This window comes from Salmo salar, chromosome 10 (genome assembly GCF_965601325.2).
Source record: "Salmo salar chromosome 10, fSalSal1, whole genome shotgun sequence".
NCBI lineage: Eukaryota > Metazoa > Chordata > Actinopteri > Salmoniformes > Salmonidae > Salmo > Salmo salar.
The window spans coordinates 86,945,201-87,088,744 of record NC_138300.1 but is presented as its reverse complement, the minus strand read 5'-3'; the positions used below and the strand labels follow the sequence as shown (position 1 = coordinate 87,088,744).

The window sequence follows — 143,544 nt, the reverse complement described above, 5'->3', positions numbered from 1 at the left end:
ATAATTCTTTCAATAACTGTTGGAAATTTTATCAACGTTTATGATGAGTATTTTTGTAAATTGATGTGCTCATTCACCAGGGGTTTTGGTGGGAATACATTTTCTGAACATCACGTGCCAATGTAAAATGGGGTTTATGGATATAAATATGAACTTTATCGAACAAAACATACATGTATTTTGTAACATTGAGTCCTGGGAGTGTCATCTGATGAAGATCATCAAAAGTTGGTGATACATTTTAGCTGTATTTCTGGTTTTTGTGACGCCTCTCCTTGCTTGGAAAATGGCTGTGTGGTTTTTCTTGTCTCGGCACTGTCATAACATAATCTAATGTTATGCTTTCGCTGTAAAGCCTTTTTGAAATCGGACACTGTGGTTAGATTAAGGAGAATCTTATCTTTAAAATGGTGTATAATACTTGTATGCTTGAGAAATTTGAATTATGAGATTTTTGTTGTTTTGAATTTGCCGCCCTGCTATTTCACTGGCTGTTGATAGTGTGTACCGCGGGTGGGACGCTAGCGTCCCAGATGTCCCAGAGAGGTTATGAGGCCCCCATATTGCGGGTCAGCGTGGCAGATATGTTGTTGCCTACCCTCACCACCTGGTGTTGTCCTGTCAGGAAGTCCAGGATCCAGTTGCAGAGGGAGGTGTTCAGTCCCAGGGTCCTTAGCTTAGTAATGAGCTTGGAAGGCACTATGGAATGCTGAGCTGGATAAGGACATCTTCAACAGACCCAACAATCTGTGTTAGTTAAACTAGTTAGTTTTCAAATAGAGTACTAAATGGTTTGTTCTTTATTAACGTTACATTGAAATGCCGGCATGATGCTCTGACTAAGCCATGATCAGATAGTGGACATGGGCATATCGATGCATTATGAATATCTGAGAATGCAGTGTTGGAAGATAGAATGTAATCTATTCTGGAGTAGGATTTATGTCTAGCAGAGTAAAAACAAAATTGTCTAGACATAGTCCTATGTCAGTGAGATTAAAATCCCTGACCAGGTTTCTAAATGCCACCGACACGGGTGTGAAAGCCATTTGAGATTGGTGGCCAAAGTTAATAAAATGGCATTCATATGATCAGAGAAAAATCTGTAATATCTGCCACCAACATGGTTAGATCAAAAAAAAAGTAGGCTCATACTGGGTTGGAGCATGTACTGATATGAAAGCCATTTTCCTATCTGAGATTGCAGTTTTGTTATATGATATCCTACCGTCAGCGCTACCATATTTTCCCAGAACAGTCCATGTTAAACTACGTCTCATGACAACAAGGGAGCCACGAGTTTTGGGATCTACAGAGGATGACACTGCAACATAATGCCTGTTTGCAAATCTTTGGGCATCAGATTATTTTAGGTGGGACTCTTGAATAAATATAACATAAATGTTATGTCTACAAAAGTATCTAAGCAGGCCGCTCGTTTATTTTGGCCATTCATCCCATTAACATTCCATCTTGCTAGCTGTAGTGTTAAGTGATATATTAAAAAGTAATCTTGTGCATGAAATTTGAAGAAAAAGTAAAAATAAATCGCCTAGTCGCCAGACCCCCACCCTAGAAGCACAATTATGTTTTGCTGAAGCTCACCACTCTCATTTCTGACCAGAGCTTTTGGAGTGTGTAATTGATGCCACCTCAGTCAAAGAGTAAAAACCACAAGAAAACAAATCTATAAGAGAAAAAGAGTGTACATGAAGAGCACTAAGATGTGTTGATGAGAAACAGATAAATTAATCAAACTAGTTGCAATCAGATGAGAGTTCAGATTAACAGGATTACAATAGAATATGGAAATGTAATCAGCACTGTAAACTTCACATCAGTTTAGAACTCTTGGCTGCATTTGTCTTTCACAAAGTTTTGATGCTTAGTCTGACTGGTTCTCCTGTGTTTCCCTGTTTAGCCCCCATGGCGTCTGCTCTGAGTGCTCGCTACAGCCACCGGGCCGTGGTGATGATAGGGGGTCTGCTGAGCTGTGTGGGGATGGTGGCTGGGGCTTACGCCCAGAACCTGGTTCAACTTTACATCACTGTTGGGCTCCTAACTGGTAAGTGGTCTGACAGTATAGATACAAACACACATAGATCAGGTATGCAAATTAGTTAGGACCCAAAAAGTGATTAAAAAAATGGCACTTTTTAAAAGTTTTTTGTTGTTGTTGTGAATAACAAGTAGATAATACGCATTTAATTCATCTCAATACTCCTTACTTTCTAAACCACAATAGATAGAGAAAATAGTGTCCTAGGGCAGGGGGAGTTGGGCTTTTTCATCTGCGCTTAAGGTTTGTCATGACATGTAATGTTAATCTCAGTCTCCCCAAACAGGAATACATAGAGCATGATAATTAACATTATTTACATTTATTTTGCCAATTTCCATTTTCTCGGATTCGTTATTCCAGGTTTGGGATTTTTCCCTATTTTCTTCTGTTTTTCACTCTCAAAAACATACTTTTTTAAATAGAAAAACAACCATATTTGATATTATAAGTCAACAAGAATGCTTAAACTAAATCACTTTTGAGGTCTGGGGAGGGGGGGGGGGGTGGTGAAGGTGTAGTTGACCTTTAATTCAACTGTGCACCAGCTAGAGACCATTGAGTTTGGCTAGCGCTAGATGTCTGTAGCGGTTCTTGTAGCGGTGTTTCATGTGATGGGAAGAGTTTGCAAAACAAATGCCCACCCGATGATACAAATCATCATGATGTCATTCTGCCAGGTAGGCCTAGTCACCATTTCATTGAGAAGGTTTTATGGGAAAGCCTTTTTAGAAATGACTGTTTAGGCATGCTAACTGGCTACACAACATCACACAGGCGCATTGAAACAGACGTTACTTCTTCAGAAAGTTGAAGGACATACGAATCATTGATGCATTCTGTTCATGATTTATGAGAACTGACTGCAATTTAACTATGTTTCTAATAAGTTCAACCCCCCAATCCCAATCTTTCCTTAAATTAATTATTTCTCCAGTCCCACATACAGTGCTGTGGTCTTTACTTGCCCTGTAGGTTTTGGTTATGCCCTGACCTGGACCCCCACAGTGACCATGGTGGGCTGGTATTTTGAGAAGAGGAGGCCCATGGCCAACGCCTTGGCCAGCGCTGGAGAGTGCATCATCACCTTCCTGTTTACTCCCCTGTTCCAGCTGCTGGTGGACCACTACTCCTGGAGGGGGGCCATGCTAGTGCTGGGGGGCCTGCAGCTCAACCTGTGTGTTTGTGGGATGTTACTGCGCCCCCTGAACACCCCCACTAAGCTGCCTCCCAAGGAGGTCAGAGAGGAGGAAGGAGACTTGCCGTTGGATGCCTTATCCCAGACTAAATCCAGCTCTGAGGGGACAGTGGAGGGGACAGGTAAGGCCCAAGCCCAGAAGGCCAGAAAGGCTGAGCTATGGAGCAAAGTCCAGCGCTACGTGGACTACACACTCATCACCAACCCCCGCTTCATGGTCTACTCCATGTTCGGAGTGTTTGCTGCTTTGGGCTTTTTTGCCCCGGCCCTCTTCCTTGTGCCCTATGCCCGGAGCCAGGGAGTAGAGGAGTACCAGGCAACTGCCCTCATGTCCATCTCAGCAGTTCTGGACCTGACGGGCCGGGTGTTCTTCGGCTGGGTGGCCAACCTGCGTCTAGTGGAGATGGTGCAGCAGCTGACTGCCACTGTGATCTTGCTGGGTATAGTCCTGCTGCTGTGTCCCCTCGCCTCCTCCTTCCTTGAGCTGGCTGCCTTCAGTTCAGCCTATGGCCTGGTGTACGGGGCCACCGTCTCCATCCACATCACCGTGCTGGCTGAGGTGGTAGGCGTGCAGCGGCTGGGGAGTGCCCTCGGCTTCTTCATGCTCATCCGCAGCAGCGGTGGCCTCCTGGGGCCGCCCATCGCAGGTGAGCTCATCTGTCATTAGCTCAAGGGTATTCTCTATGACCTTGTCTCTGCAATTCCAAAAGTCATTTGCTTATAGAAAATGTAACCTTGAGTTATGAACCGTGTGATTATTGTAACCATGTTCTGGTTTTAATTGAACATCACTTCATGTAGCTAACCATTAAGGGATTTGAGCTCTTCCTTCGAATGGTCATCCTCCAGTAGATGATGGTTTTTACTAACATTCATATACAGAGATCCTATATTCAGAGACTGTGCACAAATATATATCATTGTGCTTTACAGTTAATTTCACGGGCTATTGACCCCATAATAAATGTATTTCTCTGGGATGGGTTTCCTCTCCATTGACTTCCTCTTCTAACACACACACTCCGCTCCAGCTCTTTGTCTGAATGTTAAATAATGTTTCACAGACCATGATTCTTCAAAGACCTTGTGAACAACTGCACTCACAACATTGGGTAAAAATATAAATAGCAAAGGTACTCTTAAATGTTAACTCTGTTGGATCACAGTCCAAAAACACACAATACAACATAGTGGAAGAATACTAACAGTATAGACGTGCCCCACTGCCTTCAGAAAAGCTCTGATAACCATAGCATTTGGAGTTGATTACTGAGGTGGTAATATTTTGCCCCTCTGGTCTAAACAATAGCAGTAAATATAGGCTGCCAAATCAGGGCTTGGCTTAGCACCACACAGCTCGGGGCATGCCAGAAAGTGTTTTGTCTCAGAGCACCTTCAACACTACATCAAGTGGAAAAACCTCTTATGTCAAACTCTGGCCCCGTCACCCAAGAAAAAACATGACTTTAATTGTGGCTATAGCTATTCCAGGAGACAATTAACTGAGTTTATAATTTTCCTGTCAGTAATAGAGAAGAGACGTGAGTTGTTGAAGTTGGAGAGGCTGGATTTCAGGAGGAAGGAATGTAGTTCTCACTGTATCATAACGATCCGTGTAATTGCTTTGTAAATTAATGTAGGCCTGATCCAGTTTGTAAGAGGGAACCATATTGTTTCTCGGCCAGAGTTGAGTTCCACCCAGTTGCCGCTGGTCCTTTCTCTCTTTCTCCATTACTCCTTCCTCTGATTAAACACTACTGCTGAGAGAGAGAGAGAGAGAGAGAGAGAGGGAGGGGGAGAGGGGCTTAGCAGAGAGACTACAGCCCAGGGATCATTATCAACACAATGAAAGCTCTTTGGATTAGCATGATATCAAAATATCAGATCACCAAATTCTGTTTCAAGTTCATTTACAAGGCTATTTTAAGATACAGAAAATTTAGCTAAATCAAAGTTTTATGTTGATTATCCCTTCCCTTATGTTCTGGGGAAATTTGACCCGGAAAAGAGTTTGAAATCACTAAAATACTATTTTAAGCAATTTTTCCACCAATTCAAATTTTATTTGTCACATACACATGGTTAGCAGATGTTAATGCGAGTGTAGCGAAATGCTTGTGCTTCTAGTTCCGACCATGCAGTAATATCTAACAAGTAATCTAACAATTTCACAACTACCTTATACACACAAGTGTAAAGGAATGAATAAGAATATGTACATACAGATATATGAATGAGCGATGGCCGAACAGCATAGGCAAGATGCAGTAGATGGTATAGAGTACAGTATATACATATGATATGAGTAATATAGGGTATGTAAACATTATATAAAGTGGCATTGTTTAAAGTGGCTAGTGATACATTTATTACATCAATTTTTCATTAATAAAGAGGCTAGAGATGAGTCAGTATGTTGGCAGCAGCCACTCAAAGTTAGTGAGGGCTGTTTAACAGTCTGATGGCCTTGAGACAGAAGCTGTTTTTCAGTCTCTCGGTCCTCGCTTTGATGCACCTGTACTGACATCACCTTCTGGATGATAGTAGGGTGAACAGGCAGTGGCTCAGGTGGTTGTCCTTGATGATCTTTTTGGCCTTCCTGTGACATCGGGTGGTGTATGTGTGCTGGAGGGCAGGTAGTTTGCCCCCGGTGATGCGTTGTGCAGACCTCACTACCCTCTGGAGAGCCTTACGGTTGTGGGCGGAGCAGTTGCCGTACCAGGCGGTGATACAGCTCGACAGGGTGCTCTCGATTGTGCATCTGTAAAAGTTTCTGAGTGTTTTTGGTGACAAGCCGAATTTCTTCAGCCTCCTGAGGTTGAAGAGGCGCTGTTGCGCCTTCTTCACCACGCTGTCTGTGTGGGTAGATCATTTCAGTTTGTCTGTGATGTGTACACCGAGGAACTTAAAAATGTCCAACTTCTCCACTACTGTCCCGTCGATGTGGATAGGGGGCTGCTACCTCTGCTGTTTCCTGAAGTCCACGATCATCTCCTTTGTTTTGTTGACATTGAGTGTGAGATTATTTTCCTGACACCACACTCCGAGGGCCCTCATCTCCTCCCTGTAGACCGTCTCGTCGTTGCTGGTAACCAAGCCTACCACTGTAGTGTCGTCTGCAAACTTGATGATTGAGTTGGAGGTGTGCATGGCCACGCAGTCATTGGTGAACAGGGAGTACAGGAGAGGGCTGAGAACGCACCCTTGTGGGGCAACAGTGTTGAGGATCAGCGGGGTGGAGATGTTGTTTCCTACCCTCACCACCTGGGGGCGAGGGTAGGAAGTCCAGGAGGTCCAGGACCCAGTTTCACAGGGTAGGGTCGAGACCCCGGGTCTCAAGCTTAATGACGAGTTTGGAGGTTACTATGGTGTTAAATGCTGAGCTGTAGTCGATGAACAGCGTTCTTACATAGGTATTCCTCTTGTCCAGATGGGTTAGGGTAGTGTGCAGCGTGATTGCGATTGCGTCGTCTGTGGACCTATTGGGGCGGTAAGCAAATTGGAGTGGGTCTAGGGTGTCAGGTAGGGTGGAGGTGATATGGTCCTTGACTAATCTCTCAAAGCACTTCATGATGATGGAAGTGAGTGCTACGGGGCGATAGCCATTTAGCTCAGTTACCTTTGCTTTCTTAGGGACAGGAGCAATGGTGGCCCTCTTGAAGCATGTAGGAACTGCAGACTGGGATAAGGATTGATTGAATATGTCCGTGAACACACCAGCCAGCTGGTCTGCGCATGCTCTGAGGATGCGGCTGGGGGTGCCGTCTGGGCCGGCAGCCTTGCGAGGGTTAACTTTTAAATGCGTTTAAATGTTTTACTCACGTTAGCTGCAGTGAAGAAGAGCCCGCAGGTTTTGGTAGCGGGCCGTGTCAGTGGCACTGTATTGTCCTCAAAGTGAACAAAGAAGTTGTTTAGTTTGTCTGGGAGCAAGACATTGTGGTCCGCGATGGGGCTAGTTTTCCTTTTGTAGTCCGTGGTTGACTGTAGACCCTGCCACATGCCTCTTGTGTCTGAGCCGTTGAATTGCGACTCTACTTTGTCTCTATACTGACGCTTAGCTTGTTTGATTGCCTTGCGGAGGGAATAGCTACACTGTTTGTATTCGGGCATGTTTCCGGTCACATTGCCCTGATTAAAAGCAGTGGTTTGCGCTTTCAGTTTTGCGCGAATGCTGCCATCAATAAACGGTTTCTGGTTGGGGAAGGTTTTATTGCTAATAAACTTGCTCACCGAATCAGCGTATTCATCAATGTTATTGTCCGATGCTATGCGGAACATATCCCAGTCCACGTGATCGAAGCAATCTTGAAGCGTGGAATCCGATTGGTTGGACCAGCATTGAACAGACCTGAGCACGGGTGCTGCCATCAATCCACGGTTTCTGGTTGGGGAAGGTTTTATTGCTAATAAACTTGCTCACCGAATCAGCGTATTCATCAATGTTATTGTCCGATGCTATGCGGAACATATCCCAGTCCACGTGATCGAAGCAATCTTGAAGCGTGGAATCTGATTGGTTGGACCAGCGTTGAACAGACCTGAGCACGGGTGCTGCCATCAATCCACGGTTTCTGGTTGGGGAAGGTTTTATTGCTAATAAACTTGCTCACCGAATCAGCGTATTCATCAATGTTATTGTCCGATGCTATGCGGAACATATCCCAGTCCACGTGATCGAAGCAATCTTGAAGCGTGGAATCCGATTGGTTGGACCAGTGTTGAACAGACCTGAGCACGGGTGCTTCCTGTTTTAGTTTCTGTCTTTAGGCTGGGAGCAACAAAATGGAGTCATGGTCAGATTTTCCGAAAGGAGGGCGGGGAAGGGCTTTGTATGCGTCGCGGAAGTTAGAATAACAATGATCCGGGGTTTTGCTAAAATTTAGGGAGATTTGTTTTCAGATTAGCCTTGTTAAAATCCCCAGCTACAATATGGGGATAGGATATGTGGTTTCCAGTTTACATAGAGTCAATTGAAGTTCTTTCAGGGCCGTCTATGTGTCTGCTTGGGGGGTATATACACGACTGTGATTATGATCGGAGAGAATTCTCTTGGTAGATAATGCGGTCGGCATTTGATTGTAAGGAATTCTAGGTCAGGTGAACAAAAGGACTTGAGTTCCTGAATGTTGTTATGATCACACCACGTCTCGTTAATCATAAGGCATACACCCCCACCCTTCTTCTTACCAGAGAGATGTTTGTTTCTGTCGGCGCGATGCGTGAAGAAACCAGGTGGCTGTACCGACTCTGATGACGTATCCCGAGTGAGCCATGTTTCCGTGAAACAAAGAACGTTACAATCTCTTATGTCTCTCTGGAAGGCAACCCTTGCTCAGATTTCATCTACCTTGTTGTCAAGAGACTGCACATTGGCGAGTAGTATGCTTGGGAGCGGTGCGCGATGTGCCCATCTACAGAGCCTGACCAGAAGGCCGCTGCGTCTGCCCCTTCTGCGGCGCTGTTGTTTTGTGTCGCCGGCTGGGATCCGATCCATTGTCCTGGGTGGTGGACCAAACAGAGGATCCGCTTCGGGAAAGTCGTATTCCTGGTTATAATGTTGGTGAGTTGACGTTGCTCTTATATCCAATAGTTCCTCCCGACTGTTTATAATAAAACTTAAGATTTCCTGGGGTAACAATGTAAGAAATAACACATATAAAAAAAACAAAATACTGCATAGTTTCCTAGGAACGCGAAGCGAGGCGGTCATCTCTGTCGGCGCCGGAAGTAGCGACCCTTCTAAACTCAGCAAAAAAAGAAACGTCCTCTCACTGTCAACTGCGTTTATTTTCAGCAAACTTAACATGTGTAAATATTTGTATGAACATAACAAGATTCAACAACTGAGACATAAACTGAACAAGTTCCACAGACATGTGACTAACAGAAATGGAATAATGTGTCCCTGAACAAAGGGGGGAGGTCCTAGCCCTCACCCTCCGATCCAACGGGTCCCAGACGTGCTCAATGGGATTGCGATCCAGGCTCTTTGCTGGCCATGGCAGAACACTGACATTCCCGTCTTGCAGGAAATCACGCACAGAACGAGCAGTATGGCTGGTGGCATTGTCATGTCAGGATGAGCCTGAAACCCCACATCTTTAAGGAATACGTGGGATAGGATAAAGTAATCCTTTATCCTATCCCAGGTATTCCTTAAAGAGGTGGGGTTTCAGGTGTCTCTGGAAGGTGGTGATTGACTCCGCTGTCCTGGCGTCGTGAGGGAGCTTGTTCCACCATTGGGGTGCCAGAGCAGCGAACAGTTTTGACTGGGCTGAACGGGAACTGTGCTTCCGCAGAGGTAGGGAGGCGAGCAAGCCAGAGGTGGATGAACGCAGTGCCCTTCTTTGGGTGTAGGGACTGATCGGAGCCTGAAGGTACGGAGGTGCCGTTCCCTTCACAGCTCCGTAGGCAAGCACCATGGTCTTGTAGCAGATGCGAGCTTCAACTGGTAGCCAGTGGAGTGTGCGGAGGAGCGGGGTGATGTGAGAGAACTTGGGAAGGTTGAACACCAGACGTTTTATTGCTGAGTTTACTTTCCTAAGTATGTATCTCAAGCTTGTAAAACACGTTATATATATATATATATATAATAATGTGTGTATATTTCCCTATGATGCTCAGATGTTGAGCAACACAGATCTGAATTTGACCCACAATTTCACCTTGGTCTATATAACATTTGAGCAGTGTGTCCTAGAAACACGCTGCTTACTGAACAGGAATGTTGCAACCATTGTCACGACTTCCACCGACGGTGGCTTCTCTCCCTGTTCGGGCGGCGCTCTGCGGTCGTTGTCGCCGGTCTACTAGCTGCCACCGATCCTTTTTCCTTTTCGTTTGGTTTTGTCTGTCTTGTGTGTCACCTGTGTCTAGTTTAGGTCAGTAGTGGGGTATTTATTCTCGCCCTACCTGTTTGTTGTTGTGCGGGATTGTTTGTTATCTGTCATTGGTTTGGGTTGCATTTATATTTGTTCGGTTAAGACTTATGTATTTTTCTGGACTGTGTTCCAGGGCATTTCGTTGGGCTACTGTTGGTCCTGTTCCCATTCTATGGTTGGACTCGTGAATAAACGCCTTATCTATATTTTTACTCTCCTGCGCCTGACTTCACACCCACCTCTCCTAGGGAGCTGTTGACAACCATGCTGATCACATAGATATACGTTTGATTTCCCTATGATGCTCAGAAGCTGAGCAACACTGATCTGAATCCAATTTTAAGTCAATTTGACCTTGACCTTTGTGCTAGAGACTAACGGTCTTATGTACAGTAAAGATCTATCCATGATGATCATAAGGATATAAGTATGTTTCCCTGTGATATTCAAAGGGATAGTGATCTGATGTTTGTCAAGAAATAATTTGAATAATTTATGACTTTGGTACAGTAATCAAACATTTAGCAAAAAGAATTGAACAGCTGGTCTATCAACTCAGGGGAAAAAGGACATTCTCAGCTACCGGAAAATACATTTTAGGAGGTTAAAATCATACATTTTATGAGCTTGATTACTTACTGTACGGGTCAAATTGACCCGGAACATGAACGGTGTAGGCCGAATCGAACATAAAGGAAGAGTTAAAAGCAAGATATGGGTTGGCCTGTGGTGTTCTTAAACAGCTTAGTGTGTGGCAATAGCAGCAATCCTTAGTGAGGGGAACAAATTCCTTATATCCCATAATTATGGAAGATGACTATACATGCATGGACATGGTAATAATTGTGTCCCATCTTTTATTCACCCAGGATTCCTTATAGACAAAATGAGTGACTATGGGACAGGCTTCCTCATGGCAGGCGTGGCCCTCATCGTCTCTGCCCTCTTCCTGCTCCTGCTGCACCAGATGAACCGCAGGGCTCAGGGGTCAGCCAGGAAGGGACATGTATGATTCGCCTATGGACAGCCAGAAGGGGGAGGAGCTGTGGAAGTGGACAGTAGACAGCAAAAAGGACTGTACAGACTGGCAGTACGAGGATGGAGATTGTCTTTGTAACTGTAGGTGAGAGAATGAGGTGAAGAGGAGAGAAGACAGGGGGGCTAGGTCAAAGGGAGCTTCCTGAGTCCAACAATGCTGAACAGACAAGGACCTCAACAGAATAGTGACAATCACATTCCTTCTTCTAAAGATTTATCATCTAAACTGTTTCTGCAGAAACTAGTGCCTTATTCACTCTCACAGCACTGGCAGACGGCTCTTTTCTTCACAGAGTTTAAATGAGCTAATAAGGAAAACTCTACCAGATGGCCTCAAGTATCACAACAACTATGCAGTGATTCACTTTTGACTCACTATAAAACATAAAATGTGATAATGACCAAAAAGGTGCAATCCTCCACAACAATGCTTTGTAGGACATGTGTAGTGCATCTGATACGACTCATTCAAATAGCGGGGACAAGTTTGATAACACTTACTCCCTCTAGTGGAGCTTAGAGGTATTTTAAAGTAGAGTCTATGGCTAAACTCAGTTGGGGATCATGTCTGAATATATTTATTGCTGGAGCTGGCACTGACTCAAATTAGTTAGATAATGAGTTTAGCAGTTGTAAATAGTTTAGTGGATCAGTAGTAATAGGGGGAATAACCTTTGCAGTAGTAAATTGTAAAAGCTACAGCTGAACAAATATGTACATACACATTAACTCATTGTCATCCTCCCAACATGGGACATTTAAGGGGAAATTAGATTGTGTACTGTGAAACATTGCTCACAAAGGCAACAAATTAAGTGCTTTCCATTTTCTCTGCTCTACAATGTTTTTTGCAAAATATACATAAGATAAGTAAACTCCACAAAACTGCAATAACACAGGCACTCTGATAAAAAATCTTACCCCTGGAATAACACAAGTAAGCCTAAATAAACTAGTCACCTTCCATAAATCTGGAATAATAAACTAGAAACTGAGGTTTAGCTAAAGTCAGCTGTTCCATAAACACTTGCTTGGGAATCTCCCACCACATGCAAACAAACACACACATGCACGCACGTACAAAGGCATACCGTCACGTACACATGCATGTACGCACACACACCAGGACCCTTTGAGTGCGTAAAATGGCCGACTGCCAAGTGATAAAGCCCACCTATCATCTTTTACAGAAGACTACCAGATCAAATAAACAAATTACCACAGCATTTCCGTCCCATGGAACTACAACTCCTATTCTCTGTTTTAAGTGTCCGTTTCATCTTTTGATCACTTTCCAGTCTAAACTATCTAAACACACATCTCCCTTTCTTGTTTGAGCATATTGTATGCATTGTAAAAATACATGTTGATACTGTATCAGGCAAACATTCTTCAAGGTCCGACATGTGAAAACGTTTCTGAGCATCATATTTCCTCATTCAACTACACAAGCCCTCAGTGCTGTTCTGGAACAAATGGTACAGTAGACTTCTACGGCAAATTAAGATAACTGTGGGAATCCGCTTGAATGCATACAGCCGCTGAAAGATATAGCGTGACACATATGCTTAAGTTATTATGAAGGGATGGAAAAAGTAGGAAAAATAAAGTTCTCACCTACAGGCCTCCTGCCTTGTCATTACAGGGAGAGAGGAGAGAATGATACCTTGGGAATGTGGGACATGGGACCTCAGGTGACCTCAGACTTCAACTCTTATAAAGCAGGAAGACCGAGTCCTTTGGAGCCCTAAAGAACTCTATAGGATCTCCGATTCATCTCCCCTCCCATTCCCCCCAGTCCCTACCACATCCCCAACCCAAACCAACCCCCCTTCACTTTGACCTCACTGTTGGACTCCTGGGAAGAATGTCGCTATAGTAACTACAAGTTTAAATGTTTGCTTTGACCATGCTTTCAGGGGTCACATTGTGGAATTCCGGGCAGCTACCTGAGTTCAAAGGGCCCCCGGCTGAAGCTGTAGCTGTAGTGTGAGGGGAGAGAGGGACGGCTGGAGGCAGAGAGAGAGAGAGAGGGGAAGGAAAAGCAGGGGCAGAGTGAGGTTTGAGGAATGAAGGAAAAGTCAGAAACAGACAGAGAAGTTGGTAAGGAGATGAAAGGGGGAAATGATGTAGGGGAAAAAGGTGCACAGAAAGGGAGGAAGGTTAATAAGGCGGAGGGTGAAAATGGTAGGTAGAGGCCTAGGTTAAAGGGGGAAAAGGATACTCCTCCAGCCCAGTGTGGATGGCTCCCTCTCTCCCTGGGGGTGGAAGGGCGGCACTGATTGAGGGAGGTCATGGGGAAATTGTCCTAATGAGTTGTGATTGGGCCAGCTGCAGGGGGTTAGGATAACGAGCTGCTACAAGTACAAAGACCCTCCCAGATGAGCAGTTTAAGACCAGCTTTAGTGTCTTTCATTAGTCAACTTGGGGGCAGTGTTCTAAACAAAGTTGTAAAAGTTCTAAAACACTAAAGTTCTAAATCCTAGACTCAAAGTGAATAAAGACTGACAACTAAACAATCTTGAAAGCCAAGTTGAAAAACTATTATTTGAGTTTAACCATGATGTTGTACAACCATTCTAGTCCGTAAATCATGGTTTCAGTGGAATATATATTTTGGCTTCAAGTTCAAAATCTCAGGCAGTAATTTTATTATTTATTATTATTATTATTTAAACAGGGAGTCACCATTGACACCATGGTCTCATTCACAAGGGAACCCTGCATATACAATTCACAAGACTAAAGCTAATCAAAATCCGATACAATGTAAAATAAACAAAAATACAGCACAACACAAATATTCAAGAAAAACTGTTACATTCCTCAGTATGAAGGGAGTGGCACCAGAACATCCAATTGTAATGTACAGTGCCTTGCAAAAGTATTCATCCCCCTTGGAGTTTTTCCCATTTTATTGCATTACAACCTGTAATTTAAATAGATTTTTATTTGGATTTCATGTAATGGACATACACAAAATAGTCCAAATTGGTGAAGTGATATGATATTTATTTATTTTTAATAAAAAACGGAAAAGTGGTGCATGCATATGTATTCACCCCCTTTGCGATGAAGCCCCTAAATAAGATCTAGTGCAATCGATTACCTCCAGAAGTCACATAATTAGTTAAATAAAGTCCACCTGTGTGCAATCTAAGTGTCACATAATCTGTCACATGGTCTCAGTATATATAGACCTGTTCTGAAAGAGTCCCAGAGTCTGCAACACCACTAAGCAAGGGGCACCACCAAGCAAGCAGCACCACCAAGCAAGCAGCACCATGAAGACCAAGGAGCTCTCCAAACAAGTCAGGGACAAAGTTGTGGACAAGTACAGATCAGGGTTGGGTTATAAAAAAATATCATAAACTTTGAACATCCCACAGAGCACCATTAAATCCATTATTATAAAATGGAAAGAATATGGCACCACAACAAACCTGCCAAGAGAGGGCCGCCCACCAAAACCCAGGCAAGGAGGGCATTAATCAGAGAGGCAACAAAGAGACCAAATATAACCCTGAAGGAGCTGTAAAGCTCCATAGCGGAGATTGGAGTATCTGTCCATAGGACCACTTTAAGCTGTACACTCCACAGAACTGGGCTTTATGGAAGAGTGGCCAGAGAAAAGCCATTGCTTATAGAAAAAAATAAGCAAACACGTTTGGTGTTCGCCAAAAGGCATGTGGGAGACTCCCCAAACATATGGAAGAAAGTACTCTGGTCAGATAAGACTAAAATTGAGCTTTTTGGCCATCAAGGAAAATGTATGTCTGGCACAAACCCAACACCTCTCATCCCCCCGAGAACATCATCCCCACAGTGAAGTATGGTGGTGGCAGCATCATGCTGTGGGGATGTTTTTCATTGGCAGGGACTGGGAAACTGGTCAGAAGGAATGATGGATGGTGCTAAATACAGGGAAATTCTTGAGGGAAACCTGTTTCAGTCTTCCAGAGATTTGAGACTGGGACGGAGGTTCACCTTCCAGCAGGACAATGACCCTAAGCATACTGCTAAAGCAACACTTACGTGGTTTAAGGGGAACATTTAAATGTCTTGGAATGGCCTAGTCAAAGCCCAGACCTCAATCCAAATGAGAAACTGTGGTATCACTTAAAGATTGCTGTACACCAGCGGAGCCCATCCAACTTGAAGGAGCTGAAGCAGTTTTGCCTTTAAGAATGGGCAAAAATCCCAGTGTCTAGATGTGCCATGCTTATAGAGACATACCCCAAGAGACTTGTAGCTGTAATTGCTGCAAAAGGTGACTCTACAAAGTATTGACATTGGGGGGGGGGGGGGGGGGGGGGGGTGAATAGTTATGCACACAAGTTTTCAGTTTTTTGTGTTATTTCTTGTTTGTTTCACAATAAAAAATATTTTGCATCTTCAAAGTGGTAGGAATGCTGTGTAAATCAAATGATACAAACCCCCCCCCCAAAAATAATTTTTAATTCCAGGTTGTAAGGCAACATAATTGGAAGAATGCCAAGGGGGGTGAATACTTTCGCAAGCCACTGTATTTTGTAGTTGTTCCAGCAATGAGGTGCATTAAAACTAAAAACAGATTTACTTAGTTCGGTGGAGACCCGAGGAACCTCGAGTTGATGTGAACAGGTTTCCTTATTTTACTTTTTTATACTTTAACAACGAAGTTAGGTAAGTTGGAAGCTTGTATAGTACATCTTTGTAAACAAAACAGGAGTAATGAAGTGATCTACAGGACTTTAATGAGAACCAGCCAACCTTTTGATACAGGATGCAGTGGTGAGGATTAAGTGTCCCCTGTGAATGCAGTGAGACAGGAGCCCAACAGATGTTTAGCCTCTGAGCACCACACCTTGGCAGTGTCCGAAATCTGTCTTGCCTACTACTTACTTAAATGTCCAGTGCAGTCAAAAACATAATTTTCCTGTGTTATATATATATATATTTCCAGATTATGAGGTTGGAACAATACTGTGAAATTGTGAAATTGATGATAATGCCCTTTTTGTGTAAGAGCTGTTTGAAAAAGCCGCCTGAAAGTACAGTCTGTTGTGGTGGGATGGAGTTTAGGCCTGCCTGGTGACATCACCAGGTGCTAAATGAGTTAATAGACCAATAAGAAAGAGTTCCAAACCCCTCTGCCAATAACAGTTTGTTTTCCCCTCCCCACTCCAAGACAGTCCTAGCAGAATTCTTGAAGCTATTTCTTTTTTTTTACCATTTTAATTGAAAAACATTCAAAGTATAGTACTTAATTGTCACTCAGAACTGATTTGATATTGAGATAAAAGCGCCTGCATTGAACCTTTAAACTGCTTGCTGTGTACTAATTGTACTACACACTATTTAGAATGTACTGTTTAGTACAAACGTATGCAGTAAGAAACAATTATCAACATAGATACTGAGAAGGCGTCATCGAATGCACAATCGCGCTTGTTCCCTGGCATTCATTCATTCATTCTGATCATCAGCTGTTGTCAAACACACGTGGGTGTGAAAAGAGGATTCTCTTCCTCAATAGTATGCAGCAAATTCTACTGGATGAAAAGCTGAAATTAGTATGACATCCGACTTTTTAAATTTCACGTTCTATAAAACTTTATTTTTTGCATACTCAAACTGCCTTCTATTTAGGATGCAAGTATGGATATTCAGACACGGCCCTTGTCTGTCTCCACCTGTCCCCATCCCCTCCTATCTCACTGATCTGCACCGTCCTTCCTCTCAGCCAGTGCCAGCCCAGCCTATTCTCATAGACTAGACGTAACATAGTAAACATAAATCCTGGACACTCAAATTACTATGATGTGTTACATTTGGTATGGTTACATAAGACAGATGGTTACTTAAGTCAAAAACAAAGTAGGGTGGGTGGTTGCTCAGGGTGGATGGGTTGGTGTATAACGCAAACTTATAGCAACCCAAAGGTTGCGGGTTTGAATCTCATCACAGACAACGTTTAGCATTTTAGCTAATTTGCAACTTTTCAACTACTTACTACTTTTTAGTTACTTTGCAGCTACTTAGCATGTTAGCTAACCATTCCCCTAACCCTTTTAGCTAACCCTTCCCCTAACCTTAACCCTTTTAGCTAACCATAACCCTTTAACCTAACTCCTAAACTTAACCCAACCTTAAACCCTAACCCTAACCCCTAGCCTACATAACGTTAGCCACCTAGCCAGAATTCATAACATATCATATGTTTAGCAAATTTGTAACATATTGCACATTTTGCAAATTCGTAACATATTGTACGTTTTGCAAATTCGTAACATATAATACAAATTGTAATTCGTAACATATCATACGAAACGGTTGACAGACATCCACAAATTAATACATACCATACGAAACGTAACATATCATACTAAATGGAGTGTCTCAGATTTACGAAATCCTCTGAAGCCAGGCTGGCTAGCCTCAAACAGATGTATTGCTCAGCCTCATCAGTGCTTTGGTGTTTCCAAGCCCTCCCCCCATCCCCTTCCTCCCACACACTCACTCACACACATGCATGCAGTCACATGTATGTATCCACTCCACACACACACATAATAACCATAGCATAAGCACATAATAGAGCACTCTCACCATGCATACTGCAATCAAGGCATTTGTAGGGAGAAGGGAGAGAGGGGAGATAGAGATTTGTGCACACATTTCTGTTTTCACTACCAACTACGGAACAATTCCCATAGATTTATCTACTGTGAGCGTTGTAAAGCAGAAAGAATAGTGCCGCGCCTCTTGGTTCCTGTATAATAGATAATACAATTACATATTACACAAACACTATTACACCATACAGACTTACAATCTCTCTCTCAAAAACACAAGCACAAAAAATGTGACATTTCCCACAAATACACACTCAAAAGAGCTTGTAAATCTGTTCTGGTTAATCTGCTTAGAGATTTACATCTCAGCACTGACAGGCATATTAAATACACTTCCTGGGTTGAATTAATGCCTGGAGAACTTCTAAATGTCAAAAACTAAAACAGAAGAAAGCACGACTTTCATTGCTCCTGATTTAAGAGGCATAACTGTAAATCAATTTAGCAAACATTTATTTATTTTATTTATTGGAAGCAGTAACTTCAATCAATGTACTCTTAACATTTCATGACTAGGATGACGAACATCTATTCAAAATACCTTCTGAAGTTTTATAATTGTATCAACATTAATGGTCTTTTTTTCAATTTCCTGAAAAGTTTCTGTTTCGGAGATAAGAGATTTTCATCAGGAAGTTACGATATCAAATTTGGTGTAATATGAAAGCTAAGAGTTTATAGTTTTGGGAAATTAAGGCATAGATACATTTTTCAACCATTATACAACTTAATACTTTGGAATAAGCAAATGTTTTTGATTTCTGGTCACACAGATGGGAAAGGGGTCTTAAAAAAGATTTACTAGAAAAAGTCTTAAAAGGTATTAGAAACAATAATGTTGGAGTAAAAACCTCCAACACCTGGCTTCTTGACCTGAGGGATTGTCTGAGACCAGCCACCTGGTCAGCTGATGAAACTGTGGGTTTGCATAACCAAAGAATTTCTGCATAAACTGTCAGAAACCGTCTCAGGGAAGCTCATCTGCGTGCTCGTCATCCACACCAGGGTCTTTACTTGACTGCAGTTTGGCTTCGTAACAGATTTCAGTGGGAAAATGTTCACCTTTGATGGCCACTGGCACACTGGAGAAGTGTACTCTTCACGGATGAATCCCGGTTCAACTGTAACAGGCAGATGGCAGACAGCATGTATTGCGTCATGTGGGCGAGCAATTTGCTGATGTCAATGTTGTGAACAGTGCCCCATGGTGTGCCCCATGGTGGCAGTGGGGTTATGGTTTGGGATGGCATAAGCTACGGACAACAAACATTTTAGCGATGGCAATTTTAATGCACAGAGATACTGTGAAGAGATCATGAGGCCCATTGTCATGCCATTCATCCGCCTCCATCACCTCATGTTTCAGCATGATATGTCCAGCCCTACATCCAGAAGCTGAAAATGTCCCAGTTCTTCCATGGCCTGCATACTCACCAGACATGTCACCCTTTGAGCATGTTTGGGATGCTCTGGATAGACATGTACATTTAACATTTAACATTTAAGTCATTTAGCAGACGCTCTTATCCAGAGCGACTTACAAATTGGTGCATTCACCTTATAATATCCAGTGGAACAACCACTTTACAATAGTGCATCTAAATCTTTTAAGGGGGGGGGTTAGAAGGATTACTGTACGACCGTGTGTTCTAGTTCCCGCCCATATCAAGCAACGTCGCACAGCCATTGAAGAGGAATGGGACAACATTCCATAGGCCGCAACAAACAACAGCCAAATCAACTCTATGCAAAGGAGATGTGTTGCGCTGCATGAGGCAAATGGTGGTCACAGATACTGACTGGTTAAGGTATCTGTGACCAACAGATGCATATCTGTATTCCCAGTCATGTGAAATCCATAGATTAGGGCCTAATTAATTTATTTCATTTTACTGATTTCCTTATGAATTTTAACTCAGTAAAATCTTTGAAATTGTAACATGTTGTGTTTAAATATTTTTTCAGTGTAGTTTTGCAGAAATAATTTGCCTTCTGTAAGTTGAAAAAATATTGCCTAGTGTCTTGTCATTCTGTTACCAAAACCCCCCCATATCTTTAAGATATTTTTATGAAACTTCACAGAAGTAACAAGTAAAGGTAGACCTACCAATTAGTTGCTGTGTTTTTACTGATAACAATTTAGTTTTTGAATTATTAAGTGATTAAAACGTGTCACTCTGTTACCAAATCGGTAACTGAGTGACAGAAAAATCAGTAACAGAATGAATGCAATTGAATTGGCCACAATGAGAAATCATAGTAGTCACAAACCACAGTCGCAGTAGAGAACAACACAGTACAGTACAGTAGAGAACAACACAGTACAGTACAGTAGAGCACAATAGAGTGCCGTACAGTAGAGTACAGTATAGTAAAGAAAAGTAGAGTATAGTTCAGTACAGTAGACTTGAATAGAGTTCAGTATAGTACAGTAGAGCACACATAAGTAGAGTACAGTAATGTATTATGCTCTACTGTACTGTCCAAACTTGTGAAACATAGACATCTATGAATTGTACAGATTTGGTCTTGTTAGGGGGCAGAGCTCATTAAAATAATAAAATGTGTAAAATAATATCCAAACTTGCAAAGGAGGATATTAAAATATTCTACCTTTGTGTACCTATATAGGATACATCATCATGAAGAGAAGGACATTAATAATCATGCATTTCTGTATAGTCAGAGAGGAAGAGGCGAAGTGAGAGGAGTTACATCACCCAAAATCTGTCCACGAAAATAAGACCACGAAGTGAGGAATTTTTTTATGGAGGTCAATGAAAGAGTGTCGAATTTGGTCCCGAAAAAAATGTATTGCTAATTTTCTACGTGAGGCTTATAGAGCGCAATAGTAATGGCATCTTTTTGTAGGCACTAACTCCGCCATGGTTCGTTGAACAAAGTCTATGGGGAAATGGTAAATGCTGAAAATAAGGTCTGTGGTAAACACAAGCTTAGGAGATCTTATACGTTTTGTTCTGAGATAATCTTCACTTTTTGTAAAATTTGAAGCATTTATATAATAAAAAAACACAACGCACATACATTCATAAATGTCATGTTAACTGACTGATACTGTCTCATAGAACAAAATGTATAATATCTCATAAGCCTGTGTTAACCATATCAGCGTTTATTCCAACACCCTATTCTTTCCCTATTCATTTTGCCAATAGGAATGGCTGAATGAACCAGAGGTATATCATTTACGGTTTTTAAGGAGTACAAGCTGGCAAGCTCTATTTGATCAAATTTACGTTTTGTAATGGTTAGGTTGTTACGAATGCACTGATATAAGTGGATGCACGTGGCATTTCGGTAACTTTGAAAATAACTTTTTTTTATATTGGAGTTGTGGCTGTCACACACGAATCTGCCCTCTCATTGGCTAGAATGGTCCCATCTGATCTTGCCTCTTCCCATCTGCCTTCCATCTTTGAGGACATGTATTTCCATTGTTAGATTGGTCACAATGTTTTCAATAAAATTGATAATCTTTGGTATAGTACAGATCATGTCATTCTTTTACTGCGGGGTTGATCCGCTCTACTTACTGTAATTCAATAACCAAAAGAGATTTGTTCAAACTCAAGGCATCATATCATAGCTGGCACCCCATTATTTCTGCAGACATCTTTGAATCTTAATTCAGAGTAGACATTTAACAGAGTTTTTGGAAAACATGGTCACATAAAAAACTGAGGGAGATTTTACTGTCCTTCTGGTATTAAAACTTGCCCAACAGTTAATGTCAAGGGCTGCAATAGAAGCAGATTGGTCTACCAGCCCATCACTGCTGATCTCTGACCCAGTGGGGACCACCCTGATTGGGTCTCCCATTTGGGGAACAATAAATTATACTACTGCTTTAACATCATCCCTTCCTCCCCTGTCTATCATATCACCTCCACCTTACCTGTCAACCTAGACCCACTTCAATTTGCTTACCGGCCCAATAGGTCCACAGATGATGCAATCGCCATAACACTGCACACTGCCCTATCCCATCTGGACAAGAGGAATACCTATGTAAGAATGCTGTTCGTTGACTATAGCTCAGCATTCAAAACCATAGTACCCTCCAAGCTCATCATTAAGCTAGAGGCCCTGGGTCTCAACCCCGCCCTGTGCAATTGGGTCCTGGACTTCCTGACGGGCCGTCCCCAGGTGGTGAAGGTAGGAAACAACATCTCCACTTCGCTGATCCTCAACACTGAGGCCCCACAAGGGTGCGTGCTCATCCCCCTCCTGTACTCCTTGTTCACCCATGACTGCGTGGCTATGCACACCTCCAACTCAATCATCAAGTTTGCAGATGACACTACAGTAGTGGGCTTGGTTTCCAAAACGACAAGACAGCCTACTGGGTGGAGGTGAGGTCGATCGGAGTGTGGTGTCAGGAAAACAACCTCTCACTCAACGTCAACAAAACAAAGGATATGATCGTGGGCTTCAGGAAACAGCAGAGGGAGCACCCCCCTATCCACATCGAGTGGACAGTAGTGGAGAAGGTGAAAAGTTTTAAATTAATCGGCGTACACATCACGAACAAACTGAAATGGTCCATCCTCACAGACAGTGTGGTGAAGAAGGTGCAACAGCACCTCTTCAACCTCAGGAGGCTGAAGAAATTTGACTTGTCACCTAAAACCCTCACAAACTTTTACAGATGCACAATTTAGAGGATTTTCACTAGTCACTTCAATAATGCCACTTTAATAATGTTTATATATCTTGCATTACTCATCTCATATGTATATAATGTATTTATACCATCTATTGCATCTTGCCTATGCCGCTCTGTCATTGCTCATCCATACATTTATATGTACAGTATATATTCTTATTCCATTCTTTTACTTAGATTTGTATGTATTAGGTAGTTGTTGTGGAATTGTTAGATTACGTTAGATATTGCTGCACTGTCGGAACTAGAAGCACAAGCATCTCGCTACACTCACAATAACATCTGCTAACCATGCGTATGTGACCAATACATTTTGATTTGATTTGTCTCATCACCATACTGAGGTCCCTAATGCCCTGTGACATGGCTATCCACCGTGGTTGTAACAGAGACATAGGGAGTCAGGAAGCAGGTGGTGAGTTTAATAGGAATGAACATGGAGTGAATACAAAAACAGGAGTACCGTCTAAACATGAAAACAGGAAACAATACTACCTAATGGGTGATACAACAGAGCGCTACATAAAGGGGAAGTAATCAGGGAGTGATAAAGTCCAGGTGTGCCTCATGATGGGGCGCAGGTGTGCGTAATGATGGGTTGCCAGGACCGGTGGTTAGTAGACCGGAGATGTCGAGTGCCGGAGCGGGGGAGAAGGAGTAGACGTGACAGTGGTCCATCTGGGCTGCATTAGAGCAGCAACACACACTGAGATCTGAAGCATGTGATGTGCACAGAAAGCCCTCTCTGCTCTAACAGAAACATCCCAATCTCCAGAGAACACTGCCTCAGATCAAAGGAATGTATGCCTCTCTCTCTCTGTGTGTGTGTGTGTGTGTGTGTGTGTGTGTGTGTGTGTGTGTGTGTGTGTGTGTGTGTGTGTGTGTGTGTGTGTGTGTGTGTGTGTGTGTGTGTGTGTGTGTGTGTGTGTGTGTGTGTGTGTGTGTGTGTGAGAGAAGAGAGAGGGAAAGGCTGGTGTAAATACAATACATGTGTGAGTGTGTGTGTTGCCTTGCTTAATCAGCATGCATCACAGAATATCTGTTTGCGATATCTCTCTACACTGCCTGGGAAAACCAATACGGTCACACTGTAACTTCAAACTGACACCCATATACATACACACTGTGTAACAAGCCCGAATAAGAATGAATTTAACGAACACAGAGACACTCAGCATAGTCAGGTCCTGTTGCATGTGAATGGGGCGCCCAGGTTCCGTGTCAAGGTTATCTGAGTCAAGTTTCTCTGTGCCCTTGCTGTAGAAGGGGACAAAGTGTTGTGCTGGTGGTAGGGTGGTAGACAGAGTGGAGTGTACTTGGGTTTAGGCTAGTGCAGGGATGGGCAAGTGACGAATGCAGAGGGGGATGTGGGGGAGGTTGGGCAGTCTGGGGTGACAGGTGACCGTGACAGGGGAAGTGACCCTCTAACCCAACAGTGCAGAAATGAGAGTGACTGTCATCTGCATTGAGCACAGCCACATGTCTACACTTAGCTGTCTCTAGTCTGGCTATAATCACTATGCCAATAAACACAAGTTTACCACTGCTGTGTTACGTGGTTATAATCAGCTTAAAGCGACAATCAACATGACCCAACCATCCTGTAATGAATGATCTGAGCTCCACATATTGTTGCATTATGGTTCTCTGAGGTATGTTATCATAGTTTTAGTTCCTAGCTCCATAATTTTTGGTTTTTGCTGTTATTACTGTAGCTACTGTATCACCTCCGCTATTGATGCAGTACCGTTCCTGGCAGGGAACATCCCATAGTTACATCATCAGGGGTCTTTATAGTAAAGCTACTTTCCCAACCCCATACCCCATACCCCATCCAGGCCCCACTGGCGACAGACAGGCATGTCTCTCTCTCGCTATTCTCTCTCTTCATTCTCTCTTTTGTGTTACTATAGCTTGGGCCCCATTGTGACATGGGCCTTGCTCCTGTAAAACTAATAATGATGGAGATTTGTGCAGGCTTAGCATTCTTTCCCCCTTTCAATGCAGGATACGGGAATGATGGGGGTTAGGGGGAGTTAGGGAGTGAGAAGGGTGAGGGTAATGTCCTAGTTTGAGAGGGAAAATGTTTTTTCACAGACAAGTGGCTCCTTCCCTGAAACACGCAACATGCTTTTATACTTTCTGGTTGACCGCCTACATCATCCTTTCAATATATAACCTTCTCAGGAATGCATAGTCAAGGCACTCCCAGGGACTTTCTTACAGTACAGGCGTGGCCAAAAGTTTTGAGAATGACACAAATATTAATTTCCACAAAGTGTGCTGCCTCAGTGTCTTTAGATATTTTTGTCAGATGTTACTATGGAATACTTAAATATAATTACAAGCATTTCATAAGTGTCAAAGGCTTTTATTGACAATTAAATGAAGTTAATGCAAAGAGTCAATATTTGCAGTGTTGACCCTTCTTTTTCAAGACCTCTGCAATCCGCCCTGGCATGCTGTCAATTAACTTCTGGGCCACATCCTGACTGATGGCAGCCCGTCAGAATTTGTGGGTTTTTGTTTGTCCACCGGCCTCTTGAGGATTGACCACAAGTTCTCAATGGGATGAAGGTTTTGGGAGTTTCCTGGCCATGGACCCAAAATATCAATGGTTTGTTCCCCGAGCCACTTAGTTATCACTTTTGCATTAAGGCAAGGTGCTCCATCATGCTAGAAAAGGCATTGTTCGTCACCAAACTGTTCCTGGATGGTTGGGAGAAGTTGCTCTCGGAGGATGTGTTGGTACCATTCTTTATTCATGGCTGTGTTCTTAGGCAAAATTGTGAGTGAGCCCACTCCCTTGGCTGAGAAGCAACCCCACACATGAATGGTCTCAGGATGCTTTACTGTTGGCATGACACAGGATTGATGGTAGCGCTCACCTTGTCTTCTCCGGACAAGCTTTTTTCCGGATGCCCCAAACAATCGGAAAGGGGATTCATCAGAGAAAATTACTTTACCCCAGTCCTCAGCAGTACCTTTTCAGAATATCAGTCTGTCCCTGATGTTTTTCCTGGAGTGAAGTGGCTTCTTTGCTGCCCTTCTTGACACCAGGCCATCCTCCAAAAGTCTTCGCCTCACTGTGCGTGCAGATGCACTCACACGTGCCTGCTGCCATTCCAGAGCAAGCTCTGTACTGGTGGTGCCCCGATCCCGCAGCTGAATCAACTTTAGGAGACGGTCCTGGTGCTTGCTGGACTTTCTTGGGCGCCCTGAAGCCTTCTTCACAACAATTGAACCGCTCTCCTTCAAGTTCTTGATGATCCGATAAATGGTTGCTTTAGGTGCAATCTTACTGGCAGCAATATCCTTGCCTGTGAAGCCCTTTTTGTGAAAAGCAATGATGACGGCACGTGTTTCCAAGCATAGTTGACAGAGGAAGAACAATGATTCCAAGCACTCCCCTCCTTTTGAAGCTTCCAGTCTGTTATTCGAACTCAATCAGCATGACAGAGTGATCTCCAGCCTTGTCCTTGTCAACACTCACACCTGTGTTAACGAGAGAATCACTGACATGATGTCAGCTGGTCCTTTTGTGGCAGGGCTGAAATGCAGTGGAAATGTTTTTGGGGGATTCAGTTCATTTGCATGGAAAAGACGGACTTTGCAATTAATTGCAATTCATCTGATCACTCTTCATAACATTCTGGAGTATATACAAATTGCCATCATACAAACTGAGGCAGCAGACTTTGTGAAAATTCATATTTGTGTCATTCTCAAAACTTTTGGCCACAACTGTATATCATGCATTTCCTATTTCCACAAATGAAACTCATTATGTAAAATGTATGCATACAACAATCATAACTGAATACAGGCATACATACACATTAACTCTAACATACAGTCCATACTGGAAATGTACTATATGCTGTCAGAATTAGCCCTCAATGTTTTTCCTACTCTCTTTACACATACAGTACATTCCCAAAGACAAATACTGTATACCCAAACTCAAGGATGGATGTCTCTCTCTCTCCATCTCTCTCTCTCTCTCTCTCTCTCTCTCTAGTTACAGACACATGGGGAAACAATATATCATTCTACACATCTTTCGGTCTTCTGTTCTCTCCCCTCCCTCCTTAGGGCTCCCTCCTCCCGCTCCCTCCCTCCCTCCTTCCCTCGCTCACTCATAGGCAGATGTGCTTGTCGTGCCAGCAGACTGATTTAACCCTCTCCTCAGAATAACTGATGCACAGACAGCTGCCTTTCACTTCCTCTCCTTGACTCCCCTAACTATTTCCCTCTTTCCTTTTCTCTCCACAGTAGCTCTATTCATTCTTTCTCCTCCTTTCCATTCCTCTTTCTGATTTTCCCTTGCAGTTTTCCCTGCTCAGACGGCTATAAAGACTTGTCCTGTAGCAGAGCTTGTGTAATCGCTGACTTCACAGGCATGAGAACAGGAGCCCCTGCCTCAACACCGGCCCAATAAGGAATACCAAGCACTGGACTGAACACCACAGCGTTGGAGGGAAGGACAAAACACAAGACATACAAAGAAAAACAGGCCACCTTTTCTAAACTCCAAGGAAGAAGGATACAATACAGAATACAAGGAGTGGCGGCAGAAGAGACAAAACAGTGTGAGGAGTACAGGAAGAGTTCAGCGTTAGACCATGCCTGGCTGTCATGTCCGGATACCGCTGGTGCTATGCATGCTGGTGCTGTCCTGTGGGTCAGGAGGCGCCCGGCGGATCAGGAAGAGAGGGCTTAACCAAAAGGTGGGGGTTAGTTAGAGCTGATATGAGTACCTACACTGTTGCTGCAGCAATGTGTGTGTGTGTGTGTGTGTGTGTGTGTGTGTGTGTGTGTGTGTGTGTGTGTGTGTGTGTGTGTGTGTGTGTGTGTGTGAGAGAGAGAGAGAGAGAGAAAGGCTGGTGTAAATACAATACATACTCTGTTTTAGCAGGGTGCAGAGGGGTGTAGTTTGAAGGTTTCACACTGAAAACAGTTTTGGAGCTGAGGTGAGAGGTGGGTGTTAACAGTGGTGTGACTATGTCTCTGTTGAAGAGCTCAGTAGAGGTGTGTATGTCTGAAGATAAACGTACTGAGTAATGTGCTTGAATTCTATAAAAAAAACTCTCACAAGATTACAAAATAGAAGGTACAGAGCAGGATGCGTGTGCGTGTGGTACGAGTGTATGTGTTTGTGTGAACCTGGTGTAAAGGATGTTAGGGTTATTGGGGCAGGAACTCAGTGGGCCTTAGCTCGTTAACTCAGCTCAGTGCAGGTTTGATTGATCATAGTTAACGAGGGCCGGTGCACTATGGTGCCCCCCTCTCTCTCTCTCTCCCTCTTTCTTTCTCTCGATCCCCTCCCTCACGACGGATGGCCAAACTGACATTCTTCAAGGACGCTGCTTCAAAGCCACTTTAATTGGAACATGCTGAGGTGGCCGTGACCTAATGCTTTATTCTCCTTCTCCCTCCAAGCCTTCCACCTCTTTCACTTCCATCACTCTCCATTCACAACTCCATGGCACCAGCATGTGCAACACCTGTTGCCTTCCCTTGCCTTTCTTTCTTTGTCTGAATAAGCCAGTAATGGTTGCAGGATGTTAGGTGAGCTTATCCGACTAGTTTAAATATGAGTTATCTTACCGTACAGTGGATGGCAGTCGGTTTCAGGTTTCAAGTTGTATTAGTCGTACAGTATGTACAGGATACACATGGTATACAACGTCCAACGAAATGGTTCCTTCTTGACAATGCATCAACAATAAGAAATAATAAAATATAAAAATATGAAGATAAAGTAAATGGTTCAGTAGAATATAATATTATAATAGAGGAAGGCACAATATATAGTCCATATTTACACGTGTATTGGGGAGGGTGGGGGGTCAGTATATAAACTGAGCAGTGTAATAAGTGTCTGGTAGCAGCAGTTGTGATGTGTGTGTAGCATGAATGTATGTATGTATGTCTCCGTGTGTCAGGAGGCGCCCGGCGGATCAGGAAGAGAGGGCTTAACCAAAAGGTGAGGGATAGTTAGAGCTGAAATGAGTACCTACACTGTTGCTGCAGCAGTGTGTGTATGTGTGTGTGTGTGTGTGTGTGTGCGTGCGTGCGTGCGTGTGTGGGCGTGTGCGTGTGCCCGCTATGGTGCGGAGAATCAGTGCAGGTGATCAGTCCAGTTCAAGTGTTCAGCAGTCTGATGGCTTGTTGATAGAAACTGTCTCTGAGCCTGTTTGTATCAGACCTCATCCTTTGATACCTTCTGCCCGATGGTAAGGGATCCAGAAGTGCTTGTCGGTCGAAGGAAATTATTGCCCGGACATTCTGAGCAAACAAATTCGAACAGGAACCAACAAGACGCGCACCCTCCTCAGTGCTGCAATCTTATCTTGTCCCCTCAGGTCAGTAGTCGTAGTGTAGTGCTGGCTCAGATTAGTCCAGAACTGGGGCACTGGGTCACCTCAGGTCAGTAGTCGTAGTGTAGTGCTGACTCAGATTAGTCCAGAACTGGGGCACTGGGTCAAATCCTTCTGGCACTTTGCTCCGCTGTAATTGCAGCTTAAACTGCAAAGTTCATAAGTGCCAAAGTTCTTGAGTGAGATGACTCAAATTAACTGGACTGTTTAATTAAATGATTTCATGTCATTGCCAGGCAGCCCCCAGTGACCCCTCTCCATTAGAGTGCCCACAGAGTGGTGTTTAATGGCTGAGGCAGGAACTCAGTATTGACTGCATGGACACCTTGTTGTCAGGCCATTTATAAGCTATTGTCAATATCATTGCCCTTGTCATTCAATCATCACACAGCTTTTGAAAGCCCTGGCATCGTATTCATGTAAACCCTTCCAGTGTGCTTAGTCTTAGCAATAGCAGCACTATGGTTTCATGAAGGCTGTGTGAGAAGTGGAGGAGTGACAGACAGTCATGCAGAAGACTGACCACAGAGAAACAGAGCATGGCCATTGTCACAGAGGGGCTCCTGTGTGAGAGCAGCAGACAGAGGGAGGGGAGAGATGGGAGAGGTGCAGGAGGCAGAGGGGCACAGGGTGCAGCTCTCTTTCTCCCTACAGACCAGCAAAGTAGAATGAGCAGTTCGCCAGCACAGCCGGCCAGCACAGCCGGCCAGCACAGCCAGAAACATGCAAACATTCTGCTAGCGTGGGGAGAGCATTTCAATAACCACAGCTGCCACTGCTTAGACAGCACCCAGAGAATGTTGATGCAAATTTTGGAGTAACACTCCTGTTATTGTGTCCCATCCAGGGGGATATAGTCTACTTCTGACATGTGTCTGGGCATGTTCATGAAGTTCTGAACTGTACTAAATCTGTACAGTTCCATTCATTTCCCTCGATGGGGACAGGCTTTTGTCAGGCTCTGAAATTAGATTGGCCCTGTAGATGCTCAGAAAATCCTTGGCCTTCCTGTTCTGTTTGTGCTCTGGGCCGTCTGCCTTGGCCTCTCTCAGCATTTTATGTCCTCCCCAGGTGATTCTCACACCTCTGTTTACCATCTCACAGCTACAGCTCTTTATCCATGGTAGCTATAAGGGAATGAATCCCATGGAATTGGGCTGTCTGTGTGCTAAAACGTCAGAACGAACCGAATTGGAACAGGCATCCTAACTTTGCACATTCCAGCATTGTGGCCAAGTTCATTTACAGTATAGGCTATTCCAAGATGGCTGGACTCAATATAGCAGATAATCCCTCTATTGTAGCCAGTAAATACCACTCTGTCTATGAGTAGGACAAAAATCTAAAATATTCGTAACAAATACAAAACATATGGCCTTGCCATATAGTAATATATTGGAAGAAATATTCTGGAAGAAATCCACGGGAGGTAAGGTATGTTTTATACTTGGTTTGAGTATACTGCTGGGTAGGTCATAGTTAATACACTTAGCCCACTGGCAGAGGTGGTCAGGTGATGTGGACTTTGATAGGCATTCTGAACGTTAATCCCAGTCAGATGATGTGAGCATGGTCTGGACATTACTGTACACCCTCAACTAGATTCAGCCGCAGGCCGATTTTTTCATGAGTGGATGGGTCAGGAACATAGCTACAATTAATTTATAGACTGCAAATTGACTGCAAGAAGCCCAAACAGATATAATATCTGACTAAAACATAATTTCACCACCTCCCCAGCATTTGTCTGGCTACACTCCATCTCTTTATAGACTAAGGTCAGACCCTGCCAGCTGTCAATCAGAGTCGGTGCAGGAAATGAACTAAGTGCCCAGGGGCCACAGAAAGTCTAGAGCAAGGCTGGTCTAGAGACCTTTCACGGCACAGGAGAACTCTGCATGAAAGAGGCTGGATAATGCATGCAGTTGTATTACATGAGAAAGGAGGCTGGATAATACATGTAGTTAGTTGTATTACATGAGAAAGGAGGCTGGATAATACATGTAGTTAGTTGTATCACATGAGAAAGGAGGCTGGATAATACATGTAGTTAGTTGTATTACATGAGAAAGGAGGCTGGATAATGCATGTAGTTGTATTACATGAGAAAGGAGGCTGGAGAATACATGTAGTTGTATTACATGAGAAAGGAGGCTGGAGAATACATGTAGTTGTATTACATGAGAAAGGAGGCTGGATAATACATGTAGTTGTATTACATGAGAAAGGAGGAGATACCGATCCAAATAGCATGGCCATAAGTATGACTAGCATGAAATAATCAGTGCAATCCATTTGAGCTGTATGACAGTATCACATTACACATAGTCACTGGAGAGGCTGAGGTGTGCTCCGGAGCCGGATCAGGAAGTGTCAGATCTAAGAACTAGATACAATACAGACCTCAATGGCCTGATCCCAGTTTACATCGCAGTCTGGAGCCAAATTTGGTTTCTGATTGCTTTAGACCACAGCTGTAGCGCTCAGCTTTGAAATCCCTGCTCTGGAAGACAAAGCTCCCAGTAAACACCGGTATAACAGGGCTGCCGGCATCTCTGTGGCCCAACAGGAAGATACCAATAAACAATAAATAAACAATGTGGGACTGAACATCAAACAGACACACGCAGCACGGCACAGTGCATCACAGGGTAGGGCAGCTTGGCACTCAGACAGACAGACTAATAGACTGACAGACTGGATCCAGACACTACTTCCTCTGGTACTGAGATCTGAGGGGAAACGATGGGAACTGAGCATATAATGAACCATGGTCACTGTAACTCACATTATCCATTCACAGAGATAATCAGTCTCATTCTTGTACTTTGAACCTGGAGTTGCATTTGTAAAGATATAGGATGACATGAGGATAAAAGTGAATGGCCTACTTTGCGTCCCATAATTATGTGTTTATAGGATTAGAATCATTTTGTAGACAACAGCATTATGACATTTGATTGGCTTCTCTTTGACTTTTCCACTGGTTTTGAGATACTATAGGTTAGGTTAATATGACTAGGCCTAGAAACTCTCAGGAGACAGACAGTCAGAAGATCTGAGAGATGCCTGTTCCAATCTGGCCAACGTAGACCATGTCTGCTAAAAGCACAAATTCTCAGAATGAAGAGAACCCTGATGAAGTCAAGAGCACAAAAGATTAACTTTAAGGAAGGTGAATCACTGTAAAGTACATAAACAATCTGGAAGTGGTCCTAAGACGTAGTCAATTGGCGTCAAATCAAGATCAATACCCTAACCAAGGCACAGCCTGAGGACGCACTGTGGTCACACTGACAGGGAGGGCCAGAAAGTAGTGCCCCTATGTGTTGCCACGCCAACGCCACAAGTTGATTCAGTCACTGAGCTGTGGTGAGAACCAGCACCCCACCCACCATGCTGGCAGCTGATGAAGCAAACGATTTGTGTGTTTATTACAAATACGCATTCTGTGTGTCACAAACACCCATACCAAACATTTGCTTTCATTTTTACGGTTGATTTGGAAGAGCAGTTGCTTAGTCTGCCATATAAACAGTGCAGTTTTAACAATTCTGTGCAGTCTGCAAGCGCATTAACTACTTAGTGAGAGGGCATCCACTTCGTGAGCAGCAGGATGCACACCTGAATTTACAGTCTCTGCTATGGAGCTCCATGCTATAGATGAGCTTTGGTTCTCTCTTGGCCAGACAATGCGGAACATTTGCATTCTGATTAACTACTCCTTGATGAAGGATGATAGAGGAGAGGAATTTGTATTGGCAGCGTGAGCCTCCCAGATTGAGTCTGGTTGGCACCGTACAATACTTCAACTGCAACTGGAAACCTGACCTCACTGGATCTGCTGATGGGCCAGAGCAGCTCCTCTGTGAAATAACACTAGAAAATAGGAAAGTGGTGTGGTTAAATGCACATCACATACAGTGACCACAAACCTAAATAAACCTACGCTTGACCTATGACCTCCTCCAGAGCTCACAGGAAGTGCAGCCTCTAATGGGCGAAGTTCAGCACATGGGTGCATGGAAATAGTTGTAGCTTATTGAACCAAGCAAAGCAGTAAGCACAGTCATGGCTGTATTACAGATCTGATTATGTAAGTGTTTCACAAGCTCTTTACAAGCAATCACAGACCACCACTGTTCAGGAGAGGGGGAGAATGTGTGTGGCTTTGAGGCACAATCACAGACCACCACAGTTCAGGAGAGGTGGAGAATGTGTGTGGGTTTGAGACACAATCACAGACCACCACTGTTCAGGAGAGGGGGAGAATGTGTGTGGGTTTGAGGCACAATCACAGACCACCACAGTTCAGGAGAGGTGGAGAATGTGTGTGGGTTTGAGACACAATCACAGACCACCACTGTTCAGGAGAGGGGGAGAATGTGTGTGGGTTTGAGGCACAATCACAGACCACCACTGTTCAGGAGAGGTGGAGAATGTGTGTGGGTTTGAGGCACAATCACAGACCACCACTGTTCAGGAGAGGGGGAGAATGTGTGTGGGTTTGAGGCACAATCACAGACCACCACTGTTCAGGAGAGGTGGAGAATGTGTGTGGATTTGAGGCACAATCACAGATCACCACTGTTCAGGAGAGGTGGAGAATGCGTGTAGGTTTGAGGCAGGCAGGACCTCCTTGACCTCCTCCTTAAAGCTCCGCCTTATCTCAGCTCACTGGTCACAATAACAACACTCACCCGTAGCACACGCTCCAGCAGGTATATCTCACTGGTCATCCCCAAAGCCAACACCTCCTTTGGCCGACCTTTCCTTCAACTTCTCTGCTGCCAATGACTGGAACGAATTGCAAAAATCGCTGAAGCTGGAGACTTATATTTCCCTCACTAACTTTAAACATCAGCTATCTGAGCAGCTAACCGATCGCTGCAGCTGTACATAGCCCATCTGTAAATAGCCCACCCAATCTACCTACCTCATCCCCATATTGTTATTTACTTTTCTGCTCTTTTGCACACCAGTACTTCTACTTGCACATCATCATCTGCTCATCTATCACTCCAGTGTTAATTTGCTGAACTGTAATTACTTTGCCACTATGGCCTATTTATTGCCTTACCTCCTCACGCCATTTGCACACACTGTATATAGACTTTCTTTTTTTTCTATTGTTTTATTGACTATACGCTTGTTTATTCCATTCCATTCTGTTGTTTGTGTCGCACTGCTTTGCTTTATCTTGGCCAGGTCGCAGTTGTAAATGAGAACTTGTTCTCAACTAGCCTACCTGGTTAAATAAAGGTGAAATAAATAAAAAATATATATTTTAAAAAATTGACAGTGTATCACATATGGAGATCTCTGGCTCATGTTCACAGCCCTATTTCCCTCCTTATTGAATTACTCTTCAATTCTTCATCCCCCCACATGTTGAGTACTGACAGGCACGACAGCTACATAACACTGAAAACATAACAAATAGAAGAAGCTGATGGAAAAAGTTGCAACAAGTATGTTACAAAAATCAGTTACTGCCACCTGCTGGTCAAAAGGATAGTACAAGTACACTTACCATTATTTATCTTTGTAGGCCTACTGTAGCTATTATGTTGGAAATGATCCAGGTCTCTTTATATTTCAGTCTCAGGATAATAGATCGCAAATTTCTGTGCAAACAATAAAGTAATTATCTTATCTCCTCTCAGGACTATGAGTATCCGAACCAGCAGTCCCAGTCCACCCAGCACCAAAAGAACGACCGCTGCCCACCCCCACCTCAGATGCTGCCGGAGCGGGCCTGCGAGGTGCCCGGCTGCCGCTCTGACTCAGAGTGTGAGCGCCACAAACGCTGCTGTTACAACGGCTGCATCTACGCCTGTCTGGAATCAGTGCAGCCACCACCAGGTAAGCACCATAGATCTAGTATACAGTACACAAAACCATACTTATCAACCCATTTGACAACACACATGGTCATATATAGCGTGAGCATGGTTCTAACCATTGGCACAAGGATATGCAGTAAAGTACTGAAGATATAATTAGGATCAAACTTTCCAATGACGCGTGTTTGTGTTGATCAGTGCTGGACTGGCTGGTTCAACCCAAGCCTCGGTGGCTGGGAGGGAATGGCTGGCTTCTAGACGGTCCAGAGGAGGTACTGCAGGGTGAGTAGCCTGGAACCATTAAACCCACCTGAACTCTACATCATCAGTATGTGTATTTAGTTGACCTCTGACCTGTGTGCCACCTTCCCTCTAGCGGAGGCATGCAGCACCACAGAGGATGGGGACGAGCCCCTTCACTGTCCCACCGGCTACGAGTGCCACATCATCAACCAAGGAAACCCCGCTGTTGGCATCCCCAACAGAGGACAGTGCATCAAGTCACGTGGTAACTCTGGTAAGGTCAGATTCAGTCAACACTCATTCGATGGAGTTCTAACTGCCATAAACTAACTGGAGGTGCTCTTTCTCTTCCAGATGGACGTCCCATGAGGCAAAAGTCCTACAAGGACTATAAGGATTACTTGGGTAGGTGTGATGATCAACTGTCCTGTATACTCAATCATTATACTGCATTTGGATCAACTACTGGGGTCTCTTTCACACGCCTGTCATTTCTCCACCATAGGAACTGGAAGCAGCTCTAATAATGCTGTGGCCTATGAGAAACACCAGCACAAACATCTGGGATGAGGTAGGTCTTACTGGGATAGAAAACTAGATCTAGATGGCATTTAGAAAAACAAAGGGACAGAATATAGCCTATATTATTTTGTATTTATTTTGTTTTTTTAGGGGTAGCCTATATTATATAGCCTATATTATTTGCGAGGGCTGAGAATTACCAGGGACCTCACTATATGATATCACGATATTTAGGTGCCAATAAAATATGTATTACGATTTGATGTTCCAAAGATATTGCTCTCCATATGTCTGCTGCAGAGAGACTAGAGAGAGCATAAGTGCATTTGCTTTGATCAGTCATGGAAATAAAAGTGCTGAAAACATGTTGGCTCACTATTTTAAAAGATGGAGAAGAAGCTATAGGGTGAAAAATACAAGCATTTTGGCACAGGTACAGACGATTTAGCGGCAGCTAAAAATATATATTGTCCCAAATAATATTGCTCTACGTAACAGTATCGATTTTCCCCTCATCAAAATGTTTTTCCTATGCCAGAGCTATCAAAGAAAAATCTAACAAGCTACAATCATTTCTGACAAAAAGTATTTGATCCCCTGCTGATTTTGTACGTTTGCCCACTGACAAAGAAATGATCAGTCTATAATTTTAATGGTAGGTTTATTTGAACAGTGAGAGACAGAATAAAAAATAAAAAAACGCATGTCAAAAATGTTATGAATTGATTTGCATTTTAATGGAGGGAAATAAGTATTTGACCCCCTCTCAATCAGAAAGATTTCTGGCTCTCAGGTGTCTTTTAGACAGGTAACGAGCTGAGATTAGGAGCACACTCTTAAAGGGAGTGCTCCTAATCTCAGCTTGTTACCTGTATAAAAGACACCTGCCCACAGATGCAATCAATCAGATTCCAAACTCTCCACCATGGCCAAGACCAAAGAGCTATCCAAGGATGTCAGGGACAAGATTGTAGACCTACACAAGGCTGGAATGGGCTACAAGACCATCGCCAAGCAGCTTGGTCAGAAGGTGACAACAGTTGGTGCGATTGTTCGCAAATGGAAGAAACACAAAAGAACTGTCAATCTCCCTCGGCCTGGGGCTCCATGCAAGATCTCACCTCGTGGAGTTGCAATGATCATGAGAATGGTGAGGAATCAGCCCAGAACTACACGGGAGGATCTTGTCAATGATCTCAAGGCAGCTGGGACCATAGTCACCAAGAAAACAAATTGGTAACACACTACGCCGTGAAGGACTGAAATCCTGCAGCGCCCGCAAGGTCCCCCTGCTCAAGAAAGCACATATACATGCCCGTCTGAAGTTTGCCAATGAACATCTGAATGATTCAGAGGACAACTGGGTGAAAGCATTGTGGTCAGATGAGACCAAAATGGAGCTCTTTGGCATCAACTCAACTCGCCGTGTTTGGAGAAGGAGGAATGCTGCCTATGACCCCATGAACACCATCTCCACCGTCAAACATGGAGGTGGAAACATTATGCTTTGGGGGTGTTTTTCTGCTAAGGGGACAGGACAACTTCACCGCATCAAAGGGACGATGGACGGGGCCATGTATCGTCAAATCTTGGGTGAGAACCTCCTTCCCTCAGCCAGGGCATTGAAAATGGGTTGTGGATGGGTATTCCAGCATGACAATGACCCCAAACACACAGCCAAGGCAACAAAGGAGTGGCTCAAGAAGAAGCACATTAAGGTCCTGGAGTGGCCTAGCCAGTCTCCAGACCTTAATCCCATAGAAAATCTGTGGAGGGAGCTGAAGGTTCGAGTTGCCAAACGTCAGCCTTGAAACCTTAATGACTTGGAGAAGATCTGCAAAGAGGAGTGGGACAAAATCCCTCCTGAGATGTGTGCAAACCTGGTGGCCAACTACAAGAAACGCCTGACCTCTGATTGCCAACAAGGGTTTTGCCACCAAGTACTAAGTCATGTTTTGCAGAGGGGTCAAATACTTATTTCCCTCATTAAAATGCAAATCAATTTATAACATTTTTGACATGCGTTTTTCTGGATTTTTTTGTTGTTATTCTGTCTCTCACTGTTCAAATAAACCTACCATTAAAATTATAGACTGATCATTTCTTTGTCAGTGGGCAAATGTACAAAATCAGCAGGGGATCAAATACTTTTTTCCCCTCACTGTAAATGCTGATACTCATCACAACAGATCAATGTCTTTCTCGTATCCCTCCTTAGAGCATCGGATACCTCTCCACAGAACCTCAGCTATCAGAGCCCAGATACCAAACCTCTCATCAACAGAACACAACCAAACCAGACCTGGTAACCTCACGGTGCGTTACATCTCATGTCTGGCCTGGGAAAAGGATGAAAACAAGCCTACATTTCCTACCTCTTCTCTAGCTGGTATACTCAATTTTGTTGTAATAATGGTCCAGGCAGGGTTAACCCACTACTTTGAGAGATTTACACACACACACACAAAACGTGTTGTGATTTAGTCATGGGTTAGGAATAATGGCATTATGGTTGAAACAGAAAGGTATAAGACACAGTAAACATCGAAGCACTTTTCTTTCCATCTCAAACTGGGAAATAAAACATGCCATTATTCTATACACTAAGTAGATCCACTGCAAAACACTCCACAACCAGACACACACCTGCCACCTAGGCAGACCAACGCTGATCTTTCTCCCACTAATAAGTATTTTCACCAATCAGATCAGCTCTGAAAAATATCTGTGAAAAGAAATGTGATTGCTCAAAACTAGTGGAAAAAATATCAAAATTGGGCTGCCTGTGTAAACCCAGCCATTGAATCCTAACCTGAGGCCCATTGAGGGCTGGTCAATAGGAAATAAGAACCATGTGCTGCTGTTGGCCCGCTCACCTTCAGGCGAGCAGGATGAAGGTCCCATAAACACACAGGATTTATGGCTATCAGACTGAAACCCAGAAACCGATCCAGAAACAGCTGGTGGTCAACCAGAACCACAAACAGACTCCATACATTCATGTAATAACTTCACAACAGCCCTCCACTCTACTGACAGCTTGAACAAAGCCTGTCTGTCTATCATAGTGGGAGAGCAATCTAGGCCTTACACCAATGATCACATCATTTATCAGAACATCGGAGAGTTCAAACTAGCAAAAGTGAATCAAATTGATCCTGTTCCATACAGTATTTTCACAAAAATGTGCTTTAGTATAATAAAAAGTGAGTGTTTAGGAGTCCACGTCAAGTATCCATGTCTGTATTTGAGTACTATATGAAATGGTGCTCAGTTTCAAGGCTGCCTCTTCTAACAGGAGAATAAGCTGGTCTACACACAAAGACTGAATTCCACAATTAATAAGCTAGAGGTATGAACAAGATGTAACTCTGAGTGAAACAGTGATATCCAAATGTTGTCAAACTGGTGCTGTAATGTTGCTTTGTGTATTCTAAATAAACTTTGTTTGAGGTATGCTCAGGTATTTACATGAATGTACAGACCTAAATAACTGAGAAACGTTACACTAAAACCTAACCATTAACACAAAAGCACAATTTACCATTCTTGCTAACTTTAGGTGACTACCTTGGGGTAGATGACAAAACAGTCTGTACATTACAGTAAATATTTTATTTATTAATGTATCAGTCTTTACAAAGCATGGGTCAGGGGTGAAGACACAGGCTGTGTTCCGATTCCCTCCCCTGCTACCTGAAATGGCATTCTTTTAAAATCCAATGAATGTATGTCCACCTCAGGGAGAAGGGTAGAGAATTGAAGTGCAGCCACAGACACACATAAAAACACACTTCTCCTCCATGTTTATGTGGCAAACTTTTTCTGTCGGACTGGAGCGGGCAGCTGAGATGTGATGGCCAGGAGAGGGCGCTCCACCACCACCAGAGACTGGTCATCCAACAGGCTCACACACAACAGGTCCTACACAGGACATATCATAGGAACAGACACATGAATAAAACATACTGATTTGACCCGTTATATTTACAGGATTTAAACATCACTGTATATAGGGTATATCCAACAGAATCCTGATATTGTCCCAGTTTGGGTTTGGGTTCTACCTGGCCAAAAAGAAGAGACTCTCACCTGGAAGGTTTTGCATATTTTGAAAGCATGGAGGTGACTGGGCCTCTCCTGCTCTGATAGGCTCCTGAGGGTGATCTGATTGTAAAACTGGGTCTTCTGGTCAGGGAGGGGCTGAGGGGGAGAGAAGGGGACAGTGTTAATCTCACAGGCCACTTACAGCAGGTGTATTCTAAATGTTACATTCAATATGATCCATACTAGGCCACTAACACCAATAAGGCCATTATGACAAGGATTGATGAATAAACACTTGAAAGAAAAACAAAAAGGAGGATGCCTTAGGGAAATGCAGGTTTCTTACCAGACTTTGGTCGATTATGCAGAACATGTGCATGTCGTGCAGGACAACTTGATTTGGGTTTTTCTGGTTGAAGGTCACGTGGGTGACGGGTGTGTCCCGGTCCAACCACACGTTGTGAAGCCCCTGCTTCTGCAGCTTTCGGCTCCAGTCTGTGTACTGCTTCTCCACTATAGAGTACTCAAATAACTACAGACATACACCACAGAACAGTCAGCATAACTACACGTGTCAAGAGTACTAAACCATAAACCTACAGGGGAAATAACAATTTCAACAAGATGAATCCTGTAAAAAAGGTATAATTGAGAGATACTAATATCTACAACTGCAGTGGCAGTATGAGAGGTGGCAGTATGAGAGGTGGCATGGTGTTTACCTGTTGGTCAGCGTGCACCATGGTCAGGTTGTTGGTGGTGGGGTGGATCCCCATGGCACTGGGACAGGAACCATAAACAGGTACTATACAATGGAGCTGGAACACAAGAACAGGGCCATGAGAGGCTGTCATCGGTAGCAGATTATACAACTTTTACAATGTTACTTGTAGTCTAACAAGCAGCTGTAGAGCCTGGCTGGATCAGCGGATAACCCATTGTTATGACGTTGGCCTGTGGGTAAGGTTTATGACCCCCCCCCCCCCCATAAATACCTTTCTCCCTTCCCCTCTCTGAATCTACTGAAGGACTTGAATAGCCTGTGTTAAATATAGAGAGTCTGGGAACATCAAACAAATGGGGAAAGGTACCACATATTTTGTTAATAAAACCAGTTGGAAATATGCTTGGGAACGTAATGAGTATGCATGTCAGTTCGGTTGTCATCTGAGACATTATGACTGATGACAGGACGACATAAACTGTACCTGAGAAAAGTATACGCCCTCTAGTTATCAGAGTCACATGGAATTGTTATGCAATTGAAATGTTTGATATTGAAAATGTTTGTTAGGAGATGAAATGTAATTTTAGCTTCCGAATGAGAGATTTGGGTTTTCATAAGGAAAGTGCCCTGCTCGATCAGTGGCCCAACCCTGTGAAGAGACAGGGGTTATAAACGATGAAACACCTCCCTCCCCCTCTCCACTATATAAGCCTTTGACGAAAAGATAACCAGTGGTTCCAGTACGGGAGGTCTGCAGCCTCTACGTTAGAAGGACACACATGTCAAGAACAGAACTAAGCCAACCTCGGCGTGAGCTTTGGAGGCGAATGGTATGAACTTTGAGCTTATTCACTACAGAAGTGCTACTTCCTAGCCGTTGAGTTAGCAGCGGCCGCTGCTTACGTGGGCTAGGAAAGGACGGATGACGGATCCAGTCTAACAACCAGACGAAGATACCACCACGTATCCAATTGACCACCATTGACATTCTTCCGAAAACAGGGAGATCTGTTGGCCAACCCGGCCAGCATCTACGACCAATCTACCGAAGCGCAGCTCAGAGTAAATATTTATTGCATTTTCCTTTTCCAAATGGGCGGTAATTTAGAATGCATAAGATAATGTATTTACGATAGCATAGCTGCTGTTTCTGTGTTCCTAAATCTTCCCGCTCTTTCATTCAAGCCCAACCCCCTTTCCTTTGTGTAACCAGCTTTCATACAGGTTCCGTTCACCAGGGGTGAATTCTGTATGACATCATTGTATTCTGTGTATTTGTAATTCTGTGTGATTAGTTAGGTATTTAGTAAATAAATAATTAAACCCAATTTTGTATTGCTGATTCAACTTGTTAGCCAGGGTTCGTGAAGATAGCCAAGAATTTACAACTTTCATTATGAGACTGAAAATAAGACAAGGGTTAATATTGACTGCTATCGAGGTAAAATATTACAAAGTATTTTAAGAGTTTATTCGGAAGATAACGGCTCTATAAATGTTCTTCCGTGGTGCCCCGACTTTCTAGTTAATTACATTTACATGATTAGCTTAATCAGGTAATATTAATTACAGAGAAATCATTTTATAAGTTAGCATGTCATATCACTTAATCCGGCATAGCCAAAGACACGACACGACACCACCCACCTTTAGTTTCTGTAGATTGTAGACGTGGATCTCACAGTCACTATTTGCGGCCGCCAGCCACTTCCCATCTACACTGGTCGTCATTAGGTGAATGGGCTGTCTGGACCCTGGAGAAGGAAACGTCACAGAGTGAGACCATGCTGCCACAATCAGAGTTTAGAATTGGAATTATACAAAAGAAAGCTATGGTTTTTCAGTGAAGAACAACCAAATTGAGGTGACATATCGGAGGATCCACTGACCTGACTTGGGCTTGAGGGTGTGCACATACTTGCACTCAGACTGGGTAAGAGCAATAACGAGGACAGATGATTGGCTGGAGGCAGCAAACATCTTGGAGGAGTCCGAGGAGAAGCAGAGCTGGTGTGCAGAGCGCAGAACCTTTGGGAGTTTGGATACCTGGGAGGGGGTGACAAGTGAGGTAGTTCAAATATATTCAAAAATATATATATATTGCTGGCTACACTATATATACACACAAAGGTATGTGGACACCCCATCAAATCAGTGGATTCGGCTACTTCAGCCACACCCGTTGCTGACAAGTGTATAAAATCGAGCACACAGCCATACAATCGCCATAGACAAACATGGCAGTAGAATGGCCTTACTGAAGAGCTCAGTGATTTTCAACGTGGCACTGTCATAGGATGCCAAGTCCGTTTGTCAAATTTCTGTCCTTCTAGAGATGTCCCTGTCAACTGTAAGTGCTGTTACTGTGAAGTGGAAATGTTTAGGAGCAACAACGGCTCAGCCGTGAAGTGGTAGGCCACACAAGCTCACAAAAAAGGACCCCCTCCCCAACCCCCGAGTGCTGAAGCGCGTAAAATGTGTCTGTCCTCGGTTGCAACACTCACTACCGAGTTCTAAACTGCCTTTGGAAGCAACTTCAGCACAAGAACTGTGTCAATAGCTTATCATAGCCAAGCAACCACACACTCCTAAGATCACCATGCGCAATGCCAAGCGTCGGCTGGAGTGGTGTAAAACTGTGGAAACGCGTTCTCTGGAGTGATGAATAATAGTTCACCATCTGGCAGTCCAACGGACGAATCTCAGGAGAACGCTACCTGCCTGAATGCATAGTGCCAACTGTAAAGTTTGGTGGAGGATGAATAATGGTCTAATTGTTTTTCTGTTTTTCATTGTTCGGACTAGGCCCATTAGTTCCAATGAAGGGAAATCTTAATGCTACAGCATAGAATGACATTCTAGACAATTCTGTGCTTCCAACTTTGTGGCAACAGTTTGGGGAAGGCCCTTTCCTGTTTCACCATGGCAATGCAACCATGAACAAAGTGAGGTCCATAAAGAAATAGTTTTTCGAAGTGGAAGAACTGACCTCAACACCATCGAACACCTTTGGGATGAATTAATAATGGCATAGAAATAATGTCTGGTCCATTGGAATGATTGCAAATATCACCGCCCCTTGGAAAACTGAACACAATCCATGATCAGATTCCACAAGCTCAAATGACAATCAACAAGAACAGGATTTTATGAATTAGTCAAACAATGAGAAATCAAATCTGTAATGTTGACTTTAGATCACAATCGAGGAAATCAGTTCATAACCAGAGATCAAATAGTAGAAGAAATATCTCAATATATGAATACATTTTGTTGTCATTGCCACTACTGCCAGAGCAACACGCATGATACAGTAGAGGCGAGGAAGCTGACTTTATCCACATTCAGGATTTGGTAATACCTTGGTAATACTGATGTTATTATTGTCCGTCTGCAGCCTGTAGATACGCATGCAGGACACGGTGGAATAGGCTAGCCATCCTCCACAGGAGGACAGGGCACTGCAGCAGATATGATCTTCACCCTGGGGGCAAAGGTCACAACAAAACTACAGTTAAACAGCATTGCTTTAACATTATAAACTCAGCAAAAAAAGAAACGTCCTCTTTTCAGGACCCTGTCTTTCAAAGATAACTTGTAAAAATCAAAATAACTTCACAGCTCTTCATTGTAAAGGGTTTAAACACTGTTTCCCATGCTTCTTCAATGAACCACAAACAAATAAATGAACATGCACCTGTGGAACAGTCGTTAAGACACTAACAGCTTACAGACGGTAGGCAATTAAGATCACAGTTATGAATCCTTAGGACACTAAAGAGGCCTTTCTGACTATGAAAAACACCAAAAGAAAGATGTTTAGGGTCCCTGCTCATCTGCGTGAAGGTGCCTTAGGCATGCTGCAAGGAGGCAGAGGACTGCAGATATGGCCAGGGCAATAAATTGCAATGTCTGTACTGTGAGACGCCTAAGACAGCACTACAGGGAGACAGGACAGACAGCTGATCGTCCTCGCAGTGGCAGACCACGTGTAACACCTGCAGAGGATCGGTACATCCGAACATCACACCTGCAGGACAGGTACAGGATGGCAACAACAACTGCCCGAGTTACACCAGGAACGCACAATCCCTCCATCAGTGCTCAGACTGTCCGCAATAGGCTGAGAGAGGCTGGACTGAGGGCTTGTAGGCCTGTTGTAAGGCAGGTCCTCACCAGACATCACAGGCAACAACGTTGCCTATGGGCACAAACCCACCATCACTGGACTGGCAAAAAGTGCTCTTCACTGACGAGTCTTGGTTTTGTCTCACCAGGGGTGATCGTCGAAGGAATGAGCGTTACACCGAGGCCTGTAGTCTGGAGCGAGATCGATTTGGAGGTGGAGGGTCCGTCATGGTCTGGGGCGGTGTGTCACAGCATCATCTGACTGAGCTTGTTGTCATTGCAGGCAATCTCAATACTGTGCATTACATCCTCCTCCCTCATGTGGTACCCTTCCTGCAGGCTCATCCTGAAATGACCCTCCAGCATGACTATGCCACCAGCCATACTGCTCGTTCTGTGCGTGATTTCCTGCAAGACAGGAATGTCAGTGTTCTGCCATGGCCAGCGAAGAGCCCGGATCTCAATCCCATTGAGCACGTCTGGGACCTGTTGGATCAGAGGGTGAGGGCTAGGGCCATTCCCCCCAGAAATGTCCGGGAACTTGCAGGTGCCTTGGTGGAAGAGTGGGGTAACATCTCACAGCAAGAACTGGCAAATCTGGTGCAGTCCATGAGGAGGAGATGCATTGCAGTACTTAATGCAGCTGGTGGCCACACCAGATACTGACTGTTACTTTTGATTTTGACCCCCCCTTTGTTCAGGGACACATTATTAAATTTATGTTAGTCACATGTCTGTGAAACTGGTTCAGTTTATGTCTCAGTTAATGAATCTTATGTTCATACAAATATTTACAAGTTAAGTTTGCTGAAAATAAACGCAGTTGACAGTGAGAGGACGTTTCTTTTTTTGCTGAGTTTAGAAGGGTCATGAACGGTCATGGTGGAAAAGTTACGTAAAATGGTATTTTAGTGATTTCAAACTCTGTTTCCCGGGTCAAATTTCCCCAGAACATAAGGGAAGGGATAATAAACATAAAACTTTGATTTAGCTACATTTTCTGTATCTTAATAGCCTTGTCAGAGGAAGTTTATTTTTTTGCTGAGTTTATAAACTCAAGACTATGCCACTCAGATTCACTGTGCTCAGATAAGCTAAGAGGAAAGGCCAAAGGGTCTGGTGATCTTGGATGGTTCTACTGATCAAGTTGATATGCAGGAGCCATGTAGCTACCTTTCTCTTCAGAAGGAGGAGTTTCTCCGGCTTCCTCTTCAGAGGCAAGCGGTCTCCTGGCTTCCCTGAAAGGAAGACAGATGAGTCGTCAAATACTGCACACGACAACTATACCTACTAGACAAGTGTGATGACCACTGCCGTTTGTTTGAAAAGAGTCAACGATATTGACTGTATTTCTCCCATCTTCCTAGACAGTGTGTGTGTGTGTGTGTGTGGCTCTCACCATGTCCATCACTATCTCCCAGTCTCCACAGCTCCAGTTGACCAGGGAACTGGAAGAGCAGTAGTCCTGCCTTCTTTGCACAGGATACTAGATTCCGCTGGGGAAAAAAACAACAAAACAGGATCAAACCCAGCCTTAAGGCAATTCTATAATAATAAAAAACACATGTTCATAGTTAATAGGAATATTCCATTGAATTCACTATTCAGAATCAATGCAATGGATATTATTTGTAACAACTCTGACACCAGAGTCATTTCTGCCATTTCTGTACTCACGTGGGGAAAGTGGATCTTCCGAAGTCCTGAAGCGTGTGACTTCTCATCAAACTTCTCCAAGAGGGGTCTCACTACAAGGTGGGTATCCATGCCTGAGAAAATAATATATCCAGAATGAGTCTTTATGCAGTCAATATAAAGCAACATTTATTGTACTACAGTAGCATTTCATCTTCCTCCATTTGAGCATTAGTACTGACCTCCAGAGACGATGGCAGTCTCGATCTCAGCCAGGGCTCTGACATCATGTGTGTGGTTCTTGAAGGTCCTGGTTCTGACCCACTCCTTGTCCTGCTGCTGATGCAGAGTAGGAGCAATGAACTGGAACTGGATCACAGTGCCTTCTGACGTCCCTGCCACCACACTGCTCTCGTCCTGTCAATCAAACACAGCCAAGTCAGGAAGGAAGCTCCATTCTAGTGAAACATAAACAGTAGTTGTGTCAAACAAATACATGCCTTCAGACATGTCAACCTGCTCTCTCCCCTCTGAATAAAAATAGACAGAGTGCACCAATCCGGAAGGAGAGATAAGATATTTGTTAATGCCAGGTGTCCATCACAGAGAAAATCCTCTCACCTTAGAGACAGACAGTGCCAGCACATCCCACTTGGTCACCAGGTGTGTTTTGACAAGCGTGCCGGTGTGTCCGTCCCAGACTTGGACCTTCCCAGCAGAGTCCCCGCTGACGACAGTATGGTCTGACAGGAAGGCCACGCTCCAGACTACTGTCTCCCGATTCTTAGAGCCTCCAAAGCCCCGGTCCACCAGGAGCCTCTGTACAGCATGACCTGAGACAGCAAACACCAGGGTTCAGGATCAAACTACAAGTAGCTACATGGACATCAGTGTACTGACAAAGACTGCAACTTAACGCCACAACCTCACTGGCCTATTGGAACAAGTATGAATTCATCACTACTGGTCGAATGTAAATTCATTATTCAAAGCAGATCATAGCTCACCAGTTGGAACATCAAAGACACGGATCATGTCCATCATGCCAGCAGCGATGTGTGTGCCAGAGGGGTGCCATGAGAGGGATATGATGCGACCTGAAAGACAGGATTCGAACGTTTAACAGGGCTGCACTACAACAAGAGGTTTAGTTCTCAACACCCATGGGCAATGTCCCTAATCCCATTGACAGTGTGAGTGAGGATGCCCATATAGCATAAGAAAGGCTGCAATCTAAGGAAGGAACACATTTTTAGACAATTGAATCAAATCAAATGCATTTGTCACATACACATGGTTAGCAGGTGTTAATGCAAGTGTAGCGAAATGCTTGTGCTTCTAGTTCCGACCATGCAGTAATATCTAACAAGTAATAACCTAACAATTCCACAACAACTACCTTGTACACACAAGTGTAAAGGAATGAATACGAATATGTACATAAAAATATATAAATGAGTGATGGCCGAACGGCATAGGCAAGATGCAGTAGATGGTATGGAGTACAGTATATCATATGAGATGAGTAATGTAGGGTATGAAAACATATAGTGGCATTGTTTAAAGTGGCTAGTGATACATTTAATTAAATCAAGATGGCAAGATGCAGTAGATGGTATAGCATACAGTATATACATATGAGATGAGTAATGTAGGTTCTGTAAACATTATATAATATAAAGTGGCTAGTGATAAATTGATTACATCAATTTTCCCATTATTAAAATGGCTTGAGTTGAGTCAGTATGTTGGCAGCAGCCACTCAATTTTAGTGATGGCTGTTTAACAGTCTGATGGCCTTGAGATAGAAGCTGTTTTTCAGTCTCTCGGTCCCCACTTTGATACACCTGTACTGACCTCGCCTTCTGGATGTTAGCGGGGTGAACAGGCCGTGGCTCGGGTGGTTGTTGTCCTTGATGATCTTTTTGGCCTTCCTGTGATATCGGGTGGACCATCTTACCTTTTTGTCTGTCCAGATTGCGCTCAAACTGTATGTGCTCTTCAAGTACTTCAAATAACTTCACTGTCCCATCTTCACATCCAATCTAACAGGTGAAAAACCAACATTTATAATGTTTTAATAGCAACAAAAATACACCGAAAGCAGGCATAATTTGAATATTTCTGAAAATACATTGATTCTAGAGGGGTAACTGACCGCTAATTGTGTCCCTTGAGTATTGCTGATGATGGTCCAAATGGGGCCCCCATACGCCTCCATGGAGTACTTGGGTCTTAGGTTTTCCAGGTCATATTCTGTGATCTCTCCATTCAGGCCAGCACTGAAAAGGCGTCCTCCAACCCAACACAGAGACTCAATGGATCGGGAGTCTTTCCCTGGGATAACCTGCAGATCCAAAACAAGTGTTAATGGCAAGTTTAGCAACCACACTGAGGCAATTTCTGTCAACAATGTCGATCAACAATGGCCAAACGAGAGCGGTTCAAAGTATTTTTTAAATGTGCTAGGCTGTAATGACCAAACATTACAAAATGTTTCTTTACATTCTGAACATGCCATAAAATAATTAAGTAAGCTACTAACTTTTTCCTGGAAATAGTGGTCAGTGAAGTTGAAAATCTCGACACTCCCATCCATTCGTGCAAGGGCTAGTCTCTCTGTGTGGGCATTGAATGCCATGGCTCTGATCGCTGTGGGCATGTAGTCGAAAAACCGAACCCGGTGCACTTTGAACTCCCCCATTGTTGCGTATCTAAGAAAACAGATACATGTTAAAATTAAAAAGAGGATCAATAGTTTTGCATGTAAAACAGTAATGTTAGCTAACGTTAATGGACTTAGTTACAATAACTAGTTGGCGGATAAACTACCATCATGCTAAACATATAATTTGAAATGTAAGCCGCAACAAGACAACTATCAACTACATAACTAGCCTACTTGGATAAAGATAGCTAGCTAAAGTTAGCTTACTATCTCACAATTTGGCCGGTTAGCTAGCTAAGCTCGCTGTAACATTACACTGAAAGAGCACAGCTTGCCTATCAACAAATAATTACATTATTGGCAAGTACCGATATATAATGAATATAGAAACAGTAAAACAAATACGCTTACTTGTATCGCCCCCTTCTTTAGTATTTTCTTCAATTTCACCAAACGTTCATTGCTAAGAGTTTCAAACGTTGAATTACAGCAGACACCACGTTGGACACCTTTGAACCGGAAACCCTAGATGTGAGTGACGCGACTGTGCGCCGGAAGAAGGTGGTACATGTTGCTGGCGGGAAAAACATGAAAACAATCAGGATTTGTCAACGACAGAATAAGCGTTAACGCATCATTCTATGTACCTAACAATGTCTAGTTAAGTGCCTATGTAGCAACTATCTTCTTCTCCTCACCCCTCTGTGTTTTAGTTATCTTTCTGCGAGCAGTACGATGGTTCAAATAATCATAAATTCAAGGTAAGACTTGCCAATCATCTGAATTCTTTATAAATGGTCAATTCACAGGTTCTGTCTGTCTCGTCGCAGTATAACACATTGATTCAGAATAGTGTACCTTACCTAGTTATTTATTTATTTAATTTCATAAGATGTTAATGAGCAGAGTTAGATCTGTCAGCAGTATACCACCCTGCATCCCACTGCTGGCTTTCTTCTAAAGCTAAGCAGGGTTGGTTGGTCAGTCCCTGTATGGGAGACCAGATGCTGCTGGGAGGGGTGTTGGAGGGTCAGTAGGAGGCACACTTTCCTCTTGTTTAAAAAAATATCCAATGCCCCAGGGCAGTGATTGGACCCTGTGTTGGGTGCTGTCTTTCAGATGGTTAAACAGGTGTCCTGACTCTGTGGTCACTAAAGATCTCATGGCACTTATTGTAAGAGTAGGGGTGTTAATCCTGGTGTTCTGGCTAAATTCCCAATCTGGCCTTCATACCATCATGGCCACCTTATCATCCCCTGTTTACAATTGGCTCATTCACCCCCCTCCTCTCCCCAGTAACTATTCCCCAGGTTGTTGCTGTAAATGAGAATGTGTTCTCAGTCAAATTACCTGGTAAAATAAGGGTTAAAAAAATAAAACATGTGAGTGTCAATCAGTCTGCTGTAGTGTGTTAAAGATTCATTTATGTTTAGTGACTGCTTGATGTCTAGTTATGTAATTGGTGAGTATGTCTGTTTCTACTCCCCTATCCATCCCTGTCCAGTGTGGATGGGACTGGTCCTGCTGAGTGGCTTCTGGTTGAACTCCAGGGGGAGATGGTGTCCAGGCAGAACTCTGGACTGGCTGGGAACCTGATGGGAGATCTGCTCTACACCAAAGAGGTACAGGACAACATGGCACTATAATATAGTGGTAGTACACTCTTCTCTTACCTCACCTCTTTCCACTCTGAGATGTTGTTTATTGTCTTCACCTGTATCCCCGCCCCCAGGGTGTGCCTGTGCTCATCGTGGGACACCACATCCTCTATGGAAAGGTGGTCAAACTGGAGAAGCCCTTCGCTGTCCTGATGAAACACTCCGGCCTCCCACAGGGGGACGAGGTTCCCATGGAAACCAACCATCAGAACCCTACCACCTACTCTGTCGCCGCCCTCATCAAGAAGAAGCTCATTTTCAAGACTCGCCCAAAGCCCATCATCACTAATGTGCCCAAGAAAGTGTAGTAAAGTACTTGGTCGTATGCATTAGGGCTCACTGTCGCAAAACCCTTTTTACTGAAAAATTTGACAAGTTCAGATTGTCTCTGTTTCAGTGTTCCGTTTTGTGCCTAATGACCCTGGTCACCTCTGTGGGAGGAAAGTACACGCTGCACTCTTAATGACTTCAAATCCACAAGTATGGAGCACACAGTGAAAGACTGTATTTGGGACACACCCCTCTGGCTTGAGGTTATGGACCATCTGGAACTAGACTGTGTGCATATTTGTTTAGATATGTAAGTGGTTATGCTCCTGGAATTTGCTGTATGTGGTGGTGTATTAGTAAAATCAAGATATTTCAATCATTTTAGCATTTTTGTGACAGGATTTAACGTGTTGATATGCCATTTGTACTGTGTTTATTTTCAGATGGGAAAGAAATCAGTACAACAGTGGAATGAGAATGTTTTTATTCAGATACAAAAACATACCGTTTTTCAACCGCTGTACAAGTGTAAAAAATAAATGTTCTGATTGAAATTGAAATACAAAACCTTTTGCCAAAAACATGTTTTTTTATACTGCATTTAAATATGTTCATAATGAAATACATGGGTGGTTACAATACTTTATTTTCAGCTATTCTATACCAATGAAACTATATTTGTTATGTTGTGTATCAATAGCCATATGCTGTTGCTTGATTGAGAGTTTTTTTTTTAACCATGCTACTGTGTTAGAAATGTTATCTGTTGGTTAATTACTTCTACATGACAGTTACACCTACCTCTTCGAAATCTACGTATCATTCCTAAATGGTAATATAAAATAAGTCTTATCTCTCATCCATGTAACTACACAAATACCAGTGTAGCAATGTTGAGCTCTAGAGACCAAACTACACTGAATTCACTGACCATGATGTGCTAGCTACATCATATTATAAACATGATGTGAACAGCTGTCGTTTCATGAAATGTCAGAACCCCATAATTCCTTTTAAATATAAGCCGATTCTTCACCCCATCATTCTTGCGCATCTTCAAAATATCTTTGAATATGTTCAATACAGAAAATATATTACTTTGCAATATTCTTTGAAACATTGTCTTTTGTAAACATTGAATGATGTATGAGCTGAGCTGCCATGGCTTTTTGGTTAGGCTCAACAGTTGTTCTGCGGCATTGAGAGAATGCTTCGAAAAGTCTGGTATAGATTTTAGGTCACGTTAAGACTTATTGAATAGTTCTATAATTATATACAAACTAGTTCTATTATAAGAATGTTTTTCCATGTAAGATATGCCTACAAAATATGGGTGGACATCTACTGTCACTCAGCGTTATGAGACCCATTGATTTATTGTCAAACATGAGTGGTCTGAAACTGTCACAGCTCAAGGGCCTGAGTGTACATCAGAGGCAGGAAGTATCAAGGAAATCAAAAATGGCATTAAAGACAATATTGTAGACTGAGCAGATGTTCAGCCTGACAGATAGGCTACTATAACAAAGATTGTATATGATATCTACACACCATACAACTCAATTTCAGACAACAATCACAGTCATCTCTGTATTCTATTTATGCCTCTAATTTCTTCATGTTATCCCAATATCTATACCACTGTGAGTCTTATTACACAGTCACATTACATACACCCTTGAAAGTAGAGGGAAAGGTAGGCCACATATACGTTTGAAGACAAGTCAGATGATTAAAAGAGATCAGTTCGCTGTCTGTACACAATTCTAAACACTAAATTCAGTGTTCCTGCATTCTGTTCTGATTTCTGAAAGAGGGCCAAATGGGCTGTATGGGTGTGTGTTTAAGGGAAAGGGAGGTCCCTTCTTGGCATGCAGATGGAGGTATAACCATAAAAGTAAAAAACACAATTTTTACTCATGATGGCTAAAGGGGTGATAAGGGATTTATGTTTAAATGTAATGATTAAATAATTCTACCCTGAAACGTACCTATTAGTGATTATTAGTTTATGTAGCATGTATAATGAATAATTAAAGTACTAAATGTAAGTCCCATAAGGTTTAGTAGAGACCTGTGAGGAAGATAAATGTATGCGTGTATGTGTGTGCCTAAGAGAATACCGAGAACAATTAAGACTGTGTTTGGCTTGACCTGGCTAGAACTGAGAAACCTATGATAGGACAGGGAGTACTTCTCAAGGTTCCTCTAATCTCGGGGAATGGAACGGACAGCGCTGGGTAGTGATAAACAGTGGTGAGAACTCTGGGGAGGGATACAACTCACCTACTGTTCGTGTGTATGTATGTGCGTAGGATATCTACTGTTTGTGTGGATGTATGTGCGTAAGTAGGAAATGAACTATAAAATGAATGTCTCTGTATTATGGACTTCAGAACGTTCTCTGAATAAACTGTATGAACCTTTTGCATAAGCTGAGTCTTTGCCTAATTATTATTAACCCAGTGTCTTACAAACCTTGGGGATTAGTTAAAGCTTATTGATTGTTAGTTATTATCATTGGGATTGAAAATTCTCTTGACAAGAGGCCAATTCATCCAGCCACACAGTAAATCACTTCCCCCCTCTGCGCATGGCCACTTCCACCCCCACTCACACTCTCTGGCCTTGTGACTCCAACACGTTTTTAAATGCACCGCCTAAAACAAAACCCATTCATGACCGCTTAAATTGCGAGTATACTTGCATTCAGGAAATAACTTCAAAGTATAGCATTTTTTGGGGGAGCTGTTTTATCGATTTAACTCCAATTTCAGTATGGGAAAAACAACAAAAATGGTGTGTTCACAATTCATGGCCACCAATACTTGAATGAATTGCAAACAATCTTGTGTCTCGTGTCAGGGGACATTATTCCTGTGGTTAATGTTGAGGTTGCAGTTTTGAGCCCCAATAACAGCTAACTCTGATTTACAGCCAAGACAACACTGCAAATGCATATGGATGGCCGCCTACCAAGTTTGTACTTTAATATCTATTCAGACTGTGAAAAGGGAAAGAAAGTCATAACACCTTTGATCTCCTTTGTGTGGTCATGGAACTATACTGTACTGTCAAATTGACCTACTGCACCATTGGTAGAGAGAGGCTGAGCCACCCTGTAAACAAGCGTTATTTCTTGTGTCTTGTTTGCACTTTCAAGTTATGCAATTCTCACTGAATAAAATAATATTAACACAACTTAAAAAGCACAAGAACGTAAACTTCCACGACAGTATCTCCATTCTCCAACAACAAAAACATGTCAACTTAGACATGGCACCTACACTAATACCAATGGCCTTGATAAAAGGGGATCATGGTTTTCTATTTTCTTATTCTGGATTTAACAACTAATAACAGAAATGTGGAGTTAGTACTTGTATTATACTAATGGTAAGGCATGCGTCAAAAAACAAGTGGTCTTTGGTCATAGCAGTTTACATGATGGAATGAATGATGGATTATCCTCAGTTGGTAAATTATATCCTGTATTGAGCATTGATACTGTATGTAATGTGTATACAACGTGGCACCCATACAATAAAATGCCCACACAAAATGAACTGACTCATTCAATTGGATGTAAATATCCTTGCGGGCGATTGAAGATTGGACTATTACCATATGAGCTTTTATCTTGGGCACTGTTCAACAGCACGAAAAATGTATTTATGAGTTATGTTATGTATAAATGTTGGATTGTCTTTAAATTACTGTATTACAGAAATACAACTGTAGATCATTGTGTCACCTGATTGAGGCAAATAGGGCCCTCCGTACATGTGTCTTACTGTCTCTATGTTCAGTTATTCCACTCATGCTGGAGACATATCAACACTGCTTCATACTGTTCATACTGACACATATACTTGTTTCGATAAGCCCAAACCTCCAGGCCTGTGTCATAGCGCTTACAATCTCTTGTAAACGGGTTGTTTGATAATGTGCTTTATATCTATGGAAAGCACCATGCCCTTGTAACTCATGACCACTGGTAGAGCACTCTACAACACATTCATACCACATATGTCCCTTAGAACCAGAGGTTTAGCACCATGGAGACAGAATGGCATGAGAGGGGTGGGGCCAAAGACTGGCTCAGCTGTTCCAGCAGCACCATTGAAACATTGACAATTGATCCATGTCTTATGCCTCTGCATACGGCAGGTGGTATTGCTCCTCCCTCTTGTTGCAGCGTTTGGCTACTATAGCCAGGTAAAGAACCAGCAGGATGACCCAGTAGCAGGCGTACAGGATGGCCCCAGCGATGAGCAGGGCTTTCTCTGTCTCACTGAAGGGCTCCTGGGTCTCACAGTAGATGGTGTATGCCACCCCACCCAGCAGCACAGCTCCCCACACTGTGACAGGCACTGCCCCAATGAAGTTCACCACAATCTTCCTCCGCCCTGACGTACCCCAGCCAGCCTTGTTGATAGTGAGCAGGGCAAAGATTTTGGCTGGCAGCAGGCTGGACATGTAGAGGAGGGAGTAGAGAGACATGAAGATCATGACCAGACTGCCCCTCAGGAAGCATGCGTAGGTAGCCTTCACCATGCCAACCAACTGCACTGTCAACAGGAAGAGAAGGATGTTCCACAGGCGCCCACGGTAGAACAGGTGGATCACAGTGGCAACCAGGAAGAAGGGGAAGAAGCCTGTCACCACAGACTCATAGGTCATCCAGAGGCTGTGCTTGTGGAACCAGAGAGCGTTGTACAGCCACTCCCTGAAGTAGGACTTGCTCCAGCGGGTCTGTTGGTTGAGCCAGCGGAGGTAGCGCGTTGGCGTTTCAGTCTGGCACTGGGAGCGAGCGGTGAACTTGGTCTTGTAGCCGAAGCTGAGCACGCGGTTGGTGAGGTGGCGGTCGTCACCGAAGCTGCACTTGCTGCCCAGGAAGGTCTGGTGATACCAGGGCTCCAGGAACTGCTGCAGCAGAGAGTTGCGGTACATGCCCAGGGGACCACTGATACACTGCACACAGCCAAAGTAGGACTGGCAGGCCCGCTCCACGTTGAAGGCCATCCAGTAACGCACACTGCTCAGGAAGGAGAGCCACGAGTCATACTTATTCAGGATCTGAAGGGAAACAATAAGAGGACAGGAGAAACTGTTGCTGATGATTGACTCAGTGTACTAGTATAGGAAGGAAGACAATAACACCAATGTGAAGGGTCTTCTTAGAGAAAGAAGTCTCTCACCTGAACATCTCCACCTACTCCCCCCACCTTTGCATCCTCTTCTAGAATCTTCAGCATCTCTATGGTGCACGCTGGGTCCAGAACTGTGTCTGAGTCACACACCTGCAATGGCACGCACACGGGGGCCTTATTTCTACCCTTATAATATAACTGACATGAAGCCAAGTTGGTGGTAATGTGTATTGGTTTTGACAGTGGATTAATCTGATTTGCTTATCCATCACACAATAGGCTATTGGTCTTACTATTGATGTTATGATAGCTGTTGGGATCATACAGTATGTCTATAATACACACTGATGTGGTCTACATTAACAAATGAGCGATTAACTGTCTATTGATGAGTGAGAAATACTCAAGACGGTAGCCTAGGGCCACAGCAGGTGTTTCAGTTCCATTGTGTTTTATCAGATGCCAGTCAAGTTACCTGAGAGAAATTAGAGACTGCTGACAGCACACAGGTGTTCCAGAAGCACACAGGTGAGGGTCAGCTGAACAACTGAACTTCGAGCCTGACAATGCAGTAATGCACTGTTTATGGCTCAATGTGCATCTTTGTTTTTATAACAATCCACAAGCCCAGGAGCAATACAGAAATATCAGTCCGTTGCTATAATATGTAATAAAAGTGTGTGTGTGTGTGTGTTTGTGTGTGTGTGGGAGTATATGTGTGTGTCTGCATGTGTGTACGTGTTCGCAGCTTTGTGATATTGTTCTCTAATCGAAGAGCATCAAAACAAGGCCTTGTGCCAATGTCTTCGGAGACTCAGTCACAATGAGATTTCTATCAAGCAGGACGGAGGACACACTGATGCAAAATTCAACCACTGAGAAAGACTTACCTGCATATAGTCCACAGAGTCTCCCAGGGCTTTGAAAGCTGTGTACATCACCTCTCTCTTCCCTCCCCACTCCTGCATGATACAGGAGTAGCGACAGTTCCTCACCAGCCTGGCCACACGTGCAGCCTCCTCCGCATGCAGGGACGCTGCTCTGGCCCCCCCTCCGCCCACCCCTCCACCCCCGTCACTGTGATAGTTCCCCTTCCACACCACGCTGCCGGCCTGGTCCGCTCCACCCATCACTTCCTGAAAGATGTCCATCATGTAGCCGTCCTCCAGCCTGTTCCCGTCCACCACCAGCACCACCTTCAGGCCGGGGAAAGAGATGCGGCGCACGCTGCGGAGGCACTTCCTCAGGTAGTCTGGGTCCTCCTGGTAGGCAGCGATGCACAGGGCCACGGAGCGCCGCAGGTGCTGGGGCCGGGCGGGGCTGCGCATGTGTCTGTGCTCCAGGAAGGCAAACAGGCTCTGGAGGAAGAGGTGCAGAGACAGGATGGCTCCATACAGGCCGAAAGACAGGTGGTGCTGCTCTGTGTGGATGAACTGGTAGCCAGTCACGTAAGCCAGCAGGATCCCAAACAGGACCACAGCGGCGAAGAGGGTAGTCGTCACGATATGCAGCACAGTCCTACAGCGAGAGGGCATCTAGAGGGAACAAGAGAGGGATTGGATTCATGATTCCAGAAAGAACTGATGGACGAAAGACAGAGCTCATCCACTGTGCACAGATGTTCAACGTCTAGTTTTTATTTACATTTGGTTGAGTTGTCAACTAACGTGAATTCAATGTGAAATATATATTTTTTAACCATGTCAATGGATTTAGGTTAAAAAAAGACTACAATTACATATACATTTTAGTCATTTAGCAAACGCTCTGACGCAGAGCGATTTACAGTGCATTCATCTTAAGACAACCACATATCATATTCATAGTAAGTACATTTTTCGTCAATAAAGTGTCTATCAGCAAAGTCAGACCTATCAAGGGGGAAAGAATGGCAGTGTTAGTTCACAAGTCTTTTGGGGGGGGGGGGGGGCTGTGGGATTATTTAAGATATTCTTTGAAGAGGTAGGGTTGTTGCAGATGTTTTCAGAAGATGGGCAGGACTCTGCTTTCCTAGCTTCAGGGGGAAGCTGGTTCCACCATTTGGGTGCCAGGACAGAGAAGAGCTTGGACTGGGCTGAGCGGGTGTTGCCCTCCCGTAGGGGTGGGAGGGCCAAGAGACTAGAGGTTGCAGAACGGAGTGCTTGGGTTGGGGTGTAAGGTTTGAGCATAGCCTGAAGGTAGAGAGGAGAAGTTCCTCTTGCTGCTCTGTAGACAAGTACCATGGTCTTGTAGTGGAGTTGTCAACCGTGATGGAGAGGTCTTGGAACAGGCTTCCCTGGGAGGAAGAGCAGCTCTGTCTTGTCGAAGTTGAGCTTGAGGTGGTGGATGGCTCCATACAGGCTGAGATATGTGCCAGGCATGCAGAGATGCGCGACGCCACCTGGGTGTCAGAAGGGGGGAAGGAGAAAAGTAGTTGAGTGTCATCCCTTCCTTTAATTACTTTTTTTCAAATTCAATTAGTTCTCAACTTTGATTCAACGTCATCACATTGAATTTTCCTGTCTTATCTGTCACACTCTTCATAACCAGTCTTCTTCTGAAACATAAATAACTATATGCACTGTTCATAACACTAAATATGTAAAGATTAAGATCTAAACATTATCTCAAAAATTCAAAATGAAAGAATGTGAATGACCCCACCTACAGAAAGCTGAATAAACCTGGGGAAACAACATAGCCATTTACAACCTTTAAACAATAAATGGAAACGAGACCAGTTCACTGAGTTAGACATCTGCTGTTGCCCCCCCCTCCCCCCACAGGTTAATTACTTTAATTAAAGACCAGGCAGGGCATGGCCGGCACTCAGGAGTGGCCAGAATGGAGAACAATCCCCCCCTTTCATTGATGAAATTACCTCCCTGTGCCCCCTGCTTCGGTTCTGCTGGAGCAAGACGGCCTTCATTCACAGACCTCATATCATAACATCCACTTGAGGGGAAAGCACTGGCAGAAATGGAATTCATAAGGTGAATTTAAATCATGGTCCTCAGGCAGTTTACCACTCATCTTTTCTATACAACCTGCATTCAATGTAATAATTTACATTTACGTTTACGTCATTTAGCAGACGCTCTTATCCAGAGCGACTTACAAATTTGTGCATTCACCGTAATACTCTGTAAGCTACTTGTAGGCATTGTCAGTACTGTACACCACCAGGATAAGTAATACACTACCTGAACAGAATTTCCATAATATTACATTATTCCATTAATATTACACCATGCCTGATATTGCGTCTAGAATTGCTTATGTGAAAGTGAGTGCAGATTAATTCAGTGTCCACTGACAACACATATACAGTAACTATTCCCCTCTGAGGGCCAGTCTATGATCTGGGGACCATGGGGGACAATAAGAGGGTGAGGCAGCCAGCACGCCATTAATACCCCCTGGGCATACAGGAGATGACAGGCAGGCAGACAGACTAATTGGGGGGGGGGGGGGGGGGGGGGGGGCTGTTAGCAGTCAAGATTTTAGAAGAATAGAGAGGGGGCTCCATGTCAAACTCCATGGACTGAAAATCATGTTTCAGGTAGAAAGAGGGACTTCCAAGTTGGACTGCACAGCCGATGAATAAAACAATGAATAAATGAAACAAAGAGTAGTTACTGTTTTTATGGCATCTTGAAAATGTAGAGTAGTTGAGTAGTGTCACTGATCCCTGATACAGAAATCCATAGAATTCCAGCCTTTGCAGTGGCACATCACCAAAACATACTGTATAATCACCTGGAATTTCTGGACCTCACCCTCTTTTTCAATCTCTCATTAACATCTCCTCAATGAAAAGAGAGAAGAGAGACCGCACTGGGCACAAACTGATTAAATCATATGTTCTTTCAACGTAATATGTCAACGTATTGTGACATGGAATCCACATAGAAAATACATTGGATTTGAAAAAAGTCTTCAATGTAAACTGTTGTTTTGAGGGTGAAATTTCAACCACAGCATTATGCCATCGTGGTAACCACTTGACAAACCTTCTATAAAATATGTTGAATTTGTACCTTTGAAACAAAATCAGTTCTTCAATGTAATATCCGCTAAAAGCAAAAAACAGGGAAGCACCTCCTACTGAATCGATCTACAGCTACACTTTGGTCTCCCATCCAGGGTTTTAACCAAGCCCAGCTTTGCTTCAATATGTATCACTGACTTTTACCAATGTGCTATTGTGAGGATGATTGCTGAGAAATATCCACTTATTCACTGTTGCTATCAAAGTCATTCCAAAAGGTAGATTTAACAGAGCAAATTTAATGTAACTATACTTTTTCACTCATATATCATCAATGATGCTATTAATCCTATATAGCATTTGGAAAGTCATCAACAGCTATTGTATAAATTCAACCCAGGGTTCAACTAAAAAGAGACAAGACATACAGGCCTAAGGTTTCAAGCTTTGGCTGATTTCAAATGGAATCTACAAGTTAGTAGTAATCTACAAGTTAGTAGTCAAAGTAATTTAGGAGACTCTTTATTCAGAGCGACTTACAGGATAAATTAGGGTTAACCTTTACTGCAGTGGGCTAAGTCAAGGTCACAGAGAGTGATTCTTGGTAGTCATAAACAAATCTACTTTGAAACACACCTCACACACATGGTTATAGGCAACAACAAAAAAAGAAGACACCTGTACCATGTCAGATACAGAGTTGAAATGTATTACATTTTGGGTTTGCATCCCAGTATTACACTTTATACAGTACAGTACCAGTCAAAAGTTTGGACACACCTACTCTTTCAAGGGTTTTTCTTTATTTAAAAAAATATTTTCTACATTGTAGAATAATAGTGAAGACAGCAAAACTATGAAATAACACATATGGAATCATGTTGTAAGCAAAAAAGTATTAAACAAATAAAAATATATTTTATATTTGAGATTCTTCAAAGTAACCACCCTTTGCCTTGATGACAGCTTTGCACACTTTTGGCATTCTCTCAACCAGCTTCATGAGGAATGCTTTTCCAACAGTCTTGAAGGAGTTCCCACATATGCTGAGCACTTGTTGGCTGCTTTTCTTTCACTCTGCGGTCCAACTCATCACAAACCATCTCAATTGGGTTGAGGTCGGGTGATTGTGGAAGCCAGGTCATCTGATGCAGCACTCCATCACTCTCCTTGGTCAAATAGCTCTTACACAGCCTGGAGGTGTGTTGGGTCATTGTCCTGTTGAAAAACAAGTGATAGTCCAACTAAACACAAACCAGATGGGAATGCGTATCGCTGCAGAATGCTGTGGTAGCCATGCTGGTTAAGTGTGCCTTGAATTCTAAATAATTCACTGACAGTGTCACCAGCAAAGCACCCCCACACCATTACTCCTCTTCCTCCATGCTCCACGGTGGGAACCACACATGCGGAGATCATCCATTCACCTACACTGTGTCTCACAAAGACACGGCGGTTGGAACCAAAAATCGCAAATTTGGACTCATTAGACCAAAGGACAGATTTCCACCAGTCTAATGTCCATTGCTCGTGTTTCTTGGTCCATGCAAGTCTCTTCTTCTTATTGGTGTCCTTTAGTAGTGGTTTCTTTGCAGCAATTCGACCATGAAGGCCTGATTCACACAGTCTCCTCTGAAAGATTGTGTCTGTTACTTGAACTCTGTGAAGTATTTATTTGGGCTGCAATCTGAGGCTGGTAACTCTAATGAACTTATCCTCTGCACCAGAGGTAACTCTGGGTCTTCCTTTCCTGTGGCGGTCCTCATGAGAGCCAGTTTCATCATTGCGCTTGATAGTTTTTGCGTCTGCACTTGAACAAACTTTCAAAGTTCTTGAGATTTTCCACATTGACTGACCTTCATGTCTTAAAGTAATGATGGACTGTCATTTCTCTTTGCTTATTTGAGCTGTTCTTGCCATAATATGGACATGGTCTTTTACAAAACAGGGCTATCTTCTGTATACCACCCCTAACTTGTTGCAATTGCTCAAATGCAATAAGAAGGAAAGAACAAGGCACACCTGTTAATTGAAAGGCATTCCAGGTGACCTCATGAAGCTGGTTGAGAGAATGCCAAGAGTGTGCAAAGCTGTCATCAAGGCAAAGGGTCGCTACTTTGAAGAATCTCAAATATAAAATATATTTTGATTTGTTGAACAATTTTTTGCTTACTACCTGATTCAATATGTGATTTTTCATAGTTTTGATGTCTTCACTATTATTCTACAATGTAGAAAATAGTAAAAATAAAGAAAAACCCTGAAATGAGTCGGTGTGTCCAAACTTTTGACTGGTACTGTACATCACAGAAAACTGAAATAAAACAAAACCATTTGACATAGAAACACTGGATTTTCAGAGGGTTTAATTATTCATTTATTTGATTAATTATGAATAACATTCCACGTGTGAGGCCGCTAGAGAGCGATTTGGTCATTTTACTATGGGCTATGTGCCTTGCTCAAGGGCACATTAACAGATTTTTCACCTAGTCTGAATAGGGGTTCAAACCAGCATCCTTTTGGTTACTGACCCAATGCTCTTAACTGCTAGGATACCTGCCGCTAGGCAACCTGCCACCCCGTTTAAAGTTTGATTTGATTTAGGCCTATTAATTAACTTAGATTTTTGGTTGGAGACTTAAATCTCATACACCTACCAATTATCAATTTGTAGACAAATTGGAATTCAGTGGCATAGACGGAACTATCCAAGGATACATCTCCTTCAAATGATGATATTTGGTTGCATTGAGAACCAAACACAATTCAAAATCACTTTTGCAGTAGAGTAAATATTAACTTGTCGACCAGTTAACAAACAATATGTTGGATTCAGGTGGAACTATCCGAGCAGTAGACACATCTACGTTAAATGTTGATATTTGGTTGCATTGTCAACCAAACACAATTCAATATTACTCTGTAATACAATAAATAGCCTAAAGTTAGGTCTATCTTACAAACTAACATAAAAGTATTTATTCAACTTTAAAATGATTAATACATCCTGGCCACATTTTGAGGTTGTTCTGACAATAAATGTGTTACGTAATTATAGAAAGCGTGCATGTTCAAGTGCATGTAGGTCTCTGGAAATCTTCACAATTGTTATAATAATCTGCGCAGAATCTCAAATGACATTAATCACTTGCACAATGTACTTAAATAATCTCAACTGCAATTCAAGACATTTAGTTGTGCTAGTAGATGAAGCACAGTGATAATACATGAAGTTGTTGTTTAAACAAAATATCTAACATTGTATTCCCATTTGAACTTTGTTGTGCTTTTAATTGGTTCAAAGCGCAGTGATATCGCATTCAACTGACAACTAAACCAAAAATCTGACATAGATTTTCCATTGGAATTAGTGCTTTTAGGTGCTTGACAGCATACTGATAACACATTGGGAATTCAACAAACCTTTGACTGTCTGTGAGTGGATAAAAATAGTTTGTAATCTCATTGATCAAAGTATCAACCAAATATTACCCAATTATTGACATGGTGTGCCCAGTGGGACCCTTCTACTACAATGCACTTTCAAGCACTGAGTATAATTCTACATTACGACAATAGAGTTGGGGGAATACCTGAACAGTATTGTTAAGTCCTTAGAGTAGTGAGTGGTCAAAGGCAAGTACTCACTGTGGTGGTAATGGTGACAGCTGGAGAAGCAGGATTTCAGTTCATGATCAAGGCTTTTTCTGTCCCTGCTAGCTAAATATACATCTCCTGGAGTATCTCCTGGAGTATCTCCTCTATCTTGGATGTCCCATTCAAATGAAGAATCTGCTGTGTAATCCAGTGGCTCTAGGGTGAGCTGCAGTTCAGCATTCACAGAGGAGAGCCAAGCACAGGCACAGGTAGCTACCCAGGTCCCAGGTAGGTATTTGCAGGTGTAATGTGCCCCTCCAGCAGAATGAATGGATTGTATTCTCAGGTATGATGGCAGGCTGGTGCAGACTGAATGAGCATTTGGGCTGTGGGACAGGGGCCATCTACAGAGGCTAGTGAAGAAGGGTAGGAGGGAGGAGAGGAGGGAGGGATGACAGAAAGCAAAGGAGGGGGAGTGGATGACCATGTGAAGGGAGAGATGGATGGGGCAAGTGAGTGGAGTCTCTTGCTAGCTGGGTTTCAACTTGACTCTTCATCAATCTACTCTATCAATACTGTAACTCCCACAGCCTTGCTTTCATGAGTCATGGTTCATCCAATCAGAGACAAGCCTGTGAATCAAAGCCCTGGAGTTTTCTCTAAGAAACCCAGTGGACCAGAGATCTTTCTGCTTTCCATGCACAATAGACTCAGCTTCTTGCAGTATGTATTTAGTAATATTGTCACCATGACTCAGAATTTGATAGTATATCATCTTCAGTTAGGCCAATGTATAACAATTCACATCTATTCCCCACTAGAGGGCTCTCTTTTAATCTCACAACACATTTACAATGGCCGAGGCACTTTCAAGGAGTACACAAAAAGCAGAGACTATATGGCAAAAATAACGGATCTCTTTTCTTAAATTATTGAATATAAAGTAATCTTTCATGTTCCCCCATACAAAGACACATGTGGTTGCAGTTGTCCCCCAGAGTTTTGGTAAAGCAGCCAAAGCACCTCTGTGGCAGACTGAGCTGAGGTAGTTGGTAACTGGGCCAGTTAGTTAAATAGAAACCACTGAGAAACCAGCACCGCTTCCCATGAGGCCTGATGGCAAATCCCAACAGGGCCTTTTCAAATGGCCACCAGACCCCAATTTGGGGTCGACCAGTGATGCCATGGAAAGTCAAACAGTCAACGTTTTTCTTGGAGAGGTCAAGTCTTCAAACGGAATTCTGAGGCGTTGCTGTTGTTTCTTTCCAACGTTCCGCCAGCCTCAGGGAACCAACCACTGTGCTCTACCACAAAATACATCATTCTGTACCATACACTTTCAAAAAACTAACCTGACACAGGCCGACACACACACGCACGCACGCACGCACGCACGCACACACACAAAGAGACATTCATCTCCTCATAAACAGAATGTGACTCATTCTTTACCCCATGACATACTCCCTCTATTTCTAATACTTACATACAATTAAACATACATATATTCTGAGATGGTAATGTTTGTTTCAAACTAAATGTTACTTTCTACCTTTCATCTGACATCCTTTTTTGGCCATCAGCACAGTGAACAAGCACATTTTCTCCATAAAATATTCTGCATACATTTGCTTTACACAAGGCTCTCTCTAAATTTTTATGTTCTTACTTACACAGAGGTTTCAGAAACGTACCATTCTTTCTCTCTCTCTCTCTCTCTCTCTCTCTCTCTTTCTTTCTTTCTTTCTTTCTTTCTTTCTCTTTCTTTCTTTCTTTCTTTCTTTCACACATAGTAACATAAAACATAGTATTGTCCCATACCTTCCTGATCCAGTAGACTGCTCAGGCTCTGTCTCCCCCACTGGAGTCACCCCTGCAGCTCCGTCAGGCCGCCTGTGTGTCCGTTTGTCCACCCCCGGCTCCCGGTCTGCCCCACTCAACCACACTCTGCAGCACAGCACACTACTTGTTCTGCTTCCCACTCACACTACATCTTTATTCCAGCTCGCTTAATTCGGGAGTCTCTCATCCAAAAATACAGCTCTACTTCACTCTCAGCCTCCTTCTCCTCCGCCTCCCCTGTCCCACCTCCCCCTGCCCCTCCTCCTCTCCCTCTATCTACCTGGACAGTCTCAGGGCATGAAGGCCCTCAGATCCCAGTCTCACCCAACAGCTGAGAGTTTTAGGCAGAGATAAGTGTTCAGGAGGATAGCAGATGAGCTGATCCCATCCCTGATCCTGGTTGGATCTCACCCATCCGGTCTTGAGTCCATGTCTGCTCGGTGGTCTCTCCCATGGGCAAGCGGTCGGGCCACAATGTGGTAGAGGTTGGAGGTCTAATACTGGGTCTCTGTAGCCTCCTGCCTGCCTGTCCTTCAGTCGCCCTCTCTGTTTCGATCTCGCTTCCCTGCTGCAGTGGAAGCTCCACTCTGCATCCCTTTGCAGCACAGCCCAAATCCCAGCTCCCCTCTCCTCTGTCACACTGTCCCGGCTTGGTGCATAGCTGCCCAGACTGATGCTGCTTTTCCTCCTCTCCCCTTCAAGACCCCTCTACCCTCTCACTAGCTCCCCCTCCCAGCTCACTGCAGTGTAGCCAGCCTCCAACAAGACTCAGGACTGTTCAGGCAGACCCCCTCTCCTCTCCTCCACACTGCCTGGCTCAAAGCATCCTTTATGGGCTTATTTATTTACCCACCCCTCCTCTCCTGCGCCGGTGCTGCCGACAGCCTGCAGGTTCGACACAGGCTGATAGACTGAGGGAGAGAAACTGCAGAAAGCTCTGACACACACACTCAGTACATCCTGTAATCACATACACTACTCAAGTCATACCCTGAACACCAAGTTACCAATTATCTTATAACACATACTGTATACAGTATACAACTGTGTCTGGTCCCACTTACTCTCTCACCCTCACACTCCATATCCTGCTCAGAGGGTGTGGCAGTACTGTAATTAGTGTAAGAGACATTTCATGGATAGCAATGGCATGGGGCCTGTGGGGTGGTACGCTACCTGGCTGGCTGTGTTTCAGGGTTACTGCCCTGTGGTGAGCTGAGGTGAATCAGAGCATAGCATCACACTATCAGAGCATCCCTGTCACTGTGTGAATGTCCTTGGCAGTCAAGCTGAGGAGAAAAACCCTGGCAGGCTGGCACACACATAATTTCTGCATTTCTATGTCGGCTGCACTAGTATGACTTACCTGAACCTCATGTTGCTTATAAAGGTAAACTCAGCAAAAAAAGAAACGTTCCTTTTTCAGGACCCTGTCTTTCAAAGATAATTCGTAAAAATCCAAATAACTTCACAGATCTTCATTGTAAAGGGTTTAAACACTGTTTCCCATGCTTGTTCAATGAACAATAAACAATTAATGAACATGCACCTGTGGAACAGTCTTTAAGACACTTTAAGCTTACAGACGGTAGGCAATTAAGGTCACAGTTATGAAAACCTAGGACACTAAAGAGGCCTTTCTACTGACTCTGAAAAACACCAAAAGAAAGATGCCCAGGGTCTCTGCTCATCTGCATGAACGTGCCTTAGGCATGCTGCAAGGAGGCATGAGGACTGCAGATGTGGCCAGGGCAATAAATTGCAATGTCTGTACTGTGAGGCACCTAAGACAGCGCTACAGGGAGACAGGACGGACAGCTGATCGTCCTCGCAGTGGCAGACCATGTGTAACAACACCTGCACAGGATTGGTACATCTGAACATCACACCTGCGGGACAGGTACATGATGGCAACAACAACTGCCCGAGTTACACCAGGAACGCACAATCCCTCCATCAGTGCTCAGACTGTCCGCAATAGGCTGAGAGAGGCTGGACTGAGGGCTTGTAGGCCTGTTGTAAGGCAGGTCCTCACCAGACATCACCAGCAACAACGTTGTCTATGGGTACAAACCCACCGTCGCTGGACCAGACAGGACTGGCAAAAAGTGCTCTTCACTGACGAGTCGCGGTTTTGTCTCACCAGGGGTGATGGTCGGATTCGCGTTTATCATCAAAGGAATGAGCGTTACACCGAGGCCTGTTCTCTGGTGCGGGATTGATTTGGAGGTGGCGGGTCCGTCTGGGGCGGTGTGTCACAGCATCATTGGACAGAGCTTGTTGTCATTGCAGGCAATCTCAACGCTGTGCGTTACAGGGAAGACATCCTCCTCCCTCATGTGGTACCCTTCCTGCAGGCTCATCCTGACATGACCCTCCAGCATGACAATGCCACCAGCCATACTGCTCATTCTGTGCACGATTTTCTGCAAGACAGGAATGTCAGTATTCTGCCATGGCCATCGAAGAGCCCGGATCTTAATTCCATTGAGCACGTCTGGGACCTGTTGGATCGGAGGGCTAGGGCCATTCCCCCCAGAAATCTCCGGGAACTTGCAGGTGCCTTGGTGGAAGAGTGGGGTAACATCCCACAGCAAGAATTGGCAAATCTGGTACAGTCCATGAGGAGATGCACTGCGGTATTTAATGCAGCTGGTGGCCACACCAGATACTGACTGTTACTTTTGACCCCCCCCCCCCCCCTTTGTTCAGGGACAGATTAACAGAAATGGAATAGTCACATGTCTGTGGAACTTGTTCAGTTTATGTCTCAGTTGTTGAATCTTATGTTCATACAAATATTTACACAAATTTGCTGAAAATAAACGCAGTTGACAGTGAGATGACGTTTCTTTTTTGCTGAGTTTATATCTACTGTTAGGCAAATTCCTTACAGTATTAATGTAACATCTCTCTCTCCATAGAGAATGATAAGCTATTTGATTAAGTGCCTCACACCATAACTGTATACATGAAATTTGATCTAAATAAAGATATAAAAATATATCGTCATGGCATGTTTAGATCGAAAGTATTTTCGGTACAGTCCTCAATTCAATACACTTATAATGGCAAGGATCACATAACTAGCCAACTGCTTACAAGAATTGACCTTGTTTATGGTTATGAATACAGGACTACAGTGCAAGCAGGGTAAGCTCATTGCTGGAAACTAAAAGTGCTGTGCTGGTGAATTCATGGTTAGTCCCTAGTGGCTCGGAGTCCCTGCGCCTGAACTACTTTCAGCTCCACTGGGCCATCTGCCTAGAACACAAACGACAACAGCCTGAGGTCACCGTAAAGAACAACGCTCAAACAAAAGAACATGCACTTGTTCATACAAAAGGAAACTCATATCCCTTCATTTTATTTCACTGTAATGGGATTTTATTCAGAGGCACACACACAATCAGCTGATCATCATCACCTCTAATTTTGACCTCTAACCTCTGTTTATAAGATTCATAGGGACATACAGGTGTAGTTTCCAGAGAGGGGAAGTTTGGTGCCTCTGCAGAAGGCCTAGATCTGTCATTGTGATAAAATACCCTTCATTCCCTATGGTCACAATGATACCATGACACAGACTGGCTTGGGGGAACTCCATGTACTGCAAACACTGAGAAAATGACCAAGAGAGGTAACTCAGTGTTTGTTGAGAAAGTCATGTTTTACACACAGTTCAGCCATCACCTTCAACGGGAACTTGGACAAAAAGGTGGAATGTTGTGCCCAGTCTGAAACTATCCCCTAGTTCCTACTCCTGGATACTCCTAAAATGTTCTCGTAACACTGGTTAGTTGGTGTGTGTGCGCTCTTCTGTGGGCTCATGTTCCTCAAATCTCATGGCAAAACCACTATCTTCTTCTCCAGCTTCTGTGCAGGGAAGATGAACCTCCTCATGACATCGTCAAGGTCCTCCAGAGCCAGCTGAGCATGGAGCACTGTGACATCATCAGTGTCTGAGCGCACCACCCACTTCAATGCCCGGTACAGGTCCAGCAGAACATCACTCAGGACCTGGGAGATTAAGAGAGACAAGAAAAGGTGAGAGAAAAAGATGAAGGGAGAGAGATTAGAGGGATGTATACAGAACTGAATAAGAGAGTGATCTCATAGAGCCATAATGAGTGTGGTGTAGGTAGGTGATCAGTGTTCCTGGGAGCACAAGGTAGACACAGGTCTTCAGCCATCAGCTGTTTCTTCTCAAACACCAGGTTTTTTATTTATTTATTTTATTTAACCAGGTAGGCAAGTTGAGAACAAGTTCTCATTTACAATTGCGACCTGGCCAAGATAAAGTAAAGCAGTTCGACACATAAAACAACAGAGTTACACATGGAGTAAAACAAACATACAGTCAATTATACAGTAGAAAAATAAGTCTATATACAATGTGAGCAAATGAGGTGAGATAAGGGAGGTAAAGGCAAAAAAGGCCATGGTGGCAAAGTAAATACAATATAGCAAGTAAAACACTGGAATGGTAGATTTGTAGTGGAAGAAAGTGCAAAGTAGAAATAGAAATAATGGGTGCAAAGGAGCAAAATAAATAAATAAAAACAGTAAGGGAAGAGGTAGTTGGAGGTTTGAGTCATCAGGTTTAAGGTCATGTCTGGTCTACCTAACTGATATTTTCACATGGACTCAGTGTTATTGCCACCACAACAGCTGCACACACAGCTACAGCAATTAACCAAATGACAGGACCTTGAGAAAGGCCTGAGAAACTTAACCAAGGGAAAAGTGTGTTGTGAAGACCAGTTACAGATTTGAAAAGTCCTACGACCAAAAGACAGCTAACTAGATATTGGCAAACCACGTCGAGAACCAGGCATCTCTAAATCGGTAAGCCAGGTGAAGTCAATGGCAGAAAGTAGCGGGGGGGGGGGGGGGGGGGGGTTCTTGAAATGTAACATTCAGTCAAAATGTAGCCACTGGACCATTCTAGCCGATTCGGCTAATACAAAATTCTCCAGACTTTCAAAGGAGTGGACAATGTGGTTTGGAGCTATGCTACACGGGACTAGATACTGGCCTATACGAAGGAATCAAATGGTCAGTAATGCAAAGGTCAGACAAGCAGCCTAGATAGAATGGAGAGTGAATAACCCTATAAAAGCAGTGGGTAAATTTAACAGGTTCGTTGTCCAAAGTGTACTGACCCTTAGCAACACATCAGTGTCCAGTCCTGGTCCTAGACAGTCACAGGAGTTAGCTGTTCTTTTTATTCTGCGTTTGACTCTCTGGTTGGACAGAGAGTATGTCATACAAGATGAGCATGGACTTTCCCCAGATAACGTGGTTGTTACAGTGCAAGTCCAAAACAGGATGCTTTTACTAAGTCTCCTTCCTGTTCTTGGTGAGAATCTGCCAACAGTCTGTAATCACACTGTGGAGCATGGTGACACAAGATTAGAGGACCAATTGTTTCAAAGAACAGGCTCTGAACAGATTCTACTGTTGAACACACCTAATGTTTTCACACTTCTACTAGTGTTTTCAGTATGTCGGCCAGTGTAGAGCACTAGAGGTGATAATATGGACATTGTTTTCTTCCTCCACAAAAAGGGTTCCTCTACTAGCCTATATTGTTTTCAGGAATGTCCATATTTGGTGTACACATTCTGAGGCCCTGGCTACACAGGGATGTTGTCTACATGACATCTCTGAACTTTTGGTTCTACTGATACAATGAAACTAAGCGTACACACACACAAACATTTTCACACACGGTTAGCAGAGAACCAACTATTGAGAGATCAAAATAACCAGTATTGCCTGTAACCCCTTGTCTTTTGCCCAACGTTTTGTGTACAGTCCCTCCTTCAATCAATTTAAGATATAGAACTCTCAAAATTCAGAAACTGTCACAGCATTAACGCACAATTTCAAGACTTTCCCAGGCAACTCATCAACAGTGGCCAGTCCCATCACACATTGTGGAAAATCCCTGGCTGTTATCATCTATCAGTTTTGTATTAGTGTGGCCTCTCCATTAGAGCCTGACCAATTGATCGGTTCGCTGACATTATCAAACAATATTGGCTTGTTAATGATCTCGGACGATATTTCCACCAATAACCAAAATTCAATAGATAGGATGGAAAAAAGGGAATCCCATGCTTATCTGAACACTTGTGGCCATTCTTATAATGTGTCAATATTGTCATAATGTAAGAAATCAACATTTGAAGCATATTTCTTTGACTTTTGGATGGCAATTTTGAGAAGCCTGTGTGGAAATGTTTAACTTTTTCCCCTTTGTAAAACAGTATATCAGCAGATATCGGTATCTGTAAGTTTTTCCCCCCAAAAAACATTGGAATAAGCCCAAAAACCCCATATCGGTCTGGCTCTGTTCTCCATAAGCAGACTGTTAACTCAGTTTAAACAATCAGGTTTGGGGGGTGGAGGGAATCTACTAATGGAAACCAATGTGAGTCACAGTGGCACAGGCTGGCACCAAGGTAACATACCTACCTACCACATCAAACACACACCTCCTGAGTGTGGAACCAGGTACAATGAAATCAGTTAGTGTGGAAGCAAACCTACTACACCTGATTCACGTGCTCTAGGGTCACAGAGTGCAGCACACACCAAAATACTTCTGATGTAAAACCATTATTTCACTATAACTAAAAATATCCTGTCTGGGCAGTAACTCCATACTTATAACCATACATGACATAATAACAGCTGAATTCAGGGAGCTGTACTGTAGAACACTGGTACTTGCTGTAAACTGTGGTGTGTGTATTGAAGGTTGTGTGAGTGAGAGAATTATGATGTCTACAGAAAGGTATTCCGGGATAAACTATAAAGGTGGCTTTCAGACTGGTGTTCCAAATAAGGGAAGAGGAAATGACTGGTCCACTGTTTTCTTTAACTGCTTTCACATTGGAGTTACGGTATTTTTCCTGTAAAAAAAAAAAAAAGGACAATGTTTCTTTGTCCCCCTTAAAACAGGCCTACTTTTATCACATTCTTGCCTGCATACACTTTTTATACCTCTCGTGTACATGCTGGGGATGAGTGGTAGTAGTGGTGTGCAGATGTGTGAGGGTGTCTATTTCAATAAATCCATTTAGAATATACACGACCATTCAAAAAGTTTGGGGTCACTTAGAAATGTCCTTGTTTTTGAAAGAAAAGCATTTTTTTGGTCCATTAAAATAACATAAAATTGATAAAAAAATACAGTGCTAGTTTATAATGCATATCTTCTGTGCAGAAAAAAAATGTACTGTTTGTTAATGTTGTAAATGACTAGTGTAGCTGGAAACGGCAATTTTTTTATGGAATATCTACATAGGTGTACAGAGGCCCATTATCAGTAACTATCACTCCTGTGTTCGCTAATCCAAGTTTATCATTTTAAAAGTCTAATTGATCATTAGAAAACCCTTTTGCAATTATGTTAGCACAGCTGAAAACTGTTGTGATGATTAAACATCTGTTAATCACGTGTATGTGACCAATAAAATTTGATTTGATGCGGGTAGGTTATTGCTTCAAATGTTATATAAGGATTGAAATGCTTTGGGTGTTTCAGTAAGCAACAATTTGTTACATGCGTTCAATTGCATTGGCCTTCTGATTGGACTGATCATGTTAACATCATACTTTCAAAATCTTAGATAGCAAGCAGTCATCATCATGAATCAAATTTGCCCACAGGGACCGCCACACCACCTTCCTCTTCAAGTGAGCACAGCACAACAAGTTGCGTCCAAGAATGTATTGTATGCTGCTACATAAATTATGCAATATGCCAGTGAGATACGTATACTGCAGCTAAGAAAGTAAGACTAAATGTTAGTTGTGTAGTAAGCTGTTAGTAGCCCATGTGCCTCACACTAATCATTTGGTCCCTTTCCTCCATCATAATTTAGCCTACTGCTCTAACTTGGTGGTGCACATGTAGCCTATAGCCTGTTTTAGAGAAATGTAATCATTGAATATTGTAAGAGCTTTCATTTTCTGATTATATGCCCCCTTTATTTATCCTATGGTTCTGACTTGTGTACAGGCAGAATACTGTAAGAATGGTTCATATTCTGAATTCTGTCACTGTGTTTCAAAAGTGCTGAACAAATACTTCTATTGACTACGTCCATCCTAGCTCGCTCATTAATGTTTTACTCTAAATTACGGATTGCCTCTTATCCGCTCGTCGTTCCCTTAAGCCATAGTTTGTACATCTCAATTGTCAGTAGAAACCACATTTGTTTAAGTAAGTCAGCCATATCAGCTGTTTCTTTTAAAAGGCAGTAAATGAGGCTGAATGAACTGTTTCGCTGCCAGACAAGGCTCCACAGATAGCCAGGTGTAGCAGTGGTAAGGATTCACTCCATGGTGCTGAAAAGAAAGCTCTACTGTTGGGACAGGTTTATATAGGCCCTAACAGTTTGTGGGCACCGTTTGTCACTGTTATAGTTCAATTCATGTATTGTTTAGTGTTGTGTTGTGTAGTGGCTTTGCTGGCATGCATCAACAATTTTGGTGGGGAATTTGCCCCACCAAGATTTACATGCTAAAATCACCACTGACTGTTAGCATGAAAGGGATATTTGTTTCTCCATTCCAGCTGGCTCCAGGATTCCACATGTAGCCTAAACACAGTGATGTTCACCAAGACACAGAGGTCTGCGCGGGACTGATTTATTCATCCAGCTCCCACCCACAGCTTTTCAAACCACTCCTGTCTGCTCTCGCTGGCTTTCTGTCCAACTCCCACCCGCTCCTGCAAGAACTAGTCCCACAATGTTAATTAGGTGTATGTGACGCAGCTCGCTTGCCAGCCATGGTCCCAATAATTTTGTGCCCTATAGGCAATATCAAAATGCTAAAAAATAACTGAAGAAATAGGTTACATTCAGTGGCGGTCGGTGCAGTTTAAGATGAGGGAGGATGATTATTTTTTTAATGAGCATGGCCTTATTTCTATTACAGCATATTGGATGACAAAGGAGCTGATCATGGACTACAGGAAAACGAGTGCCGAACAGGTCCCCATTAACATTGACGGGGGTGTAGTGGAGCAGGCCGATAGTTTCAAGTTCCTTGGTGTCCACATCAACAAACAATCATGGTCCAAACACACGTTTGGACCATGATTGGTCTAAACCTGTTGTATTCGGCGCATGTGACCAATAACATTTGATTTGTCATTCATATTCCATTCACCCAATTCAATGTTACGTCGATAGGTTAAGGCTACTTCATGATAATACAAAAAAAATCCCTACACCCATGAGGTTACTACAACCTAGCCTATGAATGAAAGTTTACAACGTAGGTGCACAGGTTGAAAGAAATTTGAGTAATGAAGGTGACAGACATTCACACATACCGCCTTGCACACTCTTGCCTGCATCTAGCTGATCTAGTGTGTAATCATTAGTCCAACAGTTTGAAACGAGAGTTTCTATTGGACAAATTCAGGTATGTTTATCCCTGTTCCGTTTAAGAAAAGTTTTTCAACAGAATCAGCGGAATGAATACACGCAAACACAGTTCACTTTCATAGCAGCCAAATACAAACAGCATGATCCCTTTGATCATTGTACAATTCCTTCTCAAATCTACGCGTTCTTCTCCTCTCACCCTTTCACTTCGCTTGTGGACTTCAGTGGACTTCACACATCAACTGTCTGACCAGGCGAAAAAAACCTTTTCAAGCCAAACGTTCTGCTAACCGCTACACACAGCTTACATTGTCACCATATTAATGTCATTGTCAACATAGCTAATAGAACGAACATGTTAATAAACCAGCAACAATCATGCAGTACAGTCAGCAGCAAACAGTTTAGCAGTTACACCAGCAGGCCCCGGTGGCAATACATTTATAAAACCAAAAGCTTACCTTGACGAGTTACAGTGTTGGATAGCCATAGCCAGCTAGCCACCAAGTACTAAGTCATGTTTTGCAGAGGGGTCAAATACTTATTTCCCTCATTAAAATGCAAATCAATTTATAACAATTTTTGACATGCGGTTTTCTGGATTTCTTTGTTGTTATTCTGTCTCTCACTGTTCAAATAAACCTACCATTAAAATTATAGACTGATCATTTCTTTGTCAGTGGGCAAACGTACAAAATCAGCAGGGGATCAAATACTTTTCCCCCCTCACTATACTATCAAAGAAAGAACAAAACCAACTCTACTTTCCTGGACTGAGAACCAACAGAGGGAGACGTGGAAATCCTTCTAATATAAAATGTATCTCCCCTAAAGTTATTCGAATAAACTGATCATTGCTATTCATCCTGAAAGTCCACAGAGATCAATGTGGACTTTTGTTCTTGCAAACCAGTACACACCTGATTCAACTAATCAATGACTTCAATTAGTTGAATCAGGTGTGTTACTGATTGATTAGAACACAAACCTGAACCCACAATGGATAAGAAGCCATGCAAAGACCATAACGCACACAACTTTCAAGAAATTATCTGAAAGCTGATTCACATTTGCTGTACTGCTATTCTTGTTAATTAGTTCAACTTGTCTTGCTAAAGCCCATCTGCTGACAGTTTAATATCTTCCTCACTACTGTGTATTAAAAAAGGTACAGGTGGTGGACCAAAAAACAGAATCACTTGGATGAATGAAAGACAACAATATGACAATTCCCCCACCCAAAAGTGCATAAGCAGTCATCAAATTGTCATCTTCTTGTCTCTCATTTGTTTGCATTTTTGTCACCTCTTGTAGGTCTTCTGTCCTTCAACCCTGATCTTATTCTTCTTTCTCTGCATCAACGACTACCTGTCCACTCCAAAAGTCTTGGAGAGAGGAGAGAGGATCCTATCTTGGTAAAGGCACCATAGCTAGATGCATAATATGCATAACTGTAGTTTTTGTGTGTTTTAACCAACAAATCTGAGAAAACATTGTTTTTTGTTCATTGAATATTAGGGATATCAACACACTATCCCCATGTGTTTCAATACAAACCAGGCTTAATAGGAGCATACTGGGCCTAATAGGAGCATACTGGGCCTAAATGGAGCATACTGGGCTTAAATGGAGCATACTGGGCTTAAATGGAGCATACTGGGCTTAAATGGAGCATACTGGGCTTAAATGGAGCATACTGGGCTTAAATGGAGCATACTGGGCTTAAATGGAGCATACTGGGCTTAAATGGAGCATACTGAGCTTAAATGGAGCATACTGGGCTTAAATGGAGCATACTGGGCTTAAATGGAGCATACTGAGCCTAAAAGGAGCATACTGGGCTTAATTGGAACAACAGTGATTTATGGTGAAAAAGACAGAAGAGCAAAGTCTACTCATAAAATATTTGGAAACCAATGGTCTGGGCTATAAAATACACTATAGACTACAATATTACGCAGAATTAGTATTGATCATATTGAACAATATTTCTTTGTCATTTACACTCTTTATGGAGTGCTTTTTGTGCTACTGTACCCTTTAAGCCCAACTAAATGTCAATGGCATCTATGTATAACAATGCAAGGTTGATTTAACAGTAAAATTAGACAAAATGCTTTGAAAAAAAATGTAAGCTGAGAATGCCTCTATTTATTATCTTGTTGTAGTTCACCAATTTATGTTGCTACTGTGTAACTGTGACATGCATGTATGACTGCTAGCATGAAAAACCCATATTTCAATTGGCAAGAAATAGCAATGAATTCTCATGAAACATGCTATCATATATCCACTAAAATATCTGAAGATGTTATTTATCTGAGGGTAGCCTCAACACAAGTTTTTTTGCAGCTTTGAAATTAGCCATTAGTGAGAACTTACACATAACAGTCAATACCTTAACAATAAAACAACTGATTGGCTTAGAATAAAGGTTATGGGTGTAACAACCAAATGAATTAGTTCAAACGTGAAACGGCAGAAAAGTTTTTTTATTTTATAATTTTTTTTGCATCCAACAATGGAAGTGGGCTTAATGGGAAAGTGGGTTTAATAGGTATGCTTACCCTACCTTTTAGAACGATTTGCAGATAGAGACAAATAAATGGGCAAACATTGCAGGTAGAGACAAATAAATGGGCAAACAATGTTTATTGAAAAGGCACAACGTTCGCTCACCATGGTATGCGCATTGCATCTTTTCCTTTTTAATGATAATCACATTTTTTGATTGCACCTCGATTCACGTTGGTTAAGTGCCCACCACTTGTTTCCATTATCAATATTTATTTACCGACACGATAGTAAACTATAGTGTAATCATATTTAAGTTAATTTCCTTGGAAAGATAACTGCCATGTGATTCACTGCCTATGCATAGGTAGTGGACGCATCAATTCAGGCTACAAGTGTAGCCATAATGAAAACCGCAGAATGTCATTACAAAACACGTACGTCTCTTTTCATTCATTAAATTGCGGATGCACAGTGCACTGTTGGGGTTTGGATGCTGGAATTATTTAGTGAGAGGACGAACATGCACAGGTAGCCTACAGGAGCACCTTTTTGAAGTGACTGTTTGACAATCAGATGAAAACATCATGTGTTTGTCCCGTACCGGTAAGAAATAAAATCTACTTATACCCCTACTTTTAATACAATAGGTAGTCCAATGTTAATGCATACAAAGCAGAATGACAACCGTTTCAAAATATTCTGCAGGACAAAAAACCCTCCAAAGTTGTCTGACCGCCGCTTCTGCCCGCAGTATGAGGACCGCAACGATCTCTGTCGCAACCCGCCGCCCACCAACACGCATCTCCACTCACTAACATGTCAACTACATTAGATTACATTTTGTAAGAGGCCATACTAATGACAATTCTTTACTTCTTATGACTGTTCAACAAATGTGTGTAGGAGTGCTCAACAAATTTGTGTATCCATGTGGTTCTTGTACCTGTATGAGTACAGACAACTGCTCTAGTACTGTACCTCGGTGGCTTTGTCGCTCAGGCCCCTGAGCAGCAGGGCAATGACGTGGACAGCAGCTCGCCGTACCTCTGCCTCCTTCTCGGTCTTTATCAGTGCCGTCAAACAGGTGCTCAACTAAGGAAGAACAAACACATACACAGATAAATACACACTCTCAGAGGCTGAAATAGAGGATCTATAAAGGAGCAGTGACCTTGCCAAGGTCCACAGTGCTGTGTTTACTGCTAGTGCGCCGGGTTGATTAACATATTGGTAGGATAGACACACACACCGACGGCAGGCTGCGATGGACTGAGAGGGATTAGGCTGTAGCAGAGAGCCATGGCTCTCATGAATAGGCATCCCTGTTACTCAGTCTGACAGAGATACGTATTCATGAAGCAGAGTCTGCAGTGCACAGCCCTCGCTGACAGACCCCTTGCCGTCAAAGCAGCTTTATTTAGGGCCCTGACCACTGCAGCAGGCAGACAGGCCTTCCACAAGCTGCCCTGACACACACACATTTCTGTCAACTCAAACATTGACTAGAGCAGACGAGCGTTTGAGTGAAGTGATTCCGGCCCTTCCCCCTCATGCTCTCCCCACCAGTGAAAAGCCTGATCTCAGCACTGAGGGAGGGGCTCTTTAGGAGAGGACACTCCAACACACAATACTGCTGAGCTGGGAAAAATGTGTCATGGGCAGAGGCACAGGCTGAGAGGGGCAGTAGGACAAGACAGCCACAGTTCAGTTCTCTCCCTCTAAAGAAAATGAACCGTGACCTTTAACCTTGGGCAATACCTGCTGTTCCCTGACGCCGGACCCCTACCTGAATCCCACCCTGACCCCAACCATCCTAAGGCTATAAGTGTAGACAACAGTACACCAAGACAGGGGACATCTGGACTCATTGACAGATTTAAGAGAGGGAGTAGTTACGTCACACACACACACACACACACACACACACACACATACATATTCAGGATGATTCATTGACAGATTATTTTATTAGTCACATGCACAGGGTCACAGATGCATTTGCAGGGTACAGTGAAATTCTTACGCTCCGAGCTCCAACAGTGCAGGTGCAACAGAAGTGAATGAAACAATACAAATAATAATACACTAAGTGTACAAAACATTATGACATTGACTGACCATGTGAACCCAGGTGAAATCTATGATCCCTTATTAATGTCACTTGTTAAATCCACTTCAATCAGTGTAGATGAAGGTGAGGAGACAGGTCAAAGAAGGATTGTTAAGCCTTGAGACATGGATTGTGTACGAGTGCCATTCAGAGGGTGAATGGGCAAGACAAAAGTGCCTTTGAACAGGGTATGGTAGTAGGTGCATGGCGCACCAGTTTGTATCACTGCAATACTGCTGGGGTTTTCACACTCAACAGTTTCCTGTGTGTATCAAGAATGGTCCACCACCAAAAGGACATCCAGCCAACTTGACACAACTGTGGGAAGCACTGGAGTCAACATGGGCCAGCATCAGTGGAATGCTTTCGGGATGGCGTATTGCTGCAGAAAGCTGTGGTAGCCATGCTGGTTATGTGTGCCTTGAATTCTAAATAAAACACTGACAGTGTCCCCAGCAAAGCACCCCCACACCATCACACCTCCTCCTCCATGGTGGGAACCACACATGCAGAGATCCTCCATTCACCTACTCTGTGTCTCACAAAGACACGGCGGTTGGAACCAAAAATCCCAAATTTGGACTCATCAGACCAAAGGACAGATTTCCACCAGTCTAATGTCCATGTTACTTGAACACTGTGAAGCATTTATTTGGGCTGCAATTTCTGAGGCTGGTAACTCTAATGAACTTATCCTCTGCAGCAGAGGTAACTGTGGGTCTTCCTTTCCTGTGGCGGTCCTCATGAGAGCCATTTCCATCATTGCGCTTGATGTTTTTTGCGACTGCACTTTCAACGTTCTTGAAATTTCCTGGATAGACTGACCTTCAAGTCTTACAGTAATGATGGACTGTCGTTTCTCTTTGCTTATTTGAGCTGTTCTTGCCATATTATGGACTTGGTCTTTTACCAAATAGGACTATCTTCTGTATACCACCCCTACCTTGTCACAACACAACTGATTGGCTCAAATACATTAAGAAGGAAAGAAATTCCACAAATTAACAAGGCACACCTGTTAATTGAAATGCATTCCAGGTGACTACCTCATGAAGCTGGTTGAATGTGAAGAGTGTGCAAAGCTGTCATCAAGGTAAGAATCTCAAATATGTTTTGATTTGTTTAACACTTGTTTGGTTACTATATGATTCCATATGTGTTATTTCATAGTTTTGATGTCTTCACTATTATTCTACAATGTAGAAAATAGCAAAAATAAAGAAAAACCCTGGAATGAGTAGGTGTGTCCAAACTTTTGACTGGTACTATAGTTAGAAACTATAGGCAAATAAACTGACAGACATTTGTTGTTTAACCAAATTACATGGTTTACTAGTGGTCCTCACCTCCTGAGCCCAAGGCCCCAGGGCATAGTTGAGTCTCTGGCAGAGCTCTCCCAGGTTGGACAGGCAGCTAGCGCGGACACTGTGGTCCTCGTCCCTCGTCCCCCTCAGGAAGACCCCGATCAGGGGCCGGCCATGGTGGGGCGCCAGGTCACCTGAAACACAGGAAGGAAGATAAGGTTTGTATTCTTATTAACAATTATCAATACTGTACTATTGGCTGCCAGCAAAACTGACTACTGGCTGCTGACAGTGCTGAGGAAACTTCCGCACGTTTGGTCTGTCCTCCAATGCACCTCAGGAGGACATGGCATCACACTACCTGCCTATTGGTCCAGCTGGAGAAGTTGTTTTAATCTATACAAAGAGCTGACTCATTGTTATTTTTTAATTTTTTTAATTATTATTATTTATTTTTTTTACAAAGGTGGTTGCTAAATCGGCAAAGAAACTAAAATAGAGAAGACGCTTTACTCCTTTCAGTGTGTGTAAGTGTGTGTGTGTATGTGTATCTGTCTTACTAAGACAGCCCCCACTGACAGTGCAAAACATGCTATATTCCACAACATAAAGCAGTGGGAGTGGAGCCATGGAGTTGGCCAGGTTACTGGGTGTCCAAGTAAGACTCAGATGGGTGGACTGGGCCGTGGTCCCTGCAGCTGAGTCTGCTGGCCCAGTCAGACAGACCCACCATGAGAGGTATCATTCAGCCTGCCCTGGCCTCCACCTTCCAGAAACCCATACACACCAGTTCAGCTGGCCACTCCTCAGTCAGAGCCATGTTTCAAAGGATGGTCTTTTATTAACTGCCTTAATAAAAGAGAAAACAGGTGTCGGTTTGTGAATGATTGTGTGTTTTATCTAGATCAGCAGGCCTGTATTTGTCCAGTTGCTACTCTCATGCTTCCCTTGCCCATTTACTACTATCTGTTCCTGACTCATTCTAGCTCCTTTGTCCAGTCAGTCAAAACTGTAACTTTACATCAGTCTCAGACCAAGATCTGACCTGGGCCGAAGAATCTCAAGAATTCCTTTGATGGAAATGGATTAATGTGCAATACACTGAAAAAGCAAAGGGAAAGTGGCCTTTTGTGCACTGGGGATACAGTACGTGGTAGGGATGGGCACGGTTAATCGAATATCCTAACAGATGTTAGTATTCGCTTACATGAGTGAGTGTTAAATTATTTTTAGGCCTATTTCAACAATGAAAAAGCTTTACTTGCAAGGATATAGCTTCACATTTGAAATTCTTAACAAAAAAATTAAAACTTTGTTTTTGTAATGGGTGCGTGCTGGTGGCAGGGAAGTCAGGTGCAGGAGAACGAACTTGGTATAAACGGAGTCGTTTAATAAGTGCTCACAAAACTCGGAAAACCAAAATATACAAGATAATAAAAGTGGGTACAAAACCTGTCGCGCACCAGAACATAACTTGCACATCACAAACAATCACCGACAAGGACATGAGGGGAAACATGTAATTGATGAGATTGGAACCAGGTGTGATGTAAGACAAGACAAAACCAATGGAAAATGAAAAATGGATCAGCGATGGCTAGAAGGTCGGTGACGTCGACTGCCGAACACCGCCCGAACAAGGAGAGGGACCGACTTCGGAGGAAGTCGTGACAGTTTTTATCCCTCCATAGCATTGGTATGCTATGTTCTGCACTTCAAATAGCAATTACAGACGCCCACCTAACAGAGTTTCCACAGGACCTGATGACCAAATACCTTTTTGTATCATAATCAGTTCTATCATGGCGAAAATCAGACTTCTCTTTCACTGTTGCTGTTAGCCAAAACTACCTGAGAAAAGCAGTCTGTTCACTGTTGACCTCATTTTGCATTGTAGAGTAATTTCTGTATTATGAATTTGCATTCCGGCTATCCGGATATCCCAGAAAAATATAATAATATTACTTGAATAGTAAAGTAATTTCAAATGCCCATCTGTAGTACGTGGGGGGAAACAAAAATAAGATGGGGTGCTAATATGGTTCGATTCAGAATATGGGGTTTGGCGGACGGGGGTATTTTCCCAGATGCATAAGAAAGGGGAGAGTGATCCAGAGGAGTGACAAAAGATTCCTGTGGGTATCTAATGGGGCGACAAACCAGCTGAGATGCTGTTCTGTTAGGCTAGTGGAGCAGGGCCAATTAGAGACCGTCGCTGGTCTGTCTGGGTGCCTTTCACATCCAAGATAAGGGAGGGGAAGGGGGGCATGCCGAATAACCCCTCACTTGTCCCGGGAAAATGGTACTATCGAGATCTGGCAGACAAAACCAGGGAGAGGGAAAAACCACAAACACGGAATTCTAGCAGAGAGGGAGAGGTTTCGACACAGTCCCCTCAGTGTGGAACAAGCATGTACTGTCTGTTTTACGACTGTTTTATGACTTTATAACTATAATTGGGCCTCATACACCGTTAACATAGACCAACACACATGTATGCATAATTCAAATGGAAACACTAACATGAGTAAGCAAATTCACTATCATTCATTCACATGTCCCTCACAAAACAACCTATGAATCTGTCAAAACCTAGTAAACTGTGTCATTGAGGCTAGCTGCAGGCGCTTCCTTCTCTGTGTGGTCAAATCCACACACCAAAAGATAATATTCTCATTGAGATAATGAGTCTATTGCTGGAGCCTCTCCCAGGATGTGTGGTGAGCAGGTTTTTAGTAGGTCAGTTAGCTGTGTTGATAATAGTCCACTCACCCATAGCCCTGCTAGCCCTCATCAGCACCTCTCCAACCTTCAGCCGTGTCTCCAGGGACCTCTCCTTCTGAGAGGATGGACCATTCTGGTACTCTTCCTGCAGGCGCAGCAGGATCCTCTCAGGAAAGAAGTCAGCCAACACCGCCAGGCCTGCAGGGAGGAGAGGGACACAGAATGGGTCACTGAGAAACTCTAAGCCCAGCAAAACCTATATACCATGAAGAAGATGCCACTGCAAGTTAATGTCATTCCAGTTTCTAGGGCAAATTAGATGAGATACAACAGTTGTATCCTAGTTATACTTGCTCCAACTTGCTAAAGGAAAGCTAGCCGAAGCCAAAGGTTAATATCACCCCACAAAACTAGAGTAAAAGACCAAAGGTTTACACATGTAAGGTTAAGCACCACCTGGAGACCATTGACTTCCTACCTTGAATGGCTGACAGATACACAAACGTGTCCTCATGCGCCAAGTTCTCCAGGAAGAGCTGGAAGACAACGCCATTACAGGACACATTACACCAAACTTTCCCATCTGACATCCTATAAAAATTATAAATTACACCACTACATCATTTTCTTCATAGTGCTTATAATTTGTCCCAAAACAACCCAACACAAAGAGAAGCACAATAGGATGGAAATTAAAGAGGATCCCCACCCGCCACCAGGTACTGGACCCCCTAGGCTGAGACGGGGGGGGGGGGGGGGGGGGGGGGGGGGGGTCGTGGAAGGTGCACACAGAGGGGGTGCTCATTACACTGAATACTAAATGAGATCCAGACCCAGTGTGATAATCCAGTCCCCTCAACCTCACCACCCCTCAGCCAGATTAACAAGTCCCCATAGACCACACTGCATTGCCCAGGGTCTCTGATCAACTTCCCTCATCTATTAAACATCCTCTCCACCCAAACAGACAGTAACCCCCACAGAGACTGGTTCTGCTGCTACTGTGCACGCCTCCAGGGCCTGCATGAGTCTACGGTGTTAGAGGAAGACCCCTCTCAAGGGAGATGGAAACACTGAATCACTGAATCAGAGGGAATCACTGAATCAGAGGGAACCTATTAAACCCATGACTGCAATGGGTCCCCTGGTTGATACACAGTCAGACCACTGAGACATATTCTATAAGCTACATGCTATATCTACTGGTTCTCCACTGCTCTACTCACCGTGAGGACTTTCTCCTGATTCTGAAGAGCCTCCCTGTCTCTGTTCTGTATGGCCCGGGTTAAGGTTCTCAGGGCCACTGCTCTGGTGGGGACCTCAGGATCACATGCCCCGAGCAGGCAGTCTGAGAAGGCCCTACTGGGGGTGCCACTGGAGGGCTCACTGCTGCTACTGCTGCCACCCTTCCCACCTGACTGCCCCCCATCAGGAGCAGACACCCCTGCAGGACCCTGGCCAGCCCCAGATGATACCCTCTGGGATGGATGAGTTTTCTGGGCCAGACTATCACCAGAGCTGCTCTGTGTTCTGAGGTTGGGGATACAGGTCTGAATTGGGGCTCGGGTGTTAGGCGTTTGAGTAGCGTGTGTGCTGGGGTTGTTATGAAGGGTAGGTGAGTAGAGTCTTGTTTGGGAGACTTGCGAGGGACTTGTTTGGGTCTTGAAGTTTTTCTTAGTAGGCACGTTATTGTCCGTTTTGGGACTTTGATATTGAGTGGCTCGTGTCACGTTGTCAGGTTGGTAGGCACCGTGTGTGGCAATGGCGGTTCGCAGGTCTGAGGCCAGCTCCTGGATGACCACCTCAGGGTGCCTCTGGGAAATCTCCTCCAGTGGTGGGAGGAGCCTGGACATCGAGGAGTAGTCCTCAGCACTCAGCTGCGACAAGGAGAGAGAGAAACATCAACACAAAATGCCACATATCATACAATATGATACCATACACATCTACAGTAGTATCAATGGTAAAGCCTGTTGCCTGAACAGAATGGTGTGTGTTCCCTAGCTGTGTGTGCAGTACCGGTGAGGGTCCTGACAGCAGGGTGGCCACCAGGCCCATTCCCATGCTGAGTGTCTGGGTCTCAACTGGACCCGCAGCAGCCTGGACCTGGTCCAAACCCACACAGGCCCTCTGCAGCATGGACACGATGAATTCCACCACCTGGGAGAGGACACACAGACAGACGTATCAGATACAAGACGGACAGACAGACAGCTGCATGTATACAAACCACACATTTCCTACCACGAGGTGCATATTAACTAGAGCTCTTAAATTCTCACACCCACAGATTTAAACATAAAAAAAGTTTTAAAATGTCTCTGCAAAAACCCCTGGCTGAGGGCCCTCAAGATAAAATGGCTAAAAATACTGCTTATCAACTGAACTGACGCCAGTTTATCAGAGAAGTTTCCTAATCTGAGAGTGAATGGTTTTCCTCAGGCAAAATGGCACAGCACTAGCCCTGGGTCTTTTACCTAATCAGAGATAGACCATACTATTCTTAGAGCTCTTAAAGTATTACTCATCATGCCCTCATTCCTTAATAAGGAGGCCCAGAGGACCAGTGTTCTGTAAAGCCTTGATGCAGAGGGAGAGACAGAAAGACTTAAAGTTTGATAAAAGCTCATCACAAAACTACAAGCGGAAAGATGGTGAACATAAACTGAGATAATAACATAAATGATGGGAGACTGAAACTTTAGAGTTGGAGATAAATAGTTAAGCAGTGAAAAGCAAATACTCAAGTCAATCAACTGTTGGCATCTGACATGATCCAATCTTGAACAGGAGCAAGGTTATTGAGTTTAGCTGTGGGGTGTATACCAGTAGTTACCTGGGTTGGCTTGCGCAGCAGTAGAGTGTGTGGTAGGCCCTCACACATGACAGCCAGCACCTGCAGTAGGGCCAGCTTCTGACTCCTCCCTGTAACGTTCCCTAACAGATGCTGCTCCAGCTGCAGTAGTGTCATGGCTGACGTGTCCACTTCCTGCTCCTCTTCCTCCTTCTCTGCAGCCCAGCAAGTCAGCGCCTGTCAGGGAAGAGAGCGTCCATATTTACACACCAACCCCACCTGGGGAACGCAGCAGGACAATACTGGCCAAAGCCATAGGCTGCCTCTCTGTCTGTGTCTCGGTGTCTGTCTGTGTCTCGGTGTCTGTCTGTGTCTCGGTGTCTGTCTGTGTCTCGGTGTCTGTCTGTGTCTCGGTGTCTGTCTGTGTCTCGGTGTCTGTCTGTGTCTCGGTGTCTGTCTGTGTCTCGGTGTCTGTCTGTGTCTCGGTGTCTGTCTGTGTCTCGGTGTCTGTCTGTGTCTCGGTGTCTGTCTGTGTCTCGGTGTCTGTCTGTGTCTCGGTGTCTGTCTGTGTCTCGGTGTCTGTCTGTGTCTCGGTGTCTGTCTGTGTCTCGGTGTCTGTCTGTGTCTCGGTCTCATTAGCTACCTGCAGCAGCTCCAGGAAGAAGTCTCCAGGCAAGTCGCTATCCTTCATCTCAGCCAGCAGCTGGGCCAGACACTCCACCCTCCACTGCTCCCCAGACACCCTCTCATAGAGAGCATCATCCTCATCACTGAGACATGAAGGGTAGAGGAGACCGACACACATGATGGGAGAGACACGGGGCATGATTGTATATTTAATTGCTTTTTTTCTAACATGACTGGATAGGGGCACTTGCAGTTTCCACTACATTACATCCATCAATCCCAGTCATCAGATCAGTGATAAAAACCCCTCCGCCCAATGAAGGGGTTTTACTAGCATCTTCTCGTATGGGAGCCTTGGAGACCAGTAATTGTGTGATGTTGAATGCCAGTCACCTGATGGTCTCTGAGGGGGTAAGCTGTGCCCCTCCGTCACTACCAGGGGTGAAGTGGAAGCCAGGGGCCACCCCGCCTGCCCCTCCATCGATGGCACACAGCTGCTGTAGGGTTGAGAGGGCTACAGGAAGCTCAGAGTTGCCAAAGTACCAGAGCAGGATCTCCTGACAGGGGGCACTGTGGAGCACACAGCATACACATACACAGGGAAAAGTTAGAAACGACCTAAAAAGCAGAGACTGATCCACGACAAGATACAGGTGAAACCATTGTTATATTGCTGAAGTGACCATCACAAATAGGGCTTATTGAGACTATATAGTACTAGCCAGATAGAGAAATACTCAGCAGTTGAAGCATTTCAATAACAGAACTGACCGTAGGTGGGACGCATTCTTTTTGGTGAAGCAGTACAGATCGAAGAGAACAGGAATCGCTTCTCCCAGAGCCTTCAGCAAAGGAGCAGACGGGCTGTTCCCCACCACACAAATCTGAGCGAGAGAGGGAGATGGAAGGAGAGAGTGATACAGTAAATCTCTAGGTTTGGCCTATACATGGTCGAGTTAATCGTCTGTGTTCCACTCACCTTAAACACGTCCTCCGCACAGCGCGTCAGCTCCCATTCCTCCACTGTGACCTGGGTTTGACCCTCCCCTGACAAATACAGACATACTCAGTGGCTGGAGCCACCCAAACTGTGTCTGAACCTAGAGGTTCATGTTCAGCATGACGTAAGCAAGCACTTACAGCCAGCAGACATCTTTAATCGTGAGCCAGGATTTCGCTAGCTTAAAAAAAACGATGAATTCAGCGAGGGACAATACCTACAGAATAGAGGATAATTGTTTTCACACACACATAATATATAGTAACTGGGGCAGGATTGAAATAAAACGTAGATACTATTCAAAACACAAAGAGGCTAAGGATGAGACTCATAGAGTAGATGTGTCCTGTGTTGGTTAAGTGGATCAATGAGGAGTTCTTTGTTGATGCAGATTTGCTGTGTCTGTGTACTATCTATCTGTCAGAGCAGCAGCCAGACCACAGGCCTGTTAACAGCAGGGGGACATCCATATTCAATTAGCCCAACTTTAGAGAGTGCTCCTCAAGCAATACCACAATTTGCACACACAGGCATGGGCACCCATACATGTACACGCAAACAAACCCAAAACACACACGCACGCACACACACACACACACACACAAATACCAAGTGTCATTTTCAGAGTGGTAAGGATATTGACCGGCAGACTCAAGTTAAAAGCCAGTGGAGTCTATCTCTGCAGCAGTGTCAATTTTCCTGATGCACAGACCAAATAATTTGATAGAAAGCTGCAATCAGCTCTGCAAGCTAACAACAGCGGTGGTTATTTTTCAGTAATATAGCCTACAGAAGTTGTCATTTTTAACAAACCAACATACACTACATGACCAAAAGTATGTGAACACCTGCTCGAACATCTCATTCCAAAATCATGAGCATTAATATGGAGTTGGTCCCCCCTTTGCTGCTATAGTATCCTCCACTCTTCTGGGAAGGCTTTCCACTAGATGTTGGAACATTGCTGCGGGGACTTGCTTCCATTCAGCCACAAAAGCATTAGTGAGGTCGGGCACTGACATTGGGCAATTAGGACTGGCCCGCAGTCGGCATTCCAATTTATCCCAAATGTGTTCGATGGGGTTGAGGTCAGTGCAGGTTAGTCAAGTTCTTCCACATCGATCTCGACAAACCATTTCTGTTTGGACCTCGCTTTGTGCACGGGAGCATTGTCGTGCTGAAACAAGAAAGGGCCTTCCCCAAGTTCAAAGCGTGGGAAAAAAGTAGCGGCTTATAGTCCGGAAATTACGGTATATAGTTTAGGTAACTAATTACTACATTTGTTCTCTCGGAGATACTGCACAGCTTGCACTGACCTGCCATCCGGCCACAGCGGTGAAGGGAACTGAAGAGGGGAGTGAGCAGGTACTGCAGGGCAAACATTGGGCAGTCCTGCACCATGGTGAGAGCCGCCCTGGTGGCCACACGCTGGAACTGCTGAGCTGTCAGCTTGTCTCTGAAGTGCAGGAGCTCCAGAATCTGACCATTATGACAGAATATTATTACCAGAATGAATCTAGAAATGATCATGACTTTTATGCTGGTATGTACAGAAAGTTCAATTTCCATAAATCTTTAAAAACATGACAGGTTAACCTGGGGGCAAACTTGACTGTAGTAGCTGTCTGAAGATAGAGACTGCTGAGGGCAGGCTGCTAGAATCCTGGCTACACCATCACATTTCCTCCAATCAGACTCTCCTCCTATTAGAGATAGAGGGAACAAAAAGTGAAACTGCATTATTATAAAGCGGCTAAGAATGACACTTATGGGTCACTCATCACAACTGATAATACCTAAGAGTTTGGTAGATGTTTCTTGCCCATCTCATGGCTATCTAAATGTTCCCCCTACGTCTCCAGCTGAGCTCACCTGCGCCTCCCTCCAGGATAGCCCTCAACACAGACTGGACTCCATTGGGCTGCATCAGCCTCTCAGACAGCAGCTGCCCACACAGACGCCTCAGCCATGGGGGAGCCTGGCTCAGAGGGCTCCTATTGCCACCACTAGTACCAGGGCCTGGAGGGGCCTGGAAGGGCAGAGAGACATTTACATTTTAGTTAATTAGCAGATTCTCTTATGCAGAGCGACTTTGTGCATTCATCTTAAGATAGCTAGGTGAGACGACCACATATCACAGTCATAGTAAGTAATGCCCTTTTAGTGTAAGAGCTGTTTGGAATTTTGGCTTGCATGGTGACCTTAGTTAATAAACTAATAAGAAAGAGTTCTAAACCTCTTTGCCAATAACAGATAGTTTTCAGTATCCCCTCCCCACTCAGACCACTCCCACAGTCCTAGCTAAATTATTGCTTGAGAAATGCTCTATGCTAATGTAGCACATGGGTATGTGTGAAACTTACTCCTCAGCCTGAAGTGTCCCCACTGTTTCAAAAGACCAGCGCCAGATGACAGGTGAGAGCAAGCTGGTAAGATGCTTGAGGAGGGTTGTCCCGAGTGCTAGCAAGGCAGGGGACCCGAGTTTGCGCCAGGTATGGCCCGATTCGGGAGGAAGTGGTACTCGCTAAGCAAGCAGCGTGACTTCCTTTACACTAAGAAGCTATTTGTGTTTATTTTTTACCATTTGAATTGAAAACACAGTAAGGTACTTAATTATTTCCCAGAAATAATTTGATATTGAGATAAAACAGTTGCATTGGACCTTTAAGATACTCTTTGAAGATCATACCAGAGTTACCATCAGCAGGGTCAAAAACAATCAGATGTTTACGGTTTTCAGGAAAAATGGAAAGAGCCTGCGGCGAGATTTCTGCTTTCAGACGTTAACAAGGTGATACTCCATCTTAACTCCTCCTCCACATTTACTGGATTGGATGAATAGTGCATTAGAGAACCTCCCTCCACAGTTTTTTTCTCTCTAGTTATGATCAAAAAGAAAGAAAGGCTGCTCAGGCGTTTCTTTTACGCCTGCTACATTAGGTTACACCAGAGTAGACAGACACAGCACCATATACAAGTACACAGAGGAAAACATACTGATATGTAATGGTGTACAGACACTTCACTGCGCTCTACCTGTTTGGGACCGCCTTGGAGAATAAGCAGCTCTTTGATAACGATTGGCTGGTAGACTTTCCCCAAGAGTTTTTGAAGAGCCTCCCTGCAGTTCTTGCATTCCTCCTTACTGATCTCCTACATTATCAAAAGAGTGATCATATGGATTTAGTGAGATGCAAAACCAGCTGTTCACAGCTGAGCCTGCTTGTTCCTCTGGTTAATACTTCCACCATCTAGTGGCAAAAGGGTGTTATGACAACCCTATCTGTCACAAGTTGAATAACTGACTTCATTATGGCAAATAGGCAAAACAGGAAACTACATGGGCATCTTATTTTGCTGAAAAACTGATATCCATATCCATGACATCAAGTTATAAAATACCATTCATATTCAACATCGTCAGGCCGGAACAGTGAACTACCTTCTCTTCCTTAGTGGTGTTTTTCTCTGGGCGGTGGGGGCGGTATCCTAGCTGGCATAGTGCTGCCATGACATCTCCCAGGTGGCGAGTGTAGACCATGGTGGCCAGTGATGACAGCACAGACAGCTCCAGCAGAACAGAAGTGGTGGTCAGGAGACGACGCTCAGGGACAGGGGCCACATCATGACACACCAACCCCTCCACCAACTTCCCAAACGCTGACCTGCGCCCCAGGGGCACCCCCACCCCCGGGGCCAGGTAGGGGCAAAGGCCCAGGGAGACAACAAATTGAAGAGCTGCACCAAGTGTCTTCTGTTGGGCCACGCTCAGCACATCAGGAGTCAGTGGAGGGGCCATCTCAGAGGTCCGCAGTCTGGACATAGCTGGACTGGGGGCTTGGTTGAAGAGCTCTAGCTGGAGAGTGAGGTTACGAGCCAGGCTTAGCAACAGCAGCAGACACTCCTGGACAAAGCTCCATGTGACGTCTTCTGTATCTGCACAGATCCAGGGCACCCCTGCCCTCACCTCCTCCCGCAGGCTGCGCACCTCGTACAGGCCCTTCTCCCCCTTCAGGCGCTCCTCCAGCAGGGCCTGGTTGGCTTGGAGTGCAGCCATCAGTGCCTCCTGTTCAGTGTGTTGAGTACCATGCACTGTGGTCTCTGGAGGGGAAATATAGGGTCAGCAGACACACATACACCCAGACAGATTTAGTCAAAGCCCATTGATTGAGCTGATTTACCAAACAAGCAAGTAACAGCGCTTTTTCTTCTGACATGGATAAAATGAAATGCAGTATGGCGGATCAAATTAAACGTAGACAGCGTTCCCGAATCATATGTGGCTAATCTAGCTAGCACTGTACACATATATGTTAATGAGGAACGTATTTAGCTAAATCACACTGAATGTTAACTTACCTCCGATAGGTTTAGTGAGGACACTAAGTGCAGACAGTATGGCTGAAGTCATATTTATGTTTTATTTCGCTACAGCAGAGGTCCTGCAGTTTTCCCGCTACTCATTTTTAGCCATGCTGCTAAAAACACTTGTCGCCGAAAGAATACGTAATATTGTGGGTAGCTCAGGAGTGCATCCGATTGGTCATAATTTCATAGATCTGAAAGCATAAAATAGGGATAAAGAAATGGCGGACGCCTAGAAGGAATTGCAGCCATGACGTTGGCTATAGATCAGGGACTTCAACTGCGCTGATTTTCAAAAAAAAAATGGCTATTAATGTAATAATGCAGCGCTTTCCATTGCGCGTTTTTTTGTTTAGCCTATATAATAACGTTATTATACATTATGACCCCCCTGAAGCTTAATCCATATTTAATCCTAAATGAATTAACCTTGTCTACTGATCAAGTGGTTTATTGGTCAAGTGTATAAAAAATCTGTCATTCTTGAATGTGTAGGCTGGACTAAATAAAGCAAGAGGGGCAGATATTTCATTAGGCATCTTTATTAAGGAATCAACAATAAAATCCCATAAATGATGCTACATTTCTATAAATGCATCACTACCAATCAATGTCCATGGATATATATATATATTTTTTTAATTTAACCTTTATTTAACTAGGCAAGTCAGTTAAAAACAAATTCTTAATTACAATGACTGCCTACACTGGCCAAACCCGGCCAATGCTGGGCCAATTGTGCGCCGCCCTATGGGACTCCCAATCTTGGCCGGTTGTGATACAGCCTGGATTCAAACCAGGGTGTCTGTAGTGACGCCCAAAGCACTAAGATGCAGTGCCTTAGACCGCTGCGCCACTCGGGAGCCTGTGGCGCAGCTGATGGGAAAAGCAACAGAAGAACACATTGATGTTGAAAGGAATAGGCTGGCCTTTTAACAAAAGTCACCAAAAACCATATATAAATAAACAGCTTGAGAACATAGCTAGTGCAATAAATAGTCAATGACATGACAATAGTCAATCAAATAAATACAATCTTGCAACATAAATACTGTACACAAATAATTTTGTCTAATATAAAAACGCATGTATTATCGATAGCTTATTATCCATAAGCATATTAAGTGTAATACTTTCAATAGCGTAAGTGCATTTTAAAAACAAACAACAAAATGTGAAACATGTCAGGACAGTTTGTCTAAAAAATGTCCTCTATGAGAGGCAATCATATCCTACTCCTAACACAGGTGCAGGCAATGGGCACTTTGACAAAGTGTGATGTAAGTGAGTATTTTTCTGGGTTGTTCAGGCATACGGTCTTCATCAGAACCATCTGGGTTTGCTCTATAGGCACAGAGTTATATGCATGATGTTGGGCCCCGTGGTGTCTGGGCCCTTTAATGATGAGGCATCCCTGGCATAGACATTCAGCAACAACAATCTTTTCGGGGAATCGTCCCTCCACGCTATCGATGCTAAGGGAAAAGTGGCAATCCAGTTATCAAAATAGCCAATTATCAATCAATGAATAATGCTATCCGAAAATGTATTTCCCAACCATATGGCATGCACATTTAGTTACTGTCAGACTGATAATATTATGAATGCATGGTTAAAACAATGTTCGATCTATCAAAAGGTATTTACTTCGAGTAGAAAGAGATGCCTTACCTGTACCGCCAGGGGGAGACTGAACGATTGTTGTAGTCTACTGACTGTGAACGAAGCACAGTGGGGCAGGTCTTCTTCATACCAAGTTTGTGATACTGTGTTTCGTCAATATGAACATCTGTCTGGTACCGGTTTCGGTGAAGGATCTTGAGAGCTCTATGCTCCAGTTTTTCTGTACTGAAGCATCCCTTATACTTGTGTGCCTCTGATGTCCATGTACATTTAGCAATAACAAGTCCAAGTAAAATTAGAGTCTGCAAAGGAATGATGAAATAAATTAATCAAAAACATTTGGAAATTTCCATTTGAATAAGGCCTATCCATAAAGATAGATCAGAAGGCAACCCAACATTAATTGAGGTGTATACACTTCATTCCATCAGGGCAGTCAATCTCTCACTTACCTGCATAATCTTGAATAGGCCTGGCATGTTCAAATATCAAATATCTTGGTAGTAGAGGAGCCCAGGTGCTTTTGCTCGGTTTGTGCCATCATGCCCATGCTCCTACAGAATTTATAGGCAAGTCCACTATCTGCTTGGGGAAACCCGCATGTAGAAGGAAATGGAATATTGAGTTCCCTGCATCCTCTTTCCTACAGTGAGTGTCTACATTAAGATTACATCACCTGTTATTAAATTCATTTATATGAGCTCATGTGATTTATACTATAGCTTATACACATAGATTTTTTTATCTGATGTAATTACTATATTGACGCTGACGATAGATCTAATATCAGACAACCTGCATCCCCTAGTCATTTATGACTGACAGTAATCTTACTGATATGTTCTCAGTCAAGACAGAAGCTAGGAATTATGAAGAAATGTAACAAAACTGTTCATTAATACATACAATGCTAAAACTGATTCGATCTGCATCCATCTATAAATGTAGCCCAATTGTGGCTTATGCTACTACACCTTTTCACAGTTTTCTACTAATAATAAATGTAACATACTGTATTCAATTATATATTTTTTAAATGATGGTTAATTTAGTTGTTAGACCAATGGGCTTTTGCTTTGTTGATGATTTAGCTTTGTTCATCAGAGCATGATGCTTAAATTCTCATAAAAGTATATTTAGCTGCTTCACTAGACAGCCTCATCAGCCTTCCTACAAGACCACAACTTTCTCCTGCAGCCTGGGTCTTCCCACTCTGATGCAATCAGTGGTTTTCATCAGGACAGCCACTTAAACGGTTTATTCTTTTTTTCAAGTGTATGATTATAGAGAACAAATTGACAATGATGTGAAGTATTGCTTTTTTTCTCCAGCTCTTCTCAATTGATAAACTGTTTTATTTGTCCCACATTTTTAGTTGACACAGGAGTGTATATTTGTGCGTTTGTGACAAAAGGCTTCTAAATAATCTATTTTGATAAAGAAAAACCATCTGAGCCTTTTCCTTCTCTCCACACCCCCCATCTGATCATTTTCCTTCACTACCATCAAATCAAATCAAATTGTATTTTGTCACATGCGCCGAATACAACCGTAAAATGCTTAGTTACAAGCCCTTAACCAACAATGCAGTTCACACTGAGCAAGTCGATGCCACAGATTCCCGAAAGTATTTTTAATTTGTGTTTTTCCTGATTGAATTCTTTCCAAAAAAGGTGGTTCTTGAACAGCATGAGGTGTTTGTACAGCAGTGAGAGATAGGCATACAATAATGCCTTATCAGTGCATTGTAATAAACTATCAGGTGAGATTGTCAAAATGCCAGGTATTCTCACCATCAAGCCAATACATAGGCAAAGAGAAATCTGGAAAGGACTCCACATGGTACAGTAAACTGTCAGAAGTCAACATGCTTCATTATAAATAGGTAGTTTTCTTTGTGATAAAGTAGAAGTTCCCTCCATCTGCAAGCTAATGAGCAGCAGATAAACTACTAGTGTGCTTCTTCTAATACATTCTGGTCATGATGAAACTGACCCTAGACTATCAATCTGCCGCTGAGTAACATGTCTAAGAGATACAAATTCACATCTGCCACTTTGAAAAGGCTCGGTGAAAAGATGAGTCTAGCCCAATAAGGGCAAGTACCATGAATTTTCCAATGATCAAATCCCTGCCCCAAAGAGCAAACATATTAAATCAATAGACTTATACAATGAAACTTTCCAATGCTGGTACCTTGAACTTTCCAATGTTTGTTTCACTTTCCAATAATCAAGTGTTAAATCAGTAGACTTGCACCATTGACCAGTTCAGCTGGGCTCACATTTCCACCTTGACTTTCAGTAAATTATCATGACATGTCACCTACATGGAAACACATTTAATCTTAACCCTCCCGCTGTCCTCGGGTCATTTTGACCCCACACAGTGTTGACCCTCCCGCTGTCCTCGGGTCATTTTGACCCCACAGAGTGTTGACCCTCCCGCTGTCCTCGGGTCATTTTGACCCCACACAGTGTTGACCCTCCCGCTGTCCTCGGGTCATTTTGACCCCACAGAGTGTTGACCCTCCCGCTGTCCTCAGGTCATTTTGACCCCACAGAGTGTTGACCCTCCCGCTGTCCTCGGGTCATTTTGACCCCACACAGTGTTGACCCTCCCGCTGTCCTCGGGTCATTTTGACCCCACAGAGTGTTGACCCTCCCGCTGTCCTCGGGTCATTTTGACCCCACACAGTGTTGACCCTCCCGCTGTCCTCGGGTCATTTTGACCCCACACAGTGTTGACCCTCCCGCTGTCCTCGGGTCATTTTGACCCCACAGAGTGTTGACCCTCCCGCTGTCCTCGGGTCATTTTGACCCCACAGAGTGTTGACCCTCCCGCTGTCCTCAGGTCATTTTGACCCAACACAGTGTTGACCCTCCCGCTGTCCTTGGGTCATTTTGACCCGACACTGTGACCTGGCACCTCTGTCCTATGGTCATTTTGAACCCACACAGTGTTGACCCTCTTGCTGTCCTCGGGTCATTTTGACCCGACACTACAGCAGTGAAAACAATCACCTCCATGATATTATGCATCTTGAAATTTGATGACTTGTCCTAGACTGACCCCAGTAGTGCAAAAGTGAAGGGGTACATGTCCTTACATGTCCAGACATGTGGAGCAGTGAAAACAATCCCCTCTAGGATATTATTCAACTTGACATTTGATGACTTGTCCTAGACTGACCCCAGTAGTACAAAAGTGAAATGTTGCCTTTATTCATGCATCCGTGTAAGCTGTAGGAAACAACAGATACTAATATTGTCATGGGTACATGTCCAGACAAGTCTGTACATGTCCGGACATGTGGTCTTGTCCAAGGTGCTGAAGCCATGACTGTGTGTTTCACTGCTGAACAGGTTCTAGAACACAGTTTTTCAAATGTCCAGCAAGACTACTCTGATTCTGAGGAGGAAGTGGAGGATGTGTCAGAAGATGAAGATGGGGAGGAATACAACCCAGAGCACGATGCATCATCTCCAGAAGAAGAGGAAGAAGAACTCCCTCAAGCTGAAAGAGAGGCTTTCCTGTCAAAAAATGGCAAAATCAAATGGTCCTCAGCAGCATAGCACAACCAGGGCAGAATGGCAGAGCATAAGGGCCTGGAGATGACCCCGGGACCCACAACGTATGCCGTTTCCCATGCCCATGACATGGCCTCGACATTCTACCTGTTCATCACACAGGCAATAGAAAAAAATCATCCTGGACATGACAAATCTGGAGGGTTTTCGAAAATATGGAGACAGCTGGAAAGGGATGGATGAGACTGACCTGCATGCCTATATAGGGCTGCTAATCTTAGCAGGTGTATACAGGTCCCGAGGTGAGGCTGCAGCTAGTCTATGGGATGCAGAGAGTGGAAGGGCGATTTTCCGTGCCACCATGCCACTCAAACTCTTTCACACTTACTCAAGACTGCTACGATTTGATGACCGTGAGTCAAGACCTGCAAGACGTGCGACAGACAAACTGGCAGCCATAAGAGAGATCTGGGACAAGTGGGTGGAAAGGCTACCAGTCCTCTACAACCCAGGGCCTGACGTGACAGTGATGAGCAACTGGTTCCATTCAGAGGTAGTGTATATAGGTTATCTAGGTATATCTAGGTTTCTTCCTAGGTTCTGTCCTTTCTAGGGAGTTTTTCCTAGCCACCGTGCTTCTACACCTGTATTACTTGCTGTTTGGGGTTGTAGGCTGGGTTTCTGTACATCACTTTGAGATATCAGCTGATGTAAGAAGGGCTTTATAAATAAATATCAATTTATATCTCTTCTTGCCAAAGGACGTTGTCCTTTCCGGCAGTACATGCCCAGCAAGCCAGCAAAATATGGGATCAAGTCATGGGTGGCCTGCGACGCCAAATCCAGCTACGCTTGGAAGATGCAAGTCTACATCGGGAAGCCGACCAGTGGAGGCCCAGAGAAGAACCAGGGGATGCGGGTTGTGCTTGATGTGACAGAGGGGTCACAATGTCACGTGACAATTTCTTCACCTCTTATGAACTCGGACGGCAGCTCCTGAAGAGGAACATCACCATGGTTGGCACAGTTCGAAAGAACAAGCCTGAGCTCCCACCTGCACTGCTTGCGTAAAAGGACAGAGGTCTTCTTATCAAGGTTTGCCTTCACGCCCACCACCACTCTAGTTTCCTACCTCCCAAAGAAAAACAAGAATGTGTTACTTCTGAGCACACTGCACAGAGGATGAAATTAGCCATCACCAGGACAGGAAGCCCGCCATGATCCTAGACTACAACTGCAACAAATGAGGTGTGGACAACCTAGATAAGGTGATTGGAACGTACAGCTGCAAAAGGATGACTGCCCACTGGCCATCTTCCACAACATCATTGATGTTTCCTCCTACAATGCCTTTGTGACATGGAGAGAGATCAACCCTAGCTGGATGCCTCGTAAGCGCAGCAAGAGGAGGGTGTTCCTGGAGCAGCTGGGAAAGGCACTTGTAACTCCATTCATCAAAAGAAGGTAGCGTCTCCCCCGCACAGACGCATCTGCATCAGTTGTGAAAGCTGTTCAGAGGGCCAGATCTCATGATCAACCTGAGGAGCCACTAGCCACTGCCCAAGCTGGGGCAAGTAAGAGGTGTCAGATCTGCCCACCAAAGAAGGACTCTAAAACACATACTGTGTGCTGCAGATGTAAGAAATATATCTGCAAAGGCTGTGCACATGCATACTGTCACACATGTGCTCATTGGGGGTTTAGTCAAGGCGGGTCAGTTTGACCTGGAGCACACGGGGTGTATACAGAATATGAGGACAACGGGAGGGTTAAGATAGCTAGGTGGGACAACCACAAATCTCAGTCATTATTAAAGTCAGTGCTAGTAGGGGCAAAAAGTTAATTGCGAAGCAGAATGCATTCGTGATGTCCTTGCCCCACCCTTGAAAGCACCAATTTGTGTCCTGCCCATTGACATGCATACGATCTGCAGTAATCATGATGAGATAGTCCAGGTGCTTTAATTATATTTGGTAGTGAAAATGTATGTTAACATGCAGTACATGAAGCTCCATCTCTCGTGAGAAACAATATGAAACAAGCGATTGAAGAATTGATCCATCAAAGTCATGTAGGATCGTGGAAACGTAGCAGAGTGATGGTGTGGAGACAAGGAAAAGGCTCAGATGGTTTTGCTTTATCAAAATAGTTTATTTAGAAGCCTTTTGTCACAAAAGCACAAACATACACTCCTGTGTCAACTAAAAATGTGGGACAAATAAAACAGTTTATCACTTGAGAAGAGCTGGAGAAAAAAAGCAATTTGTCAATTTGTTCTCTATAATCATACACTTGAGAGAAAAAAAAAGGGTGCTTGTCATATGCTCACTATGATTGAAAACAGTATGTAAAATACACACTGTAAGATAACACAATGCACAGACCTAGAAGAAGAAAAGGTTAAGATGGTTAAGTTGTGACCACCATGAACAAGAGGTCCTTTGAGCGTGTTCGACGTTTCTCAGTCTGAATGAATACAGATGCTAAATGTTTGTACAGAGAACCAGTTGGGAGCCTAGAAGCGGTTTCCAGGATTTTTGGAATCAATTAGGGCAAGACCAACTCCAAACCCAAAATAACAAAAAATCGAATAAAAATAAGACATGAGAGATATGAGACAGTAAAAGGGGCAGACAGAGAGAGTGGATCAAAAGTATATAAATTCACCTTATCATTGAGACAATGTCAAGATTCTCCTTTCTCATTAAACAGACAAGAGAGAGCAACAATGACACCCTGCTACTAAATTTCTTCAGTACTGTAAAATCATCAAGACAACCTCTCTCTGAGGGCAAACAAGCAAAAATGTTTTGGTGGCCATTTTGTTGAGGAACAATTACACAATAGCCTTTACATTTTGGGACAGAAACCTTTTTAAAATCTCCAGAGAACGCTAGGCGTCATGAATGGGATTGGTGATTTATGTCCCTTGATGCTTGATGTTGCCTGGGTGACGTGGGCAGACAGGCGGGCGGGCAGGGTGAGGGTTATTTCCCAGGGATCTTGGCCCTCTTGCGGGCGATGGCGTCCTCCACAGCTTTAAGCTGTTTCAGCAGCTCCTCACGACGGGACAGTGTGCTGCTAGGCTTGCCTGAGCCCGGGCCGACTGGGGGCTGCTTGCCTGAGCCCGATGACAACCCCCCTGGACCTTTCCCAGACGACTTGGGTGGTGGGGACAAAGGACGTTTTCTAAACAGGGAAATCACAAGGTTGGGTTTAGAGCCACATGCCTATGACAATTTATAAGGGTTATCATGGGGATACATCTACCAGGGTAGAGATGATACCTGTAGATTTGGCTCACATTGTATGAGTTTTCTACATGGTGTGGCACCATGGTCACATGCCCTATGTATTATAGGTGTTTATACACTGGGTGGTTCTAGCCATGAATGCTGTTTGGCTGACAGCTGTGGTATATCAGACCATTTGTATGACAAAACATTCATTTTTAGTGCTCTAATTACGTGAGTAAACAGTTTATAATAGCAATAAGGCACCTCTGGGGTTTGTGGTTTATGGCCAATATACTATGGCTAAGGGCTGTGTCCAGGCACGCTGCGTCATGCATAAGAATAGCCCTTAGCCGTGGTATATTTGCCATATACCACACTCAGGCCTTATTGCTTAAATATCATATACTTCTGGGATTCCACTTTCGTGACTTGTTCCACATTCAAAACAAAGGCTTGTGGTTGCTTTAACATTTTAAAATGACATCACTACTGCAGTGGAGAAGGGCAGCACCAACAAAGAGGTGGCAGGTTGGGGTCGTGTGTGTGATCTGGGGTGAGAAGCAGCACAGAGGGCACTTACCTTTCTCCCGGTGGGGGCATGGGACGAGGGCCCTGGCCTCTGGGCCGGTCCATTCTAGGAGAGAGTGGGGGCCGTCCAGGCATCCTCCTGTCACCACGACCTGCAGGACATCGAGGGGAAGTTGATTACCAACAATACAACAGGGACGTGTGGACAGATCATAGAGAATGCAGCCTATTGTGAGGTTTCTCTGGTGTTGGATTTCCACATTTGGGTTTACTGAACCACATATTTGGTGTGCATGTCTGTGTGTGATTTCCTTGGGAAGAACACATTCATCCCTGACTTTTCTGGACAGTTTGAGGCCCTCACCTCTCTCAGGAGACATTGCTATCCTCTTGCTGAGGGGAGAGGTCGGCCTGTCCTTGTCTGAAGGCATGTATCGCTTCCTGTTACCCCGCTCTGCCTGCTGCTACAGAGTGAGAGAGAGCCAAGGTTCGTCAGACATTCAACAAGCAACAAATGCAAAATGGAGTACATTAAATTGAGATCAAATCACATCTTCAATGGTGGTATTCAAATAATGTTTGTATATCAGTTAACCGAGAGTAAATGCTAGCAAAAACAAAAGTATTGTATACAGAGACTTGATAATAATATGTCTACTTATTCAGTCTCACTGATAACATCCCAAGAGTATGAGGAAGTCAGACACTGACTGTCCTTCCCCAAAGTCAAAACCCCGTAATGACATCAGTGTCACAGGGTGTGATATTAGTGTAACTCATATCTACATCTCCAGAGAACTTCGAAGACTCATCACTTGTAGTCTACCTGGGTTGGGGTAAGAGAAGTTGACTTCCAACAGTAATCCAGTATTAGTCACCTTGTTGAGGAGCGTGAGTTTGATGTCTTTGTGCTGGCCGTAACCTCCAGGGGGACCCATGGGGGGTCCATGCGGCGGGTGTATGGGGTGGCCGCCAGGACCATGGCCCCTGCTGCCAGGCCCAGACCTGGGCATGGGACCGTGAGTGTTTCTGGGAGGGAGGCCTGAGGGATCCATCTTTCGCCGGTCCTCCCTGGGGGGATGGGGCTCATCTTTCTTAGTGGGCTTCCCTGTGTGGAGAGCACTACGTATGTCACCAACAACCACTAAATGCTGCGATTCTGTTATAGCTGTGTCACACCAACCTAAACACAATACAGAGTGAGTCAAGAGTTTATAACAAAAGTCTGACCACTACCTTTGTCCTTGTTGGGGCCCCTGTCCCGTGGTGGGCCCCTCTCCTTGCGGGCATGGGGGTGTCCTGGGGTTGGGGAGCGGGAGCTGGCTGACGACACAGGGCTGGCCAGGTCGGCGTACATGTCATCTGAGTCAGCGCTCCTCACAGAGCTGCTGCTGGAGGCCGAGGACACGCTAGACACACTGCTCACACTCAGAGACCTGCACAGAGACCACACAGAACACAGGGAAAGAAGACTCAGTGCTGCGCCACAAAAACACATTGTTTACACGTAGTTTAACTCATACATCACAGTAAAAATATATATATTTTATAATGACAAAAAAGTTATGATTACAACACACACGGACAGAGCGTAACAAATGAGTGAATGGTGGGGCAACATGGAGAAGAAATCAATCAAACAGATGAATTACAGTTAAGATGAATGAAGAGAAGCAGAGGTACAGGGAAAAGAAAAGACTGATATAATTGACGTAGTACCTGGATTTTCTACAAAGTTGACCAGTGGATAATAGCAAGAAGAGAGAAAGGATTCAATACATGTCCGTTTCAAAGTGCTTTACTAAACACCATAATTGCCAGCTTTTAAAGCAATCATATCTGTCTTTCTATATGTAGTTTGTTCAGTGTGATATGAAAAGAAACCAAGTAACAATCATATACACATCTTGTTGATTTGGAGGATTACCAATATCCTAATAATTAAGCTGTGGACGGATAAGACTACCTGTTCAAAGGAATACCCGTTCAGCATTACTTCCTCAGACGTTACGTTATAGTTTATTCTGTATTTGTGTGTAAACCAGTGCAATGCTCATTAATCCTGAGGTGTAAAGTACTAAAGTAAAAATACTTGAAACTACTACTTAAGTAAAAATAGTACTACTTAAGTCGTTTTTTTGGTATCGCTACTTGACTATTTAAATTTGACAACTTTAACATTCCTAAAGAAAATTGTATTTTTACATTTTCCCCTGACACCCAAAAGTACTCGTTACATTTTGAATGATTAGCAAAGACAGGAAAATGGTCTAATTCACACACTTGCTTTGTTTGTAAATTATGATTGAGTGTTGGTGTGCCCCTGGCTATCCGTAATTTAATAATAATGGTGCCATCTGGTTTGCTTAATATAAAAATGTTATACCTTTATTTAACTAGGCAAGTCAGTTAAGAACAAATTCTTATTTACAATGACGGCCTACCGGGGAACAGTTGGTTAACTGCCTTGTTCTGTGGCAGAACAACAGATTTTTACCTTGTCAGCTCAGGGATTCGATCCAGCAACCTGGCCCAATGCTCTAACCACTAGGCTACCTGCCACCCCATTCCCAATATAAGGAATTTGAGTATATTTTACTTAAGTATATTTTAGCAATTACTTTTAGACTTTTACTCAAGTAGTATTTTAGTGGGTGACTTTCACTTTTACTTCTATTAAGATATCTTTACTTTTATGCAAGTATGAGAATTGGGTACTTTTCCACCACTGCATTTACCCAGTAGTGGAAGTAGGATCTGTTATTTCTACCTGGACTTCTTGGATCCGGAAGGTGAGATGGATGCAGAGGAGGAACGGGATCTTGAGCGAGAGCTGGAGCCAGAGTAACTACTGCCACTTACACTGCCACTGACCGTCTGCCTGGAGCAGGGGAATAGAAAGACAGGAGAGGGGGGAAAAAGGTATATATTTGAGTTAATGAAAAGATCAGCATACTTTTAATAGTAGATTGTACATCACTGTAACAACGCATCAGTCCCATTGTATAATTGGCAAGGGTTTATAGGTCATATTCATATAATAGAAAACAAACTATTGTCCCTGTAGAGGAGGAATGGAGTGTGGTATCACATATGATGGAAGATTTTAGTCAGAGCAGGAGTGTTGTTGTAGAATGACCGTGAGAAGGCCACTTCTGGTGACTTTTTAAAAGGACATTCTACTCCAAAATGCATGAACATTTAATTATGTTGCCACCAACTGAAATAGAACTGATGGGCGACTCTGCACTGTAGGGAGATTATGAGGAGCAAGCGGTGGCTGTGTGCTCGTGGCGCTCATTCGCCCCACTGCTCTCTCTGTTTACTTATATACATTGTAACTTGTCACTGATCTTAAAGGGATAATGTGAGATTTTTGCATTGCTCTGCGTGCAGTTTGAAGTTAGTGTTAGCGCAATGACTTGAGTCTAGCACAGCTAGCTGTTCCCATAGACCTCCAGTCAGTGTGCTAGTTAGAAACAGCGCAAACGCTCGTTAGCGACTTCCTTTTAACTGCACACAGAGACAAATGGTGTCCATGAGTTCATTACTTAATTGCCAAAATCTCACCATATCCCTTTAAAAGCGCATCCCGGCAGATTTCTTTTAAATATAGGAGAAACACTAACATAAACTGACTGACAATACAAGTTCACCCGAGAGGAAAACCCAGGAAACAGCCTACAACAGCATGTCTTCAAGTCCTACTCATCTTATCAAGCTGTCCTACTCATCTTATCAAGCTAACCTACTCATCTTATCAAGCTAACCTACTCTGCTTGCCAAACTAAGCAACATATAATATTTTGTTAAACCATGAACAGACAGAGTAGTGCCAGGTTGTGGTTGTGGATTACAATCTGCACTACGTGACTAGTTCCATTGAAACTATTCTGACACCACAGGAGATCTGTGCAATCAATCAATTATATTACTGTACTTCCTACTTCCGCGTCCTCAGAGCATGCGCAGACCAGCTGGCTGGAGTGTTTACAGAGATATTCAAATCTCTCCCTATCCCAGTCTGCTGTCTCCACTTGCTTCAAGATGTCCACCACTGTACCCAAGAAAGCAAAAGGTAACTGAACTAAATTACTATCATCCCATAGCACTCACTTCTGTCACCATGAAGTGCTTTGAGAGGCTAGTTAAGGATCATATCACCTCTACCTTACCTGACACCCTAGACCCACTTCAATTCTCATACCACCCCAATAGATCCACAGACGATGCAATCACCATCACTCTGCACACTGCCCTATCCCATCTGGGCAAGCGGAATACCTATGTAAGAATACTGTTCATTGACTATAGCTCAGCATTCAACACCATAGTACGCTCCAAGCTCATCATTAAGCTTGGAGCCTATCTCTGTGCAACTGGGTCCTGGACTTCGTGACGGTCCACCCCCGGGGGGTGAAGGTAGGAAACAACACCTCCACTTCGCTGATCCTCAGCACAGGGGCCACACAAGGGTACATGCTCAGCCCCCTGTTCACCCATGAATGTGGGCACACTGGCTGCCACTGTGGGCACACTGCCTGCCCTCCAGGATACCTACACCACCCGATGTCACAGGAAGGCCAAAAAGATCATCAAGGATATCAACCACCTGAGCCACGGCCTGTTCCCCCCGCTACCATCCAGAAGAAGTTGTCAGTACAGGTGCATCAAAGCTGGGACCGAGAGACTGAAAAACAGCTTCTATTTCAAGGCCGTTAGACTGTTATATAGCCATCCCTAACCGATTACCACCCGGTTACTCAACCTTACACCTTAGAGGCTTCTGCCCTATATACATAGACATGGAATCACTGGTCACTGTAATAATGGAACACTAGTCACTTTAATAAATGTTTACATACTGCTTCACTCATCTCATATGTATATACTGTATTCTATTCTACTGTATTTTAGTCAATGCCACTCAGACATTGCTTGTCCTAATATTTATATATTTCTTAACTCCATTCTTTTACCTTAGATTTGTGTGTATTGTTGTGAATTATTAGTTATTACTGCACTGTTGGAGCTAGGAACACAAGCTTTTCGCTACACCCGCAATAACATCTGCTAAATATGTGCATGTGACCAATTCAATTTGATTTGCCTGTTCTTGTGCCAAGTGACCATGTACAGTCATAGCCAAAAGTTTGGAGAATTACACAAATATTAATTTTCACAAAGTCTGCTGCCTCTGTTTGTATGATGGCAATTTGCATATACTCCAGAATGTTATGAAGAGTGATCAGATGAATTGCAAAGTCCCTCTTTGCCATGCAAATGAACTGAATCCCCCAAAAACATTTCCACTGCATTTCAGCCCTGCCACAAAAGGACCAACTGACATCATGTCAGTGATTCTCTCGTTAACACGGGTGTGAGTGTTGACAAGGACAAGGCTGGAGATCACTCTGTCATGCTGATTGAGTTCGAATAACAGACTGGAAGCTTCAAAAGGAGGGTGGTGCTTGGAATCATTGTTCTTCCTCTGTTAACTATGGTTACCTGCAAGGAAACATGTGCTGTCATCATTGCTTTGCACAAAAAGGGCTTCACAGGCAAGGATATTGCTGCCAGTAAGATTGCACCTAAATCAACCATTTATCAGTTCATCAAGAACTTCAAGGAGAGCGGTTCAATTGTTGTGAAGAAGGCTTCAGGGCGCCCAAGAAAGTCCAGCAAGCGCCAGGACCGTCTCCTAAAGTTGATTCAGCTGCGGGAGCAGAGCTAGCTCAGGAATGGCAGCAGGCAGGTGTGAGTGCATCTGCATGCACAGTGAGGCGAAGACTTTTGGAGGATGGCCTGGTGTCAAGAAGGGCAGCAAAGAACACACTTCTCCCCAGGAAAAACATCAGGGACAGACTGATATTCTGCAAAAAGTACAGGGATTGGACTGCTGAGGACTGGGGTAAAGTCATTTTCTCTGATGAATCCCCTTTCCGATTGTTTGGGGCATCCGGAAAAAAGCTTGTCCGGAGAAGACAAGGTGAGCGCTACCATCAGTCCTGTGTCATGCCAACAGTAAAGCATCCTGAGACCATTCATGTGTGGGGTTGCTTCTCAGCCAAGGGAGTGGGCTCACTCACAATTTTGCCTAAGAACACAGCCATGAATAAAGAATGGTACCAACACATCCTCCGAGAGCAACTTCTCCCAACCATCCAGCAACAGTTTGGTGACGAAAAATTCATTTTCTAGCATGATGGAGCACCTTGCCATAAGACAAAAGTGATAACTAAGTGGCTCGGGGAACAAAACATTGATGTTTTGGGTCCATGGCCAGGAAACTCCCAAAACCTTCATCCCATTGAGAACTTGTGGTCAATCCTCAAGAGGCCGGTGGACAAACAAAACCCCACAAATTCTGACAAACTCCAAGCATTGATTATGCAAGAATGGGCTGCCATCAGTCAGGATGTGGCCCAGAAGTTAATTGACAGCATGCCAGGGCGGATTGCAGAGGTCTTGAAAAAGAAGGGTTAACACTGCAAATCTTGACTCTTTGCATCAACTTCATGTAATTGTCAATGAAAGGCTTTGACACTTATGAAATGCTTGTAATTATACTTCAGTATTCCATAGTAACATCTGACAAAAATATCTAAAGACACTGAAGCAGCAAACTTTGTGGAAATTAATATTTGTCATTCTCAAAACTTTAGGCCACGACTGTGCATGGAGGTTGGTGATCACTTCCAAAGCGCACTACGTAAATGAAATGAACATAAAAGCACAAATATTAGTACTTAACTACTTTTCACATCCTTTCGATATTATAAACCACTAAAAGTGGAGATCAAAGAAAAGCATTCATACAGTAGCCTATTCAAAATGTATGCATGCATGGTATGAATTTAGGTAATGGATCATGTCCCACTAAATAGAAGGAGTCAAGCAAAAGTGTAAAAATGCCATTGACTATGAATCATTGCTGAACAAAATGACTAACATAAAAAGTGTGGTTAAGTCATTTTACATGGGAGGACAATGTGTCTTTAGAGCTGCAGGACCACTGGACAAAAAGATTTACATGAGGTTTTCCACAGGGAACACCACGCCACACAAAGTGTGAGCCTAGTGTATTCTACCAAGGCAGGCAGAGAAACCACAGCCAGTGGCTCGCCCCCACGCTGTCCTTTCCTTCCCTTCTACAGCACAGCACCAGACCTAGGTTCTTTCCGATGAAGGCCCAGCCATAGCGTCACCTGACCCTGAGACAGAGGATAGCTCTTCCACCAACACACAGCAATGCTCCCGGAAAAGGTCCCTCCTGATGCTAATCTAGCTACCATGCAAAGTGTCTTTGTGAGCTGAGGGATACCGGTCATGCAAGTTCAATAAAAATAAAAAACACACCCACACACACACACACACACACACACACACACACACACACACACACACAAATACGCCTGGTATTAGGCCTACCTGTGAAATACAGCCTGAAAATAAGGTAAACAACTTGATTTGCAAAAGATCAAAATGAGACCCAGTGAAGTCTCTAGCTAGTGGAGCAGCAACGGAGTTCACTGCAATAAGCTAATATACTCAACAAAAATATAAACGCAACATGCAACCATTTCAAAGACTTCACTGATTTACAGTTCATATAAGGAAATGATTCATTAGGCCCTAATCTATAGATTTCTCAACTGGGAATACAGATACCAGAAAACCAGTCAGTATCTGTTGTGACCACCATTTGCCTCATGCAGCGTGACACATCTCCTTCGCATAGAGTTGATTAGGCTGTTGATTGTGGCCTGTGGAATGTTGTTCCACTCTTCTTCAATGGCTGTGCTAAGTTTCTGGATATTGGCGGGAACTGGAACACGCTGTTGTACACGCCAATCCAGAGCACCCCAAACATGCTCAATGGGTGACATGTCTGGTGAGTATGCAGGCCATGGAAGAATTGGGACATGTTCAGCTTCAAGGAATTGTGTACAGATCCTCAAGAAATGGGGCCGTGCATTATAATGCTGAAACATTAGGTGATGGCGGCAGATGAGTGGCACTTTAGGAAACAGCAGAGGGAGCACCCCCCATCCACATTGACGGGGCAGCAGTGGAGAAGGTGGAAAGTTAAGTTCCTTGGCGTACACATCACTGACAAACTGAAATGGTCCACCCACACAGACAGTGGTGAAGAAGGCGCAACAGGAGGCTGAAGAAATGTGGCTTGTCACCTAAAACCCTCACAAACATTTACAGATGCACAATTGAGAGCATCCTGTCAGGCTATATCACCGCCTGGTATGGCAACTGCATCACCCATAACCACAGGGCTCTCCAGAGGGTGGTGTGGTCTGCACAACGCATCACCGGGTGAAAACTACCTGCCCTCCAGGACACCTAGGGCAACCAATGTCATAGGAAGGCCAAAAAGAAAATCAAGGACAACAACCACCCGAGCCACTGCCTGTTCACCCCGCTATCATGCAGAAGGCGAGGTCAGTACAGGTGCATCAAAGCTGGGACCGAGAGACTGAAAAACTCTATCTCAAGGCTATCAGACTGTTAAATAGCCATCACTAGCAGAGGGTGCTGTCTATATACACAGACTTGAAATCATTGGCCACTTTAATAATGTTTACATATTTTGCATTACTCATCTCATATGTATATACTGTATTCTATCCTATTCTACTGTATCTAAGTCTATGCATTTCTCATCTCATATGTATATACCGTATTCTATACTATTCTACTGTATCTTAGTCTATGCTGCTCTGACATTGCTCATCCATATATTCTTAATTCCATTCCTTTACTTAGACTGTGTGTATTGGGTATATGTTGTGAAATTGTTAGATATTACTTGTTAGACATTGCTGCACTGTCGGAACTAGAAGCACAAGCATTTCGCTAAACACGTGTATGTGACCAATAAAATTTGATGACAATGGGCCGTTGGATCTCGTCCCGGTATCTCTGTGCTTTCAAATTGCCATCGATGAAATGTAATTGTGTTCATTGTTCATAGCTTATGGCTGCCCATACCATAACCCCACTGCCACAATGAGGCACTCTTTTCACAACATTGACATCAGCAAAATGTTCACCCACACGACGCCATACAGGTGGTCTGACGTACTGACAAATTCTCAAAAACAACATTGGAGACAGTTTATGGAAGAGAAATGAAAATGATATTCTCTGGCAACAGATCTGGTGGACATTCCTGCAGTCAGCATGCCAACTGCATGCTCCCTCAAAACTTGAGACATCTGTGGCATTGTGTTGCATGACAAAACTGCACATATAAATGCAACATGTAAAGTGTTTGCCCCATGTTTCATGAGCTGAAATAACAGATCCCCGAAAATGTCCATACGCACAAAAAGCTAATTTCTCTCAAATTGTATGCACAAATTTGTTTATATCCCTGCTAGAGAGCATTTCTCCTTTGACAAAATAATCCATCCACCTGACAGGTGTGGCATATCAAGAAGCTGATAAAACAGCATGATCGACACAGGTGCACCGTGTGCTGGGGACAATAAAAGGCCCCTCTTAAATGTGCAGTTGTTTCACAAAACACAATGCCACAGATGTCTCAATTTTGCTAACTACAGGAATGTCCACCAGAGCTGTTGCCAGAGAATTTAATGTTGATTTCTCTACCATAAGCCACCTCCAACGTTGTTTTGGAGAATTTGTTATTACATTCAACCGGCCTCAACCGCATACCACGTGTAACCACGCCAGCCCGGGACCTCCAAATCCGGCTTCTTCACATACGGGATCTTCTGAGACCAGACACCCGGACAGCTGATGAAACTGAGGAGTATTCTGTATGTAATAAAGCCTTTTGTGGGGGAAAACTCATTCTGATTGGCTAGGCCTGACTGCCAAGTAGGTAGGCCTATGTTCTTACTGGGGAAAACAGTGTTTGGTTTCCACCAGGCATAATGGGACACATCTCATCCAAAAAGTTCAATGAAGTTTGACAAAAAGCACCTGGAAGAACATCAAGACTCTTGGAAGAATGTTCTATGGACAGATGAGTCAAAAGTATAACTTTTTGGATGACATGGGTCTCATTATGCCTGGTGAAAACCAAACACCGCATTCCACAGTAAGAACCTTACACCAACGGTAAAGCATGGTGGTGGAAGTGTGATGGTTTGGGGATGCTTTGCTGCCTCAGGACCTGGACGACTTGCCTTAATAGAAGGAACCATGAATTCTGCCTGTATCAGAAAATTCTACAGGAGAATGTCAGGCCATCCATCTGAACGCTGAAGCTGAAGCACAGCTGGGTCATGTAGCAAGACAATGATCCAAAACACACAATCAAGTCTACATGAAAATAGCAAAAAGGTATACACATTTGAAATGTTGCAATGTCCTAGTCAAAGTCCAGACCTAATCCCAATTGAGATGTGGCAGGACTTGACACAAGCAGTTCATACTTGAAAACCCACAAATATCGCTGAGTTAAAGCAGTTCTGCATGAAAGAGTGGGCCAAAATTCCTCCACAGCGATGTGAGAGACTGATCAACAACTACAGGAAGTGTTTGGTTGGAGTCATTGCAGCTAAAGGTGGCACAACCTGTTATTGAGTGTAAGGGGCAATTACTTTTTCCACACAGGGGCATTGGGTGTTGCATACCTTTGTTTACGAAATAAATGAAAGAAGTATTTAACTGTTGTGTTATTTGTTCACTCATGTTCCGTTTATCTAATATTAGGTTTTAACATTCAGTATCAAAAATATACAAAAGAAGAGAAAATTTGAAAGGGGGTAAATACTTTTTCACAGCAATGTACATGAACTAACAGCTACGGGGAATTAATGTAATTTTTTTAATTAATTATATAGACTAGACTGAAAATACCATTATTACGATATTTTTTTCACTGGCCAAAGCGGGCCACTGACATGAATGATTAACTGGCCCGGAGGGTTTCCAAAACATCCCTAGGCAAGCGGGCAGCCCTGTATGTCGAGCCCTGTTGGTATACACCTTTGTATATCATTGGAAAACCTTGAGATTTCAGGTTGGCTGTGTTGAATGTGACAAAGGAACTTGTGATAGACAGATGGCCATCTCTGACCAAATGTGTACTTCTGTCCTACCTCCTGGGTGGGTTGTGCTGCTGCCGCTCCTTCCGTCGGCCCTCCCGCAGGTTGAGGGGTTTGCCCCCCTCCCGAGGTGACATGGGTCGGCCCCCCTCCCGAGGAGGCATGGCTCGGCCCCCCTCCCGAGGCGGCATGGGTCGGCCTCCCTCCCGAGGCGGCATGGGTCGGCCCCCCTCCCGAGGCGGCATGGGTCGGCCCCCCTCCCGAGGCGGCATGGGTCGGCCCCCCTCCCGAGGCGGCATGGGTCGGCCCCCTTCCCGAGGCGGCATGGGTCGGCCCCCTTCCCGAGGCGGCATGGGTCGGCCCCTCTCCCGAGGCGGCATGGGTCGGCCCCCTTCCCGAGGCGGCATGGGTCGGCCCCCCTCCCGAGGCGGCATGGGTCGGCCCCCCTCCCGAGGCGGCATGGGTCGGCCCCCCTCCCGAGGCGGCATGGGTCGGCCCCCCTCCCGAGGCGGCATGGGTCGGCCCCCCTCCCGAGGCGGCATGGGTCGGCCCCCCTCCCGAGGAGGCATGGGTCGGCCCCCCTGACCCTCCCGAGGAGGCATGGGTCGGCCCCCCTGACCATCCCGAGGAGGCATGGGTCGGCCCCCCTGACCCTCCCGAGGTGGCATGGGTCGGCCCCCCTCCCGAGGCGGCATGGGTCGGCCCCCCTGACCCTCCCGAGGCGGCACGGGTCGGCCACCCTCCCGAGGCGGCATGGGTCGGCCCCCCTGACCTTCCCGAGGCGGCACGGGTCGGCCACCCTCTCGAGGCGGCACGGGTCGGCCACCCTCCCGAGGGGGCATGGGTCGGCCCCCTTCCTGAGGGGGCATGGGTCGGCCCCCCTCCTGAGGTGGCATGGGTCGGCCCACCTCACGGGGCTCGCGGGAATTGCCAGGCTTAGCCCCCTCTAGGGTGGGTTTGGGGGGTTTCCCAGGCTGGCCTGGCAGTGGTGGGCTTGGAGCCTTCTTGGGGGGAGCCTTCTCCCTACCAGGAGGGGAAGGTGCACCAGGTTTCGACGGGATGCTTGAGGATGATAAGGCATTGGTTTGTTGTTTGGCATGCAGCATTCACACACGTCACATCCATGAGGGAAAAACACATGCTTTGTTCAAGAGACAGTGATTCTACAGACTAATACTAGAAGCATGCTAGCTACATGTCTAAGATGAACAATACAGCATGTGCATTACATGCAAACTACCCTATTATTATGTAAGACTTTGAAGTACTAATATTGATTGACTCAGTATCTATATTGACTCGAAACATGAAAGGAAAAGTACATGATCTGTGTGAGTTGTGTATGGAAGTGCACAGCACAACTGATGAATACACAGTATGTCTATGGATGAGTATAGCTTTACCCTTTGGGCCCTAGGGCCAGCGGGGCCGCTGCTTTATTCTTGGCGTTTCTCTGTGCAGAAGGGGTCGGAGAGGGAGACGAGGAGAACGATCTGGACCTGCAGTGAGAAACAGGAGGCCACGTTTAATACAACCCTAAGTCATCTCCGATCCATGACACATATCAGCTCTCTTATGGGAGACCTGAGATTACAGGTTACCATGCTCTCAGTGAATGGGTGTCCTATTCAACAGACAGTGTTGTGGGGGTGGACAGACAGACAGGCAGAGTGTGTGTTATGGACCTGGAGCGGCTGCCGCTGAAGGAGCTGTGCTGGGAGGAGTGGCTGGAGTACGAGCTGAAGGACGAGGTGCGAGAGCGAGACCGGGATGAACCGGAGCCTGTGTAGGAGGAAGAGCGGGACGAAGACCTGCAGAACAGAACCCACAGTTAACCTCACTCTTTAACACACACACACACACACACACACACACACACACACACACACACACACACACACACACACACACACACACACACACACACACACACACACACACACACACACACACACACACACACACACACACACACAGAAACCCATAATACTCAAGTAGATATAAATGACTGTAGAATAAAAACGTTGTTTTAAAGTGTTGATTTAAGGTGTTACCAGAGTACCAGACTAGAGGTAAGGCTGAATTGAAAGCTACCTAGAGGAGTTGGACAGTGAGACAGAGGATCCAGAGGGCCGGTGACGCCGGCGGCCCCGCGGTGGTGACCCGGACATGCCCGGACGTATCCTGGGGGATTTAGACCGGCGCCAGGGGTCCTTCCACTCATCTGGCCGCTTGGACATGGGCATCAGCTCTGTTTTGAGAGGCGGCTCCATCATCGGCCGACTGGGAAGAGGGGTTGAGAGAGGCAATCAAATCAAATCACACGTTTAGCAATAAAGCATCACAAATGAATGAGACAGAAATACAAAATAAAAAAGGTTCAATACACTGTTTTCATTCCTCAGTTTATGTTCATTACATAGTATGGCATGACATCCCTTCAGTTATTCCCAGGTAAGAGAAACAAAGACACTGAAATCACAACATGATGCGTTGCAACATTCCTGGAGGAGATGAGTGCAGAACAAGCTGTCACGGACCTTATCTGATGACCCCCCAAAAAACTATTCGCACATTCAAAACATTCTGCACTAAAGACTGTTTCTGTGATGGCAAAAGAATGTTCAGTGACGGCACCAGTCCAGTCGCTGACTGATTGGAGGTAAAACGGATGCGATGTTTCACTGTCCTCTCTGTAGAGTCTAAGGTATGGATCAGAGCTGTTTCAACACTGGGAATCTCTCCCATTTCCTCGGCCAAATATTTGGACAGGCGCTCGAACAGAAAGTCTCAACAAACCCAGAGCCAAATCTGATGCTGCAGTGTAAACACACAGCCTAGACTACATCATATGCTGATGCCATGTTATGCACTCATCTAGGCCATCATATCACAGTTCCAGTACTTGTACGGCTGGGTATAACCTAAATGTAGGCCTAACCTCTTTTGAATTGAAAGACAACAGCTCTTTGTTGCTTCTTGTGTGTGGCGAAGATTCCGGTATAGGAGTTTCCCAACCTAAACATTCGCGCTTTCATACAAAGCTAGTAAATAAGGTTTGTTTACCAGAATGTTTAAAAATAGGTGTGGGGGCCTCTCGAGTGGTGCAGTGGTCTAAGGCCCTGCATTGCAGTGCTAGCTGTGCCACTAGAGATTCTGGTTCGAGTCCAGGCTCTGTCGCAGCCAGCCGCGACCGGGAGACCCATGGGGCGGTACACAATTGGCCCAGCATCATCCGGGTTAGGGGAGGGTTTGGCCAGCCGGGATGTCCTTGTCCCATCGTGCTCTAGCGACTCCTGTGGCGGGCCAGGCTCATGCACCCTGACACGGTTGCCAGGTGTATGGCGTTTCCTCCGACACATTGGTGCGGCTGGCTTCCGGGTTAAGCGGGCATTGTGTCAAGAAGCAGTGCGGCTTGGCTGGGTCGTGTTTCGCAGGATGCACGATTCTCAACCTTTATTTTATTTTGCGTGCAGGGTTCAACATTAACACGATGGCAAGTGGATCTTGTCAGTCACTAGCTCAACAGGGCAACTAACTTTACAGAGCATTTTTGCATTCCAGTTCAACATTTACTCTTCATTCGGAACATATTCAGACCCCTTGACTTTTACCAGTTTGTTACATTACAGCATTATTCTAAAATTGATTAAAAACAAATCCTCAATCTACAACACAATAATGACAAAGCGAAAACAGGTTTTTATAATGACAAAGCGAAAACAAGGCAGAGTTCATCTCAGCCTATGCTACCCTCCAGTCCCTCACCTTCTTTGCGCTGACGGAAACATGGATTACCACAGAAAACACTGCTACTCCTACTGCGCTCTCCTCGTCTGACCACGTGTTCTCGCATACCCCGAGAGCATCTGGTCAGCGGGGTGGTGGCACTGTAATCCTCATCTCTCCCAAGTGGACATTCTCTCTTTCTCCCCTGACCCATCTGTCTATCTCCTCCTTTGAATTCCATGCTGTCACAGTCACTAGCCCATTCAAGCTTAACATCCTTATCATTTATCGCCCTCCAGGTTCCCTTGGAGAGTTCATCAATGAGCTTGACGCCTTGATAAGTTCCTTTCCTGAGGATGGCTCACCCCTCACAGTTCTGGATGACTTTAACCTCCCTACGTCTACCTTTGACTCAAGTCTCTCTGCCTCCTTCTTTCCACTCCTCTCCTCTTTTGACCTCACCCTCTCACCGTCCCCCCCTACTCACAAGGCAGGCAATACCGCTTGACCTCATCTTTACTAGATGCTGTTCTTCTACTAGTCTCACTGCAACTCCCCTCCAAGTCTCCGACCACTACCTTGTATCCTTTTCCCTCTCGCTCTCCTCCAACACTACTCACTCTGTCTCTACTCAGATGGTATTGCGCCGTCGCAACCTTCGCTCTCTCTCTTGCTACTCTCTCCTCTTCCATCCTATCATCTCTTCCCTCTGCTCAATCCTTCTCCAACCAATCTCCTGATTCTGCTTCCTCAACCCTCCTCTCCTCCCTTTCTGCACCCTTTGACTCTCTATGTCCCCTATCCTCCCGGCCGGCTCGGTCCTCCCCTCCTGCTCCGTGGCTTGACGACTCATTGCGAGCTCACATAACAGGGCTCCGGGCAGCCGAGCGGAAATGGAGGAAAAGTAGCCTCCCTGCGGACCTGGCATCTTTTCACGCCCTCCTCTCTACATTTTCTTCCTCTGTTTCTGCTGCTAAAGCCACTTTCTACCACTCTAAATTCCAAGCATCTGCCTCTAACCCTAGGAAGCTCTTTGCCACCTTCTCCTCCCTCCTGAATCCCCCCCCCCCTGCGGATTACTTCGTCAACAATTTTGAAAAGAAGGTTGACGACATCCGATCCTCGTTTGTTAAGTCAAACGACACCGCTGGTCCTGCTCACATTGCCCTACCCTATGCTTTGACCTCTTTCTCCCCTCTCCCTCCAGATGAAATCTTGCGACTTGTGACGGCCGGCCACCCAACAACCTGCCCGCTTGACCCTATCCCCTCCTCTCTTCTCCAGACCATTTCCGGAGACCTTCTCCCTTACCTCACCTCGCTCATCAACTCATCCTTGACCGCTGGCTACGTCCCTTCCGTCTTCAAGAGCGAGAGTTGCACCCCTTCTCAAAAAACCTACACTCGATCCCTCCGATGTCAACAACTACAGACCAGTATCCCTTCTTTCTTTTCTCGCCAAAACTCTTGAACGTGCCGTCCTTGGCCAGCTCTCCTGCTATCTCTCTCAGAATGACCTTCTTGATCCAAATCAGTCAGGTTTCAAGACTGGTCATTCAACTGAGACTGCTCTTCTGTGTCACGGAGGCTCTCCGCACCGCTAAAGCTAACTCTCTCTCCTCTGCTCTCACCTTCTAGACCCATCTGCTGCCTTTGATACTGTGAACCATCAGATCCTCCTCTCCACCCTCTCCGAGTTGGGCATCTCCGGCGCGGCTCACTCTTGGATTGCGTCCTACCTGACAGGTCGCTCCTACCAGGTGGCGTGGCGAGAATCTGTCTCCGCACCACGTGCTCTCACCACTGGTGTCCCCCAGGGCTCAGTTCTAGGCCCTCTCCTATTCTCGCTATACACCAAGTCACTTGGCTCTGTCATATCCTCACATGGTCTCTCCTATCATTGCTACGCAGACGACGCACAATTAATCTTCTCCTTTCCCCCTGCTAATAACCAGGTGGCGAATCGCATCTCTGCATGTCTGGCAGACATATCAGTGTGGATGACGGATCACCACCTCAAGCTGAACCTCGGCAAGACGGAGCTGCTCTTCCTCCCGGGGAAGGACTGCCCGTTCCATGATCTCGCCATCACGGTTGACAATTCCATTGTGTCCTCCTCCCAGAGTGCTAAGAGCCTTGGCGTGACCCTGGACAACACCCTGTCGTTCTCCGCTAACATCAAAGCGGTGACCCGATCCTGTAGGTTCATGCTCTACAACATTTGCAGAGTACAACCCAGCCTTACACAGGAAGCGGCGCAGGTCCTAATCCAGGCACTTGTCATCTCCAGTCTGGATTACTGCAACTCGCTGTTGGCTGGGCTCCCTGCTTGTGCCATTAAACCCCTACAACTCATCCAGAACGCCGCAGCCCGTCTGGTGTTCAACCTTCCCAAGTTCTCTCACGTCACCCCACTCCTCCTCACACTCCACTGGCTTCCAGTTGAAGCTCGCATCTGCTACAAGACCATGGTGCTTGCCTACGGAGCTGTGAGAGGAACGGCACCTCCGTACCTTCAGGCTCTGATCAGTCCCTACACCCAAACAAGGGCACTGCGTTCATCCACCTCTGGCCTGCTGGCCCCCCTACCTCTGCGGAAGCACAGTTCCCGCTCAGCCAGTCAAAACTGTTCGCTGCTCTGGCACCCCAGTGGTGGAACATTGGGGTGCCAGATCCTATTCTCGGTATACACCAAGTCACTTGGCTCTGTCATATCCTCACATGGTCTCTCCTGTCATTGCTACGCAGACGACACACAATTAATCTTCTCCTTTCCCCCTTCTGGAAAGGAGAAGATTAATTGACGCCAGGACAACGACGCCAGGACAGCGGAGTCAATCACCACCTTCCGGAGACACCTGAAACCCCACCTCTTTAAGGAATACCTGGGATAGGATAAAGTAATCCTTCTAACCCACCCCCCACCCCAAATTTTTTTTTTTACAAAAATAAAAAATAAAATATATAGATGTACTATTGTAAAGTGGTTGTTCCACTGGACATCATAAGGTGAATGCACCAATTTGTAAGTCGCTCTGGATAAGAGCGTCTGCTAAATGACGTAAATGTTTCTACAACTTGATTGGAGTTCACCTGTGGTAAATTCAATTAATTGGACATGATTTGGAAAGGCACAGAAAGACAACCATCTCTGCAGCACTCCACCAATCAGGCCTTTATGGTAGAGTGGCCAGACGGAAGCCATTCCTCAGTAAAAAGCACATGACGGTCCGCTTGGAGTTTGCCAAAAGAAACAAGATTCTCTGGTCTGATGAAACCAAGATCAAACTCTTTGGCCTGAATGCCAAGCGTCACGTCTGGAGAAAACCTGGCACCATCCCTCCGGTGAAGCATAGTGGTGGCAGCATCATGCTGTGGGGATGTTTTTCAGCAGCAGGGACTGGGAGACTAGTCCGGATCAAGGGAAAGATGAACGGAGCAAAGTACAGAGAGATCCTTGGTGAAAACCTGCTCCAGAGCGCTCAGGACAGACTTGGGGGCGAAGGTTCAACTTCCAACAGGACAACAACCCTAAGCACACAGCCTAGACAATGCAGGAGTGGCTTCGGGACAAGTGTCTGAGTGGCCCAGACAGAGCCTGGACATGAACCCAATCTAACATTTTTTGGAGAGACCTGAAAATAGCTGTGCAGCGACGCTGCCCATCCAACCTTGAGAGGATCTGCAGAGAAGAATGGGAGAAACTCCCCAAATACAGGTGTGGCAAGCTTGTAGCGTCATACCCAAGAAGACTCGAGGCTGTAATCACTGCCAAAGGTGCTTCAACAAAGTACTGAGTAAAGGGTCTGAATACTTATATAAATGTACAATTTCATTTGCAAAAATTTCTAAAAACCAGTTTTTGCTTTGTCATTATGGGATATTATGTGTAGATTGATGAGGAAAGTAAACTATTTAATCAATTTTAGAATAAGGATGTAATTTAACAAAATGTTGAAAAAGTTAGTGTTTGAATACTTTCCGAATGCACTGTATATTTGGATGAGTTGTGTTGAGAATACGGTATACATACACAGTGAGTAAACAACAATATATAAACAGAATATGAGGTGACCAGCATTTAATGACTATATATACACAAGGGGCATTAGTCTCAACGTGCAGAGCTGAAAACCGGGAAGGTAGCTGGATAGTGATGGGCCTGGAGAAATGTAACCACTCTGAAATTCATGGACACCTAAAGGACTCTCAGACCATGAGAAACAAGATTATCTGGTCTGATGAAATCAAGATTGAACTCTTTGGCCTGAATAAAACCTGGCACCATCCCTACGGTGAAGCATGGTGGTGGCAGCATCATGCTGTGGGGATGTGTTTCAGCGGCAAGGACTGGGAGACTGGATCGAGGGAAAGATGAACAGAGCAAAGTACAGAGAGATCCTTGAAAGGTTACTGGACCTGTCGGGTCAGTAACTGGGGGATTTTGACTCACCCTTACCACATATGGGATGTGCAAATTCATGCTCTCTCCCCCATGTAGAAATTAGACTGCAACCACAGCACACATAACACGTACAACCAGGTACCTAGAGGCGGGACCAACAGCAGACTGGAATCCACAGATCTGTGCCTCGACACAATCCTGTCTCGGAGCTCTACGAACAATTCCTTCGACCTCGTGGCTTGGTTTTTGTTCTGACATGCACTGTCAACTGTGGGAACTTATATAGACAGGCGTGTTCCTTTCCAAATCATGTCCAATCAATTGAATTTACCACAGGTGGACTCCAATCAAGTTGTAGAAACATTAAGGATGATCAATGGAAACAGGATACACAATTCCTTCGACCTCATGGGTTTGTTTTTGTTCTGATATGCACTGTCAACTGTGGGAACTTATATAGACTTTGTCAAAGACTCTAGCCACCCTAGTCATAGACTGTTCTCTCTGCTACTGCACGGCAAGCGGTACTGGAACGTCTAGGTCCAAGAGGCTTCTAAACATCTTCTACCCCAAAGCCATAAGACTCCTGAACATCTAATCAAATGGCTACACAGACTACTTGCATTTCCCCCCTTCTTCTATGCTGCTGCTACTCTGTTATTATCTATGCATAGTCACTTTAATAACTCTACCTACATGTAGATATTACCTCAATTACCTTGACAAACCAGTGTACCAGTGCCGGTACCCCCTGTATATAGCCTCGCTATATAATTATTTGTTAGTTTTATTTCTTACTTTTTTGGGGGTATTTTCTTAAAACTGCATTATTGGTTAAGGGCTTGTAAGTAAGCATTTCACTGTAAGGTCTACATCTGTTGAATTCGGCGCATGTGACAAATATAAATTGATTTGACTCAATTTCGAGTCTCATAGCAAAGGGGCTGAAAACTTGTGTAAATAAGGTATCTGTTAGTTTTTTTTGTATAAATTTGCAAACATAAAAAATAAAAATAAAAATCTGCTTTGTCATTACAGGGAATTTTATTTAATCAATTTTAGAATAAGGCTGCAACATAACAAAACGTGGAGAAAGTCAAGGGGTCTGAATACTTTCCGAAGGCACTGTATGTGTACGTATATATATATTTTGATTTGTTTACACATTTTTCGTTACTACATGATTCCATGTGTGTTATTTCAGAGTCTTGATGTCGTCACTATTATTCTACAACCTAGAAAATAGTAAAAATAAAGAAAAACCCTTGAATGAGTACAGTCTGACATTTCAGACTGTACAGTTGAAGTGGGAAGTTTACATACACCTCAGCCAAATACATTGAACTCAGTTTTTCACAATGCCTGACATTTAAAAATTCCGTCTTATTAGGTCAGTTAGGATCACCACTTTATTTTAAGAATGTGAAATGTCAGAATAATAGCAGAGATAATTATTTATTTCAGCTTTTATTTCTTTCATCTTATTCTCAGTGGGTCAGTAGTTTACATACACCCAATCAGTATTTGGTAACATTGCTTAAAACTTGTTTAACTTCGGTCAAACGTTTTGGGTAGCCTTCCACAAGCTTCCCACAATAAGTTGGGTGAATTTTGGCACATTCCTCCTGACAGAGCTGGTGTAACTGAGTCAGGTTTGTAGGCCTACTTGCTCACGCATGCTTTTTCAGTTCTGCCTACGAATTTTCTATGGGATTGAGGTCAGGGCTTTGTGATGGCCACTCCAATACCTTGACTTTGTTGTCCTTGAGCCATTTTGCCACAACTTTGGAAGTATGCTTGGGGTCATTGTCCATTTGGAAGACCCATTTGAGACCAAGCTTTAACTTCCTGACTGATGTCTTGAGATGTTGCTTCAATATATCCACATAATTTTCCCTACTCATGATGCCATCTATTTTGTGAAGTGCACCAGTCCCTCCTGCAGCAAAGTACCCCCACAACATGATGCTGCCACCCCCGTGCTTCATGGTTGGAATGGTGTTCTTCGGCTTGCAAGCCTCCCTCCTTTTCCTCCAAACATAACGATGGTCATTATGGCCAAACAGTTCTATTTTTGTTTCATCAGACCAGAGAACGTTTCTCCAAAAAGTACATTCTTTGTCACCATGTGCAGTTGCAAACCGCAGTCTGGCTTTTTTATGGCGGTTTTGGAGCAGTGGCATCTTCCTTGCTGAGCGGCCTTTCAGGTTATGTCGATATAGGACTCGTTTTACTGTGGATATAGATACTTTTGTACCCGTTTCCTTCAGCATCTTCACAAGGTCCTTTGCTGTTGTTCTGGGATTGATTTGCACTTTTCGCACCAAAGTACATTCATCTCTAGGAAACAGAACGCGTCTCCTTCCTGAGCGGTATGACGGCTGTGTGGTACCATGGTGTTAATACTTGCGTACTACTGTTTGTATAGATGAACGTGGTACCTTCAGGCATTTGGAAATTCCTCCCAAGGATGAACCAGACTTGTGGAGGTCTACACATTTTGTTTTGAGGTCTTGGCTGATTTCTTTTGATTTTCACATGTCAAGCAAAGAGGCACCGAGTTTGAAGGTAGGCCTTGAAATACATCCACAGGTACACCGTCAATTAGCCTATCAGAAGCTTCTAAAGCCATGACAATTTTCTGGAATTTTACAAGCTGTTTAAAGGCACAGTCAACTTAGTTTATGTAAACTTCTGACCCATTGGAATTGTGATACAGTGAATTATAAGTGAAATAATCTGTCTGTAAACAATTGTTGGAAAAATTACTTGTGTCATGCACAAAGTAGATGTCCTAACCGACTTGCCAAAACTATAGTTTATTAACAAGAAATGTGTGGAGTGGTTGAAAAACAAGTTTTAATGACTCCAACCTTTGTGTATGTAAACTTCCGACTTCAGCTGTATACATGTACGTATATCATATATATGGGGCAATTCAGCAATTAGGATTTGTTATCTGTAATAGTTATGATAAATTAGGCATTGTTGCGATCTCTTGGTATATACATAAATACAGTACAAAAATGTAAAATGCCCATTCCTAGTTTCAACTAAGGATTGCGGCTTTAAACTATGGGTTGGGACCCAGCATGTGATAGGTGGGTCACGAGTTTTGAGAATACTTCTATAAATCACACATTTCCTTTTAATTTAAGTAACTGGAGGACTATTTGAGTCATGAGAGAATAGTCAATTTCTCATTTGGGTCTCAAGCCGAAATAGTTTAAGAACCCCTGGTCTAGTGCAGTTTCCCAAACTCGGTCGTTCACCCCCGGTGCAAGTATTTGGTTTTTGCCTTAGCACTACACAGCGGGATTAAATAATCCAAGCTTGATGATGAGTTGGTTATTTGAATCAGCTGAAGAAAAAAAAAAACGTCCACGGGGGGGCTCCAGGACTGAGTTTGGGAAACCCTGGTCTAGAGGACATGATACCTGTAATAAAGGACATGCTACTCACTTGGGGGGCATGTTGGTATCGGTGGGGGACCTGGGGGGACCTTTAGGCTGCTTGTCCTCCCCCTCCTTCTTCTCCCGAGGTTCACGTGGAGGCCGCTCCCTGATGGGTCTCTCCTTCTCATCACGCTTCATGCGATCCCTCTCCCACTCCTCCTTTCTGCGCATTCTCTCCTTCTCTCGCTCCCTCTCTCTTTCCCTTTCACGTTCTCTCTGCCGGCGTTCTCGCTCGCGGTGGTCCCGCTCACGGTCACGATGGCGCTCTCGCGGGTCCCGCTCACGTTCACGCTCCTAACATTCATACAGGTGGGTTTGTAAACACACTGCCATAGACCTCCAGCAAGGCTCAACCTGCTTTACGCTTTAATAGCGCATTCAAGATTCTCTTTAACCAAAAGGCTTACAAGTAAAATGCAAATCCGACAAAGTTAATATCGATTGTGCATTTGTGTTTAAAGTTGTGTAGTCCTTGGGTGGTGGATGTCTCTCTGAGTGTACTTACACTGTAGTGGTAGGGCAGAGGGGTCTCTGTGTACTGCACTCTGAAGTTCTCATACTGTCCCCCTCTCCAGAAGGCCTCCATCTCATAGTCATAGTATGGATCAGCATAAGGGTCGTTACTGAAATGACATCACAATCGAGTACAAATCGAACAATAGAGATAAATAGCTGTGCAGCTATATACACCATCTATATCATTTAGGGTTCATTTTATTTGTATATTTGAACAAACCCATAATTAGACATGTATTGACAAATGAATCATAAGGCCTAGTGGAGTGGGCTGATCATTATAACTGACCAGCTGTTTTCTCACAGCAGAGCAGGAGCTGATAATCAAGCAGGGAAACGTAGAGATAAGAGATGCATGAAAAGAGGATGTTACTACCTCCCCTACATTGTACTTACGGATAGATTGGGTCTCTGAACTCCAAGTCACTACGGGGGAAGAAAAGTCCAAAAACGGTTTAAACAGAGACATCGTCTAAAACAATTCTTAAAAACATCCACCAAGATATTTTCTCTATATCGAACCATAGCTCCTGAGCTTACCCTGGGTCTCTGATTTCTCTGGTGATGCGGTAGCTGCGTTCCCTAAAGAAATCATTCTCCTTGTCAAAGTCTCTCTCATCCTCTCCAATGGTCACGTTAAAGCGCTTCTCCTCAAAGTCTGGCTCCTGCTCTTTGCGTATGGTAGCTTTTTTCAACACCTAGAGGAATAGGGCCATTTTTACACGAGGCAAGTCTGGGATTTCACCATAACCTGCTGACTGAACAAACCCATAGAGGCTAAACACACGTTTATTATTATAAAGACGCTTCACGAGCCAAATGTAGCAGGGGAACCCTCTCAGAAAACATGTCAATGAAAAAAATCAACATACTCAAAATCAGCTGGTGCTGAAAAATAACCTGTACAGAAGAGGAGTACATATATGCGTGTAAGAGCTGAGAGGGTGTTGTACCTCTTTGGCATGTCTCAGACCCCTCTCCCAGGCACTCTCCACAGGAGGCTCCACTGGAGGAGGGGGTGGAGGGAGCTCCTCAACAGCAGGTCCACCCTGACAGGGAAACAGATGTAAACACAATACATTTACCCAATGCAGAAACACACACACACACACTCTTCAGGTCCAAATACAGCGGGCCAGAGGTGGTGCATACCCAGGGGTTGCTTCCAGGAATGAGAGGGTGGGGTGCTCCAGGTGGTGCCCCATTGGGAGAGAAGGGGTCTGGCTTGGAGATGAGAGAGTAGTTGCCCTTGTCGTTGACCCCTGGATGGATGAACCTACAATTCATACTCCATGTGCAGTTACCTGGAAACGAAAAACAGAGCTGTATCATTTTGAAAACAGATACATGGGAATTGGAAAAAGCATATTTTCATTGAATTCCAATACTTTGAAGTAAATTGTGTTTGGGTGTAAATTGACATCCATCATCGCTGTATGTGGCTTAGCTCCTAATAATATTCCATTACCACATTATCTTCATTTCAGTTATGAAGTACAATGCTTCCCCCTGCTGTCTGAAACAAGTGTCTTCAATATCACTGCTTCAAAAGGACCATTACAATGAAGAAGAGAAACGCTACACAGGCCACAGAAGAAGAACATCAGTGAAGCAACAAAACGCAAGGCCTGTGTTGCTGATCAAGTGGGTCACGATTTTACCTTCGGTTTTACCTTCATGATACGTCTCTGGTGTAGAATGGAATGCTCAAGTTGCACACGCAATGTTTGCACAGTGTAGTTTCGTCATAAGACAGGTGTTGTACACGCGAGTGGTGCACAGGAGAGTACGTTGAGGTACCTTTCATGAAGAACCGGCAGACGGGCCTGGGTCTGACCTTCCTGTCCATGGGGTCCTTCACCTCTCCCTCCTCCAGGTCATCATCCTGCACAAATGGAACAGCTAAATATCAACCCACTTAACCATGTGCATCCGTGAAGTAACCGAATGACACCGCTGGAACCCTAGGTCAGTGGGACAGGGTGCAATTTGTATTGCAGGGCAGGTTATTTGTATTGTCACATGGTTCTGACTCGGGCTGTGGCGGTCATGAAATTTTGTCAGATGGTAACTGTCATGCAAAATGACTGCTGGTCTCACTGTAATTGACCTTTAATTAACATAAACACGTTTAGCATCTTCATGCCTTCACACATACAAGCCGCTGACGGGCGCCTTTGGAACGTCTACCCTTTAAAAAGTCTATAATTTCTTGCAAATTTAGCTGTGAATAATACAAACCTTAGAATGTCTTATAAATCAAAACATATAAGGGCCGCATGATGCGAGTATATTGATGATTTGAGAAAGTCACAAAAAGCTTGTGCTCTGTTCCTTGCCTCTGGCTGCCATCGCTGTTCTCTCATCATGTGAACATATTTTCACCCATCAGACTATTCTCAATATAATCTTGTCTTTAATAATATGTGGAATTAGTTTCGATTTAAAATGGGCCATTATCAAATGTGCAGAACTGGGGCAAGGGAAAAAAGGCGTTATCCGTATGCACTCGAATAGCGAATGGAGGCTGCGTTTTACGGTAGTTCCTTGTTTCATCGTGCCGGGTAGGCTACTCTGGTTTTACAGCGGAGCAATGCGCTTAATACTAGCAGCTGAGAAATAAATCTAGTTGCAGTAGAAAGCTGGAATCCTCTTTTAAGTGGCAATCATCAAAACTCTGCGTTCCACACAGGATTGCATCAGTGGAGGCTGCTGAGGGGAGGAAGGCTCATTATAATGGCTGGAACGGAGAAAATGGAATGGCATCAAACACCTGTAAACCATGTGTTTGATGGTTTTGATACCATTCAACTGATTCAGCTCCAGTCATTACCACGAGCCCGTTCTCCCCAATTAAGGTGCCACCAGCCTCCTGTGGATTGCATATAGAAATGGTTTGGCTGTTTGAGGAGCTGGTGATATTCTACCTAAACTATGTCAAGGGGTCTCCAAACCTCTTCCTGCAGCTACACAGTACTTCATTTGGGAAAGTAACCAAGTGAAATCTTTTCAGGAACGCCGATAGTAACATGTTTACACAATGAAACATATTTCTCTCTATGCGCTCACAAAAAGGAACGAAGGAGAGAGAGAGAGAGAGAGATGGAAACACGTGGTGGAGAGGCTATTCAAAATCAAATACTAATTCACTGTAATTGTAGGCTAACCAGCCTACTCTGTAACCTCCCTGCACAATCAATGAACCAACAGCAGTGCCTAGGCCTATACGTTCTCTCCCAGACTCATGGATAGTAATGTTGGAGCGTAGCATAAGGTAAACAGTCCATCCAGTATGTATAATAATACAGCCACACCGGCAATTACTAGAATTTGTTTAGTTTTGGAGTATAGGCTAGACCAATTATGTAACAAAGAATATGTGGTAGGCTATTAGGCTATGTATTGTATAATGGCACAATCATTATATTAATTCACACTTTCCTTCCCAGGCTTGATCATATATAGGCGTATGCATAAGCTCTAATATGCCTATAGGTGTTCTACATGCCACGTCAATTGCTTTTAATGAATCATCACCTTAGAAAGTGCTGTCCATTTCCTTGTTTGGCTTTAAAACAAGATCCACAACTAACATGTTTTTCACTCAGTTTCAACCTGTTTTTGAACTTCTTTCTTCAAATTGATCGATTACAGTGAGTGGGGTCAAACAATGCATCTTAACAGTGAGTTTTAAAAGCACAACACTGTTTTGATGATGAGTGTTTGATGTGATTTTCCATTGTACTTGCGTTGATGTCAGAGTGGTTAGAGCAGGGTTCCTCAAATTCGGTCCTTGGGACCCCAAGGGGTGCACGTTTAGTTTTTTGCCCAAACACTACCCAGATGATTCAAATAATGAACTAATCCTCAAGCTTTGATCATTTGAATCAGCTATGTAGTGTTTGGGCAAAAAACAAAATTCCCGAGGACAGAGTTTGGGAAACGCTGGATTTGAGGGACAATAGTGCACTGCGTATCAGGTGCCTGGTGGTCGTTAGCGAGTTGTGTAGTCCCAACGCATCAGTGCCATTCATGTACATAGGAGATTACCGTGACTCAACGGTCACGTGGAATTTGACTGCGGTCAATACACATGCCTGTTGGTGTGACGGTAACATGGTCACTGCAACAGCCCCAGTTCTGACTTTGCAGTCCTGTACTTGATCTGTTCTCCTGTTTTGCTTCCCTCCCTTATCTCAGTGTGAGTGGCCCTGCATACTCAAAGAAATCAGTCTCTTGATTAAAAGTATAATGCAGATTGAAGAGAGCATATAAATCACATTACTTACATCTATTTCTCCCTCATCAATCTCTCCATCATCCTCGTCCTTTTTGTCACGAAAGGAATCTCTCCTTCCTCTGTCCTGAGCCCTGGACTCTTCAGGCTTCTTAGGTGGACCGTCTTTCGGGGATGGAGGAAGGATTGGTATCTTCTCTTTCTTTTTGACGCTCTTGTCCTCTTTCTCATCCCCTTCTCTGGGTCCTTTCTCCACCTCGTCATCTTCTTCAGGCGCTAGAACATTGGGCTCCTCAGGAACCTCCTCGTCATAGTCCAGCTCATGTTCATCAAGCTCTCTGGACACAGACGACAACTCCTCCTTCATCTGATTCACCACCACCCTCCTCCTCCTCAGTCTCTCTTCCTCCTCTTCATCATCTACTTCTGCTGTCTCCACTGCCAGCTTCACAGACGGTTCCCCACTCTCATCTTCCTTCTCATGTCTGGACATCTCCTCAGTTAAGGGGGATGACCTCTCCTGCTCTGGCTCAGAATCAGGGGACTTAGGAGTTTGGCTGATCCGGTCCTCCTCCTCATCTGACTGGCTATCCTGTCGCTCCTGTCCCATCATTACCATCCCCACTGACTCCTCCTGCTCTAGAATAGTATGCCTATCCCTTCCACCTTCCCCATCAGCCTCGTCATCCTCTGGGTCAGAGATACGCTCCTGAACTACCCCCCCATCTTCGTCATCATCCAGCTCAGAGTCCCCACCTTCACCACCCTCTTCATCTAAACCACCGTTGTCTTCATCATTCAGCAGCTCACTGTCAGAGAGCAACCTGTCCTCCTCCTCCTCAGGGGATGCCAGGAACTCGCTGTCAGAAATGCCCTTCTCTTCCTCTGGGGATTGGGGTGATTGGTTGGGGCTTTCAGGAGACTGGGTGGGGCTCTCAGGGGTGTCCATTGGAGAATGATCCACTAAAACAGAAGACAGTATTTACTTATAGAATTGTCTGTTATTAAAATAGATACATTTGGTTTAATACACAAAGACAATGTCTCTAGGCAATATATAGATAACTGCCAAAATAAACTGAAAGCATGAACCACCACATTTAACCACAGCAAGGTGACTGGGAAAATGGTTGAGTACAAACAGTCATGCCCTTCGTAAGGCAATCAAACAGGCAAAAAGTCAGTACAGAGAAAAAGTGGAGTCGCAATTCAACGGCTCAGATACCAGACATTTGTGGCAAGGACTCCAGACAATCACAGATTATAAAGGGAAACCAGCCACGTCGCGGACACCAACATCTTTCTCCCGGACAACCTAAACACCTTCTTTGCCTGCTTCAAGGAAAATACAGTGACGCCGACACAGGCCACCAACGCTCCCGTGGACTGTGAGCTCTCGTTCTCTGTGGCCGACATTAGTAAGACATTTAAGCGTGTTAACCCTCGCAAGGCTGCCGGCTCAGACGGCATCTCTAGCCGCGTCAGAGCATGCGCAGACCAGCTGGTTGGAGTACTTACGGACGTATTCAATCCCTATCCCAGTCTGTTGTCCGCACTTGCTTTAAGATGTCCACCATTGTTCCTGTACCCAAGAAAGCGAAGGTAACTGAAGTAAACGACTATTGTCCCTTAGCACTCACTTCTGTCATCATGAAGTGCTTTGAGAGACTAGTTAAGGATCATATCACCTCCACCTTACAACACCCTAGACACACTGGAATTTGCATACCGCCCCAACAGATCCACAGATGACGCAATCATCATCACACTGCACCCAGCCCTATCCCATCTGGACAAGCGGAATACCTATGTAAGAATGCTGTTCATAGACTACAGCTCAGCCTTCAACACCATAGTACCCTAACAAACTCAACATCAAGCTTTAGGCCCTGGGTCTCAACCCTGCCCTGTGCAACTGGGCCCTGTACTTCCCGACAGGCCGCCCCCAAGTGGTGAAGGTAAGCAACAACATCTCCACTCCGCTGATCTTCACCACAGGGGCCCCACAAGGGTGCGTGCTCAGCTCCCTCCTGTACTCCCTGTTCACCCATGACTGTGTGGCCATGCACGCCTCCAACTCAATCATCAAGTTTGCAGACAATAATAGTGGTATGCCTGATTACCAACGACGACGAGACAGCCTACAGGGAGATGGTGAGGGCCCTGGCGGAGTGGTGCCAGGAAAATAACCTCTCCTTCAACGTCAACAAAACATAGGAGCTGATTATGGATTTTAGGAGACAGAAGAGGAGCATGCCCCCAACCACATCGATGAGCCGAAGTGGATGAATTGAAAAGCTTAAAGTTCCTCGACGTACACGTCACTTACAATCTGAAATGGTCCACCCACACAGACAATGGGGGTAAAGAAGGCACAACAGCGCCTCTTCAACTTCAGGAGGCTGAATAAATTCAGCATGGCCCCTAAAACCATCAAACCTTTACAGATGCGCCATTGAGAGCATCCTGTCGGGCTTTACCACCTGGTCTACCCAACGCATCACCGGGGGAACATTGCTCTACCGGACATCTACAGCACCCAGTGTCACAGATTATCAAGGACTTAAGCCTTAGCCTGTTTACCTCGGTACCATGCAGAAGGCCAGTACAGGTTCATCAAAGCTGGGACCGAGAGGCTGAAAAACAACTTCTATCTCAAGGCCATCGGACTGTTAAATAGTCACCACTAGCCGGCCTCCATTCAGTACCCTGCCCTGAACTTTAGTCACTGTCACTAGCCAGCTAGCACCCAGTTACTCTAACATGCACCTTAGAGGCTGCTGCCCTATGTACATAGTAATGGAATACGGGTCACTTTAATAATGTTTACATACTGTTTTACCCACTTCATAAGAATGTACTGTATTCTAGTCAAGGCCTATCCTATACAGTGCACTCGGAAAGTATTCAGACCCCTCGACTTTTTCCATTTTGTTACGTTATGGCCTTATTCTAAAATGGATTAAATATTTTCCCCCCCTTATCAATCTACACACAATACCCCATAATGACAAAGCAAAAATGTTTTTTGTTTTTGTTTATTTGTAATAATTTTGCAAAATGTCAACAAACTGAAATATCACATTTACATAAGCATTCAAACTCTTCTATTCCATTCTTCCATTCTAAAATGTATTAAATAGTTTACTTTCCTCATCAATCTACATATAATACCCCATAATGACAAAGTAAAAACTGGTTATTAGAAATTTTTGCAAATGAAATTTTACATTTACATAAGTATTCAGACCCTTTACTCAGTACTTTGTTGAAGCACCTTTGGCAGTGATTACAGCATTGAGTCTTCTTGGGTATGACACTACAAGCTTGGCACACCTGTATTTGGGGAGTTTCTCCCATTCTTCTCTGCAGATCCTCTCAAGCTCTGTCAGGTTGGATGAGGAGAGTTGCTGCACAGCTATTTTCAGTTTTCTTCAAAAACGTTAGATCGGGTTCATGTCCAGGCTCTGTCTGGGCCACTCAGGGACTTGCCCCGAAGTCACTCCTGCATTGTCTAGGCTGTGTGCTTCGGGTCGTTGTCCTGTTGGAAGGTGAACCTTCGCCCCCAGTCCGAGCGCTCTGGAGCTTTAATTCACTCAATTCATATTTCCCTCGATCCTGACTAGTCCCTGCTGCTGAAAAAGATCCTCAAAGCATGATGCTGCCACCACCATGCTTCACCGTAGGGATGGTGACCGGTGTCCTCCAGATGTGATGCTTGGCATTCAGGCTAAAGAGTTGAATCTTGGTTTCATAAGACCAGAGGATCTGAGAGTCCTTTAGGTGCCTTTTGGAAAACTCTAAGCGGGCTGTCATGTAACGTTTTCTGAGGAGTGGCATCTGTCTGGCCACTCTACCATAAAGGCCTGATTGATGGAGTGCTGCAGAGATGGTTGTCCTTCTGGAAGGTTCTCCCATCTCCACAGAGGAACTCTAAAGCTCTGTCAGAGTGACCATCGGGTTTTTGGTCACCTCCCTGACCAAGGCCCTTATCCCCTGATTACTCGATTTTGGATGGTCGGCTAGCTCTAGGAAAAGTCTTGGTGGTTCCAAACTTCTTCCATTTAAGAATGATGGAGTCCACTGTGTTCTTGGGGACCTTCAATGCTGCAGACATTTTTTGGTACACTTCCCCAGATCTGTGTCTCAATACAATCATGTCTCGGAGCTCTACAGACAATTCATTTGCCCTCATGGCTTGGTTTTTGCTCTGACATGCACTATCAACTGTGGGACCTTTATATAGACAGGTGTGTGCCTTTCCAAATCATGTCCAATGAATTGAAATACCCTGATGAAAACAGCTTGTCTGTCGAAACATTGGATATTAGGTTATTTAATTATAGCATCTGAGCTCCTAGGGTGTGCAGCTCTCCTTTTCTTTTTCAACCAATTGAATTCGCCACAGTTGGCCGCCAATCAAGTTGTAGAAACATCTCAAGGATGATCAATGGACACAGGATGCACCTGAGCTCAATTTCAAGTCTTATAGCAAAGGATCTGAATACTTATGTACATAAATTAGCAAACATTTCTAATAACCTGTTTTCGCTTCGTCATTGTAGGGTATTGTGTGTAGATTGATGAGGATTTGTATTTATGTCATCCTTTTTGGAATAAGGCTGTAATGTATGAAAATGTAGAAAAAGGGAAGGGGTCTGAATACATTCCGAATGCACTGTATAACTACTGCTGTACATATACCACTCTTCTACTACATATTATATTCATATACTGTCCATAATGTCCATACTTCCCACCACACACAGTTGAAGTCGGAAGTTTACATACACTTAGGTTAGAGTCATTAAAACTTGTTTTTCAACCACTCCACACATTTCTTGTAAACAAACCAACGTTTTGGCAAGTCTGTTAGGATATCTACTTTGTGTATGACACAAGTAATTTTTCCAACAATTGTTTACAGATTATTGCACTTATAATTCACTGTATCACAACTCCAGTGGGTCAGAAGTTTACATACACAAAGTTGACTGTGCCTTTAAACAGCTTGGAAAATTCCAGAAAAGGATGTCATGGCTTTAGAAGCTTCTGATAGGCTAATTGACATCATTTGAGTCAATTGGAGGTGTACCTGTGGATGCATTTCAAGGCCTACCTTCAAACTCAGTGCCACTTTGCTTGACATCATGGGATAATCAAAATAAATCAGCCAAGACCCCAGAAAAAAGTTTGTAGACCTCCACCAGTCTGGTTCATCCTTGGGAGCAATTTCCAAACGCCTGAAGGTACCATGTTCATCTGTACAAACAATAGTACGCAAGTATAAACACCATGGACCCACGCAGCCATCATACCGCTCAGGAAGGAGACGCGTTCTGTCTCCTAGAGATGAATGTACTTTAGTGCGAAAAATGAAAATCAATCCCAGAACAACAGCAAAGGACGTTGTGAAGACGCTGGAGGAAACAGGTACAAAAGTATATATATCCATAGTAAAACGAGTCCTATCTCGACATAACTTGAAAGGCCGCTCAGCAAGGAAGAAGCCACTGCTCCAAAACCGCCATAAAAAAGCCAGACTACAGTTTGCAACTGCACGGGGACAAAGATCGTACTTTTTGGAGAAATGTCCTCTGGTCTGATGAAACAAAAATAGAACTGTTTGGCCATAATGACCATCGTTGTGTTTGGAGGAAAAAGGGGGAGGCTTGCAAGCCGAAGAACACCATCCCAACCGTGAAGCACGGGGGTGGCAGCATCATGTTGTGGGGGTACTTTGCTGCAGGAGGGACTGGTGCACTTCACAAAATAGATGGCATCATGAGGGAGGAAAATTATGTGGATATATTGAAGCAACATCTCAAGACATCAGTCAGGAAGTTAAAGCTTGGTCACAAATGGGTCTTACAAATGGACAATGACCCCAAGCATACTTCCAAAGTTGTGGCAAATTGGCTCAAGGACAACAAAGTCAAGGTATTGGAGTGACCATCTCAAAGCCCTGACCTCCATCCCATAGAAGATTTGTGGGCAGAACGGAAAAAGCGTGTGCGAGCAAGGATTACTACAAACCTGACTCAGTTACACCAGCTCTGTCAGGAGGAATGTGCCAAAATTCACCCAACTTATTGTGGGAGGCTTGTGGAAGGCTACCCAAAATGTTTGACCCAAGTTAAACAATTTAAAGGCAATGCTACCAAGTACTAATTGAGTGTATGTAAACTTCTGACCCACTGGGAATGTGCTGAAAGAAATAAAAGCTGAAATAAATCACTCTTTACTATTATTCTGACATTCTTACAATAAAGTGGCGATCCTAAGTGACCTAAGACCGGGAATTTTTACTAGGATTAAATGTCAGGAATTGTGAAAAACAGTTTAAATGTATTTGGCTAAGGTGTGTGTAAACTTCCGACTTCAACTGTACATATACATAGTCCTGACTCCGACATTGCGCGTCCTAATACTTCTAAATTCCATTATTTTACATTAGTGTGTATCGTTAGATATTACTGCACTGTTGGAGCTAGGATCACAAACATTTTGATACACCTGCAATAACATCTGATAAATATACGGAGAGAAAAAATATATAAATGCAACATGTAAAAAGTGTTGGTCCCATGTTTCATGAGCTGAAATAAAAGATCCCAGAAATGTTCCATATTTCACTCCAATTTTGTGCACAAATTTGTTTACTCACAGTTAGTGAGCATTTCTCCTTGGCCAAGATACTTTTTTCCCACCCGACAGGTGTGGCATATCAATAAGCTGATTAAACAGCATGATCATTACACAGGTGCACCTTGTGCTGGGGACAATAAAAGGACGCTATAAAATGTGCAGTTGTCGTCACACAACACAATGCCAAAGATGTCTCAAGTTGAGGGAGCGTGCAACTGGCATGTTGACTGCAGGAATGTCCACCAGAGCTTTTGCCAGAGAATAGAATGTTAATTTCTCGACCTTAAGCCACCTCCTACATAATTTTAGAGAATTTGGCAGTACGTCCAACCGGCCTCACAATCGCAGATCACGTGTAACCACGCCAGCCCAGGACCTCCACATCCAGCTTCTTCACCTGCGGGATCGACTGAGATCAACTACCCGGACAGCTGATGAAACTGGGCGCAGCCATAGGCCCACTCACTTGGGAGCTAGGCCCATATGTCAGTCAGTAATTCTGATTGACAGGGCCTAGCTCCCAAGTTGGTGTGCCTATGTCCTCCCATGACTGCACCCCTGCCCAGTTATGTGAAAACCATGGATTAGGGCCTAATGAATTTAGTTCAAATCAAATGTATTTATATAGTCCTTCTTACATCAGCTGATATCTCAAAGTGCTGTACAGAAACCCTAAAACCCCAAACAGCAAGCAATACAGGTGTAGAAGCACATCGGCTAGGAAAAACTCCCGAGAAAGGCCAAAACCTAGGAAGAAACCTAGATAGGAACCAGGCTATGAGGGGTGGCCAGTCCTCTTCTGGCTGTGCCGGGTGGAGATTTTAACAGAACATGGACTCATTTCCTTATATGAACTCAGTAAAATCATTAATTGTTTCATGTTGGGTTTATATTTTTGTTCAGTATACAGTACCAGTCAAAAGTTTGGACACTCCTACTCATTCAAGTGTTTTTATTTATTTTTTACTATTTTCTACATTGTAGAATAATAGTGAAGACATCAAAACTATGAAATAACACATATGGAATCATGTAGTAACCAAAATATATTTTATATTTGACATTCATCAAAGCAGCCACCCTTTGCCTTGATGACAGCTTTGCACACTCCTGGCATTCTCTCAACAAGTCTCATGAGGTAGTCACCTGGAATGCATTTCAATTAACAGGTATGCCTTGTTAAAAGTTAATTTGTGGTATTTCTTTCCTTCTTAATGCATCTGAGCCAATCAGTTGGGGTGCTATACAGAAGAGAGCCCTATTTGGTAAAAGACCAAGTCCATATTATGGCAACAACAGCTCAAATTAGCGATGAGAAACAGTCCATTCTTTAAGACATGAAGGTCAGTCAATATCAAAAATTAAGAACTTTGAAAGTTTCTTCAAGTGCAGTCGCAAAAACCATCAAGAAATATGATGGAACTGGCTCATGAGGACCGCCACAGGAAAGAAAGACCCAGAGTTACCTCTGCTGCTGAGGGTAAGTTCATTAGAGTTACCAGCCTCAAGAATTGCAGCCCAAGTAAATGATTCACAAAGTTCAAATAACAGACACTTTTCAACATCCACTGTTCACAGGAGACCGCGTTAATCAGGCCTTCATGGTTAAATTATAGCAAAGGAACCACTACTAAAGGACACCAATATTAAGAAGACTTGCTTGGGCCAAGAAACACGAGCAACAGGCATTAGACCAGTGGAAACCTATCCTTTGGTCTGATGAGTCCAAAGTTCAGATTTTTGGTTCCCAGCATGAAGCATGGAGGTGGAGTGATGGTGCTTTGCTGGTGACACTGTCAGTGATTTATTTAGAATTCAAGGCACACTAAACCAGCAGGGCTACCACAGCATTCTGCAGTGATCCGCCATCCCATCTGGTTTGCGCTTAGTGGGACTATCATTTGTTTTTACAACACCAGGCAGCGTAAGGTCTATTTGACCAAGAAGGAGGGTGATGCATCTGATGACCTGGTCTCCACAATCACCTGACCTCAACCCAATTGAGATGGTTTGGGATGAGTTGGACAGCAGAGCGAAGGAAATGTAGCCAACAAGTGCTTAGCATGTGGGAACTCATTCAAGACAGTTGGAAAAGCATTTCAGGTAAAGATGGTGGAAAGAATGCCAAGAGTGTGCAAAGCTGTCAAGGAAGACGGTGGCTACTTTGAAGAATCTAAAATATGTTTTGATTTCTTTTTTTGGTTACTACATGATTCCATGTGTTATTTCATAGTTTGTCCACTATTCTACAATGTAGTGAAAATAAAACCCCTTAAATGAGTAGGTGTCAACTTGACTGGTACTGTATGTGACCAAGAAAATGTGATTTCATTTAAATTATCAATATAGGGAGTCAATCCATTTCTCGATGGAAGTCGTCAAAGCGCGAATTTGAGCTAGTTATCTGATTGCATATGGCTACAAAGTTCGCAATAAGATACATGCATGTAGGGAGTGCATCTGCCATATCTCGAGAATAGCGCAGGTCAGTAAGTCTGTCAGAAATAATTACATATTGATATTTTAAATCAAATAACATTTTATTGGTAAGTTACCTAGCGAACGTTCGCTAGCTAGCGAACGTTAACTAGTTATGTTTCAACTAGAGCAGGTGATCATAGCTGCCTTCAACACAATTCTCATATTAAAACTGGGGGACTCTGTTTATAGTATAACAATGTCGTAGCTAGATAGATAAGCGAATTAAGAGGCAACTTCAGCGCAGTAGGACGAAAAGATGTCTCGTTAGCTTACAACAACAATGCTAACGTTAGCTAGTTACCGGGTGAAGCAGGCCCGAAAACTGCGAGGGCTATACCAGACAAGAGGCTAACGTCTGATTTGTATTTAGGAGATGCCACAATGAGTTAAACAAAGGTTTAACCAACCCATACAACTGAAAAGCAACTTTATACACGCAAAATACCACTTTCTGGTCTGCTATCGAAGCATGCTTGTCTGTTCAATTAACAATGCAACCCTCCCCCTACAAACACCAGTAACGTTAGCTAGATAAACTTGAAATATTTTCAGTCACCTTTCCAACCTGAACCTCGTTGAAGACAGGCGGCGTTAAGAACAACCCCGTCTCTCTTCCTCTTTGTCTGAGGCTCTACAATAAATAATGGTATGGTTATTTAGCTGCTATGCTGGAGGAAATAAAAAAAACCTACACGATACAGTGAGAGCGGCCATTGCAGTGACGTCATCAAAATACGACACTGTCAGCTTAAGCCATAAACGGGCAACGTTATTGTGCTTTGGCGCCACCGTGCGCTCAATATTAAACTTGACTTTAATAACGTCTAAACAAAAAACACTCCGCAATGATTTTTTTATTTTTAATTTATTTCACCTTTATTTAAGGCTAGTTGAGAACAACTTCTCATTTACAACTGCGACCTGGCCAAGATAAAGCAAAGCAGTGCGACACAAACAACAACAGAGTTCCACATGGGATAAACAAGCATACAGTCAATAATACAATATAAAAAGTCTATATACAGTGTGTGCAAATGAGGTAGGATAAGGGAGGTAAGGCAATAAATGCAAAGGAGAAAAATAAACAAACAAATAACAGTATGGGGATGAGGTTGTTGGATGGGCTATTTACAGATGGGCTATGTACAGGTGCAGTGATCTGTGAGCTGCTCTGACAGCTGGTGCTTACAGTTAGTGAGGGAGATATGAGTCTCCAGCTTCAGTGATTTTTGCAGTTCGTTCCAGTCATTGGCAGCAGAGAACTGGAAAGAAAGCGGCCAAAGGAGGGGGTGGCTTTGGGGGTGACCAGTGAAATATACCTGCTGCAGCGCGTGCTACGAGTGGGTGCTGCTATGGTGACCAGTGAGCTGAGATAAGGCGGGGCTTTACCGAGCAAAGACTTATAGATGACCTGGAGCCAGTGGGTTTGGTGATGAATATGAAGTGAGGGCCAGCCAACGAGCGCATACAGGTCGCAGTGGTGGGTAGTATATGGGGCTTTGGTGACAAAACGGATGGCACTGTGATAGACTGCATCCAATTTGCTAAGTAGAGTGTTGGAGGCTATTTTGTAAATTACATCGCCTGTCATCAAGGGAGTACCCCAAGGCTCGATCCTAGGCCCCACGTTCTTCTCAATTTACATCACAACATAGCTCAGGCAGTAGGAAGCTCTCTTATCCATTTATATGCAGATGATACAGCTGGCCCCTCCCCGGATAATGTGCTAAATGCTCTACAACAAAGCTTTCTTAGTGTTCAACAAGCTTTCTCTACCCTTAACCTTGTTCTGAATACCTCCAAAACAAAGGTCATGTGGTTTAACCTTGTTTTACGAGGATGGTGGTGTTAAAGATATTTGACCTATTTGTTCATCTGGGTTATCTTTCTATATCCTATTTTAATATTTGGTTTAGCCTTTCCCTACCCTTAACCTTGTTCTGAACACCAAAACAAAGGTCATGTGTTTTGGTAAGAAGAATGCCCCTCAAACCACAGGTGTTATTACTACCTCTGAGGGTTTAGAGCTTGATGTAGTCACCTCATACAAGTACTTGGGAGTATGGATAGACGGTGCACTGTCCTTCTCTAAGCACATATCAAAGCTGCAGGCAAAAGTTATATCTAGACTTGGTTTTCTCTATCATAATCACTCCTCTTTCACCCCAGCTGCTAAACTAACTCTGATTCAGATGGCCATCCTACCGACAGATGGCCATTTTACCTTTATTTAACTAGGCAAGTCGGTTAAGAACAATTTCTTAGTTTCAATGACAGCCTAGGAACAGTGGGTTAACTGCCTTGTTCAGGGGCAGAATGACAGAATTTTACCTTGGGGATTTGATCTTGCAACCTTCTGGTTAGTATTCCAACACTCTAACCACTAGGCTACCTGCCACCCCCCGCAGATTACAGAGACATAATTTATAGATCGGCAGGTAAGGGTGCTCTCGAGCAGCTAGATGTTCTTTACCTTTCGGCCATCAGATTTGCCACCAATGCTCCTTATAGGACACATCACTGCACTCTATACTCCTCTGTAAACTGGTCATCTCTGTATACCCATCGCAAGACCCACTGGTTGATGCTTATTTATAAAACCCTCTTAGGCCTCACTCCCCCATGTCTGAGATATCTACTGCAGCTCTCATCCTCCACATACAACACCCGTTCTGCCAGTCACATTCTGTTAAAGGTCCCCAAAGCACACACATCCCTAGGTTGCTCCTCTTTTCAATTCGCTGCAGCTAGCGACTGGAACGAACTGCAACAAACACTCAAACTGGACAGTTTTATCTCAATATCTTTATTCAAAGACTCAATCATGGACACTCTTACTGACAGTTGTGGCTGCTTTGTGTGATGTATTGTTGCCTCTACCTTGCCCTTTGTGCTGTTGTCAGTGCCCAATAATTTTTGTACTTTGTTTTGTGCTGCTACCATGTTGTGTTGCTACCATGCTGTGTTGTCATGTGTTGCTGCCTTGCTATGTTGTTGTCTTAGGTCTGTCTTTATGTAGTGTTGTGTTGTCTCTGTTGTTGTGATGTGTGTTTTGTCCTATTTATATTGTATTTATTTTTATTTCTTTTTAATCCCAGGCCCCCGTCCCCGCAGGAGGCCTTTTGCCATTTGGTAGGCCGTCATTGTAAATAAGAATTTGTTCTTAACTGACTTGTCTAGTTAAATAAAGGTTAAAAAAATATATAAACTCAGCAAAAAAATACATCTCTTTTTCAGGACCCTGTCTTTCAAAGATAATTGTTAAAAATCCAAATAACTTCACAGATCTTCATTGCAAAGGGTTTAAACAATGTTTCCCATGCTTGTTCAATGACCCATAAACAATTAATGAACATGCACCTGTGGAACGGTCGTTAAGACACGAACAGCAATTAATGTCACTGTTATGAAAACTTAGGACACTAAAGAGGCCTTTTTACTGTCTCTGAAAAACATCAAAAGAAAGATGCCCAGGGTCCCTGCTCATCTACGTGAATGTGTCTTAGGCATGCTGCAAGGAGGCATGAGGACTGCAGATGTGGCCAGGGAAATAAATTGCAATGACCGTACAGTGAGACGCCTAAGACAGCGCTACAGGGAGACAGGACAGACAGCAGATCGTCCTCGCAGTGGCAGACCATGTGTAACAACACCTGCACAGGATCGGTACATCTGAACATCACACCTGCGGGACAGGTACAGGATGGCAACAACAACTGCCTGAGTTACACCAGGAACGCACAATTCCTCCATCAATGCTCAGACTGTCCGCAATAGGCTGAGAGAGGCTGGACTGAGGGTTTGTAGGCCTGTTGTAAGGCAGGTCCTCACCAGACATCACCAGCAACAACGTCGCCTATGGGCACAAACCCACCGTCGCTGGACCAGACAGGACTGGCAATAAGTGCTCTTAACTGACGAGTCGTGGTTTTGTCCAATCAGGGGTGATGGTCAGAATCGCGTTTATCGTCGAAGGAATGAGCGTTACACCGAGGCTTGTACTCTGGAGCAGGATCGATTTGGAAGTGGAGGGTCCGTCATGGTCTGGGGTGGTGTGTCACAGCATCATCGGACAGAGCTTGTTGTCATTGCAGGCAATCTCAACACTGTGCGTTACAGGGAAGACATCCTCCTCCCTCATGTGGTACCCTTCCTGTCGGCTCATCCTGACATGACGCTCCAGCATGACAATGCCACCAGCCATACTGCTCGTTCTGTGCGTGATTTCCTGCAAGACAGTGTTCTGCCCTGGCCAGCGAAGAGCCCGGATCTTAATTCCATTGAGCGTGTCTGGGACCTGTTGGATCAGAGTGTGAGGGCTAGAGCCATTCCCCCCAGAAATGTCCGGGAACTTGCAGGTGCCTTGGTGGAAGAGTGGGGTAACATCTCACACCACGAACTGGCAAATTTGGTGCAGTCCTTGAGAAGGAGATGCTCTGCAGTATTTAATGCAGCTGGTGGCCACACCAGATACTGACTGTTACTTTTGATTTCGACCCCCCCACCCCCCTTTGTTCAGGGACACATTATTCAATTTCTGTTAGTCACATGTCTGTGTAACTTATTCAGTTTACGTCTCTGTTGTTGAATCTTGTAATGTTCATACAAATATTTACCAATGTTAATTTTGCTGAAAATAAATGCAGGTGACAGTGAGAGGACGTTTCTTTTTTTGCTGAGTTTACAGTTGAAGTGGGAAGTTTACATACACCTTAGAAAAATACATTGAAACTCAGTTTTTCACAATTCCTGATATTTAATCCTAGAAAAAAGACAAGACTCTCGTTAATCTAACCACATTGTCCGATTTCAAAAAGGCTTTACAGCAAAAGCAAAACATTAGATTATGTCAGGAGAGTACCCTGCCAAAAATAATCACACAGCCATTTTCAAAGCAAGCATATATGTCACAAAAACCAAAACCACAGCTAAATGCAGCACTAACCTTTGATGATCTTCATCAGATGACACTCCTAGGACATTATGTTATACAATACATGCATGTTTTGTTCAATCAAGTTCATATTTATATCAAAAACCAGCTTTTTACATTAGCATGTGATGTTCAGAACTAGCATACCCACCGCAAACTTCCGGTGAATTTACTAAATTACTCATGAATAACGTTCACAAAATACATAATTATTTTAAGAATTATAGATACAGAACTCCTTTATGCAATCGCGGTGTCAGATTTTAAAATAGCTTTTCGGCGAAAGCACATTTTGCAATATTCTGAGTACATAGCCCGGACATCATTGCTAGCTAATTTGACACCCACCAAGTTTGGCCCTCACCAAACTCAGATTTACTATAAGAAAAATTGGATTACCTTTGCTGTTCTTCGTCAGAATGCACTCCCAGGACTCCTACTTCAACAACAAATGTTGTTTTGGTTCCAAATAATCCATAGTTATATTGAAATAGCTCCGTTTTGTTTGTGCGTTCAGGTCAGTATCCGAAGGGTGACGCGCGAACGCATTTCGTGACAAAAAATGTCAAAATATTCCATTACCGTACTTCGAAGCATGTCAAACGCTGTTTAAAAAAAAAATGATAATTCTCATGAACGCACATCCCCAGTGTCACTGTCCCCAGGCTGACCACTCACAAACAGAGCTGCTGTACTTCGCCCAGAGACTGCAGACACCCCATTACACTTTCTGGCGCCTTCTGAGAGCCAATGGAAGCCTTAGAAAATGTCATGTTACAGCAGAGATGCTGTATTTTCGATAGAGATGCCACAGAAGGAGAACAAATTGTCAGACAGGGCACTTCCTGTATGGAATCTTCTCTGGTTTTGGCTTGCCATATGAGTTCTGTTATACTCACAGACACCATTCAAACAGTTTTAGAAACTTTAGAGTGTTTTCTATCCAAATCTACTAATTATATGCATATTCTCGTTTCTGGGCAAGAGTAGTAACCAGTTTAAATCGGGTATGTTTTTTATCCGGCCGTGCAAATACTGCCCCCTAGCCCCAACAGGTTAAATAAAACCATTTTTTTTCAAAACTGCATTGTTGGTTAAGGGCTTGTAAGTAAGCATTTCACTGTAAGGTCTACACCTCTTGTATTCGGCGCATGTGACAAAT

At 44.0% G+C, this 143,544-nt stretch overlaps 8 protein-coding genes across 12 annotated transcripts in view; 3 read left to right on the top strand and 5 right to left on the bottom strand.

Annotated features, from left to right (window-relative positions):
- Positions 1-12,402, top strand: part of si:dkey-246g23.4 (monocarboxylate transporter 2) — a 19,021-nt gene extending 6,619 nt beyond the window's left edge. For both annotated transcript variants that reach the window (XM_014124266.3, XM_082957217.1), the window contains exons 4-6: positions 1,922-2,065; positions 3,035-3,904; positions 11,008-12,402. In XM_014124266.3, the coding sequence (XP_013979741.1) occupies positions 1,922-2,065; positions 3,035-3,904; positions 11,008-11,150 (1,157 nt within the window). In that variant the 3' untranslated portion in view covers positions 11,151-12,402. The remainder of the gene's footprint in view (positions 1-1,921; positions 2,066-3,034; positions 3,905-11,007) is intronic.
- A 14,234-nt stretch (positions 12,403-26,636) lies between these two features.
- Positions 26,637-38,930, top strand: LOC106560881 (WAP four-disulfide core domain protein 1). 2 transcript variants are annotated; one of them, XM_014124269.2, is made up of 7 exons: positions 26,637-27,210; positions 34,530-34,728; positions 34,908-34,991; positions 35,086-35,226; positions 35,307-35,357; positions 35,458-35,523; positions 37,693-38,930. In XM_014124269.2, exons 1-6 carry the CDS (start codon positions 27,106-27,108, stop codon positions 35,520-35,522), a joined length of 645 nt encoding a protein of 214 aa, XP_013979744.1. In that variant the 5' UTR covers positions 26,637-27,105; the 3' UTR covers position 35,523; positions 37,693-38,930. The 2 variants fall into 2 exon arrangements, with proteins under 2 accessions (XP_013979744.1, XP_082813342.1); XM_082957216.1 differs by having other exon boundaries at positions 37,664-38,930.
- A 144-nt stretch (positions 38,931-39,074) lies between these two features.
- On the bottom strand, positions 39,075-49,227 carry utp4 (UTP4 small subunit processome component). The gene is made up of 17 exons (XM_014124267.3): positions 49,091-49,227; positions 48,557-48,725; positions 48,170-48,358; positions 47,972-48,056; positions 47,019-47,108; positions 46,633-46,844; positions 46,254-46,428; positions 46,054-46,145; positions 45,776-45,872; positions 45,550-45,614; positions 43,610-43,732; positions 42,138-42,294; positions 41,896-42,002; positions 40,244-40,339; positions 39,868-40,053; positions 39,567-39,677; positions 39,075-39,398 (listed from the first exon to the last, which is right to left on the bottom strand). The coding sequence occupies exons 2-17, from the start codon at positions 48,713-48,715 to the stop codon at positions 39,282-39,284; spliced, it is 2,061 nt and encodes a 686-aa protein (XP_013979742.1). The 5' UTR covers positions 48,716-48,725; positions 49,091-49,227; the 3' UTR covers positions 39,075-39,281.
- Positions 49,228-49,231: 4 nt separating this feature from the next.
- LOC106560882 (CTF8, chromosome transmission fidelity factor 8 homolog (S. cerevisiae)) lies at positions 49,232-51,716 on the top strand. Its single transcript, XM_014124271.3, has 3 exons — positions 49,232-49,440; positions 50,184-50,301; positions 50,412-51,716. Exons 1-3 carry the CDS (start codon positions 49,415-49,417, stop codon positions 50,643-50,645), a joined length of 378 nt encoding a protein of 125 aa, XP_013979746.1. The 5' UTR covers positions 49,232-49,414; the 3' UTR covers positions 50,646-51,716.
- has3 (hyaluronan synthase 3) lies at positions 51,077-65,967 on the bottom strand. Of its 2 annotated transcripts, XM_045688170.2 has the most exons (5): positions 63,382-65,110; positions 57,980-58,140; positions 56,651-57,295; positions 55,809-55,910; positions 51,077-55,686 (listed from the first exon to the last, which is right to left on the bottom strand). In XM_045688170.2, the coding sequence occupies exons 2-5, from the start codon at positions 57,980-57,982 to the stop codon at positions 54,757-54,759; spliced, it is 1,680 nt and encodes a 559-aa protein (XP_045544126.1). In that variant the 5' UTR covers positions 57,983-58,140; positions 63,382-65,110; the 3' UTR covers positions 51,077-54,756. The 2 variants fall into 2 exon arrangements, with proteins under 2 accessions (XP_045544126.1, XP_013979743.1); XM_014124268.3 differs by lacking the exons at positions 57,980-58,140; positions 63,382-65,110 and adding an exon at positions 65,152-65,967.
- A 2,531-nt stretch (positions 65,968-68,498) lies between these two features.
- Positions 68,499-92,182, bottom strand: tango6 (transport and golgi organization 6 homolog (Drosophila)). Its single transcript, XM_014124272.2, has 18 exons — positions 92,021-92,182; positions 91,104-91,762; positions 90,698-90,814; positions 89,534-89,690; positions 89,258-89,364; positions 88,978-89,140; positions 87,641-87,708; positions 87,433-87,545; positions 87,055-87,231; positions 86,678-86,804; positions 86,077-86,271; positions 85,260-85,400; positions 84,467-85,117; positions 83,719-83,776; positions 83,289-83,438; positions 80,559-80,710; positions 78,081-78,194; positions 68,499-69,192 (listed from the first exon to the last, which is right to left on the bottom strand). The coding sequence occupies exons 1-18, from the start codon at positions 92,070-92,072 to the stop codon at positions 69,016-69,018; spliced, it is 3,378 nt and encodes a 1,125-aa protein (XP_013979747.1). The 5' UTR covers positions 92,073-92,182; the 3' UTR covers positions 68,499-69,015.
- Positions 92,183-93,251: 1,069 nt separating this feature from the next.
- On the bottom strand, positions 93,252-94,128 carry LOC106561111 (interleukin 17c). Its single transcript, XM_014124760.1, has 3 exons — positions 94,102-94,128; positions 93,698-93,951; positions 93,252-93,501 (listed from the first exon to the last, which is right to left on the bottom strand). Exons 1-3 carry the CDS (start codon positions 94,126-94,128, stop codon positions 93,252-93,254), a joined length of 531 nt encoding a protein of 176 aa, XP_013980235.1.
- Positions 94,129-99,309: 5,181 nt separating this feature from the next.
- On the bottom strand, positions 99,310-138,188 carry LOC106560884 (zinc finger CCCH domain-containing protein 18). 2 transcript variants are annotated; one of them, XM_045688169.2, is made up of 19 exons: positions 138,006-138,188; positions 128,373-129,283; positions 125,884-125,968; positions 125,236-125,387; positions 125,037-125,132; positions 124,624-124,781; positions 124,480-124,509; positions 124,073-124,190; positions 123,575-123,861; positions 114,074-114,262; positions 113,665-113,790; positions 113,383-113,478; positions 112,034-113,041; positions 103,714-103,824; positions 102,180-102,379; positions 101,822-102,051; positions 101,308-101,407; positions 100,996-101,095; positions 99,310-100,368 (listed from the first exon to the last, which is right to left on the bottom strand). In XM_045688169.2, exons 2-19 carry the CDS (start codon positions 129,267-129,269, stop codon positions 100,167-100,169), a joined length of 4,185 nt encoding a protein of 1,394 aa, XP_045544125.1. In that variant the 5' UTR covers positions 129,270-129,283; positions 138,006-138,188; the 3' UTR covers positions 99,310-100,166. The 2 variants fall into 2 exon arrangements, with proteins under 2 accessions (XP_045544125.1, XP_082813341.1); XM_082957215.1 differs by having other exon boundaries at positions 101,308-101,404.
- Positions 138,189-143,544: the final 5,356 nt, after the last annotated feature.

Bases quoted from the DNA above. Each gene is read 5' to 3' on its own strand.
- LOC106560884 (XM_045688169.2), bottom strand. From the start codon at position 129,269: ATGGACACCCCTGAGAGCCCCACCCAGTCTCCTGAAAGCCCCAACCAA. The intron at 113,791-114,073 runs GTAGCTTTCAAT...TCTGTTCTGCAG, and splicing joins TCACTGTCCAACTCCTCTAG to GTCTTCGTCCCGCTCTTCCT. The intron at 100,369-100,995 runs GTAAGTGCCCTC...TTCCCTGTTTAG, and splicing joins ATGCCCCCACCGGGAGAAAG to AAAACGTCCTTTGTCCCCAC.
- LOC106561111 (XM_014124760.1), bottom strand. From the start codon at position 94,128: ATGCCAGGCCTATTCAAGATTATGCAG. The intron at 93,952-94,101 runs GTAAGTGAGAGA...ATTCCTTTGCAG, and splicing joins GCCTATTCAAGATTATGCAG to ACTCTAATTTTACTTGGACT. The intron at 93,502-93,697 runs GTAAGGCATCTC...CTTTTCCCTTAG, and splicing joins GTCTCCCCCTGGCGGTACAG to CATCGATAGCGTGGAGGGAC.
- LOC106560881 (XM_014124269.2), top strand. From the start codon at position 27,106: ATGCCTGGCTGTCATGTCCGGATACCGCTGGTGCTATGCATGCTGGTG. The intron at 27,211-34,529 runs GTGGGGGTTAGT...ATCTCCTCTCAG, and splicing joins AGAGAGGGCTTAACCAAAAG to GACTATGAGTATCCGAACCA. The intron at 35,227-35,306 runs GTAAGGTCAGAT...TTTCTCTTCCAG, and splicing joins CAAGTCACGTGGTAACTCTG to ATGGACGTCCCATGAGGCAA.
- utp4 (XM_014124267.3), bottom strand. From the start codon at position 48,715: ATGGGGGAGTTCAAAGTGCACCGGGTTCGGTTTTTCGACTACATGCCC. The intron at 42,003-42,137 runs GTCAGTGGATCC...TTCCTTCTCCAG, and splicing joins CACCCTCAAGCCCAAGTCAG to GGTCCAGACAGCCCATTCAC. The intron at 39,399-39,566 runs GTGAGAGTCTCT...TGTCCTGTGTAG, and splicing joins AAATATGCAAAACCTTCCAG to GACCTGTTGTGTGTGAGCCT.
- tango6 (XM_014124272.2), bottom strand. From the start codon at position 92,072: ATGACTTCAGCCATACTGTCTGCACTTAGTGTCCTCACTAAACCTATC. The intron at 87,709-88,977 runs GTCAGTGCAAGC...TGTATTTGTCAG, and splicing joins CCGCTGTGGCCGGATGGCAG to GGGAGGGTCAAACCCAGGTC. The intron at 85,118-85,259 runs GTACTGCACACA...TCCTTGTCGCAG, and splicing joins TGCTGTCAGGACCCTCACCG to CTGAGTGCTGAGGACTACTC.
- LOC106560882 (XM_014124271.3), top strand. From the start codon at position 49,415: ATGGTTCAAATAATCATAAATTCAAG. The intron at 49,441-50,183 runs GTAAGACTTGCC...ATCCCTGTCCAG, and splicing joins CAAATAATCATAAATTCAAG to TGTGGATGGGACTGGTCCTG. The intron at 50,302-50,411 runs GTACAGGACAAC...CCCCGCCCCCAG, and splicing joins ATCTGCTCTACACCAAAGAG to GGTGTGCCTGTGCTCATCGT.
- has3 (XM_045688170.2), bottom strand. The intron at 55,911-56,650 runs GTAAGTCTTTCT...GTGCCATTGCAG, and splicing joins ACTCTGTGGACTATATGCAG to GTGTGTGACTCAGACACAGT. The intron at 55,687-55,808 runs GTGAGAGACTTC...GTTTCCCTTCAG, and splicing joins GAGTAGGTGGAGATGTTCAG to ATCCTGAATAAGTATGACTC.